The 137,702-nt window shown below is 51.4% G+C and overlaps 30 protein-coding genes across 30 annotated transcripts; 22 read left to right on the top strand and 8 right to left on the bottom strand.

Moving 5' to 3' along the window:
- Positions 1 to 771: 771 nt before the first annotated feature.
- Positions 772 to 1,525, top strand: ColSpa_10692 (putative ankyrin repeat protein MM_0045; the record flags this gene model as incomplete). The annotated part of the gene is made up of 2 exons (XM_049276904.1): positions 772 to 1,309; positions 1,413 to 1,525. The coding sequence occupies 2 exons, from the start codon at positions 772 to 774 to the stop codon at positions 1,523 to 1,525; spliced, it is 651 nt and encodes a 216-aa protein (XP_049132861.1).
- Positions 1,526 to 5,971: 4,446 nt separating this feature from the next.
- Positions 5,972 to 7,243, top strand: ColSpa_10691 (fibronectin type 3 and ankyrin repeat domains 1 protein; the record flags this gene model as incomplete). The annotated part of the gene is made up of 1 exon (XM_049276903.1): positions 5,972 to 7,243. One exon carries the CDS (start codon positions 5,972 to 5,974, stop codon positions 7,241 to 7,243), a length of 1,272 nt encoding a protein of 423 aa, XP_049132860.1.
- Positions 7,244 to 18,367: 11,124 nt separating this feature from the next.
- ColSpa_10690 (uncharacterized protein) lies at positions 18,368 to 19,209 on the top strand (the record flags this gene model as incomplete). Its single annotated transcript, XM_049276902.1, has 2 exons — positions 18,368 to 18,381; positions 18,435 to 19,209. The coding sequence occupies 2 exons, from the start codon at positions 18,368 to 18,370 to the stop codon at positions 19,207 to 19,209; spliced, it is 789 nt and encodes a 262-aa protein (XP_049132859.1).
- Positions 19,210 to 20,688: 1,479 nt separating this feature from the next.
- On the top strand, positions 20,689 to 21,069 carry ColSpa_10689 (uncharacterized protein; the record flags this gene model as incomplete). The annotated part of the gene is made up of 1 exon (XM_049276901.1): positions 20,689 to 21,069. The coding sequence occupies one exon, from the start codon at positions 20,689 to 20,691 to the stop codon at positions 21,067 to 21,069; it is 381 nt and encodes a 126-aa protein (XP_049132858.1).
- Positions 21,070 to 23,260: 2,191 nt separating this feature from the next.
- ColSpa_10688 (uncharacterized protein) lies at positions 23,261 to 24,037 on the top strand (the record flags this gene model as incomplete). The annotated part of the gene is made up of 1 exon (XM_049276900.1): positions 23,261 to 24,037. The coding sequence occupies one exon, from the start codon at positions 23,261 to 23,263 to the stop codon at positions 24,035 to 24,037; it is 777 nt and encodes a 258-aa protein (XP_049132857.1).
- A 3,514-nt stretch (positions 24,038 to 27,551) lies between these two features.
- On the top strand, positions 27,552 to 29,719 carry ColSpa_10687 (phospholipase A I; the record flags this gene model as incomplete). The annotated part of the gene is made up of 3 exons (XM_049276899.1): positions 27,552 to 28,596; positions 28,648 to 29,220; positions 29,283 to 29,719. The coding sequence occupies 3 exons, from the start codon at positions 27,552 to 27,554 to the stop codon at positions 29,717 to 29,719; spliced, it is 2,055 nt and encodes a 684-aa protein (XP_049132856.1).
- A 22-nt stretch (positions 29,720 to 29,741) lies between these two features.
- Positions 29,742 to 30,891, top strand: ColSpa_10686 (uncharacterized protein; the record flags this gene model as incomplete). Its single annotated transcript, XM_049276898.1, has 3 exons — positions 29,742 to 29,815; positions 29,992 to 30,670; positions 30,691 to 30,891. 3 exons carry the CDS (start codon positions 29,742 to 29,744, stop codon positions 30,889 to 30,891), a joined length of 954 nt encoding a protein of 317 aa, XP_049132855.1.
- A 33,945-nt stretch (positions 30,892 to 64,836) lies between these two features.
- ColSpa_10685 (oligopeptide transporter 8) lies at positions 64,837 to 67,326 on the top strand (the record flags this gene model as incomplete). Its single annotated transcript, XM_049276897.1, has 3 exons — positions 64,837 to 66,348; positions 66,403 to 67,219; positions 67,277 to 67,326. The coding sequence occupies 3 exons, from the start codon at positions 64,837 to 64,839 to the stop codon at positions 67,324 to 67,326; spliced, it is 2,379 nt and encodes a 792-aa protein (XP_049132854.1).
- Positions 67,327 to 69,269: 1,943 nt separating this feature from the next.
- On the top strand, positions 69,270 to 70,222 carry ColSpa_10684 (uncharacterized protein; the record flags this gene model as incomplete). The annotated part of the gene is made up of 3 exons (XM_049276896.1): positions 69,270 to 69,568; positions 69,635 to 69,681; positions 69,738 to 70,222. The coding sequence occupies 3 exons, from the start codon at positions 69,270 to 69,272 to the stop codon at positions 70,220 to 70,222; spliced, it is 831 nt and encodes a 276-aa protein (XP_049132853.1).
- A 2,372-nt stretch (positions 70,223 to 72,594) lies between these two features.
- ColSpa_10683 (uncharacterized protein) lies at positions 72,595 to 74,117 on the top strand (the record flags this gene model as incomplete). The annotated part of the gene is made up of 6 exons (XM_049276895.1): positions 72,595 to 72,655; positions 72,718 to 72,813; positions 72,875 to 72,991; positions 73,043 to 73,347; positions 73,626 to 73,710; positions 73,741 to 74,117. 6 exons carry the CDS (start codon positions 72,595 to 72,597, stop codon positions 74,115 to 74,117), a joined length of 1,041 nt encoding a protein of 346 aa, XP_049132852.1.
- Positions 74,118 to 74,691: 574 nt separating this feature from the next.
- ColSpa_10682 (uncharacterized protein) lies at positions 74,692 to 76,238 on the bottom strand (the record flags this gene model as incomplete). The annotated part of the gene is made up of 3 exons (XM_049276894.1): positions 74,692 to 75,180; positions 75,250 to 75,323; positions 75,380 to 76,238. The coding sequence occupies 3 exons, from the start codon at positions 76,236 to 76,238 to the stop codon at positions 74,692 to 74,694; spliced, it is 1,422 nt and encodes a 473-aa protein (XP_049132851.1).
- A 1,614-nt stretch (positions 76,239 to 77,852) lies between these two features.
- On the bottom strand, positions 77,853 to 78,742 carry ColSpa_10681 (putative steroid-binding protein 3; the record flags this gene model as incomplete). The annotated part of the gene is made up of 4 exons (XM_049276893.1): positions 77,853 to 77,987; positions 78,095 to 78,381; positions 78,446 to 78,645; positions 78,666 to 78,742. The coding sequence occupies 4 exons, from the start codon at positions 78,740 to 78,742 to the stop codon at positions 77,853 to 77,855; spliced, it is 699 nt and encodes a 232-aa protein (XP_049132850.1).
- Positions 78,743 to 79,542: 800 nt separating this feature from the next.
- On the top strand, positions 79,543 to 80,347 carry ColSpa_10680 (putative oxidoreductase YjhC; the record flags this gene model as incomplete). Its single annotated transcript, XM_049276892.1, has 2 exons — positions 79,543 to 79,705; positions 79,764 to 80,347. The coding sequence occupies 2 exons, from the start codon at positions 79,543 to 79,545 to the stop codon at positions 80,345 to 80,347; spliced, it is 747 nt and encodes a 248-aa protein (XP_049132849.1).
- Positions 80,348 to 83,060: 2,713 nt separating this feature from the next.
- ColSpa_10679 (pantothenate transporter liz1) lies at positions 83,061 to 84,835 on the top strand (the record flags this gene model as incomplete). The annotated part of the gene is made up of 5 exons (XM_049276891.1): positions 83,061 to 83,183; positions 83,364 to 83,494; positions 83,559 to 83,781; positions 83,847 to 84,591; positions 84,648 to 84,835. The coding sequence occupies 5 exons, from the start codon at positions 83,061 to 83,063 to the stop codon at positions 84,833 to 84,835; spliced, it is 1,410 nt and encodes a 469-aa protein (XP_049132848.1).
- Positions 84,836 to 85,656: 821 nt separating this feature from the next.
- Positions 85,657 to 86,355, bottom strand: ColSpa_10678 (glutathione S-transferase GST-6.0; the record flags this gene model as incomplete). Its single annotated transcript, XM_049276890.1, has 1 exon — positions 85,657 to 86,355. One exon carries the CDS (start codon positions 86,353 to 86,355, stop codon positions 85,657 to 85,659), a length of 699 nt encoding a protein of 232 aa, XP_049132847.1.
- Positions 86,356 to 93,027: 6,672 nt separating this feature from the next.
- ColSpa_10677 (uncharacterized protein) lies at positions 93,028 to 93,483 on the top strand (the record flags this gene model as incomplete). The annotated part of the gene is made up of 1 exon (XM_049276889.1): positions 93,028 to 93,483. The coding sequence occupies one exon, from the start codon at positions 93,028 to 93,030 to the stop codon at positions 93,481 to 93,483; it is 456 nt and encodes a 151-aa protein (XP_049132846.1).
- An 11-nt stretch (positions 93,484 to 93,494) lies between these two features.
- ColSpa_10676 (tricarboxylate transport protein) lies at positions 93,495 to 96,382 on the top strand (the record flags this gene model as incomplete). Its single annotated transcript, XM_049276888.1, has 3 exons — positions 93,495 to 93,620; positions 93,811 to 95,752; positions 95,835 to 96,382. The coding sequence occupies 3 exons, from the start codon at positions 93,495 to 93,497 to the stop codon at positions 96,380 to 96,382; spliced, it is 2,616 nt and encodes an 871-aa protein (XP_049132845.1).
- ColSpa_10675 (uncharacterized protein) lies at positions 93,691 to 96,454 on the bottom strand (the record flags this gene model as incomplete). The annotated part of the gene is made up of 2 exons (XM_049276887.1): positions 93,691 to 95,749; positions 95,850 to 96,454. 2 exons carry the CDS (start codon positions 96,452 to 96,454, stop codon positions 93,691 to 93,693), a joined length of 2,664 nt encoding a protein of 887 aa, XP_049132844.1.
- Positions 96,455 to 97,512: 1,058 nt separating this feature from the next.
- Positions 97,513 to 99,183, top strand: ColSpa_10674 (subtilisin NAT; the record flags this gene model as incomplete). The annotated part of the gene is made up of 2 exons (XM_049276886.1): positions 97,513 to 97,635; positions 97,693 to 99,183. 2 exons carry the CDS (start codon positions 97,513 to 97,515, stop codon positions 99,181 to 99,183), a joined length of 1,614 nt encoding a protein of 537 aa, XP_049132843.1.
- Positions 99,184 to 99,217: 34 nt separating this feature from the next.
- Positions 99,218 to 100,142, top strand: ColSpa_10673 (uncharacterized protein; the record flags this gene model as incomplete). The annotated part of the gene is made up of 4 exons (XM_049276885.1): positions 99,218 to 99,450; positions 99,498 to 99,585; positions 99,666 to 99,931; positions 100,073 to 100,142. The coding sequence occupies 4 exons, from the start codon at positions 99,218 to 99,220 to the stop codon at positions 100,140 to 100,142; spliced, it is 657 nt and encodes a 218-aa protein (XP_049132842.1).
- Positions 100,143 to 101,210: 1,068 nt separating this feature from the next.
- ColSpa_10672 (putative beta-glucosidase D) lies at positions 101,211 to 103,680 on the bottom strand (the record flags this gene model as incomplete). The annotated part of the gene is made up of 2 exons (XM_049276884.1): positions 101,211 to 103,507; positions 103,566 to 103,680. The coding sequence occupies 2 exons, from the start codon at positions 103,678 to 103,680 to the stop codon at positions 101,211 to 101,213; spliced, it is 2,412 nt and encodes an 803-aa protein (XP_049132841.1).
- A 1,918-nt stretch (positions 103,681 to 105,598) lies between these two features.
- ColSpa_10671 (iron-sulfur clusters transporter ATM1, mitochondrial) lies at positions 105,599 to 107,796 on the top strand (the record flags this gene model as incomplete). The annotated part of the gene is made up of 2 exons (XM_049276883.1): positions 105,599 to 107,657; positions 107,708 to 107,796. 2 exons carry the CDS (start codon positions 105,599 to 105,601, stop codon positions 107,794 to 107,796), a joined length of 2,148 nt encoding a protein of 715 aa, XP_049132840.1.
- A 4,577-nt stretch (positions 107,797 to 112,373) lies between these two features.
- Positions 112,374 to 113,102, bottom strand: ColSpa_10670 (uncharacterized protein; the record flags this gene model as incomplete). Its single annotated transcript, XM_049276882.1, has 1 exon — positions 112,374 to 113,102. One exon carries the CDS (start codon positions 113,100 to 113,102, stop codon positions 112,374 to 112,376), a length of 729 nt encoding a protein of 242 aa, XP_049132839.1.
- Positions 113,103 to 114,593: 1,491 nt separating this feature from the next.
- Positions 114,594 to 115,840, top strand: ColSpa_10669 (aldehyde reductase 2; the record flags this gene model as incomplete). The annotated part of the gene is made up of 3 exons (XM_049276881.1): positions 114,594 to 114,846; positions 114,943 to 115,323; positions 115,401 to 115,840. The coding sequence occupies 3 exons, from the start codon at positions 114,594 to 114,596 to the stop codon at positions 115,838 to 115,840; spliced, it is 1,074 nt and encodes a 357-aa protein (XP_049132838.1).
- Positions 115,841 to 117,852: 2,012 nt separating this feature from the next.
- ColSpa_10668 (cholesterol 7-alpha-monooxygenase) lies at positions 117,853 to 118,192 on the top strand (the record flags this gene model as incomplete). The annotated part of the gene is made up of 2 exons (XM_049276880.1): positions 117,853 to 117,922; positions 117,972 to 118,192. 2 exons carry the CDS (start codon positions 117,853 to 117,855, stop codon positions 118,190 to 118,192), a joined length of 291 nt encoding a protein of 96 aa, XP_049132837.1.
- Positions 118,193 to 118,490: 298 nt separating this feature from the next.
- ColSpa_10667 (uncharacterized protein) lies at positions 118,491 to 120,667 on the bottom strand (the record flags this gene model as incomplete). The annotated part of the gene is given in 2 exon segments (XM_049276879.1): positions 118,491 to 119,624; positions 119,639 to 120,667. 2 exon segments carry the CDS (start codon positions 120,665 to 120,667, stop codon positions 118,491 to 118,493), a joined length of 2,163 nt encoding a protein of 720 aa, XP_049132836.1.
- Positions 120,668 to 122,545: 1,878 nt separating this feature from the next.
- ColSpa_10666 (guanine deaminase) lies at positions 122,546 to 123,901 on the top strand (the record flags this gene model as incomplete). Its single annotated transcript, XM_049276878.1, has 1 exon — positions 122,546 to 123,901. One exon carries the CDS (start codon positions 122,546 to 122,548, stop codon positions 123,899 to 123,901), a length of 1,356 nt encoding a protein of 451 aa, XP_049132835.1.
- A 2,769-nt stretch (positions 123,902 to 126,670) lies between these two features.
- ColSpa_10665 (uncharacterized protein) lies at positions 126,671 to 127,801 on the top strand (the record flags this gene model as incomplete). Its single annotated transcript, XM_049276877.1, has 1 exon — positions 126,671 to 127,801. One exon carries the CDS (start codon positions 126,671 to 126,673, stop codon positions 127,799 to 127,801), a length of 1,131 nt encoding a protein of 376 aa, XP_049132834.1.
- Positions 127,802 to 128,875: 1,074 nt separating this feature from the next.
- On the top strand, positions 128,876 to 130,373 carry ColSpa_10664 (PWI domain-containing protein; the record flags this gene model as incomplete). Its single annotated transcript, XM_049276876.1, has 4 exons — positions 128,876 to 128,992; positions 129,216 to 129,558; positions 129,647 to 130,040; positions 130,097 to 130,373. 4 exons carry the CDS (start codon positions 128,876 to 128,878, stop codon positions 130,371 to 130,373), a joined length of 1,131 nt encoding a protein of 376 aa, XP_049132833.1.
- An 895-nt stretch (positions 130,374 to 131,268) lies between these two features.
- Positions 131,269 to 132,366, bottom strand: ColSpa_10663 (D-malate dehydrogenase [decarboxylating]; the record flags this gene model as incomplete). The annotated part of the gene is made up of 1 exon (XM_049276875.1): positions 131,269 to 132,366. The coding sequence occupies one exon, from the start codon at positions 132,364 to 132,366 to the stop codon at positions 131,269 to 131,271; it is 1,098 nt and encodes a 365-aa protein (XP_049132832.1).
- Positions 132,367 to 137,702: the final 5,336 nt, after the last annotated feature.

Raw genomic sequence — 137,702 nt, 5'->3', positions numbered from 1 at the left:
GTGCTCATCAATGAGGACTGCGACGACCTGCCAGTCGACGAATTGCCGGACTCTGTTGATGATGACTACATCGAAAGCGAAATCCTGGATCTCTGTGGATCCTTGATAGAAGTACGAGGCACTTTATCGGAATCTCCGGCTGGATCGAGGAAGATACACCTAGCCCATTTCTCGGTTAAGCAGTACCTGCTGTGTAAGATCCCGTCTCGGGGGGCGGTCTTGTTTGCCAACGAAAGCTTGCGCGCCTCCAACGAAGTCACCGAGGGTGTCCTCCTAGCCAAGCTATGTCTCCGCTACATCGGTTTCCAACGAGTTTGGGACGGAACACTTCATGAGGAAGAAGATCGAATCGGGATGTCTTTCCGGAATTACGCTGCGAAATATTGGCATCAACATACTGACGTCAGCAATGTAAACGACGAGGCGTTAGTGAAAGCAATGAACGCCCTCTTTGCCGGACGCGTTGAAACTTGGGACTCCTGGAGACAGTGGTTTGATGTCCATGGCGAGGATTTGAAACCGGAAGCGACAGAAACAATCTTACCGGCAAGCCCCTTATACTATGCTTCTTATTTGGGGTTAACAGGGGTGGTGAGGTTTCTCATTCATCATTGCAAGCAGGACCCGAATGAAAAGGCAAAGTCGGGAAGAGCAGCCCTCGAAATCGCATGCGAAAAGGGATACCAGGAAATAGCGCAAATGTTGCTTGAAGGGGGAGCAGACATTGATGTTGCTGGCCGTAGAGGACGAACACCGCTCTATGCTGCATCGATGAACGGCCATTTCGGCTTGGTTAAGATGATTCTCAAAAACGAAGGTAATGTGACACTTAGGAATACTCATGGATGGACGCCACTTAATACGGCATCAGACAGTGGCCATCTCGAGGTGGTCAAGCTGCTTCTCGACAAGGGAGCAGACGTCACAGTTGCTGATAACGATGGATGGACGCCGCTTAATACGGCATCAGACAGTGGCCATCTCGAGGTGGTCAAACTGCTTCTCGACAAGGGAGCAGACATCACAGTTGCTGATAACGATGGATGGACGTCACTTAAAGCAGCCTCAAGTAACGGCCATCTCGAGGTGGTCAAGCTACTTCTCGACAAGGGAGCAGACATTACGATTGCCAACAAGGACGGATGGACGCCGCTCTATCCAGCATCAGACAGCGGCCATCTCGAAGTGGTCAAGCTGCTTCTCGACAAGGGAGCAGACGTCAAGGTTGCTACGAAAGATAACCGATCACCCCTCTTATGGGCGGCAAAAAATGGACATGAGGCCGTTGTCAACATGCTGCTTGATACAGGTAAGGCTGACGTGGACTTGATCGACACAGAGGGCCGCACAGCACTTTCCTGGGCTGCTATGAAAGGCCAAGAACAGACAGTATCAATCCTACTTAAAAACAGCAGGAAAGCCCTCGATTTTCGAGACAACCAAGGCTGTACGCCACTCATGTGGGCACTCAAACGATCCCATCAAATGGTGGTGGAAGCACTCAGTCAGGGTGGGTGTTCAGTAGAAGAATCATGTATAGAACAGTTGGCTTTTCAGGCGTTCAATTCATTGCCGGCCGCCATGTTAGAGCAGTTCTTTGCCAATATTGGTTATGCTGCTGTGGACGATTTCTTAGGACTTCAGGCACTGTTTCATAGGCATTGCGTGCTTTAAGCTAGAAACATTTTCCTCGAGACCACAATAGTTATTAAAATGTGCTTCAATGATAAGGGCGGTCTATCCTACGCTATGGATTCATCTTGTCACCCTGTCTGGCCTGCCTTCACCTTCCTAACTGGCAATATCCCAGTTGTTAGCCTCGTTGGTTTGAATGCGTGACTCATTTTTAACATCGCCAAGAGCCCAGCAATCTATGAGTAAAGTTTTCTACTTAAAAGTAAGAAACGATGACCAGTGCTGGGCTTCCGGGTCTTACCTCAAAAGCACGCGGTTCTGGACTATTTGATTTGCATCGACCTTATCGAAACAGCCATATTGTCGATTGAGCTTGTCGATTTCCTTTCGCCCGGTGGCTTCTGAGCCAGCTTCGGTCGCGAGGTCATTCAGAATCTTGGCATTCATGGCCAGAATATGGAGAGCCAAGTCGACAGCATGCGTACCGAAGCCCCGGTCTTGGTCCTACGGCATGGCGCGTATGGCTTCCTCGAAGCAGAGGATAGAGGTTGACTGGAAAGTCTGGCTTCTGAGGTGAGGATGTGTCTGGAACCATGACTTGCTCGTGAATCAGCGAGACGCAGGCGCGAAGTGGATGTTGCGGGTGAGGGAAGAAAGGGCGAACGCACTCCGACAATTAAAGTCGTCCCGGCTCAGTCAAACCGCATCCCGATGCCACGGAAAGTACGGGCAAGTCAGGACCCAATGTTCTAACGACTTCACCTCACGAGCCTACAAACAGACGCGCCAGGTGTGTGGACCCGCTTCCCATGGTGTCACCGCCGAAAGTAGCCACTCCATAAACCTCTGTTTATGGAGCTTGATGATGCTCCAGCTGGCGAGCAGGGCCGGAAATGGGGATTTCAAGTACAGCGATATATTTTGCCTGCTCGCAAGCATTGTCGTCAAGTACTGTGGCTCGGCTCATGGCGGAAGTGAGCGGACACCGCCACAACTGGAGGAATGGGGAGCAAGGCCATTCTCTTGCTTCATTGCTGCTCGCCATGTGCAGAATCGCTATCAAAGTGGATTTTCGGAGCCCGACCTAGAGTGAGGTAGGCTAGGAGTCGGAACGGGATCCTGCGGACAGGATACATGGCGAAGTAAGGTGCTCGCTGTGTGACTGGGGATAGTGACTCCATAATGATAATAAGAAGGCTCCCCAGAGGCAATTGCAGCGGCGTCGAAAGGCGATTTGTGGGTCCCGGATTTCCAAGGTAACAACTGGGATCTCGAAATGGATTTTGCAGTCGGGGATGTACCAGAGCAAGTAGAGTCGTGGTCGGATGGTGGAGAACGCCTTCCATGAAAGGTCAGAACCTGGTCCTGCAGAAGCTGGACATGGATTGTGCAGATAGAACACTTGGTAGAGCAAGAAAGCTCCTTGTTACATGGTCGGGAAGACTCTCGACCAAAGGCCGGAAATGGCTTCCGCATCATTGTCGCAGGTGCGCTACAACTGGCTTTCCAGGCCATGGCTTTCCAATATATCAATAGGAGCCGGAAATGGGTCTTTGCGGGGACCATACACGGCACAGCAAGGTGCTTGCGGTGTAGCTGGGATGACTCATTTTGGGATCTTGGGAGCCCAAACAGGCTCCCAGCATGTTCCGGACTTTCCACTACAGCAATTGAAAGCCAGATATGGATCTTGCAGTCACTGTAAGTAGTAGAGGAAGAAAGCTCCTTGTTGCGTGGCTGGGAAGACCAGCCGGAACCAGTTCCTGGCAAGAGTCAGACATGGATCGTGTACACAGGGTAGGTCGTGAAACAAGGAGGACCCTTGTTGCATGGCTGGGGACATCCTCCGCGAAAGGCCAGAACTGGCACTTGCCTCATCGTTGCGGCGACGTTGGAACTGGATCTCTAGGTCGCGGCATCCATTTCTACACGACAGGGCGAGAGCCTAGTCGCGTGGCTGGGCAGATCGTCTCCCAAAGGCACCTAAAGCCGGAATCGAAAAGTAAGAAATGGCCTTCCAGAAGAACCAGATTTGGATCTTGCTAACAGGGGACATGACTTAGCATGCAAGATCCTTATCGTGTGGCTGGGGACAATCTCGCTCCAGACTCAGCCGGTGGAAGGGAGCTGGAAATGGATTTTGCGGACAGTGAATAGCGACTAACAAGAGTCAAATCCAACTTTTTCAACATGGTAAATGGGGTGGTCGGTAAGGTCCTTGGTGTGTGGCTAGGAGGACGGGCCAAAACTGGCTTCTGGTAAGAGCCAGATACGGATGCTCAAGACAAGGGATTTATGTGAGCAAGTGAGATGCTGACTGGGAGGGTCCTGCCCCAGTCGCCAGAAGCGACCAACAACAACGCGGTTGCAGCGGCATTGCATACTAACATCTGGGTCTCGACTCTCCAGTACAGTGGATGAAGCCAGATACGGATCTCAAGAAAAAGCCATATATCGGGACAAGCAGTATCCTTCATACAGGCTTGAGAATTCCTACTCCCGCGAGTCGAAACCGACTTCTAGAAGGAGTCCGGTGTAGGTTTTGCGGAAGGGCGATGTACTGGTGCATGCAAGCTTCCTGTTGTTGGCTGGGGGTGCCTAGTCCCAAAAGGCAGAAGAGGCTCTTGGTAGCATGTAATTGCTCTGGCGCCAAAAGTTGATTTCAGAGCTCCCCAGCCTTGGTAACTGCAGGATGAACCGGTAATGGATCCTGCGGACAGGGTATGAGGTGGAAAGAAGTACCATGTAATAGTAGCTCTGAACAAGAGCTAGGTCTGGATATTGCTGACAGGGGAAATGGGTTGGCAGGTAAGGACCTTGGTGTGAGGCAAGAAAGACGGAGACCACTTAGGCTTAGCTCCTGGCAAGAGAGCCAAAGACGGATCTTGCAGGCAGGACGGGAAAAGCGGGGAGCAAGCAAGACCCTTGTCGCGTGGCTGGGAAGAGCTTACCCCGACAGCCAAAAGCGGCTCGAAGGGCGTAGCCCCAACGGCGACGAGTGCCAGCTTCTAGACCTCGACTTCTCAGTACATTAGATGGAGCCAGATACAGACTCTGCGAAAAGGCTTTATGTCGGGACGAGCAAGATCTTTACCCCAGGCTTGAGAATGGCCGCCATTAAGAGTCAGAATAGGCTCCTGGCATTTGGCTGCAGCTGTGCGGGACGGCAGTGCGGATGAGTAGGGCCTCGTTGCGTGGCTGGGGGTATTCACCATCTAGTCAGAATCGGCTCTTTGGAGTAATGAACCCCCAATGGTATGAAGGCAATCGGGGTTGGATGCCGACCTCGCGGACAGTGCACACAGCCAAGCAGGGCCCTTCTTGCTATGCTGGAAAGGCTCCTCCAAAAGCCGAAACTGGCTCCTAGCAAGAACTAGTTATGCGGCCGACGGACAGACGATGTGCTGGTACAGGCAAATTTCTTGTTCCTGGCTGGGATGCCCACTTCTAAAAACCATAATACCGGTATCCGTAGACTTTCATCAGCCCGTAATTGCACCAGTGCCAATGGTCGGTTTTCGGTCTCCGCTGTGAGAATTGCAGGACGAGCCGGTATTGGATCTTGTAGATAGGGCTTGTGGCGGAACGACCGGGATCCTGATTGTAAAGTTAAGGATACCCACCTTTGGAGCCAGAAACGGCTCTTAGCACCAGGATTGCGGCGCAAGACGTCGATTTCCAAACTCGACTGCGGGAACCAAAAAGTGAAAAGAAGACGCGGATTTTGAGGCCAGGATGTGGCGAAGAAAGCAAGATCCTTGTTGCATGGCCGAGAACACTCGATCTTTACTCAACTACTCAACTTGTCTGCGGGGCATTCACAAATACTTGCGGTAAGTAGACCAAGCTCAGCGTCCAAAACCGATCTCGAGCGGCGCCGTAAGGTGACAGGCACTTGCATCCAACCCCCACGTCAGTTTTTAGCCGAGCCAAAACAAACCATTCGAATACACATGCACCATGGAAGCCAACATCGCCATATCTAGTCTACAGATACGCCTCAGACCTCCTGCAAATACAGCACGCAGCACGCAGTGCACCTATGTAACGCATGCATAGAATGGCTCAATGTCAGCAGGAGCACGTATCGTCTGAACAGCAAAAATGCAGCAAAAATGCAGCTAACATCGCACGCGACAGCGTCAACCGCGGGTCTGGAGTGGGTGTTTGATCCGTTTTCGACGTACTGGATGTAGAGAAGCGACTGAGTTCATACATCATGTACACATGAAACCAGCGAGCCTGACTCGGCAAATGCCTTTGGTTCCCCCAGCGTCGTGTTCTTTCGTTACATGAACCAAGATATCTCGCCCAATAGCCACAGAGATCCTTCCCTATGAAGCCGATTCCCCTAGATGTCGCGTGGCACATCTTCAACCATAGCGAACCCCACGTCCAGTCCCATTTCGCACGATGCTCGCACGCTTGGCATTCGTTCTTCAACCCCAAGCTGTACCGGCACGATGTCACGAACGGTCAGTATTCCGCCGTCTTTGAGACGATTGCCCACTGTACAGACACGCGCGTGGCCCTCGCCACACTTGAGCATACCCGCCGAGCCGGCGCTGACTACAATAAACCGACGACCATGTACATGACCGAAGCCCAACAGCCCAGCCCTTTTCTCGTCACGGCCCTGTACCTGGCCGCTTCGAAAGGCTATGCTGAGATCGTTTCGTTTCTCCTCGATCACGGTGCGGATATCGACGGGGTCCCGGACTGCCGGCTACGCACTCCCGTCTTCCTATCTCTTCTTAGCCGGGATGCGGAGACATCGATGGTCCTCCTTCGGCGTGGCGCACGCCTCGAGTCTCCCGAGTTCGGAATCAATGCGCTCCACCAAGCGGTCGCTGCGGGACTGACCGAAGTCATCACCTATCTGATCGACGAGAGAGGACTGGGTGTGGACCAGGTCGACAGCAACGGGGACACGCCGCTGATCCACTCACTGTTGTCACCGTCGCCGGAGACGGTCATAGCTCACCTGGCACGATTCGGGGCGGACGTCAACCAGCCGACGACGATCGACACGTGGCGCATGACGCCCTTGAGTATGGCGTGCGAAGACGGCATGTTCTCCGCAGCCCTGTCACTTCTGGAAGCCGGAGCGGATGCCACCGGCGAGTCGGACGGCTTGGTGGAGGGGGCCGACCCCGCGCTCCGTATCTATGACCAGAAGCCGCTCGAGTTGGCACTGCTGGCTCGGTCCAAGCAAACAAACGGGAGGACGGCGGCAGTAAAAGAACGGCTCATCAAGCGTCTCGTCAAGTCAGGCGCCGACCCTTACCTGGACACTCTCCACGTGCCACGGAGACCCCGTTACGGCGTCGATCTTGTTGCGGCGTGGTGCCAAGATGGACGAAGAAGTGTTGTGCACCGTCATCGACAAGCTGGTGCGGCTGGCGGATGCGCGAGACCATTGGGGTGTGATCAGTCTCCTGACGCGAGAGCCCAAGCTGTTGAGGATCTTCCATGTGTTGTATTCGCACTGCTTTTGGGCGGCATCAAGAAGCGGCGATGCGGTGGCAACGCGATTTCTGCAGGATTCGCCGAGGTCCATCGTGCGTATGGTTACGGAGATGCTAAAACACGGGATCAGTCTGAGTAAAACAGGGGTCCTCAACATGTTGCGCCTCAACAAGAGTAAGGAGAAACTACCAGGGCCAGTCATCGCGAGGATGTTTTTTCCTGATGTCGGCTTGAGGTAGGGAGCACATCATGTGGAAGCTTACTCCTTCGTATTGGAAAGAAGCATCGCAAAGGGATTGTGTACAGCAGCGAGGATAGTTAGATTACAACACCGTTTGCAGCAGAGCCAATAGATTCACGAGAACTTTCAAACGATGTCTGGTCAAACAGGGGGATGATTGCGTGAAATATGAACATGCATCCGTGCTGGCAAGTGACGGACGTCCTGCCCTTTTCACAGTGGAGGCCACCGCCCCATATGACATTCTAAGAAGGGCAAGACCAAGGGTTCGCAGCGGCGAAAAGGTATAAATCCTCGTTGTTTTCTACACTTGTGACCGAAGTTTAGGATGTTGTCTTTTTCACGAATCTCTTGAGTACGTTGCTGCGTGTTTCCCGGTTGACTTCGAAGACATGGAATCTCCCCTCGATCAACGCTCTCTCACCTTGGACGACTCGTTTCCACGGCTCTTCGAGGACTCGTTTCTCAATGAAAACGAGCTCCATGAGCGAGAACGGGCTATTCAAGCCTCTACGCAACAAGCTCCACGGAAAAGGGCACGCGTTGACAGTTGTAAGCAATTCCACTGTTATTGTCAATGGCACCTACTAACGTAACAAAGTCAGTACCAACCCCGCCACGCCCGATGATGACTGCACAGCGCCAAACACGCCAGACACACACGTGAGGCACACAGAACTTTGGCCGGAAACGGACGTGGTAGTTAGGGCAACGGCGCAAGTTGGCGCCGTAACTGCGCTCGCGCAGAAAGTCGTGCGGGAGGTTGCAGAACATCAGTGGCCCGTCACCATTTGTATGGAATTTGACGGCAGCGACGAAACAGTGCTCATTACGCGTATCCCGCCTCAATATGAGCACGCTGTTCAGAAGATAACGAGCTTACTCAAGAGGTTCTGCCGAAATACCGAGAGGGCATGAAGAATGCACGCAATTACATTACCAGCTGTCTTTGAAGTTGTGCGCATAAAAGAAGGCGCATTAGAGTAGCTAGTAATAGCAAGACGTAATCTGGTTTCCCATGTGATCACCGAAAGGCTCGTCTTCGACGCGCCTTTGTGTTCTTACGTGCGATACAGTGACCATGTTCTTTCAGTTGTGTGGCCATAGTGCAGGATTGGCGAGATCCCGCCGCAGCAGCGACTGCTCGGATACAGGCTTGGAGTTACGATCCAGAGAAAATGGTCTATCGACAAAAGAGCAGATATGTGCGTCGAAGTAAAAGATGGTAGGATCGGAAAGTGGCTGCATTACATGAGTATAGAAGAATCTGCTTGCGCGGCCGTATAAGTTGAGGCTGCCTGCTGAGAGCCGACGACGCTCCTTTCCTATCATCAGTCTTCTTCCCACACCTTCATTCATTTTCAAGAGGAGACCTTGAGTGTACTGTTGAGAAGCCGTATCCCCGACAGTCAACATGAGAGTACAAAAAGGCACGGCGGTCGATGCGGCATGGTCGTCACGTCTTGACGTAACTAAAGTCATCTGCACCTTCGCGAGTGGCGGCCGAGTGTTCTATGGCGTAATCGCAGAGGTTCCTGATCCCCTGCTGTGGGATTGGCCAGACGGTCGTCAACTTCTATGGGTTTATGACGACGGAAATTCCGTCAAAGTATGGCAAGAATGTGTCGAGCGACCTCGGCCGAGCAATCCTGCCTGGGCGTCATGTCTTCAGTCTATTGTGGGCTGCTATGAAAGCGATGGCGGCAATGTTTCGTACGCCGTCAGGTGGGACGGTTACGCATGTCCCACGTGGGAAGCAGAGGAAGACATGTCAAGCTACAGCCACCTGCTGGCAGAGCACGATCAGGCCTGTAAGTGCAGGCAAAGGCCGTGAGTAGCGTGGCCAAACCGGACGACGAATAAAAGGGGCGAAGCCACCGGAAAGCGGACTCACCGCGTAACACATCGATTTTCAGCATAAATATGTACGCTCGAACCAAGAGAGCAAGCTTGTTTTGTTATGCAAAGCATATGACACACATCGATTGGCCGTGGATCGAGGTGACTTCCGCAGCTTCTCGCGGTTTCCGTGCAGTCGTACCCCCATGGTTGCGTCCCGCGCGCTAGGCGGTAGCATGGCCGTATAATGCAAAACAGGAGATAATGAGACGAGGTTCCGCTTTGTGGCGCAGTTGGTTGTTTTGAACTGCGCGTGACACGCAACTACAGGTTCACGAGATTAGCGTTAGGAACCATGTAGCTTGATCAGAGTCATTTCCATTTTATACTGTAAGAGAAAAGACGAAATGACAGACGCGGACCGGCCATAGTTACGCATGCTTTCTTAGGCTAGCTAACGATCCCTGACGGCGGGTTTGGACCCAGCCAGCTGCCATTGAGGGCGCTAGGGGAGCACCGGCATAGACCCATCGAATACGGAACATCTTCACCTGAGACGACACTCAATGGAATCTGGTCAAGCCGTAGCATAAGATAGAGGAGTGGATTCAATTCTAGTCACTATTGGCCCCGAAGGGAGCCTTCGTCAATCCAACACTCCGTACAGCGCCAGCCTCTACCACCGACCTAGCCTTTTTACGCCACGATGTATAAACGCAGTCACTCCCGTCAGCCAGTTGCAGTCGTCATTCCAAAAGTCAAAGCTAAAGCTACTATCAGACCTGTCACCACTGTCGATGCATTCGGATAACCTGGGTTTCGAAGACTTTGTTTCTCTCGTTGAATATCTGTATCCTTCAGTGAAGGGATTTCGTTTCTCAATCGAGAGACTTCGTCATACAGCATAGCAGCTTCGATCCTTAGGCTAGAGGCCTTGGCTTCTTGTCTGGTGGCTATCGCTTGCAGATCAGAAACTGCAGCCTTTAGGCAATCAGTTTCGTCTGTCATGTAGGAGGCTAGGACCTCCAAACTGGAAGTCATGTCTCTTATTTCAGAGGCTCCATCTTCCAGGTCCGAAGCTTCGTCTTTTTTGTTGAAGACTGCATCTTGCACTTCGGTCACGCGTTGTCTTGACATTCTCGTCTGTACAGAGTGTAAGCTGTTTTCAATGAGAGTGCCTCATGTGAATTACTTACTGATGCTGGCCTGGCTCCCGTGGGCTGCAAGCACGATGTCCAGGAATTTCAGTTGGGTGATTGCTGTTTTGATAGGTGGGCATTATATCGCAGGTTTGGCTAGTAGTGAAAGTCAAGAGTCTTTATACATGAGCCTTATTGGCTGTTAAGTAATCTGAAAAGACAAATCATTGAGGTTTGGTCCCGGCTTTCGAGATGTGATTTGAGGCTATGCTGATACCCCCGTCATAATATGATGCTAAGCATGACATTTCTCATGTTCCAACCCCTGGCCTGGTTTGAACATGCCCCTCTAGTGACTTTAATCTTGTTGTCTTCAGCATCGCCGGTATCTATCTATTACAACGCCAAATATCCTCGCCGCAACTACCGCAGCTTTTAGTGACAGGATTCAGACCTTGTTGCATGGCTAAACCTATGAAAAAGACGGACTGGAACCGAAAGTGCGTTTGGTGCTGACATAGCATACCGGGATAAGACCGAAATAGGTAGAATAGCGTACTGTTACTGTACACAATGGCTTGATGTATGTATCTGTGATAAAAACAGTGAGTTGGACCCCAGTATTTTGACGGGTACGACTGGCTACTCAACAATGCGTCCAATGTAAATGTCGTATTGTGAGTGCCGTTTCTATGCTTGATAAAAGACCGACCAGCTCAGTCCTAAGACTGAGGTACATGCAGACCTACACCAGACGAGCCTGAGTTCGAGCGGCAAATATGCCAACCCAGTTTGGACAGATTTGCTCGCTATATTTGTGTGACAACAGTCGCTCTTGGGTCGAGCTTTCGAATTGGCCTATCGCCTACTGCAGTTCTGGGCTTGCTGATATGGCTCTGCTGGGCAGGGGCATGCATGTGGACCGTCCAGAAAGAGCTTTCGGTCATACACGCCCCAGACCAAGGCGCCTCTTTTGGAGCGTACAGGGATCCGCCGACTCAGCGACGGCTTCGTCGCGAGCGCTCAACAGGAGCACAGTAACCACCAACTTTGACCCGGGGATTGGCTATTTAGTATTCGAACGTGACACAATGTCCAAAAACAGAAGTCTCACTTCCGGCTTGTCACCGGCCAATCGAAATGTCGTGTCAGTCTTCGACTTCCTTCGACGTCGTTAGCGACTGGGTTTCTTCCATGTCACCTCCCACCGGAAGCCCTCGACGTTCGGCAGTACCGTCAGAAGGGAAACATGCCACTGGCGATTGGCGACACGAAACAGCGCTGTCCATGCCCGGCCTCGCCAGGACACCTTGCCCCGCCAGGACACCTCGTCTTGCGCTTTCCTCCGAGGGACATGCGAATCGAATACGACCCCACATCACCAACAGCGACCAGCATTTGCAGTCTTCCGCTGGGGCCCATCAGACTGCGCACGTCGCGTTTTACGACGAGAAACGTCAACCAGGGCGTCCAGCAAGAACAGCAAGAGCAGAAATCAAACACAGTGCTTCTGATTACAACTACAACGGATGCGCCATCGGCGACGCGGACGAAATGACAGAGTGGGAAGACTCTATCGAAGCCAGTGAGGCTGTTGTGGAACATTTTCAGTTTGTCCGTCGTGTGGATTTGGATGGTACGGCAGCCGGTCGTTCTTTGATCACAATCATGTTAGAGCGGTCTGGACTTTGCACCAAGAACGAAGATGCAGCTGCAGGCGCGGCATAGGTAGAAGGGTCCTCGAAGTAATTATGTACAGTACCATACCCATTCGAGTCGGATTGGGCCTTGAAATAATTGTTTCGTTGGTATTCACGTTATCAACATGGTTGATCGGTCCTTTGGATACGATTCCACACGGACGGACTTTGTCTTACTCAAAAGGGAATGCTTTCGTACATACGCGCTCGTGCATACAAGGCTCCGGTTTCGATTCTCTCTCGCGCTGGAACCAAAAAACAGTCGCTACAATTTACAGTGTTGGCCCGTGCGCAATCAAACCGGGGCAGGGAAAAGGAAACAATCTCTCGAGAGCCCAATGAGGTTATCTGACAGCAAAGAATGGCGGAGAAACTGTGTTAACTCCATTTTTCTCCCCAGCAACGTCCTAGGCCATTTTCAAGCATAAAGATCTATTGCGGAACAGGCTGACCGTCCAAGCCGTAGGTCCACGGTTGAATCAGTTCGACCGGCGTATCATGGACCGAGACAACACTGCCCAGGCACGCACCAGTCAAGTAGGCTCCGGGGAGCGGACTCTCCATGAAGTAGCGACTCGACGCACCGTTTTCCAGTGGATCACATACCCCGCTTGCATAATCAGAATGCCATCCACCATAGTAGTTGCAGGTGGGGGATAGAAAGGCCGGGTCGTAGTTGCCCAGGCTGGAAATATCGAGGAGCTGCTGATCGCATAAGGATTCAAAAAACGGAAAACTTGAACTGATTAGCAGTGATTCTTTGACTCCTGAAAGGGTGTGGTTCTCTCTCACTTGATGAATGAGTTGCAACAACAAGTAGGTAACATCTGAACCGAGTAGTCAGGGGGGCCTAGACTGCCGTAACCATCGAACATCTGTTGCTGAAGAGCCAGACTCGAAGACGTTACTGTGGAAGGTTGCAGCATTTGCACCGAAAACATATCCTTCAAAGTGGGTTGCCCAGAGGAAGTCAGCTTTGCAGGCGATAGTAATGAGTGAACCGCCGTGGCATGGCTCGTCGTGACGGAGCACGGCTCGACGTCTGTTTGATGGCGCGTGTCGTTTGTTAACAACGACATGCCTTTCTGTGGCGGGGTTTGTGGTCTAGACGCATTATCAGAACGAACTTCAGCCTCGGCCGGGACCGTGTGCATGGTCAGATCGGGCATCAGGACGTCTGTTTGATAGCATATGCCGTTTGTTGACAACGAGATGTCTCGCTGTGGCGGGGTTTGTGGTCTATAAGCATTAACTCAACCACCCTGCTTCCCACGCAACCCCGCATACCACGCAGCCCCAAACCCCCATCAATATCACCATACCCATCAACAACATCCATTATTCCTCATCCCTACCACCTACCCAGATGCAACTTTCTGCTTCACTAGATAATTCAGATCCACTGGATTCACTTGTGCTACTCTCTGCTTCGCCAGCAGCAATTTGCGCCCGTCGGATATCCTCGATATTAGCGAACGTCGTGTTAGGGTCCGTCTGGACCCTTTTTCTCCTGCCTTGTTGCTGACTATCCGTCTGGGCCTGGAATGCCTGGGCCTGACGCTCTAGGACTGTCAGTCTATAGGCCTGTTGGTCCCAGCCTTTTTGGACCTTTCTAAATAGGTGGCGTTGGGTGTAGATTTCTCGGGTATCTTGCGTAAGCTGGTTGAATAGGTGCAGCTGACGCTGAAGATCAGCAGACTTACGCGGGGTTGACCATGGGACTATAGATACAGCTCCATCCCACTGCTGACTTCCTGACTGCCCAGCTGTCTGGCCGTCTAGCTGTCTGGCTGGCTGGCTGGCTGATGCCTTAGACACGAAAGGGCTAGATAGAGGTTGCGCTACATCAACTGGCCATAACCCAGTGTGTTTCCAGCCGCTTTTAATAACCTGGATAGTCAAGGCGTCTAGACGTGCCCTTCTATAACAGTCTATAAAGTTCCTCTTGCCTGTTACAGTTGAATCGCTTTGTATATCTAGGTACCCTAGATACTTCCTATAGGCTGCCTTAAGAGGTCGGAATACTGACTGATCTAGAGGCTGGAGGACGTGTGATGTGTGCGGCGGCAGAAACAGGAGGTGTATGTGGTTCCGGAAGCATCGCCACAGAAAGTCTGTTGTTGTATGGCTATGATGGGCGTCTAGAACTAGTAGTCTAGTATCTGAAGGGTCCTCTGGGACAGTCTGAGGGATAAAGACCTTTTCTAGCCATTCTAGGGCATTCTGATCAGTTGTCCAGCCGTTCTCTGTTGCTGTGAATTTCCAGCTAGCATAGGGTTGAAGATCTAGAGGAAACCACTGTTGCTGGACTGACTTGCCCTTATACATAACAAGAGGCGGAAGTGCGCGTCCTCTGGCAGAGACGCACTCGATCAGAGATACCCATGCCCGCGATCCAGGCTGTTTTTTCTGGATATACTTGGTCTCTGACGATCCTAGTACTAGCCCATTGCTTCCTTTGCCCTCGAGGATACCAGTCTCATCCATGTTCCATCTATTAGCTGGCTTGATGGGCAGGATTGCTGGCAGATCAAGGCGATGAAACCATTCCTGGATAATGTCAGCAGTTGCCCCATTAATTCGCCTAGCGTCAATTGCCCTGCATCGCTGGGTTCTGATAGATGGGTTTCTGCGAAGAAATCGCTGCATCCACTTCCTCCCAAGTGGTCGCTGCCCATCGCCCAGCATGCGCTCAGCCAGCCCTTTGACTTGCTGATGGCAAAACGCAGAGCCTAGGGCAGCCTGCTTAGATATCCACTCAGCAAGTAGACCTTCCTGGTTCTGAGATAACCGCTGCAGTCTACCAAAGGCAGTATTTCTAGACTGGGTACCATGGAGACGTTGTCGTACAGTCGCCTCTGGGATGCCCCATTTGCGACCTGCCCCGCGGATACTAAGCCCGTCAGCAATATCCCAAAGTGCCCGCTGCAGCTCATGTTCACTATACTGCTTCATCTTATAGTAAAAAAGATATCCTCAAAAAATGGCGTTGTTTGGGGTAGAATAGAAGATGTTGTGATAGTTAGAAAAGAGGAGTAGGTTTTATGGTGACGCGTTGTTGGGCTGCGTGGTATGCGGGGTTGCGTGGGAAGCAGGGTGGTTGAGTTATCAGAACGAACTTTAGCCTCGGCAGGGACCGTGTGCATGGCCAGATCGGGCGTCAACAAGTTTGGTATTGAGATTCGAGAAGCCATTGTCGTTATGAGGGTTCGCTGAGTACGTCGTTGAATCTTTGGTTGTAGTGAAGCAGTACGTGAAGTACGTGACTGAGGGGATTGTCGTGTTATATAGATTGGTTGATCAAGTAGGACATCTGGCGATCTTTGGTATATTACACAGCCGCCGCTGGCGCAGGCGGTGCCGAGTCTTGGTCGCAACGATGATGGAGGTGCTTGAGGTCTTGGGCATTAGCCTGCAGAAGCCCGGTTTTCCAACAAGCATTCGAGTTGGCGAAGTGGGAGGTGATGACAGCCAACGAACAGTCTGCATGTTTCGCCGCCATGTAAACGTGAAGACGAGTACAAGGGTCAGGGGTCGATCGAGACTTGCGCACGAAACCACGCCAATCATCGCCTGAGGTGCAGTCGGTTCGAAATCGGCTGTGGGGCTTGATGTCTGTATTGCTTCATCGCAGCCACTTGTGAATCGGCAGGCCGATTGAACGGGACAACTTCTGTGCGTTGCGACCCAGCCTAATGCGAAACGGCTTTTGGTGACTTGAGCCGACATGCCTCTCACCGCAGCCGTTACTGGATCCTCTTCGTGACAAGAGACATTCGAGAACCCGCAAAGTATCTGCTGTATTGCTGACAGCACGCTTCCCAAGAGCTAAAATTGGCTTTTGGCACCCCCGCATCACTGGTTCGTGAATTTGCCAATAAAGTTGCGATACAGGGCCAAACGTTGGTTCTTAGTCATTCAATCCGAATGGCTTGTTGCCGAGCTCGAAGCGGCAAATGGGCTCTGGGTCCTAGTTGCAACCGCAGGGGGTTGGAGCTGTTTATGGCTTCGAAGAACACGGGTTCTCAGCTTCAAGCAAGGCGCAGTTATGTAATCAGCATCTATCAATGAACGACTGAACAAAGTCGCGCTTCATTATACTACACCATCCATTCGCGTGCGACACCCTCAAGTACCATTATACTGCTAAAGTAACCTGACACATGTACTCGGTCGCCTGTTCGCGGAGACTTATGCCAATTAGTCCCGCGAAGGTGCATCTCAACATTGAGGTTCGAAATCTATGCTCGCATCCTGCCTCGCCGCCCGTTTGAGCGGCTTCGGGTCACGTGTGGACAGAGAGTACTGCAGAGGAATACACTAAAGTTTTTCCCACGGCAGTTGGTGGCCTGAAATATGAGACTCCTCCAGATGCCCCGGGCCCTTGTTGTAGTAGAGGACACAAGTAGTCAGTTCATGGCCTTCCTGGTTGAACAGGCTACATAAACATCGAACCCTTGTGTAGTCATCCCTTTTATCGTCGTTTCCTTGGATTTTTAAGTGAACCGTGAATCCACGCCTGAATCCACGCCTGAATCCACGAAAGGACTTCACTCACGAACCTCGGACGTTTCAGCGATTCGGCCACTTTGGCCTTGCACTGGAGATCCCCGCTTCAGTCCATCGAAGCAGCTGCAAGGTGAAGCTTTCGACAGTCTTCACCATTGGCAAGTCGCTTGGGGGCGGACCCGAAGAAAATGGGATCGTGCCATTTGTTGTTGTCAAAAACCAGGTTCATAACGTAATCGAGAACTTCCTTTAAAGACTTAGTCATCTAGGGAGAAGCGACGAATGCAGTCAATCATGGCGGCGGAAGCAAATGCCAGACTATTGGCTCCTAGCCTTTCTTGTATACTGCATGGATTTTTCGCGCCTGTTTCTAGCCTTACTTCGAAGTGACTGAGGAATCGGAGAGCCGATTTTAGCTGCTGCTCAGCACGAAACACTTCAGCCACGTTCGGAATCGGCGGCGAGATCACACCATTTGGACCTCCATCCATAGACACTAGGTGTCTTCAGGCTTTCTTTCTGCTTGGTCGTCTTCTGCTCATAACTAGTGCACAGTACTTTCAGGTCGTCCAAAACCTTTTTCTGACACAACAGGTATTTTGCTCGGAGCAGAACAAGTAAAGAATCAATCCCAATACTAGATAACGGAGCGGATGAATGATGACCTCCATAATACCATATACTTCGCTCTAGAACCAGCCTCCAGGATTGTTTGGTGCCCGCTTCGGACTCCCTTTCGAATCAACAACCTCAAAGTCATACCCCCCTCGACCCCGTCTGACAGGAGTCAGGAGTACATCGAGCTCGGCTTTCGTCAACGGCAAGTCTTGTCTACAGCCGGTCTCTCTCCCCACATCGCCGTTCAGGTCGGACTCTAAAGGATTACCACGAGCCATACTGTTCTCCGCCACCAGAGAGTTTGTCTCGTCGATGACACTCCTAAATCTGCTGACAATGTCGGCAAGCTGCGCCACAGCTTCGTCGACGTTGGCTATGAAGGTGGACCCCTTCAGGGCGACGCCTTTCCAGTAGTCAAGTTCTTGTCTGAGACGGCCGGAGTCTCTCACAAGTTCTTCCAGGCGTTTTTCCCTGCTGACCGGTGCTTTCTGAGATTGTATAGCGACGTCTGTGAGGTCGACTGCGTGGGTTGTTCCGCCTAAAGCAACGACCTCGTTGTCTATGTCGGTCGGTTGACTCGGCCAACCGGTTGATTGGCGAGGGCGTTTTAAGGGTCTGGTTGCCATGCCACTGTGCTTTGCGGATGGGCTTCACTGCCATCAAGATGCCAAACCTGGCGTAAAAGAGTATTATATAGAATTTGCAAGGGACTTGTGATTGTTGGGTTCAAGAAAGAAGAGAAAGCCAGAAGATGATCTGAAGAGCTTCATGCGAAGCCGAAACACCGGCGGCAAATCGGATCAGGCTGCTGTTATTGCCGGTTTTTTTTTTTTTTAACGCGGACATCCACAATCCAAGAGGCGATCCAGTCTCGGCGATTAGAATGCGTCACGAATAGTTGTGCACCCACGTCTCACTCCACGATTGTGTCCAAGCTCATAAGACCATTGCAAAAACTCCTAATGGAATGAATTGCTTAGCCGATTATGGCTTCTGCAATGCCCAGTGGGCAGGAAACTCGGGGGTTTCTTTTTTTTCTTCTTTTTTTTGGCAAATGATGTCGGACGTAAACACGAGTCTGCACGCACGAGAAGCAGAATTTGCTTTCTCTCCAATAATACACCAGTCTGCAGCTATGTTGCGGACACTATAAAAGTCGTCATCGGCGTGACGTGAACAGAAACGATCGAGCAGCCATAGACGTGCTCATCTAGATCATGGACTCCATGTGGTAAGCCGTACATCATTGTTCCATCACGGTGGATAGCCTGCTGATGAAATCAGGACCAACCTACTTAGACAAGATGAGCAGTGCTGCCTTGCCATCTGTCTGGCCGTCAACTGTCCCCATACCGGATTGACCGACGACACATGGTATCCGCCGTTTGACAAAGTAAAAGAGGACATCAACAGTACCGCGGGAGACCGGTTCGTTGCCTACATCATAAGCTGTCTCTGTGGGCCGCTCCAAGGCAAAGAGTTCGTCGTCAAGGTGGCCGCGCTTCTGGCGTGCCTGAAACTCCGCGACGCGCACGAGCAACCAGACGATGGCCCACCCGACAACAGAATTAACCTCCTGTTCGAGTTTGATAAGGTGTTGAACTTTGACTTTGGCAACATACCTGTCATTGTCAAGGTGCTGGAGCAGGTTCTGATGTTCTCCGCGCGGATATTGGAGATCCATGCGCCGGAAGACGCTGTCCAGCCGGGGCTGCTGCCCGCAACTCTCCACATCTGCGACGACTCAGTGTCGAGGAAGATGCTTTACATGTACTGCTGCGTACGGATCTTGTTCCCCGACACCCACGAGTCATCGATGCATCGGACAAGAGCCGTCTTTCAGCTGAACACCGCAGACGCGTCCGAGTTGTTTCCCGACACGCTCAGCGACGGAGAGCTGGAGTCGGCAGGTCATTCGATGTGCGGCATGGATGAGAACTTATCCGATGAAGAGTATGTCAGCACGTCCGATGCCGATTCTAGCTTTGCCGGAGGCGTAGATGTGTTAGAGGAAAGCTCGGAGTCCAGCATGGACGACGATGAGGATGATGTAGACTAGTCGAGCAGTCAGTCCTGAAAGCATGAGGGATGTTGTTGTGTGCCGTTTGCTTGCGTTGCTGGTTCTCTACAAAACATTACTTTCCAAACAAATGCCAGATCCCTCGCTTGATGTCTACGCCTTTTAAGTGAGCCAGCTTGTGCCAGGCTTTACTAAACCCTCTGGAATCCCCAGCGCAACCATGACATGCTGAAGGGTTCATCCCTAGAACAACCTGTATCAAAAAGCTACGATGGTCTGCTTGCCGATGACTGCGTATGATGATGCACACAACTGTTGCTGACGAGGGCTCGCAGACAGTCTGAGAGCATTCTGGGCCTTGTCTTTCAAGGCCTTTCAAGCCCGGCTGCAAGTTGCGGAACATCAACTACAGAACGGGCCGATGTCATTTTACTCGTCACGGACGAGCGGATGCGCAAGACGAGGCATTGGTCGGTAGGCTGGCCACCGGCGCCATAAGTGGCTCTGCTCTTCCCGTGTACGACTACGTGCCATCCTCCCTGCGTGAAAAGTACAGGAAGCATGTTTCGGCTGCAACGGTCGACGCCAAAAACATCTCTCCCAGCGCCTCATATAGCTCATCCGTCATGATGGTGTGGAGTACGCCGAGGTGTGCTCCCCGATATACGGTATACTGCTCCCGTCAGTGCTGAAACCGCGATGGCATCGCCGTCATCCATGCGTCTCGGCATCCTCGCGCTTTCTTGTCAGTATGCCCTCAACAACGCCCCGTCGGTCGCTAGCTCCCGTGCTCCTGATTCTCCAGCTTGCTGTTGCGATCGTGAAGGCAACGTCGGCCATCGAGGTTCTTTCGCAGGTTCCGTCATGTGCTGTGAGTCTTTGCGTCATTATCCAGGTCTCCATCATGCTGATATGTTATCCATCAAGTCTGAATGTATCAGCAGCACATTCCTCATGTCCGCCTGCGACCCAGAAGACGTGACGACTTGTATCTGTTCTAACATCGCCATTCAAGCGGAATTATCGGCATGTGTGCAAACACACTGTCCGTTTGGCGATCAACTAAGTTGGCTCCGCCGTCCCCATTCACAGTGCCATCCTACTAACTACCTTGGCGAAGCTGCAGCGACGGTAGAGGGAGTCCTATGCGAAGCGTATCCCAAGGAATCGCGGAGGCAGGAAGTCCGACGTACGCTCGTCATCAGCTGCAGTCTCGTGTTCCTCGTCGTGGCGCTTCGTCTTTTTACGCGGATGAAGTACGCCGGTGGCCTATGGGGGGATGACTACATGACTATCTTCGCGGCAGTAATTGGGCCCAACTCCCCTTGGCGAATTCTTCTGATGTCACCCAACAGGTCCTCCTCATCGCTCTGACCGCAGTCTACCTGCACATTACACGTATTGGTTTCGGCATGCACTATTGGACGATACCAGTGGGGAATGGCATTGTCATCCGCAAGGTTCGGGAACCCGGGCCCGCCGGTTGATCGTGGTGCCTCACACTAAACGCCGAGTCAGATGCTTTACGTCGGAAACTTGGTCTACACTGTTCTCCAAGCCGCCGTAAAACTGTCGATCATTCTTTTCCTCCGCCGCATCTTCCCGTCACAAACCTTCCGGAGGATCGCCCAGGCCATCGAGATCATCCTCCTGCTTCACGGCACGCTCTTCACCATCCCATTTGCGGTGCAATGCATACCCGTACGATCGATCTGGGACCGCACCATCACCGACCGACAGTGTCTGAACTTACAGGCGGTGGGATACAGCAGCGGCGGGCTCGCCATGGCGGAAGATATCGCCATCTTACTCCTGCCGATCCCCCACGTTTGGCAGCTGAAGATTTCCCTCCCGCGGCGCCTGGCAGTTATTGCACTGTTCAGCGTCGGTTCCTTGTGAGTCGGATAGCCGCTTTGTGGCAGAAGGGAAGCGGAAGAAGGCTGACACGGCCGGCAGCGCCTGCGTGACATCGGCCATCCGGATCAAATATCTGGTGGAGTATAGCACCACGTTCGATGAGACGTGGGACCATGTCGATATCGTAGTATGGTCATTCATCGAACAGTCCGTGGCAATGCTCTGTGCGAGTTTACCCACGCTGCGTTTGCTACTTGTCAGCATCGCGTCTCGACGTCGCCCCGCATCATCGGGAAGCTTTTTCCACAAAGAGAGTCCGAAACAAATATGGAGTTGGTCTCTTGATAGAATGAGACGATGCCGTGTGCAGATACAAAAAGACGGCGACCCCGCGCCCCAGCAAACAGGTGAGGGTGTTCTCGTGACGACGACGGTGGAGGTCGACCGCCACTCATACATGGCCATGGACCTGCCACCCTTTCCACCGCCTGCCTACTCTGGGCCGAGGAATAATGCATGACATCAAAGTCCCGGCAGAGGAGATCATCGACGAGGACGAAGTAGGTGGAAAACTTGAAACTAGGAGATGCTCGTGTTGTGACAGACTTAGAGACTTGACAAGGCAGCGTGATGAGTTATGATGCGCAATGGGAGGTCGTTGCTCTAAGAATAACGGATGTAGGGGGCTTCCCCGCCAGGATATCATTAAAGGTGCGCGGTACGCCAGCTATATCCCGAACATAGTCAAATGCTGGCCTCGTTGTCTGAGATCACATTGCTTGGACGGCCTTAAAACATAACGTAACTGTTCACTAACTACAACATAATTTGGTTGATCTGGCCCGCGATGGTCAGCGTTGGGTCAACATCCTGGTACAAGCAGGACAGGCGGTTTCGATCGTCTGTTCCTGTCAAGTGGAGTTGCCCTCTCTAATTCAGGGCTTCGTGAAGCCGTCGTCTGTCTACGGTGGGAGAGAAATGACCCATGGCCTCCTCTCCTGGGAGGCCTCGCAATTTCCTACATATGTGTTCCACGCTGCGTCGCAATCAAGTGCTTAGACGCTTTGTGTACACTTGGTCAGGGAGTTTTGCAGAGTGCGTTCGGCTGAGCAACGGCAGTCTTGTTTGAGAATAGAGTGTGGGCAAGGGTACATACATACAGCAATACACATTGTCCAAAAGTGGTCATTGTGAGAGAGGTGCTCATTGGGCATCGTTGACAGTGAAGTGGGTGAGGTTCGAGACATGGCTATGGGTGGGCTGGGATCCAAAAACAGCTGCACTCGGACAGGGGACGACTCCGGCCCAGCGCCGCCGTTTCTTGCGAGTGAGTCGTCCAAGTACTGACGAGCAGTATCACCGGGGTCGTCGTAACCAAGACTGGACATTAGATATTGAGCTCTGAAGAATCCATATAGTGCCTCTAGAGTACTGTAGGATGTTGCCCCGTCTATCTTATCGGTTTGCTCGATGACCATCGTGTCCATGGTCCATGCCAATATGCTCGGCTGTGTCGGCGGCTGCCAGGGCGACCGCGCCGCTACCCACCACAAGAACCTTGACGGGATGACCGGATCCTGGACTCACGGTCGCGTTTTGCCGTATACGTGAGGCGGCCTTGCACAAGACCGCAGGGCAAGGGGCTAAAGAAAGAGCCACAGTCGTACTCGCATGGGGAAAGGGGTCAGACCTTGGGACGCCGCAGTCTATGTTCGACTAGAGATAGCAAGACGGTGATTTCTTCAGAGTCGAGATAGTATGTACAGTAAAGTATACCGGCAGTTGTGCGGTTGAAGAGAAAAGTGCCCTTGCTCGTCTACGGGACCAGCCATGGATATGCAGCATTCGGACGGCCGACTGGAGCCAGAATGGCTGATGGATCAGCGGTAAACCAAAAGCCACAATGGACCCGCTCGACTCCTCTCGTTCCCGTTGCGTTGTGAGCTACCCAGCCCTTACTGCAACAATAGTAATGACTCCCGGCTCAGCTGAATATGGCTTGCTGCAATTTTGAGGTTCTTTGCGCCCGAAACCGTATATAAGAGCCTGCCCATACCGTCGAGAAACTCACCTGAGCGGTTGCTTGTACCTCCACACCGAAACATCCCTATCCCCCTCCAGCTTCAACATCCCAAACCGATCATCGATCTTTTATTGTTGCCTTGAACTGGTTCTAGATCTACCCAACTTGTTCAGCCACCCATTTAGCATACTACACCTGATACCGAGACCGATGGACCTACAAACGCTCGAAGATTCCACCTGGATCGATAAATGGAAGAAGGCTAAAGACTGGGATGCCTTAGTCGACTTGAATACCGAGTTTATCGAACTAAGCGCAGCCGGTATCCAAGACGTTCACACACCTTATCACCTTCGCCCCCTTGATCCGGAGTCTGAGGAACTGGTGCCTGCGCTGCTCCACCTCCATGAGTATGGCATGTTGACGACGAACAGCCAGCCAGCCTCCGCAAGCTCTTGCTTCTCCGACGAAGACGAAGAGTGGATTGACATCCGTCAGATCCCTTTTGTGGAATTCTTTTTGCGGCTTGATGGAACGAGGCCCATGCATTTTCTCGAGCGTCTTTCTAGAGATCGTAATCTCATAATTACCGCAGTTATGCACGCGCATGGCGTGGTCGTGGCGCCCCTACCGGATGGTGTCACTGCCATACCATTATCATTCGAACGGGTGCGACCGCGAATGCCGCAGACCAACGAGTCAGCAGAATGGTGTGTGATCACAGCCACGCCTGACGAGCCTCTCTCTCTTGATGAGTTTGGGTTTGAAGACATCCCGGCCGTCTGTAACGACTTGGTCGTCTCTTGTATGGTGATGCCTATGCATGACGGTGATTTGTACAAGGAGGAGGAGGACGCTATGTTCCTGCAGAAGCTGGAAGTGGTTGATATTCTAGCATCCATTGCCGACCATGCTCGAGAAGCAGGGCTGGAATCAACTCGGAAAAGCTCTCTTGCGGAATCGGGAAGCCAGGCTACGACTCACTAGGATGAAGACGAGGATTCATTCGTACTGTAGCTGTCGTTGACGTCAACCAGCGGCGAGTGGATCTCAGTCATTGACGAGGATAGAGCATCTACGAGGATGAAGCAGATAGAAAACTTGGGACTCAGAGACGCTAGAGCTGTGACAGAGTAAAAGGTTGCATAAGACATCGTGATGAGCCATGGTGCGCAACTGAACACCGTAGCCTTCAAGGAATAACGGATGTAGGGGGTTTCCTTGCGAGGATGTCATTAAGCCTGTGCGGTATATCCCGAAAATGGTTGGATATGCCGGCCTCCTTGTCTGAGATCACATCACTTGAAAGGCTTCAACACGTGACGTAACTATTCACCAACTACAGTGTCATTTGGTTGACATGGCATGTGACGGTCAATGTGTGGTCAGCAAACTGGGTGCAAGCAGCATCGGCGGCGTCGGCCGTCGATTCCCGTCAAGTGAAGTTGCAGTCTCTTACGCAGGGCTTCGCAAAGCCGTCTTCTGTCTACGATGGCGAAGAAATGGCCAATGGCCTACTCTCCCGGGAGGCCTCTCCATGGTCTACAATGTGCTCCATGTTGCGTCGCAATCGAGAGCCTTAACGCCATGTGTACATACACTCGGCGAACGAGTTTCGCGGAGTATGACCAGCTAAGTAACGTCGAGAACATGACTTCGCTCTACGTTGAGCCTAGTTCTGCAGCCTGCTGCGCCAAATGGATTTTGGTATCAATTTGGCGAAAGATGGGGGGACTGTTGCATGAAAAGTTGAGCAATCAGGCCAGAGAGCGGGAAGTGAATACCTCAGAGAAGATATGTCAATAGGCCTAGAAAGAGACCTTGTCAGAGATGGTTCGCGCTTTTTTGGCGTCGTGGTGCTGATCTTGTTGGCGCTTGAGATCAGGAGCACTTATCGGATGCGACGCGATGAAATGAGTGGCGATCGACAAATCCCATCACATAGATTTTTTTAGCCACATTTCCTCTGCAGTGCGGGGCGAGAAAAGGCAATGGCTCCCTGAGGCGGTTGGCCGTTCTCCGATGCTCCTCTTTACCTAGTGCGCAAATGTGCACCCGGCTTTTCCTGGTGACTACGTGCATGGTCACCTGCCTCAAAGAGTTGCTTCTGGTCGTTACATACAGTAGCCAGAACACTCTTTTCGGGTTCCTACCAGCGCGTGCGGTGTTGTGAAAGTATCGTCGACCGGGAAGGTAGGAAGGGCCCGTCCGGCTCGGTGAAGGCAGGCCTGCTTGGGCACAATCCTGGCTGAGGATTCCTCAATGCTGGGTGCCACAACCAGATGAGGCCACAAACGGCTGCTGCTGCGCCCTAGACGAAGACATCCAGTTTCGGCCTTTAAGGCTTCACTTCACGTAAGCAGTTTCCGGTTCTTGTTATTTGACACGAGATTCTTGATTGTGAGAGACGTTTTTGCACCTAGCTACGTAAGAGCCAGAACATACCCCCTGTATTATGTACTATGCCCAGCACCCAGCACCCAGCACCCAGCGGCCCAGGCTCCTGTTGCGCCACTTTCGGCTGTTGCTCTCGATACCCCGGCGATGGCCTCAGCGGGAGGAGGGTGTCGCCAACAGCAGCTGGTTTTCAACCTGGGTACTGTCGTACGCTGTAGCCACTTTTGGATCTTCATTCCGGCGTCGAACACCTTGTCGCCGACCACTCCATATTGTGTGTTCCCAGGTACTATGTAGTGCAATGGGTACGGTGACAGCCCGAAAATAAGAGCGTCGGTCGGAGAAGGACGCCCCCGAAGAATCGATGCGGCTTCCACGACTTTGCGTGTTATTAGCGAACACTTTGTTTTCCATACAGTACAGTACCGTGCATTCATGTGCCAGCGCAGCAAACCAGTTTGATCCAATGGATCCCACCCGCGCACCACCCGCTTCTTCTGATCTCAATCCCCCCATATTTCCTCAACAACCACGTCTCCTATCTCATCATCACGATGTAGATGCCGACCAGCAAGTCAATCCATGCTGCATGCCGGCACAGACTTGCATGCCGCAGCACGCCTTTAGCGGGGAGCCGGTCTCCCCACAGCCGGCCAAGGCAGCCGGCGAATCATCGCCGAGTACCGACACCAAGATGGACGAAAGCGGACGGAAGATGACATATGCAAAGCTCATCCAAACGGCGCTTCTCAGCAGGGAGACGCAGCAGATGGAGCTTAGCGAACTCTACGATTGGTTTGAAAAAAACACCAGTAGAGCCAACAGGGGAAACAAAGGATGGCAAAACAGCGTCCGCTCGAACCTCAGCCTAAACAAGGTTTGTCAACGTCTGCCAGACCAGCGTTCTGGAGTCGCACCCCGCTGACTCGTGCGAAACAGGCCTTTCAACGACTGGACGGGAGAGGCTCGTATTGGCGTCTTGTAGGGGCGGGCTTGACGGCGCGCCAGCCAACGCGCAAACCTCGAGCGAATCGCAGGAAAAAAGTCAAGGTGCTTCCTGCAGAGAGAAACAGCGTGGCATCACCCACGTCGTCGTGTGCATCCGAATCGGGCGACGTTCCGCGGGAGAACGTGTCCGAAGTTCGCCACGGCCACAGTAGCCCCTGGAGCCTCGATGATTCCACGTCTCCCGAGAAGAGCCAGCTCGAGGGCGACCCCTCTTCCATTTATTCAACGCCGAGTCTGGTCATTTCGACGCAAGACGACTTGAAGTATACACACGATCCACTATGGGCTTGGAACCTGGACAGCAGACGCTACGTGAACTGGCCATACTGCAGCTGCTTCTGTAGCCGACACCAGCTTGGCTGGACAGACATAAGCGGCACGTTGCAGTTGCGTGCCAGCACTCCCAGGTTTCCTCCTACATTGGCGACTGCCGGTGTGGGTTCGAGTCCTCACTCGGAAACGTCTGTTTATTGGGCAACGTGATGGATGGTTAAATATCTTGCGTCTTGGCGTCATGTAGTATCGTATTGCAGCATAGATGAGCCGCTGCCGAAAGGCTTGTGAGGAGAAACATGAACTGTGTACGGACTTGTGTCATCAAAAGCACACAGTGAATCTGTCCAAAAAGAAAGGGAAAAAACAATATACAATACAGTACATAAAAAACCGATGGCTGTACCGCTTCTGAAAGTGCATCAGATTCGCCATGTCATGTCAGGTTTGGCAAGGGGACCATTCCACATCCGCGTCACACACGATCGGTGATCGGCTGGCCGACCCAACTTTGTCTTTGACTACCATCAGCCAAGAGTGATGCTGCTCATGGTGTTCCGACTGGCGTACACCCTAAATGCAGGCACCCGCGCAACCGCGAACAGCCGTCAGCCGCTCTGGGTTTGACCAGACTGTCCGGCCAGAAGTGTCTTCATGGTGCTGGCCAAGGGGTCAAAGACAGTTTTGGATCTCCCCAAAAACATCGGGCTTCGGATCCATCTACCCACAGCTCGTTTTGGCTTCCGAATTGCCCTTATACTACTATAAGACAGTCGCCTCGTCTCCTTTGTAGTAGACAGGCGACCGCAACCCCATGGCCATAATGACCCGTTGTAAACACACCGGCTGGCTGCGCGTGTCGACCAAAGACCAGGCCTATGTCATTGAAAGCTCAGACCGTGCCCAGAGACTGCTGGACAGTCTGCCGCGTCCGGACAGCCAATACCCAAGTACACTCGTGTTGGTAGGAAATGCGACCAAGCGGGTCGCTATGCAAAGACTTGGAGTAGACATCACCCCACCCAACACAACCCGGGGACACGGTGAGATCCATCTTTCCCTGGCCCCGGTCGGCGCGTCCGGCGGGAGGCCCACCCTGATTGCCGACGCCGACATCCCCCACCATAAACGGCTCGGGAGGCCGAGGAAATCTACGCTCTGTCATGAACTCGTAACAAGGTCAATATCGACTGCGCACAGCGCAACCATCCCGTCCACAGCGGTGGCATCGGGTGACCATGTCTACAACCGCACGCTTTTCCCGTTTGCAGATGTGGTCTGCCTTTTTGCCGATGATGTCGGCGGTGTAGAGGTCGTCGCACAGCGGCTTGCGTCGTGGCTGACCTTAGAAACGCCGTCTACATCGTCGGTGCGTCCCTGGCTGGTCGTCGTCACGAACGGCGGCGAAGAGAGCTCCGCACGCAACCAGCTGTTACAGGCCGTCCGCAAGAGGACAAACGTCCATGCATCCGAACGTTTCCATGGCGTCCGCGTCATCAGCCTGGCCGACACGTCTCCCAAGTCTCTGCGACGCCGTCTCCATTCCCTGCGTTGGGACATACTGAGCAACGAGCTTTCCTATATGGCCGAGACCAAACGAGTTGAGCGCGTCCTCGCCAGTTGCCTTTTCTCGGCCACCCATCTCGCCGGTCTCCTACGCCACGCCACGGCGCAACTCGGTGATGCCGACGCCCCGCCCCTCAACTTTCTCGCCCTCTCTCGACTGGACAACCCGGTAGCGGCAGATCTACAAGCACACCTCGCGCGGTTTCTCACACATTGCGACTCCGTCGACGCACTGAAGCGATTCGCCGTGCCTGTCATCGCCTCCAGCTTCCTGCTGGACCATTACCCCCCGGGCATGCACCGTACGTCCCGCGGGCTTTGGCCAACCCTGACTGTTACTGACCATCCCGCAGTCTTTGATCCGCGAGACGTCTTCCAGATGTTCTACAAAGACGTGTGCTACAACGTGTGTGGCGCCGCCGTTCTGGCGCACGAAGGGTCCACCGACTTCGTCTTGCCGTCTCAGTTCTCCAAGATGATCGAGGCCCAGATGACCCGTATGTTCCGGCAGCTGACGATGGGCCAGTCCGCGGCGTCACTCCACCGACAGCTCGTCGCCGCCTTCGCGGAGGACTGGAGACGGCTTCGGTCCGACAGCACGTGTTTTCATTGCCTACGGCGTCGTCCGCAGTTCTTCCCCGAGTGTGGCCACGGCCAGTGCATGGATTGCGTCAAGATCTTTGGGGTCGCGAGTGCGGCCGATCCGTGGCTGATCGACGTCGACGAGTGTCTCCTTTGCGGACATAACGTCGGCATGCAGATACGAGTGAAGCCGGACACCGCGTCGCCCCGAGTGCTGTGTATCGACGGCGGCGGGACGAGGGGAAAATACCCGCTCAAGTTTTTGAAGCAGCTCGAAGACGACATTGGCCTGCCGGGCCACCCTGTGCAGAAGAACTTTGACGTCGTCTTCGGGACCAGCTCAGGTTCGTCGTGGAACGTTGCCGTTGCATGCGTGATTTACTTCGTAGCTGACACCTCGTGGCAGGCGCAATCAGCGCCGGTGCTCTCTGCATCAACGGCTGGACGGTGGACGAGTGCATTGCCCGCTTCGAGTCCCTATCAAACCAGGCATTCACGCCCCGCGGCGTCCCGTCCATTCCCATCATAGGTTCTTTCGTACGACTGATGATGCAGATTCCTCTTGTCGCCACAGCTGTTCGTGCCGCAGCCTTGCTCCTTTTCGATAGCAGGTATCCGTCGCGACACATCGAGCAAGCATTGCGAGACATGTTCGGCTCGGAAAGAAGCATCGCCGACTACTCGGCCGCCGACACGATGGGTGCCATGGTCGGGATGACGGTCGCTACTGTGCAAGACGCAAGTGCCTGCATCTTCACCAACTACAACGGAGTAGGCCACCGGGGCGAAGATCACGGTAGTCTTCCCATTCCGCTGACACGGTCTGCTGACGCGATCCGATGACGCGATCCAACACCGCAACCCGATGCTGATGGGCTTCACAGAGTACAAGGTGTTGACGACAAGCGACAGCGGCGGGCAGGTATCTTTGTGGGAGATGTGCGTGCTTACTCGGTGTCCATACATCACGCCTGCATCTTGCTCGTGTCGTGGCTGATCTGACCTGCAGCATCCGATGTGCAACCGCCGCTCCGTAGTCAGTACCGGCTATCTCGTTACAGCGCCGCCGTCGATTGATTGCTACACGATCAGTTGTTGCTAACGGAGTCGTACAGCTATTTCACGCCTTGGTCTATCGACGGCCTCGGCACGTTCCAAGACGGCGGCCTGGTGGCCAACAACCCCTCCGCGATCGCTTTGCAAGAGGTGGCTTCGCTTTTCCCCGAAACCCCCGACCCAAGCCTCCTGGCCTCGGCGGGTACAGGCTCCTCTCGGGAGGAAAAACAGCTAGCGCGCGAGCCCAACGGGGGATGGCGGGACTACTTCCCCTTCCGCCTGGCGCGGGCCTTTCGGACCCTTCGCAGTGACAAGAACGCCTGGCAGCGGCTCGTGGCGCACAAAAAGGTTGGCCGATCGGGTGAGTTCTTCCGCTTTGACGTCGAATTCGACGGCCCCGAACCGCCGTTGGATAGCCTGTCCAGCTTTGACGATCCCGAATGTGATGATGAATGTACTTTCGAAGGCCTCCCGGCATTGAAGCGGTTGGCACTTTGCGCAAGGGCAGAGCTGTTTATCTTTGAGCTGCGTGCTTCGCGGCCATATCTGTTTTCTGATGGAGGGTACGAGTGCTGCGGACACATCCGTTGTCGGCTGGGTGCCCGCTCTGAAAGCTTGAAAGAGTTCGTGTCGCAACTCGCCAGGAGCAAGGCTCACTTCCGTATCGGCGGCCATGAAGTAGCATGTGACTTTGCGTCGTACCCGATGACCCGGCCAGACGGCCATTTCTTTTTGGAAGTGAGGTTTCGTGTGGCCAGTCTGCAGGAGTCCCTGGCGTCTGCCTGTGGGAGACTCCCGACGAGGGTCGCAACATCAGCGGCTCACCATTTACCGTTCAGCAGCTGGTGCGGAGCCAAAAGCTCGAGCAGTGCTTCGGTACGTCTGACCATCGTACCAAACGATGTCGAGACGATGACGATGATGAGACAAGCCGTAAACGACCAAAATGCAGGCGGTAGCGGTTTGCCGTTAGCAGAAGAGACGAAGACATCCGATGCCGTCTCTGTTCTGGTATCGGTAGCGTCACGAAGAACAAAGGTTGCTCAGTGTCCGGACTGTTGGGCCGTCGTCTTTTTGAGGCACCTTTTGTGAGCAACACTGCTGTAGCATGGGTGCGCTTCATTGCTCATGGCGGTAAATTATTTTTATTTTTATTTTGGTTTTTGGTTTTTGGTTTTCGGTTTTCGGTTTTTTGGGCTGGTCTTGAACACTACGGAGTTAGGTCGCTGACTGACTACGCTGTTGGACGAGACGGTATATGACGAACGTGAACCTGAGACGAAGGTGTGATAGAAAATACGTATGTGATACAGAATCCGTCAGGGCGGATACTTGGTCATTGAATAAACGCCATACACTACCTGTACAGGCTGGCTCAAGCCCGTACTTCAAGCAAAAATCCTTAGGTGTGACGGTGTCCGTATCGACAGCAAAATTCCAGTAATGGAGAATCACAGTTGCGTAGGACTCCGCCACGTTGAGAAGATGCTACCTGACCGTCCAGCTCCGCGTCAGCGAGGCAAAATTGGCCCGAGCGACACGGCAAAGTCCGGTCGAAAGCTGAGCCTTCTCGACCTTGTTATCCCACACGCGTTGATTGGTGCAGGAACAGACGGCGTACGATGGTCCAAGCTCCTTCGGCCAGTGTTGCGCAAAGGGAGGCCCGTGGCGGACGCGCATCTCCGCAGTTGCACAACACCATGCATCACAGACGGCCTGCCGATGGCTGGGACATCAACAACGACAACGACGGCGTCGCCATCAAGCGACAAACACGACAGTGATGTTATCTTTCTAGGTTCGAGGACAGGTAGGTGACGTCTAAGCAACGCGAACTAGCGCTGACGAGGTCGTAGTGACGAAAGCAGCATTTCAACTAGAGCACCGTGATTATCTTCGACCGCGCGCAAACGGTAGAAAGCAACCGTCTGGGCAATCGTTTAAGAAGAAAATTCGAAAGCCAGCGTCATCACGTAGAAGGCGCCCTGGAAAGACACTACGCATCGAATACGTTCATGTTGGTTGGATAGCATGTTCGCACAATCAGCCGCATGATGTATCCCATCGGGTGCGGCTGAACAGCACTTTCGCCAAGACCACAAAACACCCACTTTTACCCTTTCTTACCCCGCATTCAAAGGAGTACTTAACGATACGTCACTTATCCCTATGCTCTTTTGCCTATTATCACCACTATTATTACCATTTTGATTGATGCTGTAATGTCTTCCGCCTCTCTTCCAGGTGGCGGAGGCTCTGACTGAAGGATGTGCCGATGGAAATAATCGAGACCATCAACCCTGCTTACGCTGTTGCCATGGGAAGAGAGACTCAAAGTTGAAGTCGGTGAGGAGGAGACAAGGGGGGCCGGGACAGCCACCACAGTCCGTGTCGCGGTCAGCAGCTCAGCAAGAAATGGAGTGGTAGGTGTCGGCGGTGTCGTTGAGAAACGGTCGGGGCTGCGAGACGACCTCGAACTCAAGACTTTCTCCTTCACGTTAGGCCCGAGGTCGGAGCAGAAACCGTACAGCGGACAACTGGCAGCTATGGCATACGCACTGTGGATGCCGTTGTCAGACGTCACGAGCGAGAGGATTACGATGGTGACAAACAACAAAGCGGCGGTGCTTACGCTTCGACGACCTCACCAACAGTCCGGACAAGAGTTCATACGGTGCATCTACGACTCGGTAGAAGGCCTGCGTCGAGGCGGCAACACCCTAACAGTCCAATGAACGGCCACAAGCGAGGATGACGAACTGCTTAAGCAAGCAAGGCTCAAGCGCACGAAGCCACCAAGGAGGGGGCCACTCCGCAGGCACGCTTTCCAACGGCGAAGTCAACGACGCTCAACGTAGCACGACCAAAGTGCTCACCAGGAAGAGTGCTGCCGGAAAAGATCGGACTATTCTCCAAAAGAGTCGACAAACCGCTGCCAGGAAGCATACCCGCCAACTTTACGACAAGCTTACTTGGAAAGAAGCGACCACGCTTGCACAACTCAGAACCGGAATGGCGAGACTCAACTATTATCTTCATCGGATCGACGCAGCGTCTTCGCACATCTGTGGATGCGGACAGGCAGCTGAAACGGTTGAGCATTTTCTCTTCCGATGCACAAAATGAACGACACACCGTAGAGAGATGCTCGAATGTACAGAAACACAGAAAAGAAACATATCTTTCTACCTAGGAGGCAAAAGCTCATCTGACGACGACAAATTGACGCCAAACATGCAAGCGGTTCGAGCGGCGATTCGATTTGCGCTGGCAACAGGCCGGCTGGACGCGAGGTGATGAGAGACGGAAGTGAAGGTCAACCCCTCCCAACACATCAAACCCTACATAACCCCAACTACATAACAACCCGTGTCATAGAGAGCACGCACCGCTCAAGCCGCCGCAGATAGGACGTTGAACGCTTGGAGAAGTATGTAACTTCAAGATGGCATGCAAATAATACAACTGAAGCCACGGGAATTCGCAGTGAGAAGGCAGATGTGGAGGAGTAAGCAGGAAGTGGAGACATCACGTATGGGCTTCAAGGATACAGACACATAAGCTAAGCAATGTACATGTAGTCAGCTTTAATAGTCCTTTCGGCTTCGCTGCCGGGCGTAATAAATTGTGTGTGTCTGTGTGTGCGAAGGGGTAGCTCTAGTTTCCAGCGGGAATGCAGTGCAAGTTGACCTTCACAGACCATTTGAGCGAGAGCAGCCACAAATGGCTGCGCTTAAAAAAAAGGGGGTTCCACATCGAGAGCCGGAAATCGATCTCGATTGCGAGTGTTAGAACTCGCCCTTTCCCGAGAACATCTTCATACTGTTATCGAAGAGCAGAAAACGGCGCAAGAGTCCCGCAGTCGCAGCAACAGTTAGAGCTGCACGTGTGTCGGCGAAAAAAAGCGGATGTGGATGGCCCACCTTAAACGGCAGGATGTTAGTGCCAGATCTGGCCGCAGGAGCCAATTTCGTCTCCTACTTCTAACCAACGAGTCGAGCCCCGACACCCTGGTCATCCCACGAACTCGTCGCCTGGTCTAGATCAGGTCCATCTAGAGCCAAATGTTTACCCAAGGATTGACAATGGCTTAGTGACGTCGGTTTTGCAAAGGACCGATCAGCCTCTCCTTATTGATGTTTTTGCAAGCGGCTGGAAAAAGAGGAGCTTGATAAACGTATAAATAGAGTCATGTTGTCCGGCTTGGATTAAGGAAGTTTCTTGTTGGGCTGGGCCTCTGGCCTCCATCTGCTCAGATGCCGTTGACGCTTTTCCGACGATGCCCGTAGCGATGCCGTTGATGCTTTCCCAACGATGCCGTTGATGTTTTTCCAACGATGCCGCCTAGCGATGTTGTTTTTGCTTTCCCGTTGACGTTTTTCCAACGATGCCGTTGATGCTTTTCCAACGATGCCGCCTAGCGATGTTGTTTTTGCTTTCCCGTTGACGTTTTTCCAACGATGCCGTTGATGCTTTTCCAACGATGCCGCCTAGCGATGTTGTTTTTGCTTTCCCGTTGACGTTTTTCCAACGATGCCGTTGATGCTTTTCCAACGATGCCGCCTAGCGATGTTGTTTTTGCTTTCCCGTTGACGTTTTTCCAACGATGCCGTTGATGCTTTTCCAACGATGCCGCCTAGCGATGTTGTTTCTGCTTTCCCGTTGATGTTTTTCCAACGATGCCGCCTAGCGATGTTGTTTTTGCTTTCCCGTTGACGTTTTTCCAACGATGCCGTTGATGCTTTTCCAACGATGCCGCCTAGCGATGTTGTTTTTGCTTTCCCGTTGACGTTTTTCCAACGATGCCGTTGATGCTTTTCCAACGATGCCGCCTAGCGATGTTGTTTTTGCTTTCCCGTTGACGTTTTTCCAACGATGCCGTTGATGCTTTTCCAACGATGCGCCTAGCGATGTTGTTTTTGCTTTCCCGTTGACGTTTTTCCAACGATGCCGTTGATGCTTTTCCAACGATGCCGCCTAGCGATGTTGTTTTTGCTTTCCCGTTGACGTTTTTCCAACGATGCCGTTGATGTTTTTCCAACGATGAGGGCGGCGAAATCGGACTCTGCAACCTCCACGTGGTGCCGCCTGGGAACCTATCTTTTCAAAAGGTAGAGCCAGTGCAGAGACGTAACGTTGTGTGACTGCTAACGGTAGCGAGCGCTGTGCACAACGTTTTTCAGGTGTGCAAGTGGCCTTGGACTTGGAGTGCAGGGTTTGTTGGGTTGGACAAATATCTATACATACACCACCTATCATCAAAACACCAGCGAGATCGGCGCGTCGGTGAACCGAGAGGTCGAACTTGAAATGTAACAGCAAAGCTGCACGTCTTCGGACGAAATTAGAAAAATACCATCTGACACTGCTTTTTAGGTCAGACATGGGCGACCTGGCTGCTCTGCTCTTGGATCTAAGAAACATCTCTCGACAGATCGACAACGAGGCAGGTTGATCCTGCAAACCACTTAGTTAGTAAAGAATAATATTGCTATTTATCTTCACAAGCAGGACAAACAGAGGCTACGCTGGTTAGGTATATTCAAGATAACCCAGTGCAAGCGATGGTCGGCCTTCTCAAAACCGGCTTCGAGGCTGGAGGCACGGTCATACACAGCCCGGGCAGTGGAGATTTAGCCCGCGCAGTCTTGCCCCAGGATAACCAGGGGTCTTCATTCTGTCCGATGCTGGCGCCATCTTTCTCTGGGTCAGAGTGCTTACTTGAGTGCTTACATAACGGGTTGATACAGTACTTCGAGGGAAACATGAACCATTCTACAAGGCAACGTTCACATACGGCTCTTCAAGCTGCAATCCCAAATTCTGGCGCTGCTGCCCCCCCCCGGATCAGCCATGTAGTGACTTGGGGCTCGGTTTCGGATTTCGGCACTGCCGTCCCGCCACAGCTGCAACCAGGTGTCAGCTGCCAGGAGCCGGTTCTGGCTTTTGATGGCTATTCTCAAGCCTGTACCAAGGATTTTGCTTGTCTCGACACACACCCTTCCGGTGTGGTCCGTGTCTGGCTCCATCTATGTACCTACTATATTGGAAAGTCGAAATCCAGAAGTTGGCATTCGCCGCTGTTGGAACTATGCGCCTCCAGCCACTTTTGGCTATCGGGGTAAGGTCTTCCCAGCCACGCAACAAGGGTCTTGCTTGCATCCACGCTTTCTCCCTCCCGCCTGCAAGATCCGTTTTTGGCTCTTGCCAGGAGCTGAGCCTGACTGGTCTTCGGCTTCCTTGCTATACGCCAAGGACCTTGCCTGCTATTCTTTCCACTACATACCCTGTCTGCAGTATCCACTCGTGCCACTGCCGGTCCCCGAATCAGCTTTTGACGCTAGTGCACTGGCGTGCTACTAAGAGCCGCTTCTAGCTTTTGGGAGTGTTCACCCCCTGCCAGCAATAGGAAGGTTGCATGCACCAGTACATGGCCCGTCCGCAAAACCTATGCCAGACTCCTTCTACTATGGTATTATGGTAGGGGCCGGTTTCGACTTTTGGGGTGGCAAATCCCAAGCCTGTAAGAAGGACCCTGCTTGTCCCGACATGTGCCCTTTTCCTAGGATCCGTATCTGGCTTCATCCACTGTATTCGAGAGTCGAGGTCCTGAAGTTGACATTGAATGCCGCTGGCGACTGGGGCAAGGCCCTCCCGGCCAGGATCTTGCTCACTTACCTACAACCCCTGTCTTCAGCATTCGTATCTAGCTCTTACCGGAAGCCAGTTTTGGCCCGTCCTCCTAGCCACACACCAAAGACCTTACTGACCACTCCATTTCCCCATGTCCAAGAAGTTGGATCTGGCTCTTGTTGAGCGCTATTCAGGGTGTCCCCAAAATCCATTTCCAGTTCCGGCTGAGTTTAGAGCGAGATTATCCCCAGCCACACGACAAGGATCTTGCTTGTTGAGTCATGTAACCGGTTCGCAAGATCCAAATCTGGTTCTTTTGGAAGGCCATTTCTCACTTTTGGATTCCGGCTTTGGGAGCTTTGGGAGATGATCTCCCCAGCCACGCGACTAGGCTCTTGCCCAGTTGTGTGGAAAGGGATGTCGAGACCTAGAGATCCAGTTCCAACGTCGCCTCAACGATGATGCAGGTGACAGTTCTGGCCTTTGATGGAGGATGAAAGGTCCTCCTTGTCCCACTACCTCCGCTGTACGCTCCATATCTGACTCTTGCCAGGAACTGATTCCGGCTGGTCTTCCCAGCTACAGTACGCAACAAAGAGCTTTCTTCCTCTACTGTTTACGGTGACTGCAGCATCCATATCTGGCTTCCAGTTGCTATATTGAAAAGTCCGAACATGCTGAGAGCCTGTTAGACCCCCAAGATCCCAAGATGAGTCATCCAAGCTACACAGCGAGCACCTTGCTGTGCCGTGTATGGTCCCCGCGAAGACCCATTTCAGGCTCCTATTAATATAGTGGAAAGCCATGGCCTGGAGACCCAGTTTTAGCGCCCCTACGACAATGACGCGGAAGTCATTTCTGGCTTTTGGTCGACGGCCTTCCCAGCCGTGTAACGAATAGCGTTCTTGCTCTACCATGTGTTCTATCTGCACAACTCATGTCCAGCTCCTGCAGGAGCAGGTTCTGACCTTTCATGGAAGGCGTTCTCCACTATCCGACCACGACTCTGACTGCTCTGCTACGTCCCCGTCTGCAAAATCCATCTCCAAATCCCAGTTGTTACCTTGGAAATCCGTGACCCACAAATCGCCTTTCGACGCCGCTGCAATTGCCTCTGGAGAGCCTTCTTATTATCATTATGGAGTCACTATCCCCGGCCATATAGCAAGCACCTTACGTCGCCGTGTGTCCTGTCCGCTGGGTCCTGTTCCGATTCCCTAGCCTTCGTCACTCTAGGTCGAGCTCCGAAAATCCACTTTCACTGCGATTGTGCACATGGCGAGTAGCACAATGAAGCGAGAGAGTCGCCTTTTTCGCTCCCCATTCCTCCGGTTGTGGCGGTGTCCGCTCGCTTCCGCCATGAGCAGAGTCATAGCGCTTGACGACAGTACTAGCGAGCAGGCAAAATATATCGCTGTACTTGGAAATCCCCATTTCCGGCTCGACTCGCCAGCTGGAGCATCATCAATCTTCACAACCAGAGGTGTTTGGAGTGGCTTCTTTCGGCAGTGACACCATGTGAAGCAGGTTCACGCACTTGGCGCATCTGGTTGTAGGGGAAGTGATGTGTGCTCAGAACTGAGTGGCCCTCAAACATGCCGCAATGATCATGGGGTCACGGTCAAACTGCCCAGAAGCATCATGAGCTCAAAGCTTCACTCAGTATTCTCCCCTTTGCGGCTCGTCCCAGCGAACGAGAGTTCACCTCAGCCGAGGCTTCCACAGAAACATGTAGCTACCTTCCTCCTCGCTGACTCTGACGAAGAAAGCGGTAGCGTCAAGCAGGAGAAGTCGTCAGCACGAGGGCCTCGTCTGCAGGAAACGAGCTCCACGAACAGCCTAGCGCCTCAACATTTGACGACTGAAATCAAGGCCGCCTGCTCGGCGGCCGCAGCGGTTAGACCCGATGTCACAGCCAAGAAGAGTGGCGCAAAGCCGTCATCCAGAGTGGCCCACGTTTATGGGAAAGCCTCCACAACGCGGACGCTACACCTGAGGACAACCAGCAGCGACGGCGACATAATCACACATTGTTTTAATTGGAATACGAGTGACCCCATCACGTCGTCTGCCGAGGACGGTATCCCGAGACCAGACTCCCCTACCATATGAGAGCGTTCTTGGTTTCTATCACGACGCCTTCCTATTATCAAATTCACGTGTTCATATACTCTAGTAACAAGTGATGCAAAAGTGAGCACTTGGCCGACAGTTTGTGCGGCGAATCTGTAAAAGAAGACGTAGACGTTTTCGCAAGAAACCTATGTTCGCCGACAGGTGGACTTTGACAGTATTAGACAATGAAAATGCCGGGGATGACTGTGTTGAAAAGAAAAATGCCTGCTTTGGGCAACCTCGCATCCATGAGACGGCTTTCTTTCTGGCTCCTCAAATGCACATCGTCTCATTCAGCAGGCTCGTGATGTACATAGTACACATACATCTAGAGTACCTTTCCCCTGACCGTAGGTTATTGACACATCCCTACCCCTTCTTGCCAGAAATTGTACAGCAAGCCGATTGCTGCTTTCAAAAACACAAAGGTATCGTGAATCACGCAATAAGCAGCAGTTTGCATGTCCCATGTGACTTCCAACACCAGAATTGTCCACAAACAGCTGCAAGAACAACCTCTCGAAGTAGACAATCAGAAACCAGATCCGGATGCGGCTCCGCTTCCATCTTATGCGTCATACATATGTACGGCATGCCTACTTTAAAACGAATGTAGGGGGAAGAGAATGGCAAAAAGCTTATCAAATTCGGTTGTCAAACGCCAACCCTCATACATAACACAGCATGCTGTGTACCTAGTCTACTTTTGTGCACAAAACTCGACACAACGCTTTATCAAGTCAACAAGTAACAAGTCAACATGACTCTTCAACAGCATCCACCGAACAGAAGAGACAGAACCAACGAAAATTGCGACAAAGCGATCAAAAACATCATGTGGCGTTGTGAGCAGATAAGACGGCGGTACGGGGCCGACTTGTACATCCAAGTCCGCTACAAGCACAGGTACTATGAGTACACGTCCTCAAATGAGCAAAATTTCCCCAGATCTAGGGATGAACTGGTAAGTCGAATCACATAGTAACACCTCAGAGCTAAATTACCGAAGGAGGCCACATATCCCCTTCCAGCGAGGAGGTCGCCAGTGGATTATGGGGAAAGAAGAACTCGCAGTGAGCTTGGAGGCAGCGTTGCTGTTAAAGCAATCAATCAAATTTAGTCTCAATGTTGATTGGCTAGCGGAAGGACAGCCTCAAGTTTCATTGTTCAAGTTGGTTAAGTTGATTGATTGATTTGCTTCACCGACAACGTTGCAAGTTGGAGGTCAATGTTGCGTGGTTAACGTTTGAGTGCAACATTGCAACCAAATCTTACTTGCAATTGACGTTGATCCCGCCTGTAGAGTAGTCGCCCTAAGTGATGGCCTTTATAGTGTTTCACTCTCCTCATTTCCTTTCATGCTTGCGTTCTTTTCTTTCCCTGACCTATAATCAGCATCATGTGTGGCATCAACTAATTTCTCTTTTCTCTGAGGAATTACATAATTCGCGGAGAATGATTGCGCGCAGGTTGCATGGAAGATCGAAACTAAAAGGTTGGATCATTGAAACTAGAAGCCTAAAAGCCTAGCAGATAAGAATACGTAGGGTTATCTGTTACGGAGCAGGAAATGGCTAGGTCTTGCAGCTATACTCTCTTGGGAAAACCGAAACGCGTGCCAAACTAAGCAGACCAACAAGACAATGGGTGTCGTGATGTCTCGCAAGCGGATGCTGAAGGTGTGAGTAAGAAGATTCATCACGGAAGAGAGCGAACATTAACGGGCGGGGGACACCAACATTTTGCAACTCATTGAATGAAGATGCCCACTCGATTGCGATTAAGAATGTAAAACCGGCTGAATCGGGAGGCCAGCGGTCGAGGTCGTCGACACCTGGCGACTCCTTGCAATACTTCTGCATGAGAAGCTGAACCACGGGGCTGAGAGCCTTGACACGCTGTTGTTTGTGGCTTTCAAGAGGCCGACAAAGCTGTTGGTTTGCTACTTGATTACTGACGTTAGACTCCAAAATATCAATCTTTGACTGCTGCAGCCGCCAGAAGTCTACTTGCCGATTTTCACCAATCCCGCATCGGTCACCAATATTTCCTTACTTCCCAGCGAGGGGTGCTCAAAACCGTGGGCTTCTAGAAAGCTGAGACCGCTCACGACCTAGCGAATAGCATCTGTCATCAATGGTCCTTTGACGCTATGCTCCTCGGAGCTTACCTGCCCAACAATCGTACCCAGCTGGGCTTCATCAGGATATATGGGGCATTTAGCCAACTGATGCAGGCTGATTGTCGTGCACTCAAGTACTACGTATAAGTAAGTTTTCGTCATATACGCATGTATGAACTGGACAATGTTCTGGTGACGGAGCCTTCTGAGCTTCGATAGAGCGTCTTCTGATTCCGACACGGCCAGTCTTCTGATATGGACTAGCGTTCGTTGTCTCACCGCTACCGTTACGCTACCCCCGAGATCGTGTAATTCGAATTCTGCTCTGTAATGCTTCCAGGGCGAGTTCCATTCGATGTCTGGCGTGCGGACCGAAAAGTGCTTATGTCCCGATCGAACGACGGTCCGCGTCATATCCAGGTTTGTGACGTGGTCTTGTTTCTTCTTCGGCTTTAATTGTACATGCGATTCATCGTTCGTTGCTGCCTTATTAGCTTTAGGGCGTGCCTTGTGATCCGTTGCAATTGTATCTGCAAGACTATTTTGCGCCGGAAAGACATCGATTTGGGTCTTTTGGTTGGGTTCCATGATAATTATCGGCATGTGTGCTCCTGCTTATGGATTCCACGGCCATTCAAATGTGTATATTTATAAGCAGACTCGCTGGAAGCAGAACCTAGCGATTGCGCATGGCGTACAGGTAGAACACCGGCTCCGAAACGGGCGACATTGGAGGGGCATCTCTGTCACGCGGTCAGCTACCCAACTCAACATCTCAAACCGAGTCGGTAACTGTGATCCTGCAATGGCTTCTGCGCAGATAGATGACCGAGTACGTACATACAGTTATGAGCATATGTTGCTCCCTCGGTGCACAGGTTCTCATTGTTTGGCAATTAAGAAGCTGCTGTGATGTCTGCCTCAAATGTCCATTAATGGCTTTGGTTGCTTGGATTCACGGTAGGGCGAGCAACGGGAAAATCCTCGAGTATTTACCTGCTACATGCAAAATTGGCACTAGAGGGCGGCCAACATCGTTCGAAATCCATCAACATGCGGAGCACAATTTGCACGCTGCCAGATGATTTTCAGAATGTTTGTCCAGGATGAATGTCCAATGAACGTGCTCGAGACATATGACGAAACATAAGTGCTTGAGTTTACTACCGTTGGGCCAGCGGGCCAAAAGGCAAAATGTTCGGTCGGCAGACCGAACCCCAAGCTACTACATAAGTGAATCGTGACAAGAAACCTGGTCATAACTGGGACACTTGGTACAGTAAAAGGCATAACGGGCTTAGCCAGATTTCAAACTCAACATCTTTTGTAGTCGTGGTGTGGGGTCATGGCTAACATGGGATAGCAGATTACAGCTGTACTTGCCAAGTACTGAAAGAGCAGCCGCTATCAGAGTTAAGATGTAAAGGTTTCAGAGCCGGTTCAACTCGTCGTTTGTCGGGTTCGATTCTGGCTCTGTTAGCAAAGACTCCACCAATGACTTGCACATTACAAGAGGCGTCCACTTACCCATGTGAGTAGCAACTCCACACCACCACTACTAAAAATGTTAACTGCAGGATTTGGCGACGCCCAATACGCCTTTTACTGTAAATCCGCTCTCTGTAGTCAAGGGTCTGTTTTCTGGCTCACATAAAGTGCCAGCATCAGGCTTCATCCTGTATGTAAAACCATCCGCATACATCAACTTTCTCCAGACTGTCTATCAATCATAAGAAGAGCAGGAGGACCGGATTATAGACACATCGCAGCAGGTCATAAAATCTATTCGATGGTCAACAAAAAGCAGCAAACTGAGAGCGACCTCGCGGACCGCAATGCTTTTTGGGAAGTACTTCGAAGCAAGGAGTGCAATGATGCCCGACTCACGCATCGACTCGAGTCCTCTTTGTCCGACCATAAGCGGAGATGTGTTAGACAGATTGCAAAACACCAAGTCTTCTACCGTGCTTTTGTAAATCTATCTGGGATTCCGGGCATTCGAGCAGGTCTAGTTATCGGCAACCTTCACAGGCTTATCACTCTCAAATGTGACGAGGTTAGCTTCTTGTCCTGGACTCAAGCTTTACATAAATTAATCGTGTCTAGGAAGTCGTGAATTATCTCCAACACATTTACGACACATGGTTACGTCTTGCCGGGGGTGTCGTGTCCAATCTAGGAAAGATTGATTCGTTTACTGTCCAATCTCTAGAGCACCGGTGCCCCAGGTTCTCAGCACAGGATGAAAGAGCGCTCCAGAACATTGTTTTGGACGGCCTTGCCTTTAGGCGCTTCAATCGATCGGAACGACTTGCCATCTGGGAAACCCTTTGCTCCTTCGACTTTACCATTCCATCGCTGTCTACATTTTGCAGCGATTTCAAGTACCTAGAGCTGTGTGCAAAACCGATGAAGCGCTTGATTTCCATACCATATGAGGGCCATACTGTACAGACCGCGTTTTCAATGGCTTTCCAACAACCGGCAAAAGAACAAACCCAATACCCAATCGAGAACTCCGACATGAAGTTTTCCTACCGGGCTCTTGAATCGAGAGCCTGTTTCCAGCTTGGATTGCGGCAATTGTGGCTTTTTGCGATGAGAAATTTCCGAAATCTGGAGAGTAACCCAACTTTTCTTCCCAAGTTCGCGAGTCTGGCATCAACTTTGGGATTTGACACGAGCAAGATCCGTTCTCTAAAGTCTATGTCTCCAGATTTGGAGATAGCACGGCAGGCATTGTTGTTGGCTCGACCACCACAAGACTACGATTACGACGTTGTTGACTTGCAACCCGTAGTTAAAAATATTGCCAACGAATTTCCTGATTTACATCGCGTCGGTTCCGCTCAAAAATCATTTGAGTTTTTCACCGACGATTACAATCTGAGACAGAACTTCCGGCCATGGTTGAATCAGATGTCGTATGCGGACGCCACTGCATGGCTGTTTATCGACGTCATCGATAAGCTACCGGACACGAGGAGCGAAAGAATTACCGACCTGTTTATTCTCAGGTCTATATATTTAGCCTTCTTTTGTTTTTCTCGTCGAAAAGATCAGCAGTTACAACTTACTTCGTCTGGGAGCACCGTAAGTGATAGCCAGTCCTATTCATTGGAATACATCGCACCACAGAGATTGGATCTTCAAGAAATACCAAAAGAAAGCTGTGAAGAAATCCCGACTAGGGGAGAGAGAACTGCAGACGCAGAAAAGTCATCAGCTCGTAAAGTCACCCTTATATTCATCACAAAGGAGATGAGGAGAGAAGAGTATGTATTTCTTGATACTAATAACCCAAACGAACCCTTTCGTTTTCAACTGCTTCTACAGGAGATCATGGCGAACCAGAAAGTCTTGCCTGTTTCCGTAGGGAAGCAACCCTTATTAGTCACGGACTGTTATAATGAGGTGGTGGAGAGAGGCCAAGACCGCATTCTGTTGGTAAAATTAGGCCAGACAGATACGGACCATATGATTTAGCTGTTTTGTGCCATGTGTCACGGGATCGCGTGCCAGGGTGGTGCCAAGGGTATCGCGAGTCATGGCTTCGCCATGACCCCTTTTCTTGCGGCAACGCACAGCGCGATCTCTCTTTCCTCTTCTTCGTGTTACGTCTTGTATCTAGACCTGACCCTACGGGTCAAAACTGGCAAACGAGCGTGGAAAAACTGGCGTAGCAAAACTGGCGTAGCAAAACTGGCGTAGCAAAACGAGCGTACCAAAACTGGCGTACCAAAACGAGCGTACCAAAACGAGCGTACCAAAACTGGCGTACCAAAAACAAAACTGGCGTACCAAAACTGGCGTACCAAAACTGGCGTACCAAAACTGGCGTACCAAAACTGGCGTACCAAAACTGGCGTACCAAAACTGGCGTACCAAAACTGGCGTACCAAAACTGGCGTACCAAAACTGGCGTACCAAAACTGGCGTACCAAAACTGGCGTACCAAAACTGGCGTACCAAAACTGGCGTAGCAAAACTGGCGTACCAAAACTGGCGTACCAAAACTGGCGTAGCAAAACTGGCGTAGCAAAACTGGCGTACCAAAACTGGCGTACCAAAACTGGCGTAGCAAAACTGGCGTACCAAAACTGGCGTAGCAAAACTGGCGTACCAAAACTGGCGTACCAAAACTGGCGTACCAAAACTGGCGTACCAAAACTGGCGTACCAAAACTGGCGTACCAAAACTGGCGTACCAAAACTGGCGTACCAAAACTGGCGTACCAAAACTGGCACCAAGCCGAGACCTAGAGGTCCAGTTCCAACGTCGCTGCAACGATGAGGCAGGTGCCGGTTCTGGATGTGGGTTGAAGTTGTCCCCAGCCACGCAACCATGGTCCTCCTTGTCCCACCACCTCCCCTGTCAACACGCTCCACATCTGACTCTTGCCAGGAGCTGGTTCCGGCTGGTCTACCCAGCCACGCAACAAGCAGCTTTCTTCCTCTACTACATACGAAGACTGCAAGATCCATATCTGACTTCCCAATTGCTATATTGGACAGTCCTGAACATGCTAGGAGCCGTTTGGGCTCCCAAGATCCCAAGATCCCAAGATGGGCCATCCAAACTACACAGCAAGGTGCTTGCTGTGCCGTGCATGATCCCCGCAATCCTCATTCCCGGCTCCTAGTGATGTATTGGAAAGCCATGGCCTGGAAGGCCAGTTTAGCGCCCCTGGAACAATGACGTGGAAGCTGGGTCTGGCTTTTGGTCGACAGTCTTCTCAGCCATGTAACAAGGAGCTTTTTTGACCTATCACGTGTTCTATCTGCACAATCCATGTCCGGTTCCTGCAGGCGCAGGTTTTGACCTTTCATGGAAGGCGTTCTCGGCCATCCGTCAAGACGAACTTGCCAGAACCAATGCGCCGAAACCAATATGAAGGCGGGTCAGTGGCGGCCCATTACCCAGGTCAACTTTTGCGTATCTTTGACCTGACCGGGGCTAGCATTGGCGACCGGTAACGGCTTTGGAGATGTCAAAGAAATGGAAGATCTGTGCCTTAGGACCAGAATCTACATGCAGACAAGGCAGCTTCTGATTCTAGGCTATGTGGTAAACGAATGCGGATTGAATGAAAATGAGTTGAAGATGTGCTTGATAATAGGTAATTAAAGTAAACAGCATTACCCAATCCGCAGACCAATAAAATAAGTCGGTAGACGAGGAGATGAAAGGTCATGTGCATTTCGACATCTAGTGTTAAGGTTGCAGCTTCATAAACCAAGTTTAGAAGCAGCCATTAATTTCTGATGTTCCTTAGGGTCAGATCTAGATACAGGACGTAGCGCGAAAAGAAAGGAAAAAGGTCGCGCGATGCAGGCGGCGCGTCACTGGAAGAAAAAAGCAGCGCTCTCGTTAAAGCAATCAATCAAATTTAACCTCGATTCCAATTGGCTAACTTAGTGGAAGGGCACCTTCAATTTTGATTGGCTAGGTTGGTTAAATTGATTGATTGAATTGCTTAAACGAGAGCGCTGGAAAAAAGTGGTGATGCAAAGCCATGACCTGTGATACCCTTGAGATCACCCTGACACGCGATCCCCAGACATCATGAGCTAGTTGGTACTGTGCAAGCGATGACATTGACATAAACTATATCAATCTGTCTGAACAAATGCCGTCGGAATAATCGGGTCAATTTTAGCCAGTCGTGTAACAGGGGTTTCGCCGTACTTCAACAGCGAAATCCACAGCAGTTCGTGTTCCACGAACTTCCCTTTTACACTTCGTTAAGCAACTAGGAACCAGATCAATTGAGAACTACTGCTTCAGCCACTTCCTGCCCCTATGGGTTACAACCCGTACTAGTACGGTATCCTGTGATACCAACACAATCAATTTACTTGGCATATCCATTTGGAATGGAGAAGATGAGAGACCGTTAGTTTGGGTGCGAACTGGGGAAAACACCCCCCCAAAATTTGGGATCATGAAGCAGCAAATTCAAATAAGTCAAAAGGGTTCATCAACAGATATACATTCAAATTGCGGAAGCAACAAGTATCAATGCTGCACTGGCTGAACCTCATGCTACCGAGGGTCTCTGATGGGAGAACTGTTTTCAGCCTCTGGCAGTTCTAAAGAATAAACCCGTGGGAAAACAGTCACTTGTGTAAGCCTTATGAGCGTACGAAGGCAACCGACATCCCGATATCGCATCAGAGGATGCTGTGAACTTGAATCAGATAAATGTTTGGGAAGAAGGGAAGGGCAGAGGGACTACAAACCTGCTGTAATTCCTTGATCGAGCTTGCTGACTCGATGGAGGCAAGAAACGTAAAACCGTCCGAGTCGGGCGGCCAGCGATCCATATCGTCAATGCCAGGTCTCTCCTTGCAAAACTTCTGCATGAGTAACTGTGTGACATTGCCAAGAGCATCAAGGTGTCGACGACTGCTCTGGCCAGTAGATGGCTGGCAGAGTTGCTGGTTCGCTTCTCTCAACCGTCAGTAAATCCTGAACCGCTTTCGTTCCAGTTGACCCACCTATCTTTACCAAGCCTCTCTCACTAATGAGAATGTTGTCACAATCGAGAAGAGGATGATCCCATCCTTCTTCTTCCAAGAAGCAAATGCCGTCTACCACCTACAAAAAGAGAGCGAAGAAACGGTGAGCTAAAACAACGGCATATATATGATTTTGCGGCTTACCTGTCTCAGAATAGTGCCAAGCTGCGCTTCGTTTGGGTAGCGCAGGCTTTTCACAATGTGAAGCAAACTGAAGGTCATGTCCTCTAGTACGACGTGGAGATAGTCGTCTGTCATATAAGCTTCGTAGAAAGCCACGATATTCTGGTGCTTGATACTTCGAAACTTGCGAAGGGTCTGTTCGGCGATGTCGCGCGGAAACCGTCTTATGTTAACCCACGACGTTGCCGCCCACAATTCTCCGCCCAAGTCAGACAACTTGCAACTGGCCTCGTATCTGTTCCATGGCGAGCACCAGTTGATATCTAGGGGACGTGTTGAGTCCTTAGAAATCAAAGCTCGGGACGAATCGCTATAATTCCCCACCGAAGTGTCGTGTTTCTCGCTAGTACTCTCTATGTGGGGTTGGGATACATTCGATGGCTTAAACAGGTTGCGGCCGATTGGGCTAGTCCTATTGGTAAAGCCTCGCAATTTTGAGCTCGTAGGGTTCTCTGAAGAGGTGTCAGATCTATCTCCCGAAAAGGAGAGTTCAATCTGGGTTTTGCGCTTGGAATCCATGAGTGTAAAGTCGACCCGACCCGTTTGAGCAGGTATGTGTGAGAAGAAGGCAAGTTGCGGGTTTTAATAGCCAGCATTTCAGTACGCAAATCCAGATCCTTAAAGGCTCATTTCGGGTCACATGCCTCTTGTAAAGTGTAAGTCATTGGTGGAGTCTTTGCTAACAGAGCCAGAATCGAACCCGACAAACGAAGGTTTGAACCGGCTCTGGAAACATTAATAGATAAGAAAAATGACGGGTTACCAGTAAGCCATTTCTGGCCTTTACATCTTAACTCTCATAGCGGCTGCTCTTTCAGTACTTGGCAAGTACAGCTGTAATCTGCTATCCCATGTTAGCCATGACCCCACACCACGACTACAAAAGATGTTGAGTTTGAAATCTGGCGAAGCCCGTTACGCCTTTTACTGTACGCAAGGTCTTCATTTAGTCATGGATGTGTTGCCGATGATGAGCGATCGGATTGACGGTTCATCCAAGATCATGCACGTTGAGGTTGGCATTGTTGCCAAATGAAGATCTCTGGCTCTGGAAAAGCAGTTTGCATCTATTGTACACACGATTTGATCCTGTTTTGTCCTTGTTAGTTGAAAGTGGGAGAGTTTAGCGAGATCCAACTTGAGCAGGCTATGTGTGAATGGCAAGAGTGTGGCTAAAGCTCACATGCAAGCACAGAGGAGGGCTTCAGAGAGGCAGTACGAAATAGTGTGGGGTATCAAAAGCACTGTCTTCCTGAGTAACTTGAGTAGGCGGTGTAGAAGCAGGAGGCAGGATCTGTTTTCGGCCAAAGGAGCCAAAATCCGATTAGAGGCGGTGTTGGAGAGTGGTGAAGTATTGGTTGTTGCGAGCAGGTCAGGGGAATCAACTGCACCACAAAGCAAAAGCGTCGGTAATGACGCATCCCTGTAGCATTGGTTACCTTTCTAGGTAGGCGGTAAAAGATTCTGGGACACCAAACAGAAAAAGGTCATAATGCCAAGTTGGCGGATATCTGGCAGGCGGTAGGTTAGCGAGGTGGTTAGCAGGCAGGCGCAAGTCTTATGAGGCAGGTCTTGTGCAAGGGAAGTGCGCGAATCATTGGGAGTTTGATGATGGTTTTGTCAGGCGGTCTGCCAGGGCGGCCAAGCGGCTCCTACTAGATAGCGAAAGTGGTGTGCTCAGAACCAAGCTCTTGGCGAGAGATGCAGAGATGTCGAGCTATTGACCGAGAAACAAAGTGTTGGAATCCAGAGCACTGTTACTTGGTCATTTTAAGTCAGGCTGTGTAGAAGCTGAGACAAAGTGAGTAGAGCAACGAATCGTCGCTAGAAGGCGGTGCTGGAGAGCCGTGAGTTAACATCCGCTCGGTTTCACTGTTCAGGTAGGCGGTGGACGTGCCTAGACAGCGGAGCAGTGGGAAAATCGAAGCAGTGATTTCTTTTTGGTAGGCGGTAGAGATTACGGTGGGCTGGGTGGGTCCAGAAGGAGAAAGAAAGCCTCATCAGGCAGGTGGTATTGTGTTCCAAGGCTGTCAGAGCGTCAGGGGGCTTGTTCTAGCTTTGGCAGGTGGGCTTTAAGAAGAAGAAGGTGGTGTAAGAAAGGCGGAGCTCTCAGGGAGCTATCGAGCAGGCGGTGTAACGTTGGTGGAAGCGAGCTCAGTGGACAAAAATTGGCCAGGCGGTGTACAGCACAAACGGGTTCATCTCTTTCTGACAGGCGGTGTGCCCTTGCAGCAATTTATCTCCCTGCCCTAGTCACGTCGCAGGCAGGCGGTGAAAGACTTGCTTTGTTCCGTGCCAAGCTGGTAGGCATCCTGCTTGGCATCGTCAGAACCGTCGAGAAGCGCAGCGTTATGTTTGCCATGACCGGAGCTAGCATTGGCGACCGGTCACGGCTTCGGAGATGCCAACGAAATGGAAGATCTGTGCCTTGGTGCCAGAATTCATGCAGGCATGGCTGTTTTGACAGATGTCGGCGACATCTACGAAGATACCAGCTGCCCACCCAGAGGCAACGTTGACGCAGCCCTAGATTCTGGGCCATGTGGTACACGGGTGCGGATCGAATAAAAATGAGTTCAAGATGTGATTGATCAAAGGTAATTAAAGTAAACAGCATTACCCAATCCGCAGGCCAATAAAATAAGTCGGTGGGCGAGGAGATGAAAGGTCACCTGCATTCCGACTCCATGTGTCAGTCATGAGCTAGTTGGTACTGTGCTTTGGTAATGGCTTTGACAAGCGGTCCGCCGGGGCGGCCAAGCGTCTCTTGCTAGATAGAGAAGGTAGTGTGCTCAAGGCCAAAGACGTCGAACAATTAAGCAGGCGGTGTAGACTAACATGACTCGACTTTACCCTTTAGGTAGGCGGTGGACGTGCCAAGAGAGTGGAACGGGCGGTGAAGTTGATCTGCAGTTTAGGAAAAGGTCATATTGTGAAGCAATGAGCCTTTGGGGCAGGCGGTAAGCACGACGAGGCCGAGAACGGAGGAGAAGACCTCATAAGGCAGGTGGTGTGCCAGAGCTATCAGCGCTGTAGGTGGCTTTTTCTGACTTTGGCAGGTGGTCTGCACGGGCGGTGAACCAACTCGGGAGATGTTGTAAGAAAAGCGGAGGTCTCGGAGGAAGACACGTAGATCTCGACTAACGGGCAGGCGGTGTAATGCACTTTTTGTTATTTAGAGAGAGACCTAGCGAGCACTAACTAGGTAGGCGGTGTACGGCATGCCAAGCAGGTGAGAGATCGCGAGAGTGGATCATCTCTTTCTGTCAGGCGGTGTGCCCAGGCATCAGTTTTTCTTCCCCAGTCTGTCACATCGCAGGCAGGCGGTGAAGGATTAGCTCCATACTGTCCTAAGCCGGTAGCCGTTTTGCTGAGTGTTTTTTTGTCGGTTGACGGCTTCTGGCTCGTTGTCATGCCGCGCGGAACACGCAGTCGCGCGTCGCCACTAATGTCCTCGACCTCCCATGTCAATGTCGAGCGGCTTTCGCTAGATAGCGAAGGTGGTCAGAGGCCAGCCCTTCAAGCCAGGTGGGAAGACCGTGAGCAATCGAGTAGGCGGTATAGACTAACATGATGAGTCGGATTCCACTTTTTGAATGGGCGGTGAAGAGGGTGGGCGATGAACAAGCTGGGGCACAAGAGCAGACGGTGAAGCTACGGCATAGTGTACAGAAGTTCACAGCGTGGATACTAGACTCCTTCAAGCAGGCGGTAAACAAAACGGTAAGTGCATGAAGAAGGGGAAAGCGTTATTGGGTAGGCGGTGTCTCAAGGCGGTCAGTGGCCCTAGTGGGTCCTCCTCTGGGATGGGCCGATGGTCTCCGTGGGCGGTGAGATCCTGCCGTCTCTGAAGAGAAGGTGGTGTGGGAAGAGGGGAGCTCTCAGGCGAAGACACGTACATCCCCCTGCCATCAGGCAGGTGGTGTAAAGCTTGCCTGCGCCAACCCAGGAAGCAACTTGGGTAGGCGGTGCGAAACATACCACGGGTGATCTTTTTATGACAGGCGGTGAGCAGCAATCTGCATTCTGAGCCCCCTTCACGCCGCCGTCAAGCAGTGACAAACTTGTCTTGTCTGTGAACAAGCACTTTGCATCAAATCATCAGCAACCGCAGCCTTATGAATGTTACTGATGACTCTCAAATTGTACAACACATTGAACTGAGAACCGTTTTGTGTACGACGCGCACGCGTGGATTTTTCTCTTCTTTCAAAACTGGGTAAGTGGGCTGGGCTGTGTAGGGAGGAAGCTGCCATTTCCTGAGACGTTCAGCTCAGACTGTAAACTCATCTGGATGCAGGGCAGGCCATCTACTGATTAGAACGATGATTAAGCAATCAATGCGTGCTGATCTCACAAGAGCTCTAGAGGAACTCGAAACAAGTATCAAGGGGAAAAATTCAAATTCAAATTCAATTCAATGCTTCAACTTGGTACTATATTGAACTTGCAGCGATCCAACAGATCGACCCGGGAACTCAACCGAGAACTGGCGATGAATCTCCTTCCACGGTAGGTTTCTTTGCTTCAAATCGCGCAAGAGTTTATTCTCATCGTAAGAAAAGCGCCGTTTAGGTTTCGTCGGTGATCTCACAAGTCTTGACTTGGGGGGTGAATGACGAGAGGGCCGGGCTTCCTCTGACGGGACTTGGCATCGACATTGAGGGGTCACCTGCTGCCACTCGATTGTGAACGTCGTCACATGACCAATGATGGTACGCTTGACAACGAAGTTGTTCAAAGGGGTGAGGTGTAGGGGAAATTCGTCAAAGGTTGCAAGAACATGAACTGGACTTTGCTCCTTATGCGATGCGCCCTCCGACCGCGGAGGGCTTACCATACCAATCTCCTTGTGCTCTGCAATTCGCCGTGACCTTCTTTTAATCTTCGACGGATGAGTCGATGTTCCTCCTGGTCCGCAAAATCTTTTGGAGGCACTGCTGTCCCTCGTGGATTCTTCGTGGAAGCACGCCCTACGTCGTTTGTTGCCGAGCTGGCCTCGTGAGCCCAAGGGACTGCTCCTCCTAACAAGCGTTTGGTCGTCATCCAAAGACATGTTTACGCTTTCGTTGGCGTCGCTCTCTGCGTCAGAGTCCACCTCAGCATAGCCGCCAGCAGGAACCCGGCCCCTGCGAGACCGGCGAAGGGCTTGTGTTGAAGGGGCTGAAGATGGGCTTGCCGTCAAGGAGACATGCGCTACATGTTCAAGACTGACGGCCTCTTGAGGCGCCGGCGATGACATGCACCTGGTCGAATAGGGCTCAGCAGTCGCCTCGGGCTCGGATTCGCCCGAGTTGCCCAATAGTTGCTCGGCGCTGGGAGCTGTTGTTTTTTCAGATGTGCTCCGTCCAAGCACGGCTTGACAGATGCCAGTGGTCGTAACGTCGTATCCGCTCTCTGGTGGTGATGATGTTGCAGACGGTGACGATACTGGAGACATCGGGTCGTCCTCAGTAGACCGCATCACAGAGTCAGGCATTCCGGATACAGTTGTGACGGGTTCGGAGACCTCTTGGGTATGGCTTTTGTCAGTCGGCTGCGACCGACAACATTCCAGCCAAGCGGGAAGACTGCCTCTCTGTGGACCGCTTGACGAAGCAGTCTGTTGCTCCCAAATAGAGGTCGAGGCAGCGTCTTTGCTGTGCCTCTCAAGAGATGTCTCTGGTGTAGATTTGGCTCGATCGGCGGTTGATTGGGGACTAGCCGTGTTTCCCTCAACTCCATAGACATCACACGACTTTGATAATGAGCCGGCTGAAGCTTCAGCGAGCGTGATAGGCTGGGAGGTTGTGGGAATCGGCGCTTTGATCAACGACCGAGTCACTGATGTCTCAGATGCCCTGCCATCGCCTGTCACGCTCAATTTCGAAGGCTCTTTCATAGGGACAGGTGTTTTGCTAGGTATGGTATCGCCGCCGATGCGGCTATAGGTGATGTCCCTCGGGGTAAGCACGCCGCCGACTGATTCCCGGTGGACCTCAGGAGCTAGCCCAGCAGACTTGTTGCTTGAGCTTGCGTCTCCATGATGCGTGTAGGATCCAATCGTAGGTTTCACGGCGACATCCTCTGTGATGGAGGGATTTGCGCTGCTGCTCTGTTGTCCTGTTGCTTTGGGTGCTCGTTGACGGACAACCGGTGTTGGTGGTTGGTAGAAACAGATCTTGTCCAGATCGATTGACATGATTGAAGAGTATTAGTCAAATAATTTACGGAGTACGATAAGTAATGCTCAAATAGCGATTGAAAGCGAAGGCGTCTTCTCCTCAATATATATAGATACACAATAGCAAGATTGAAAGGTTGGCCTACCACACAAGGACTCGGCGTAGCCGCCAGTGCTAATGGTTCCGTTTACTTCCATCAGTGATACCCGAGGTCCTCCTCACCGCTTCCTCGACCACTCTCGAACTTCAAATCATCATTTCCTAGGCCACTCATTGAAATTACTGAGGGTGAATGTGGGACCCAGAGCTCATCCCTTTCACATTTGATCCCTCAGGTGACTCGGAGTCGCCGGGCGAGAGGGGCCATCATGAAGACCCCAAAGGGAGATATCTCCGGGTCAGCCATACCTCTTCTTGCTCTGGTAACACATCAAATAGGTATGATGACCGAGGCATAGCCCTAGGCGTACTCACGAAAGGCCCAAGTCGTCAAAGCTCCGGACACGCACAACAGGCAGTGATCAAGTCGTACCCATGACCCGCGTTTCGCAAATCGGACCGAACAGGAAGAATAGATGAAGGGGTTGAAGCAAGGCGAGCACCAGAGTTTGGTATCAAGAGCAAGGGCTGCTGATAGCGGACTAGGGGCAGTGATCGAGGCCGACTGGAGGGTATCGGGAGACACCACGTCCGATCGTCTGTGTCGTCTTAGTACCAGGGATGCGGGGTGGTACCAGTGCTGTTGGCCTCAATGAAGATACCGAATCACCAAGATATTAGGTCCATGTTGAAAGACTCATTTCTGTCTAGGTATGTGTTTAGTATTCTTTTCGATGACTTGATCAACATGACGACGATGTCAAGTGAATCAGGGCAAAAAGGGTATCACCCGGTTTGGCCACGGTTTCCCGGAAATGTAAGTGGCGGAAGACGAAATGAGGAGCGGCGAAACGAGGGCGCGAAATGAAAGCAGCCGGGTTACAACGCCCGCAAACATGTTCCAGGTAAAAGGGGGACGAAGAGACCAAGAAGCAGTGGTGTCGTGAATGTGTTGGGAGAAGTTGTAGAGTGTACAACAAGGCGCCACCGCGAGCCGGCAATGGCGACGTATTTATGGGCGCGGTTCGTTGGCGAGGACAGGGGTGCACGTGCAAAGCGGCGAGGGCGCCATGCCCGATTGGGATGTGCCGCCAAACCGGAGGAGGAAGCAGCGACTTCTCGATTACTGAATGTATTAAGGCGCGTGGCTAGTATACGCGATTTTAGAAGCATTAATTTTAGCTAGAGCTTACACTGAAATATTATGCTGGATGGATTGTCAGCCCCGAATAATGTGGGGCAGAACATCATGTGACCCTTATTGGTGTGGCCAGACTAATGACCCGGCACTGTAGGTAGGTAGCAGAACCATGTCTCGACGCTTTGGCCATTAATCTGTTTATATTTGCGAGACACGCACCATGTCGCAGCCCACAGCTTGTCCCGGTCTGAAAGCCTGCCCGTTTGTTGACCCAAAGGAATATGCAACCGAACAATAGACCAAAACAGCCTATGACACAGCACAGAGGTAAGAAATGACGAAAAAAAGAGTGCGTGGGAGGGTTCCGAGGTATTATCCCTACAAGTCTAGCCTTCGCATGCGATGAAAAGCGGATGGTCAGCGATTTTCTCAACGAACTATGTCCAGGACTAGTGTGGCCGGCAACTAAACCCCGATTGCATTTGAATTGTAAGACTTAAAGTTCCCGAATAGAGTGTTCTTCTGTAGACCAGTTACCGACGTTCCATAGGCCAAGCAGGAGTTGTATTCCGTGAAAAACTTGAACTTTAGCTACTAGTTCCCATCGGCCATGGGAGGCAGCTGCCTCCTACACAACCAGACCCTCATTGATCCCGAGGGTGACTGATTAACTGACTAACGGACTGACTGACTACATGTCGTTTTCGGCAATACCGGGCGCACTCTGCACCGGATACCAAGGGCTCCGGAGGCTCTTCATCGAGTATGAAATTGGTCCACTGCTATTGGTCATAGAGCCTTGAGCTACCCATGGCCCCCAATTTTAGCTTTTTTATTTACTTCAAGAACAGCCTGACAACGTGCATGACTCTCGGAGAGTCATTGTTCCCTAAATGGTTGAGTAGTAGGTATTCAATCGTAAGGAGATTGCCGTCAATCTTGTGAGATTTTGGGGTTGATAGGTTGCAGAGCCTGAAGGGACTCTAATGCCTCAGGCGCGCGGCTCTGTGCGTGCTCGCTGAAATCCTCACGGTCTGACAAAGCTCAAGCTTAGTGTCAACTCATAATTTCCAGGTCTGAAGGTCAACGCTATCCGGTATCGTTGTCTTGGAATAGAATTGCACGGTAAGCAAAAACGATTTGAGAGGTGTTCCTTGTGGATTAAGTTGGGCTGCACAATGCGCTCAGGCCGCCTGGACGCTACTAGTGAGAAGGGGACCCAACAAGCCCGTCATGACTCAAGGGGCAACGACTCGCTCGTAGCAGGAAATTGAAATTATTGGACCGATAATCAGAGCTGAGAGCGAGTTTTTCGGGGTAAGTTCCGGTGTCAGTCTTACTTGATCCACGAGTTCATCTTGTCGTCCCACAGCTTCGGGTATCCCCGTTTTCCGTTTGCCATCTTAGATTGCTTGGACAAGCGATAGTCATCAAGTCATGATTCAATTAGACTTGTCCTATGGTAAGCACACTCTGAATGAATGCGGAATACGATTGCGCAAACGCGGTTTCTTTCACGCTCCCCGTCAATTTCATGTCCACTCCTCTTCGTAATGGGGCAATACTCATTTTTCTTAAGAAATCTATTTATCATCCAACGCCAAGAGCCCGAGCCATGCTTCAACGTTGCCATTGCTGGCATCAAGCAACCACAGCCCCCGAGATAGACTCACGTGCCGCAGGTGTCGATCGAGCGGTACACGAAACCCGCGACTGCGGGCACTAGGACGTTCGGCGGCTTAACGGCTGCGCTCAAAAGAAAGCCAGTGCCACCCCTGGAATAATACAAATGTGAGCACTGGATGCTGTTCGGGGCAAATAGAAACCCTAACCTTACTTGCTCGACAACAAGACGGGGCCAGAAGTATTGCAGGGTATCCAGTCCTAAGATTTCAAGCCGACTCGAGCAGCTCAAACTTGCCAAGACCCCTCTTGAAGCGCGCTGATTGATCTCCTAGGGCCTTCTGTTTTTCAAAACTGGGTCTATGCTAGGCCCTTCCACGTTTCTGAACTCGATTGTATATCAATCTCTTGGCCAACTCGATCCCAAACGTGGACTTCACTGGGGCTTTGGCCTTGGCGGCGTGTTGTTTTTAGCATTGCTCATGAAGCTGCCACCAGCGACGTCTGATTTACCAGTGCACCTGTCGAATACAGCGACTCCCATTCAAGATGCGATAGCGCGAGGCGTTCGCACACTTCAATGGCCTCGATTTGCAGCGTTCCTTGCGCCTGAATGGATGATATTCGACGGGCGCATAACTCCGCTGCACACTTCTGCGATAGGGCGGATCATAAGTGAAAGGGAGTTCGGGGGGGGGGGGGGGGGGGGGGGTGAAGGTGGGCATTCGCTGATCTTTACGGGGACCAGAAAGCTCGGCGGAAATCTGTCGTTAAGACTAAACGGCACTGTACCGTACTACTCCAGAGACAGCCCTGTGCACCACACGTAATGACCGAATGATTGACGACAATCCAGAGCCGTGGTAAAGACAATGCGCGCCAAGTCATCTTGACATACCCATGACTACCTCTGAGCACTGAATCGATATGTCATACGTGGGAAGTTTCCTGGAAACCTTAAAATAAGAAATCAACCATGCGCATGAGGGTCAATCCCCAAAGCAGCAGGCAGGTTCAACCGAGACATCTCATCTAGATCTGACGTGTCCCCCGCCCCCACGAGAGAACCTTGGCATGAGTCGAACGCCCCGGGGACTTGGCACTGCTAGGCTACCGACTAGTGCGGTATCTTGGCAAGGTTGACTATTTTGAGCACCGCAGTTCCGGAAATTCAAAATCACATAAGTTTCGGCTGTTGTCTTCCAGTTGATTGTAAGAACGCGCTTCCTCTCTCCTGTCGTCCAAAAGTATTTGAAACCTTCGCAGACATGCTGTTCTCACAAAGAAGTGCCTGCGACCGCTGCCGCGCGCTGAAGAGCCGGTGCTCGAGAGAAACCGGCGCCGCAAAATGCGAGAGGTGCCAACGTCTTCAAATCGACTGTTTCTATAGCCCTCCTCGCCGAATGGGCCGACCGGCCAAGAAGCGGTTGAGCCAAGACACCGCCCAGTCAACACCATCAACCACATACCGCAGATCCTCAACAATGTCCAACATAACAATACAATCAACTCAGTCCGACATCTTCCCAACCAACATCAACGAAACCGGCGACTTCCAGTATGGTCTCGGAATTATACCAAGCCATCCCGCTGAAGATGGAGAACACGAATGGACCGATAACTTCGAAGACCCATTACTTGGGCTTTTACAAGAGCACGACACAAGACTAATGTCGACAGAATGGATGGAGACTGACTCTTTGGGGTTTTTGGACCAACACGAGAGCACTTTCGTAGCTGGGTCGCATGACATGCCCCTTACTCCTCCAACAACCGTTGGCTCCATGCCCAACCACTCAGACGACTCTTGGGTACCTGGCTGTGAACAAGGGCCTAGTATGTGTCGCGCCGGTTCATACACCGGTGACACTCTCCCATCCTCGCCCGAGGTCCACGTGAGGCCGTCAGAGTCAGCAGTTCAGCGTCTGTTTGACCTTCAATCACTGTTGTTCGCGAAGCACATGGCAAATGCACAGGATATTGACGGGCTATCGACACTCATCAACACCACGGTGCACTCAACGGAGACACTCATCGACGTTGTGGAAAGTTTGCCAACATTAAAGGGGAGTGTTGAAGGACGACGATCCGCTTCACCGCCAACGTCCTGGGGGCCGGCATCAGATCCTACTCCCTTCATCAGCAACGCAACCCCACACACTACAATAGAACGACAAGATCAGCATCAGCATCAGCGTCAGCAGTCACCCAATCTTGCACTTACAATTTCTCTTTTCATAACGAGCTATCTACTTCTATTGGATTCGTATGACGAGCTTCTCGGTGCGTTGAGGGCTCGCCTGCAATGTTCGCGACAGAGTCAGGGACCGAGTCCCGGAGGCGACTTCAACCTGTCGCAACCTTTCTTCAGGAACAACCCCAGCGGACACATGAGCAAACACAGTCTTGTTAGCTCCTTCGATCTGGACGTCAATTCAGTCGTCTTCCTTTTATCTCGAATGATGAAAAGACTACACAAATCCACCGAAAGCCGCTTCGCGAATGATTCTTTTGCACCTTCCTCTGCCACTCATCTTAAGGACTATAGACTTCCTCTTTCCAACGCATCTCTCAACTTTGATTTTCAAGATGGTGTGAGCCAAGACACGGATGAAGCTTCGGAGCTGTCTCCGACCGGAGGCTGCTCTCCGATAGCTATGATGGGGGACTACGCCTTGCGAGAGGTCAGCCAAAGACATCACAATGTGATGAAGTCGCTCCGAGTCATCAGATGGCTTGCAGATGGGTTATGACACATCGATTACAGCGTACGTACAGAAGTTCCAAAATGGGGGGGGGGGGGGGGGGGGGGGCTGAATGGGCACCAGATTAAATAGTGGCAATTGCAAAAGTTATTCATGACTGCCAACACGCTGTTCTTCTGCCGGTGATTGATTCTTGTTCTCTTCATTTTCCTTTGCCGCGACTTTTAGAGAAGTATCCAACCGACTACAACGGTAACTTCATCATTCCTAGACTCTTCTCGGGGAAGCTTGCTCTAGGATATCCCAAAACAGATAAAACGGAGGTCGCAGCTAAAAGACTCCAAACATTTCAGCTTTCATCTCATCCGTGCTGGGTTTAGTGCCGGACTCCAGGCGGCATCTCAACTCCTAAGCTGAAACAAGATGCCCGCGGGCCGTGGTCAATGCCACGTGTTGGAAGTACAGTAGTTACCCGGGGGCCTGGTCTTCAAGGGTCCAAGAAGTACTGGCTTGTGCTTCTAAGGGCGAGTTCCAGCTGATTAGCAGCCGCTAGGTATCTTGTTGTGCCATACTTGCCCTGGAGCATCCCACCAAGTACGAAACAGGTGTTTGTGTGTATGTGGACGAGCCGATGATCCAGCCTTTCCAAAGTTGTAGAGAACCCCACCTAAGAAACCCTTCGAAAACAAATACAAAGCAGCTCTTGATCTCTTGAATTTGCCGTTTGCTTACTTCAAACCTAGGATACTATCACGATTCCTCGTGGTGTGAGTCGATTCTGCCTAGATAGACAGCTTTACTTTCCAAGCAAACTCGACCAGCTTTGTCAGCGGCCCTGACTTTATAACTGGCTTCGCGTTGGATTGTACTGAGGGAATACAAGCTACTTCCAACCTGATAACCCTGCTGCGTACGGCAGGCTCCCAGCAACAGATAGGCATTTGCACACCTCCTTTTATTCAACGGATCTCGGAACATTGCTTCTGCACCTCAGATAATGCTTTGCGTCTTGTTCCGGATAAGAGGAACTTTCAGGGTTTTGCGCAACAAAAACTTGACATTAGCCAAGTTTACATCAGAAAACAAGCATTTGCATGCGCATGGGCGCCTTGGTGTTGTTGACCAAGTCTTGGGTGTATCCGGAACGCTTAGTTGCCCAGATTCTCTGGGTAAAATGGACTTAGGGCAATCATGATTTCCCTCATAGACATGGTTCTCAATAATCAGTGAGAGCTCCCCATGAGGGCACAAATGTACCTTTGAGGACTGGTATCTGCTTTACAGCATGCGTGTACCACATCCCAGCTTCTCGAAGCCTAGTATAGTTGTTCATCAAACTAGACCGGTTGTTCGCATGAGTAGTGGTTCACATTCGTGATCGTGTAAGCTGATGAGTCACTGATCGGAAAGGGCGCTGTGAAAGACGACGTGATTGCTCAAATAGCGACTGTCTTGCATGAAGCTAAAAGCTGACCTAACTCAACCAATGACAGCGATCAGCCAGGACGCCACAGCTAATGTCAACTTGGCATCATCTTGGAACATAAATGCTTCAAGACCCACATACTGGTTCAATTTTAATATGTCCAAACAATATTGCCTGATTCACCTTGTGAACTCGAGACTACTTTAACAGAAATCTCACCATCGTCGGCGTCACAATCTAGCTATGAGTATCCCGCAGAGTGATGACGATCTCGCTACTCACCTGAAGACGATATACGCCTCTTATCGACATACTTCGGATATTGATGCCAAAGGAGCGTTTTTCAGTCTATCTTGTTATCAAATATGTCGCCCGAATCCTTCCTTTGCCGCTAAAAATCGGAGCACCATCGTGGGATACCTTCACGAGTACGCCTCCAAAAACAACACAACAGAAATAGTTTCAGCCAAGAAATCCAAGAAGAGAGGCGTCTACACAATTCGGCCACTTCGAGACGCTGAGTACGAATTTGGCACCGACGAACAAGTTGCCCCCGCTGGCTTTGCTTCGGCGGGAGAGGTCCAGAACCAGGCGGTACAAGAGGGATGGGTTGGCATGAGAGTAGATTTATGGGATGACTCATTAGAAGTTCAAGTAGACCAGGAGGAGAGTCTTCTGGTAAAGGTGCAGTATTGGTGGAGAAAAGAGAATGATATTTGGGTTCAGATTTTCCACGATATCATGTACATGGGTCCTCGCGATGGGACAGAAGGAATCGACGGTGAGATTCTGGAGTAAGCTTCGCAATGACCGGGACAAGAAACTCAATCATACGCCAAACCGATACTTTGTCACTTTTCGTCCTGTGATACTTCAAGGCTCTCTTAAGTTTCCCACTTGCGACGTAATGATTGCCAGTAGGACAAGTCCGTAATCTTCATAAATAATTGAACAATGACATGATTCGTTTGATACGTGAATTTTGCTAACACAGTTGGGAAGCCGTGAGTTGGACGTCGAAGCACCAAGGTCTGGATGGACCAAACTGCCACTAGTCAATCTAAATGTCTTAGATTCCCGTCTACAAACGAAACAGAATTGGCTCGCTTGCGCCTTTTCGTTAAAATTCAAGCCCCTGTCGCGTTGCACCGATTCTCAGATGTTTCAAAGGAAGTCTCCGAGCTCAGTACTGCTCAGCAAGCCCAAAAACGCGATGGTCGTCACAACCATCAAATTAGAACTTCCAGAGTGCAGCATGAAGAGAGGCGGTTAGTAATGTGTTGGACTATGCATTTTTTCTAAACAGAGCATCATGCTAAATACTGATGAATGAGATACTAATGCGCGACTAGAGAACATTAGCTCGTGAGAAGGAAAATGACTTAACATATCGGCACATCCTCCGAGGGGCCACAAATCGAGCACGTGGCTACACGACCAAGACTTCATCGCTATTTTCTAAGACTTCTTCATCGTACAAACCAGATCGTACCCGTCTGTAGACTGTATGAGTTCAGACCATTAGATTATTGTTTCACTGAATGACGAGTCTGTCGGTATCAAAAAACGTTACTTAAACAAGTTCAGTTCAGGGTCATCCCCTTAAAGCACATAGATTGCAAGCACCCAGTCTCCCTCGGTCTAGTCATGGCTACGAGAACCTCTGTCGCATTGCTTGTTGTAATTCTGGGACTTAAGATTAACGTCCAGAGTCCAATTCTTGCACAACTGGATCCATGTCTAGACAATGGCTACCACGCCAGTCACTGGGCTACCGACAACACTGTCCGCCCCAATTACATCCCAAGCACGACCGAAAACAGACCAAGTATGTTGATAGTAGCTACCTCAAGTTCAACATGATCAAAGAGCAATTGATATAGCAGCCCTGATACTTATTCCATCTCAGTCGTTGCTCAAAGAATCTTCGACCAATCTCAGACGTTTGAGGCCGGGAAGGTATATTCGACCACCTTCAACCAGACCAGCGTGCTTTACATGACCGGGGCCATTGTCGAACTTTTACAAGCAGAAGTCGTCAAGATCGGAGCACCCGAAGATCTCCCCCGGTCTCTTGGGGCTGGCCATAATTCAGCCATTCTAGCGGTAAATGGTTCCTACCTGCCGCCTGGAGGCTTCTATCATGATAATACTAACCCGGACCGAGCTAGGGCGAAACGACTAATCTAAGATTCTCTGGCAGTATCGAAACCCACAACGGATCGATCAACCTATATGCTACAGGAGCCGGAACGTCAGTCACTCTCGATGCCCCTCGATTGTACAGCAGTGGCACTGGTGCAATTTGGCTCTTCACCATCCAAGATGCTACGCTTAATGTCATCGACCTCCGCCACTGCTCGGGTGGCTACAGGTCGCCTACCCTTGCCGGACTCAATATTAACAGTCGTGGGGGTTTTGCCTACATCACCGGCTCGGGCTCCCCATTGATCTACTCTCTGGGGCGAACAATGTGTTATAACCCAACCGGATGGGCGGAAGAATCTCCCGCCATTATCATGGAAGGACCCCAGTACGTCTATCTAAACGGTTCAGTCGTCACTTCGGGAACGATTGGCGTTTTTCTCTTTTTCGATTAGTCCATCACCACACAGCATAGTACTGGCACGCTGGAGGCGACTTTCCTGCATCTTACGGCCCGCGAGAGCCCAGCCTTTTACCTTGCAACCTTCTCAGCTGAGATTATACTTATGGATGCAAGGATCGACAATCCTTCAGGAATTCTTCTTCACGCAGATACGAACAAAGTATCGAGGGGCCTCGAAGAAATCGAGCCCCAGAGCTGGAGCGGAAACCCCGTATCCTCTAACTCATCACTTACTATAATGAGAACCAAGAGTATTCCAGGTGACATCGTCACACAAAGTAGCTGCAATGTTGTCGTTCAGTTGCTAGCCAACAGCACATGGAATGGCGGCGCAAACGCGTCTCTCATCAACGTTCGTGGAGGAATGACCGTGCATATCGATGAGACGAGCACCTGGGTTGTCACCAAGAACTCTTTCGTCCGAGGCTTGTCAGTCATCGGCGGTGATCTTAGTCGGATTCTTGACCGAAACACTAGTGTGGTCTATGACAAGTTTGCACCAGAGAGCTCATGGCTCAAGGGGCAGACTTACATGTTAAAGAAAGGTGGTCAGCTTCGGCCTTGGAATTAGAGGGTGACAATATTAATTAGGGATGAGACCATCAATCGAGTTGAAAGCAAGAATTCTGTACCATGGGTTTTATTTTTTGTTTTTACTTTATTTTTTATTTTGTAGACTTCTTTCTATGGCAAGTTTAAACTTGTATCAAGATTACTTATTCTCAAGTCTTTGAACATGCAAAACAACTGAATGTAGTACCTCTCAAGCGGCCCTCACTATTGGCTCTCAATTAGTACTTGCCCAATGGGAAGAATTTTTAAGCTTTACGTACTCGAAATCCACAGTCAATCAATGATGGGTTAGCATGGGTCGCCCGCCGTTGGGCGGCCGTGTCCCACAATATCCATCTACATTAGCCTGTTTAGTGGTTGTAATCATCGAGGTTCATCCTGACTTGAGGGACTTTTGCCGATGGCGCAATTGCTCTTATGTACCAGAATCCGCGCGGAAGCTTTGAACCAGTGCATATCAATGCTCTTACGATGAGTGCTCCGGGAACTTCTGCTGGCTACTATGGCACCATTTGGAGGATTCTTTGATGTCATGATATGATTGAGCCGCCTTGGTGACATTTTTGCGGCAAATTCTGTGTAGTACGATCTAAACACGGACGATCCTGCGGGTGCTCTATACCTCATTCGCAAACCCTGCAGCTTTGAAATCTGCCGTTGGCGCCACTGGAGAAAGCCGTACATCCGAACAGGCTCGTGGCATTGCACAAGGCAGGCAATATGAGAACGAAAAACGCCGATGACACCATCGCATGGCCCCGCCAACTAGTTGCAAAGGCCAAGTCACTTCCCATAAGTGAAAGCTATCTAAATATTGAAGTCGTGAGGCGATTGACCTTGGGCGGGTCTTGATATAAAAATGCGATGCCCAGCGACGGATGGTTGGGTCCGGAAGCACAAGACCTTGATCCCCCAGGCTTGGCTAACTTGGCTCCCACGTGGCATTACCTTTTCAAGCATCTTGGCGATCAGCCGCTTTGAGACAATCAACATGCCTCCGTCCAGCAGCCTACAACAACAGGCCACCAGTGAGCAAAAGGCTGGCAGCCTGTGCGACGGTGATGCCATTTCCGTTGGTTCCCCCAGCAGTGGCACGGCCGAGAAGCCCTCGGACGAACCAGCCGTTCCGTTTACAGAAGGAGATATCGAGAAGCCTCCTTTCGTCTTTACAACGCAAGCCAATGGAGAAGAAGAGGCTTTCGATGAGAACGACCCCAGACTGCAGGATATTCCGGCCTACGTGCGCCGTATTGTTTCGTTGCATGACGACCCTGAACTGCCGTGCCTCACATTTCGGTACTTCTTACTCACAATCGTTTTTGTCATTCCCGGAGCTTTCTTGTCGATGATGAGCCACTTCCGCACGACCTACGCGCCTTACTCCGTCTTTTTTGTACAAATCGCGTCGAGCTACGTTGGGGTATGGCTCGCCAAGGTCCTACCAGCTTGGGAAGTCAAAATCCCCTGGACAAGGTTCAGCTTCAACCTCAATCCAGGTCCCTTCAGCGTCAAAGAACACGTTCTGGTTACCATTTCCGCGGCTTCAGGGGCCACTTACAATCTCGGATATACTCCAGTAGCAATGGCTGAGCTGTACTTCAATTCTCGGATTCATCCTGCTGCGGCAATCTTTTTCATGTGGGGGATTGTCTGGACCGGATACTCGTTCGCCGCGTTGGCAAGACAGTTTCTGATATACGACCCCCAGTTCCCGTGGTTCACGGCTCTTTGCCAGACCGCCCTTTTCGAAACGCAGAAGAAGCAGCGCGAAAACCCGACAGCTTCGTCCCGAAAGCAGACTAAGGTGTTCTTCTGGGCTCTTCTCGGCATGACGTTATGGCAGTTCCTCCCGGAATACGTTTTCCCCATGCTAGGCTCTTTGGCATTCCTCTGCTGGGTTGCACCAAACAACTCCGTGGCGAATTTCGTCGGCGCCGGCTTCGGTGGAATGGGTTTCTTGAACATCTCGTTGGACTGGTCCAATATCTCGACGAACGGAAGCTTGTTTCTAACCCCGTGGTGGACGCAAGTCGTGATGTTTGCCGGTTTTGTGTTCAGCGTCTGGGTCTTGATCCCGGCTGCTAAATACGGTAACCTGGGAGAATGGCATGGGCATTTGATGTCAAACCGGCTGTTCCTCGAGAACGGGACATCTTATCCCATTACCCAGCTCCTGACCCCTGATGTTTCCTTCAACGAAACGGCATACCAGGAATTCGGCCCTCCTTTCGTTAGCACTCACGTGCTTTGGACTATGTTCTTTGACTATGCTGCGTATACGTCTGCCATCGTTTGGGCTGGTCTCTTTGGGTACAAAACCATCAGGAGCAGCTTCCAGAAGATGATGCAGCGTATGAAGAATGGTTCCCAGATCAGTTCACAGTACAACGACCAGCTCAGTATTCTGCAGCGAGCTTACAACGAGGTCCCACTGTGGTGGTTTTTGGCGCTCTTTGCAGCATCATTTGTCTCGCTTGTCACCATCACAGCTACCGGCAACATGGTATGTTTGACACATTCGACACCTATACAAGACTTTTTCTGATGTTGTTTTTAGTTCATCCCAGTGTGGACCTACTTTGTTGCCATTGCAACGGGTGCCTTTCTCGTTGTGCCGTTAGGCTGGCTATACGCTCTCAGCAACTTTCAGTTGGCCATTGGAACGGTCAATGAACTTCTATACGGCTTGATGGTCAACTCGGTCAGCGGTTTCAAGAATCCCACTGGTGCCTCTGCTTACGGAGCTATTGCCGGTAATGCATGGTACCGTGCCCAGCTGAACCTACAAGATATGAAGATCGGCCACTATATGCATATCCCTCCGAAGGCTGTGTTTTTCTCCCAGGTTTTCGGGTCCTTCCTAGGCGTGCCCATCAACTATGCTGTCGTCAGATGGGTCCTTGACACCAAGTTTGACTACCTAACGGGAGCAAAAGAGGATCCCGCCCATCAATGGACAGCCCAGTCTCTCACATCGAACCTGACGATGGGTGTTCAGTATGTTCTCATTGGCCCGCGCCGACTCTTCGAGCAGCACATTTACAAGGTTCTCCCTTATGGCTTCCTTGTTGGTGCATTCGCGCCTATTTTGGTCTACGGACTCCACCGACTTTTCCCGCGTGCTAAGTTCCAGCTATGGAACTCGACTATCTTCTTCTCAGCTATGTCCAGCTTCTACGGCAACATTAGCACCGGATACTTCAGCAGCTTCATCGGCGGCTTTGTTGTGATGTTCTGGGCTTACCGTTATCGCTACGACGTATGGGCTAGATGGAACTACATCCTAGCCGCCGCATTTGATGCAGGTTTCAACTTCAACATGCTGCTGACTTTCTTGTTTTTCGGCGCTGGAAAGATCGTCACTATGCCACACTGTGAGTTGCATCTCCCCCATCTGCCTTTATATGCGGTTTGCTTACATTTCCTTGAAGGGTGGGGTAACGAGGCATCCAGCTCCGAGAGATGTTTTGCGCTTGAGTAAATATGGAATAAACATAGCTGCAAAGCCAGGAAGAGGTGCAAAGACAGGAAGAGGTGCATAGCGCTACGCAGCTAGTGGATCAAACGAGTTGAGCCAACCATGGACATGAGTGTGGCGCCAAATGGAGGCTAGGTTGCTTGATTCGCCTTTTTGGACAGAAATTTTAATTTAATTAATGTGTAATCTTTCTGACTTGAGATCGTTCCCGTATACCTACCGCCTCAGAGAGCACCGATTAAGCTCCTTACACGCTTGCGAATGCTGGTTAATAATCTCACTGGCTTGAGGGAAAGCTGCCTCATGAATTGAATAGAAGGCAAAAGACTTGTTCTTCGTTGGGCACGATGATTATAGACACAGACGCAATTGTTGAAAAGTGCAGGCTTACTTACGTATTTGTGAGTGTTGCAACAATGCGCACGCATTATAAATATAGTTAGCACGGAGTCTGGGGAAAGTGTCATCCTCAGAAATTCACTCATCACCGCTTTTCTAGACATTCCGGTGTAAGAATTCAAGATACCTAAACAGTGATCTGATCACTCAATACAGCAAATAGGGCTGAAGGGCTTAGTGTCCTACCCAGTCTAACCTAAATGTTCCGTCTAATTTCTACATTGCTGCTATTTACAGCATCCCTCCCCTTGTTTGAGAAGCACATTCAATGCTGATCCCTTATGCACGCGGTCCCGTTTCGGTAGTGCCGATTGACACCCCATTTCGTCTCCTCTCATCCCAACTATTAAAGTTTAGAGTTCAGAATAAATTTTAAGCACACCGACTGACAGCATATTGCTTTCGATGCTGTGATCAAATAATATATCGCCCCATGGACGCAAAGTCTTGCTGATCCTTTTAATGAGAAGTTGAGAAGTTGAGATCAAATCCAGCTCCGGCGAAATGTGCTCAGGGGTTAGTACCCCCGTGGTGAATGTCGCGGATTTGCTACACGCTTTGTCACTCTGATACTCTGTAGTTCACCAGCAATCCCAACAGCGTGCGGATCCTCGTTTGTGGGGGAAGCAACACTGCCGTATGGTCTTTGCCCCCTTGTCAAGATAATTTCGCTCTGGACCGTGGAAGGATGCTCCATGTTTCATCGCCTGCTTTGGCTGTATTTGAGTATCAAATAGATTAACGTATTTTTTTCGGGGCAATTACCTGTCCTTCATTCTCTGCAAATATGAGCAATGAGACTGCCAAGGGCTCACGACTCGCGGCTACCCTCGCTGCTGGACGACTGACTCGATGCACTGGGGATCCGTGATTAGAAGCTATTGAGCAAAATGAGGACCTTTCTCAAGTAATAATAATTGTTGGTGCCGTTTCTTGCAATACAGCAAACTGCCGGCTTGGTCCCCATGTCTCCAGCACATACTGAACAGTCGTGTGCGTTTCGTATGTTGTTCTTTCTTTAGACAGCGGAGACGAATTGCATTTGCTCACACGGACTTCCAAACGCATTACTCGATCGGCTCGACTAATTGGCGGCAACTTTGACGCGAATTTCCGATGATGATGGCGATTGCGGCTACAGAGCCACGACACGAAACGATCGATCTCAACGATTTGAGCGAGCATATCAGAGCTTCAAGAAGCGACTCCCAGAGACCATGGCCCCGTCCAAAAGAAACGAAAAGCGACGACGGCTGGCATGTTATCGAGTTCAATAGCGAGAGTCCCAGTGATTGGCCAAGATATCCTCAAACCGACGGAACACCATCTCCATGTGAATCGCCTTTGAAGACCGGTGTTCCTTTAAAATCTAGCAAGAACTTCTTATACCCTGCGACGCCCGACGGTCAAGATTCCACGTTCAGCCGGGGAAGGGACGATAGTAACGACACCATCTCGCTCACCCCAAGATCACAAGGAGATGGAAGCAAGAAAGTCAGCCGATTTGTGTGGTGGACATTCGGTTTATGGTTACTGGGGTGCTGATGATGACGTTGACCACGGTGTATTCGACTGGTTCAGCCAAGGCCTTGATGAGGCTAAACTTCTTTGTCATGTCATCAAAAAACTCCATCTTTATCTTACGCGTATTGACGGAGCTTTGTGCCATTACCTTGGCGGCTCTAGTTGTGGTTGTAGTAGAAGACTTGCAATGGGCACTGGCATCTCGTCCTGGCGGTGTCAGTCTCTTGCACTTTGTCGGGCTGGACTCTGGAACAGGCGTATGGGGACTTTTGCGCCTCTTGGCGACGGCTGAGTGGAAGTATAAGTACTCAAGTTTATTCCGGTAAGCCTGCTTCCGTTAGTTCGCCGAGCCGAATTGACGACACAATGGCATTCTAACTTCTTGCAGTCTTCTGGTCATCTGCTCAATTCCTCTGCCTGGCGTTATACTTATGGGTAAGCTGGTTTCTTGTCTAGGCTAATATCTTTACGTGTACTTACATGATACTTAGGCGCCATCTCTATCGACATGGTCACTTTCCCCGAAAAGACATATAACGTATCTGCGGGGATTGCCCCCTTCAACGCTTCATATGTCTACGAAATCCAGCAGTCAACGGCAACAGCCCTGCTGGTACAGATGGGGAGCCCTGCCTGGTCGGATAGAGACTCCTTCTCTTTGGATCCTTTGGATGATGCTGCAGGAAAATGTGTCGACGTAAGCGGCAAATGGGCCGCTTGTGATGAGTCGCATCTACTCACTGGCGGTATTGTCTCCATCGCTCCACAGATAGACGATTTGAAACAATACCCGGACTCTACCACATACGTCGTTCCCATGACGCGGGTAGTTCAGCTCGAGTACGGCAAAGTGCGTGACCTCAATGGCCTTCGTGCGACGGGCAACTGCTTCCTCCTCGGCGCTGCCAATGCTGCCTCTTACTGGTGTACTGCTGTTGGTGACGGAAATGGGTTTTTTTTCGGTAAGGACATATAAACATGATTACATCTTAGTTATGTTAGTTATTACCGGTCTCATACTCCAATGCTAACTTCCGTACTTCTTCCAGGTTCTGCTTACTGCCCAATCTCGCTGCAAGCCACAAGCTCCTGTCTTAATAATACGGAGTGGACCGACCCCCTCGAGCTTTCTTCATCGCTGTTTGTGTACTCACGTCAAGCAACCATCACCTACGATCGCGGAAACTTTTCCATCCTCTCCGTAACCGATATGACCCCACCAAAGCAGGAGGTTATCAGACTTGACGATTATTTGCTCTCACTGTCCTCAGTGATTCCTGGCTTCAACACAAGTGCTGCAGCGAAAAAAGGCGACAACTCAGCGCTTGCCATTTATGCTGTTACAGCACTGCCGATCAATGACAGCGAGGTGGCAAAGAAGCAGTCGCTCAAAGCTATACGAAAGGCCATGTCAGTGCCATTCAGCTATTTCCATGCGAACTATTTCTCCACAGGGCCCTCGGTCTGGGAGCTCTCGGGACCCCGTGCTGGGTTGATGGATGATATGTATACCACTATGTCTATATCCATTCTCAGCCATCAGGTCGTTGCCGGGAAAATTAGCAGGTGGCTTTTCGTGCTTGTAAGCGGATTGATTCTTCTTTTGACGGCTGCTATGATCGTTGCTACGTCAAGGGTATGCGGGAAGCGACCTGATAGGTGTGGCTACCCGACACTGGACTTTGCCGCTGTGTGCGCTGTGAAAGGAGGAATACCACCTGCACCGGGGGACTGGAGCAATAGACTTGATACAACTAGCGGTCACCCAAATCATGTAAACGGGCTGTATAGGAGTCTCACACAGTTGGGGCAGAAGCCTAAGCCATTCGAGGTCGCAAAGAATATAAAAAATGACAGAGTTATAATAGGGTAGATAGATTACATCCATTTATAAGTAATGAATAATGAATTATATGAATCTAAAAGTTAGGTCAAACCATGATTTGAGAAGAAGATCCTTTTTCTCCTCGGGTCCATCCGAAGCCTAGATCAATCATCGTCGCCACGATGGTAATTCAGTCAGCAAGATGAGTGCTTGAAATGGGGCAGAGGTATCCATCGGTCTGGTGAAACCAAACCGCACAAAACTACCATGCCCCTTGACGCATTCGACCGCTGCAGGTAAAAACTTGACTGTGATAGGGACCCCATCGCCGCAAAAGAAAAGGAGCTAAATGAAAGCTCAGTGCAATCGGATTATCACCACCGAGTACCCGGATATGTTGTAACATCAACTGCAGTTCTACCTTAGTTGATACAGTGACTGCGTCCACACAATTCTGTGGAAATGGTACAATGACACAAAACAGCCTGGAATCTGTAGGTCCCTGGACTTGGTACGTCATGTTCCTCGGCGGAATTAGTTCGAAACTTTTTTTATTAGGTTGTCAGCAAACAGTCCGCTAACAGGAATTAACACAATTCTCTAGCATATCGTCTTACTTGTAGATGGCGCCATCGTGTGAGTCGTTTAGCGATATCGGCATATACCGAGAGTACTGTAACTTGATGTAATAGAGACTTGATTTCTGTAGATAACTATGTATGTCCGCATAATAACCAAGATTTGAAACGATGGAGCCTCTGGTAATATGTCTTTGTATTGATGAATATGAACATGTCGAAACTGAGACCGCTAAGCCCTTCCAAGTTGTTGCTCGTTGAATGTACTGCCCCAAAACTTGACTTGAACTCAACGCGGATTCAATACCATTTCTTTATGCAATCTCATCAAAACTGTAACACGAGCAGTGATAGTTGACTTACCAATTACTACTTGCAGCTTGGAAACCCGAGTCGCGTGAAGCGCCGTCCTCTCAGTGCAGCTTGATCCCTGCGTGGAGCTCCTCTTCCCCACACCCTCAGAAAAGGGAGCTCCACGTCCACACCTCCTCCACTTCTCACAACAGAGACGTAACGTGGAGCTACTGCTAATAATCTCCAGTCTTCAGAACAGCTCCTCTTTCCCGTTGCTGACGGTTGGGGTGCATTACATCTGCCAGTAAGGTAGTCGCCACAATCTCCACGTCCCTTGAGCAATGGGGACATGAGGACTGCTGTTTGTGGACGTTCCGCGGAGCATCGTGCCATCTTTCCCCAAATGCTCGGACAGCATCCCTTGCACGCATCCTTTTCTCAGCTCATCAGTGTCGACAGACTTCGAAGAGACCAGTTCTCAATCATATAAAACTCGGATTTTATCGACTGAGTCAAGGTAGACCATCACTCAACAACCAAGACATTTGCCACTCATAAGCCTAAAGTCCAAGTAACAAAGGCCTCGAATTTTGCTCAATCCTCTTGAGCTGTCACTTGTTCGTCACTTTATTGAACCAAAAGTTGCCCAAAATGGTTGCCGACATCAATCAGCTTCCGCCTTACACGCCGCCTCCACCAACCAAGGAGGACTGTTAGTGACCCCAGCCACCTCGTTCGAAGCAAAAACATTTTGAACTGATAGATTAATCCCAGTGGACTACGTTGATCTTGTCAACATTGACCTCTCAAGGTTCGACGACCCTGAAGGACGGAAACAGCTCGCCAAGGACCTCTACGAAGCTGCCACTGGTCAGTTTACAATAGGATCGAATGCGTTTTACGCACCGCATGCTGAATAAAACCCTGATAGGATACGGATTCCTCACGTTGACTAACCATGGTATCTCTGACGAGACGTATGAGCGCCAGATGCGCATCGCCAATGCCGCGATGACGCTAAAACCCGACGAAAAGGCTCCCTATGAAGGTCAGTAGACTAGTCCTGACAATCGGGCATCCCTGCTGATCAGAACAATAGTCACCCCCGAAGAAGATGCCCGTGGTCTTTACGCTGGCTACAAACCGGCAGGACCGCTCGGACATAAGGGTGGCTTTCCTAAGGCCCTGGATCACTACAACATGCTGGTTCATGACCCCAAGAACCGCCCCCACCCCGAAATCATTCGCCCGTTCATGGAGGAGACGTATGGGGTCATGAGCTACATCCGCACTAACATCCTCGTTAAGCTGCTTAAGCTTGTCGCCATGATCCTGGAGGTGCCGGATGAGTCTGTTCTCTCTACACACGCCCCTGGCGGATCCAAGACGGAGTACCTCAGATATGTCAGGACTATACTCTCCAATGAAATCATCTACTGAATACTGACTCACCTTACAGATGGTGTGTGAGCCCCGGTCGAAAGAGGAAAGCGAGAAATACCGTGATATTTTCCTCGCCGGCCACACTGACTGGTGAGTTTGTCTCAAACTCGATTGCCGTCCCTGTGCTTAAGCTGACTCTCAATCCTAGGGGTACTTGGACCTTCCTTTTTTCTCAGCCTATCGCAGCTCTTCAGGTTCTATGCCACCAAACCGGCCGATACAGACATGTTAAACACCAGCCTCACGGCATCGTTGTCAACTTTGGTGAGGCGCTCGAGCGTCTTACCGGTGGTCTTTTCAAGGCTACCATTCATAGAGTGATCCGTAAGTCAAAACACGAGAGCGCGCTTATAGGACCTGAGACTAAAATGAGCAAAACAGAGCCTCCTGAAGATCAGCGTCACCTCCGTCGCATCGGCGTTATCTATTTCTCCCGCCCTGCTGACGAGCGTGAGCTCGTCCCCATCGAGAACTCCCCTCTCCTCCAGCGCATGGGCACTGATAAGCCCATCGACGAGCGCATCTTCTGTATGGCCGACTATTTGGATGCGAGAAAGCACGGATGGAAGCGCTACGACTTTGACATTGACCGGCCCCGTGAGGAGGGCAAGCACCAGGACCCCTTTGATGGCGAATATACTGACCCAGAAGGTCACAAGAGTCTTGGCAAGTTTGACAACATGCCTCGTCTTCAGTACAGTCTCCCAACTGTAAAGACTGGGACCGCATGATAGTTAGTAGTGAAACCGTAGCTGTTGTGCGTTGACTCAGTTGGTCCATGCTTTTTAATACTTAGGAAAGCGCACAAGTCAATTGAGGCCTGTTTATTTCGCATGCACAGGGACCTTCCCAATGAGAAGCCTCCGTTAGGACAAAAATAAGACTTAAATAAAAACAAGAATTTTAAAGATGGTCATATTAAACGTTTGTTTTGCTATGTTGATCCCCTTTAGCCTACCCAATGAGTAGGACTGCCTTTCTACGTACAACGAACAAATGAAACACTCTTTTATTTGACTCAGAGGCCGAGGAACCTACGAGTCAAAACACAAGGATCTCAAATACTCAGTATGTAGCCAATTTCTATCTGTACAGGGCCTAGAGAGAATCGTTGTGTACGTCGTCAAATTAGTTGTTTTGAGTGCAAGGTGAAACAACTGTGCCATCTGTAAAGTGGTGCTTCGTAACCACGAAGAAAACACAACATCCGGTCGTCTCCTAAGGTATTATTGATGCAACCCATTCCACTTCCAGATATACCGCGTGTCTTTGGTATAGCAAAAATACAATTGATCAACCTTTCGATCAGTCATTGATGGGTGCAGCGTACGCTTCTCTTGCCTTTGACAAGCTCTCTTCCATAACCGCCGCCACCCATTTCCCGACAGGCCAAGTAGTCCGCTTGTTAAAATTGGCAACGATCCATTCCAAAAACCGTACCTCACTTCGCGCAAGGTCAACAGGTCTATCGTCCAGCATAGCCAGTGCAGCGGCCGCATTTTCTACATCATCATCTTCAACGTTGACTACGCACGCCATGATGGCATCCAAGACGAAGCGGCTTGGGTTCGAGCGGCCATTGCTGCTGCTAAACATACCCACTCCCATGCCTCCTGGTCCATGTAGAGTAGTGGCACTGTTTTGTTGAGCAGCAGGCATCGTCAAACGAACGAGCCGCCAGCCAACAAGACAGATCTTGAAGCCAAGAAGAGTTATGAAGGGGTTCTCAAGAGCTGGTGGCGCGGTGGACTTGATGGGGTTTAGTAGGTCAAGGGCCATTTCAAGATCGTTGAGCTGGAAATAGTGTTAGCATACGTCTTACGACGCTTCAAGCGCGTTTGACGGCGGGCGGGAGGCTCATACTATTCGGAAAACGTCCCGGTCTTCATAAATGTCCCTCTTCTCCTTGCACCGTGGTGTAGCAAGGTGACCCGCCGCTGGCAAATGTCAACTTTCTTGGTCTCTAAATAGTCATGGCGTGGATGGTACTCACTTGCTATTGCTAGTGGCAGGTTTGACTCAACAACTCCACTGACCAGCAGAGAGTCTGGGTGCGACAAGGTTATAGACGTGTAGTACCACAATATCCAGAACGTGTGCCACAGCGGAGTCTGATCCGAGCCATCGGGTACCAGGGTATCCATACGGCCAAAGTCAAAGAAGCTGAATACTGGCTTCTGGTTTCGTGGCACCAACTCAGCTATTCCTTTCAAGGCCTGTGATATTTGCGCGTGCTGCTTATCCGTCAGGATGGACAGAGCTCGCCGTTGGGCTTTAGGTCTCTCGAGGAGACAACTAGCGTGAGTAAGCTCGCGTGCCATCATCTGCAACTGCGTGACGAGAATGACAGCAGCAAACGGAGAAGCCCAAAGTAACCTGAGTTTCCTAGGCTGGCGCTTCCCACTACTGGTCTCTTTGTCACTGCCTCGGCCAGAATGTAATAGCGTCTGTGAAGCTTCGTAGAAGAATCCCTGAGAGGGAGGTGTCTCGTGGGCATAGGCGTTGTCCTCAGGCTCGTCAAAAGACTTGAATCGCTGTCGCCGCCGCTCGTACCAATCCCTGTCGGAGCGAGCAAGCCAAATGTCCTCACAGCATGGAAGATCATACTTGATCTCCAGAGATGAAAGCATCGGGCGAAGGTTGCAGAGAATGGCGAGCTGAGAGTCGAGGAGATATAGCATATAGACGCATCGTTTTCTTGACTCCTTCTTGATGAATTCCTGCCATTGGTCATTCAAGGCATCTTCACTGACAGGTTCTTGCATGTCGTCTTCGTCACCTTCCTCGCCGTAACCACTGTCTTCGCCTGCTGACTTGGCAGAGAAAGAGTCTAGCGAGCTGTCTTGCGACATTTGTAGCAGTCTTATTGCATCGATCAGGTCTCGATGAATTCTCTGTGCTTTGAGAAAACTCGTGTCGTTGCCGCCGTAGATGCCAAGAAACTCGAGAAGGATGAATGTTTGCAGGACCCAGATTTCTTGATACCGTGAACGGTTTTGCTCTACCTACATCGACTAGTTAGCCGTGGATGGAATTTGGATCTTCATCAAGAGGAGACTAACATATTGTTGCAGTGACGATAACGTTGTCTCAAAGACAGCTTTTCTGGCCGATTCGTCGAATGTTGATTCGCAATAGAGGCTTCCCAGGGCGGTGATCACGTTTAGAAGGGGCACTTGTGTCGATACAATGTGGAAAGACCCCTCATGTAATATCGGAAAATTACGGTGGAACCCGTCGAAAAATGCTTCGACGCAACGGATCTCGCTCGATAATCTAGGGTTCTTTAAGTCAGTGTTCATGATTCTCGGATTGTGGTTCTCGGATTTATGAATCAACTCACGCCGACGATGGTTCGTTATAACTCTGATTAAGCTGCGGTATTGGATCTATGATTCCATTTTGTGGTGGAGGTGGTGGTGGTGGGGGATGTGTCAATAAAACGTCCATCCAAGCTGCGACGCCTGGCGAATCGCCCACGTTTGGAGTCACAGAAGGTTGCGAAGGAGGAGGAGGAGCTGATTTGGGCGGCGACCCCAACGAGACATGGCAGTTTTCAACATGTCGCTTCCGCAAGTCGCTGTCCCTATAGTCAGTATCTGTGATGTTGAAGAATCGTGGGGAAAAAAACTTGTGATGACGAGCGTCAAGTCATGGAGGCTCCAGTGCTGTCTTTGACTGACCTTCGGGCGAAGCGGGCATTGCATTGATTACACGGGAAGCAGGGAGCATTCCTGCCTCTGTGATCTGCCACAGTTCAGTAACTGGATTACGATCAATATATTATCCTCTAGCTCACGTGTGTTTACATGGCGCTTGAGGTTCTCCTGCATAAAGCGAGTGTCGTGTTAGTGCGGCCAACGTCGGGCTCGAATGTTTGCCTACCTGACGAGTAAACCCTTTCTTACAAGTCGCGCACTTGAAGGGACGAGGTAGACTTTCATCCATCATGAAAAATGCAGCGATATTTGGCAGATGAGTGTTGAAGTTTGTAGGACATGGGGCATGCCCAAGGGTGCTGCTGAAGATTGGAGAGAAGAGAGCCAAACCGGGGGGGCTTCGTGGTGGGCGTAGACCTGCCGAAGTCACGTATCTAGACTATGGATAAGAGATAAGATATGATATGCTGAATTCAGCCTAGCTTGTCCACCCACGTGACTAGTCTCTCCGAGGACAATGACGCTATCTAAGCTAGGTCGGTTCGTGCCGAGAGACCTAACCAATCAGAGTCTTTCGATTGGCGAATTCGGATATGATAACGGCCCCATTACGTGCCGGCAGCGGAGAACTCCCCGCACCTCGTACCTGGTCTCCTTATCTCCTGTCACTCTCATCTATACAGGGTCCCAGCCTCTCAGAAATCACACTCAATGCCGGGATCTTGACTCTTCAGATGTTGTCAAGCATTGGTATTCTTTCTTAGTGCCCAGCTGGCCGTTTGGCAACAGATTGGTAACTGCTCGTTTTCAGATTGGCTTTCCTCCCACCACGTCCAACACATAGGGTTCGCCGTCAATCTTTTTCCAAATTTCGTCGCTCTTGATTCGCCAGTACCAGTCATGAATGGCCGGGTGCTTCTCAGTCCACTCCTTGGCAAACACCTATAAAGCATTGCTGGATCAGTAAACGAATTGGAGTGACCGACATCGGGTGTGAAAGGAGCCCCAGGAGATGATTCCCAGAAAGTTACGTAATGTTTATCACTCACAAATTGGTATCCTCGAGCAATGGCAGCAATCACGAACAAATCGGCTATCGTGAGCTCGTCTCCAACTAGAAACTTCTTGCCCGTCAAAGCCTTCTCCACCACGCTGACCATACCTTCGCTGCTCTTCTCTGCCGCAGCGAGGATTTCGGGTGATGAAGGCCCCTTTCCGATAACGGGATTGATCCATGCCATGATGGGGGCAGAAGCTCGCTGTTGGCGAATGATGCCCACTTCAATATGGTTGCCTCTTCCTCGAGAGTTGTGCCGAGGAGCTTGGTATTTGGGTCCTGCTTTGCGACTGGGGCGCCGTCAGCGCAAGTTGAATGTCTTGGTTGAGGTCTGTGAACTTACGGTAAATGGAAACTGGGATGCATTCGTATAGCGTGAAACCGTTAGGACGCTCGAGCGCTGGAACCTTTCCAGGGGGGAATTTTGAGAGGTAGTCTGCTCCAACGCCACCCTTGCTGGCATCAACCTTAATGGGCCACGCCTCGACAAAATCGACATCGAGCCTGGCGTCCACCTCGTTAGCACTCGCCTCAGAATCATGACTTGGAATGGGCAAACTGACTTGTTGTACTCTGCGATGTAAAGACATTGTGTGGCGCGAGGCGCCTTCGGGTAGTAGTAAAGTTTTCCGAAACTCATTTTGGCGGTAGATAAAGATGCGCTTCAATGTGCGGAAATGTGAGGATTTGTTATGTAAGGAGGTGACAGGAGTGACGGAATACTTCACAAGCTACTTCAGTACTGGTTTAATAGTGTTCAGCATTTGCAGCACGGCCAATTCACCGACTCGATATCCATTGCTTATCACGTCAAACAAAGATTACACCATTTCCAACTCCACGATATCTCTACTTTTTGCACCATCTTGGACGTGGAGCTCAAAAGGTGACCCTTTCTCTATGTGGAGCACACTATGGGGTAGCCGGGCACGCCCATAAATCCGCCTGCGAGATCTACAGGGACTGGGACCCTAAATAACCTGGTCCTTCGGAGGCGGCATCCGGCATTTCGGGGCTCGGGGGCCGTTATCGGCAGCTTGTCAAATGATTATCAGTCGATGACATCTCGCAGACCTGAACGCATCGCGCGAATCACTCCAGCTTTAAGCTGAATCCCACGAATCGTTCGAATACCATATTTTCCCAATTAGTAAGAATCCTTATCCTGACGTAAAATATGGCATCAAAACAAGTCGGCTGGATTGGACTGGGGTCCATGGGCATTGGCATGTCTCAGAATCTTCAAAAGTTCCTCTCTTCTTCCGGAGCACCAAACTTGGTCTACACGAACAGAACGCTCTCACGCGGTGAGCCATTGAAGGAACTGGGCGCAATTCCCGTTGAGACGGTCAGTGAAGTTGCAAGGAAGTGTGATGTGATTTTCTCATGTGTAAGTCAACGACAGATAATCTTCACGGCCAACTTACATCTAACAAATCAATGGAGGTGAGCAACGATGCCGTACTTCAAGACACGACAAACGAGATTATCAATTCTGGAGACATTACAAACAAGATATACGTCGATTGTTCCACCGTTCACCCCGATACTTCGGCTGCGGTATCGAAGCAAATCACTGAGGCTGGTGGCCAGTTTGTTGCCGGTAGGTAAAAATTCAGAAATGGTTGCTGCCGAATTAGTGAAACTAATTCATGAAACAGCTCCCGTGTTCGGCGCCGCAGCGATGGCCGCGGCTGGCAAGTTGATCTTCGTTACAGCCGGCCCCGAGTCCGCTACATCAACGATTTCCTTATATCTCAACGGCGTCATGGGCCGCTCTGTCATTCCAATGGGAACAGACGTCACTAAATCGAGCCTGCTCAAAATTGCCGGTAATATTGTCGTGGTCTCCTTCATGGAGGTGCTTTCGGAAGCCCATGTATTCGCCGAGAAGACTGGACTCGGATCACCAGTCTTAGAGAACATGATCTCAGACATGTTTGGCCCAGTGCTGGAAAGCTACAGCAAGCGCATAACGAGCGGCTCATATGCCCCCTCGCCTGATGGCAAGGCCGGCTTTGATGTTGCGTTGGCTATGAAGGACTTGAGGCATGCATTGACATGTGCTAAGGATGCGGGAACAAGACTGGAGACTAGTGAAGCTGCTTTGAGACATATGGAGAAGGCGAGAGAATTCGAACCCGAGCGGCCATTAGATAGCAGCTCTATGTATGGGGCGGTGCGCCTTGAGGCTGGGTTAGACTTTTATTCGGACGTTTGCAAGGAGCGAGATGCAAAGAAATGAGTGTCGACTCTCTCTCTACATTGACTAACTTGCGTTCATTCCACTAAAAGATCCAAATATACAATAAAGCGTCATTTGAAATACCCCAGATGTGTTTCCGATTCACTTGGTAGTCATTCGGGCGGAATCTGTCTTATTGTGGTCTTGCAAAGGGCATCTTGATATTTTGCCCCAACCATCTGGTGTCGATGCCACGAGTTAAAGATCTGCACCAAACAGTGGTCTATTCCCCGGCGACCCGACTCCGCTCGGTGATAACGGATAGTTTTGCTAATAACCCATCCCGCGCTGACGAAGTCGTGAGTTTCATGTGAACTGTCGTTATGGACCAGGAGGTTGGTTCTGATGCGAATTTCGGCGAGGGCGAAGAATTAGGGAACGGTGGAGGACGGTGGCTATTCAACATTCGTCAATCCAAAGACCGTGACTAGGTCGTTCCCGATGAAGGTTTATAAACTTGAAAGTTACTCAACCACTTGATTTCAGCACCAAAACTCCAGATTCTGGCTTCCATTCCCTATACAAGCTGAGAGTCTATATGGGTCACGTGTAACAAGTTGGCATCATCTGGGTGGCTGGTTGCGTTGTTTTTGACCCTAACGTGGTCGAAATCCAGTCTTTTATACCCATGCTTCCTTGCATGCAGGTATTGTGACATTGTAAACACCGTTTGATCCACCGGCCTCCCAAAACCAAGTCTCCCAAGCAGCGGACTATTGAGAGGTTCTAGATTTTGGTCATTGACCGGCCTAGCAAAGTAAATTATGCCTATCCTCTTTTCTCTTTCCTGGTCTTGTGGGGGTTTGACAACTCTATGCACCGGTGCTCGGAAGAGCCCGCCGGTCAGAAGCTCAAGTGCCTCACCGACGTTGACTACAAGGGCACCAGGCAGATATTTAACCCATTTCCACTCTCCAGACCTCAAAAGTATCTGTAGCGCCGAAACAGGCTGGGAAAATTGGAACGTGAATGAACCCCAATCTCTGTGACCTCCTAGCCAAAGGTCTCTGAGTTGCAAGTCGGCGGGTGGTGGGTTGTACAGGAGGTACCGCAGGTACTCTGAGCAGGCCTCCGTGCTTGATCCGTGAGTGGATAACCAAATTTCTTCTGGTACTTCAAGTATCATGGATACGAGAGTCAAGAGCTTCGGTATCAACTGATGCCGGAAATGGCCGATGAGTTCATTTGTCTGGGCCATGTGTTGGTAAAGGATGCCTGGGTGTTTTTGGCTGTTAGGGTTGTTTGCTTGAATATTATAGTGATCTAGAGTCTTGTGAAACCCCTCCTTGTGCTTTTGATTTCCCGAGGGTTTGAAGCCAACGTAATAGCCCCTTGCTTCATCTTCCGCTGCTGTTTCGTAAAGCACTTTTTCTTCCGGCGGGATCGTCAAGAGGGCATGAGCGAGGTCGACTTGTGATGTATATAGGTCCTGGGGGATGCCATGGTTGGTGATCACAAAGAAGCCATGACTGTTCGCGCCATGCAAGAGCTTTGCAGCTAGTTGGAGTCGGGTTTCGTTCTTGTCGAATTGGGAAAAATCCAAGTTCTCGAGATCGATGAAGTCCAATATCTCGCTGGTCGTAGCGCACTGTACAAACTTTGGGAGAGACGAGTCTGGCTCAGATGACATTGTGATTCATTCGCGGAGTCCTGTGTATCACGGAGGCACACATGGGTAGCACCGATAGGCCTTTTCGACGTGACATATATATGAGCATGGTCATCAGAACTAGATTGAAGCAGTCAAGCCCCTGCACCAAGTCCACCCACGGACACGATCATAGTAATCCAATATGACGTCCATTTTATCTGACGCTCCGCATTCCGAAGTGCATTCTTGGCCATGAACACGACCTCGAAATCTTCCATCCAGCAGCCGTATCTCAAGGTGGTGCTGACGCGTTTTAGACTTCGGACGTGGACGAGTGTAGCGGTTTTGACTGTAGAAGACGGTGCTCCACACGGATAGCTGGTCAAGGAACCAAACAGAGGGGATGCAAACAATCACCGTCGCATTGGCAACACCCCCGGTGTCATAACATCCGAGGCAGCAGGGAACGCGGCGAGATCCCCGTCTGTCGTGTGCCGCACCCCGCAAATGCTGTGGATCGCAGGAGAGGTGGAGGCGAACGGCATTATCAGGGCGGCGAGGTTCAGAGATACGGCGGCGCGGTGTTGGCACTTGGAGCTCCACCATTTAGCTTCGTCTGATCCTTGCACTCTCAATGCTTTTACCCCTCCTTATCTCCCAACTTGATATAGCAATCAGACGAGTCTACAGCATTACCCCCCCTGTGTGGACTGTGGTGGAGCGTGGCCACTGGGCAACTCTCGCGAGTCACCCAGGTCGTCCGGTAGTGCCTATCTCTGGCGAACTGTAAGATCGCACCCGGGCTGGGCATGAAGGCATACGTCTCTCTCTCGATGTCAACCAGCCTAATCCGCCTGGAAGCTGCTCAGATAGTCTTATGACGAGCATGAGGAGAGAGTGCACTGAGTATAATACTCGATCACGCCACTACTCTCCTCGTCCGTCCAATTCTGGTGACCGCAGCAGTCCCCTATCCATCTGCTCCGCCCTCCACCAAACTCTTGCCTCCTTCAACCCTCTTCTCAGCTCCACCTCGACGGGGCTTGGTATCAATCAACTGACAGCACTGTGGTTGATTAGTTCTAGTGCTTCGTGTGTTGTTTAAGGTCCGATTTCGACAACATGGGCTCAAACGTGGCTACCAGTGTCGGGGACGAGCCACCTACGAAAGCGAGTTGGTTCGACAACTGGCGTTGGTATGAGCGCAACACTTCGAGAGAAGAGAAGAGACTGTTACGGAAGCTTGTAAGGCCTTTGTTAGCAAAGTCTCATGGCAACCAGTAACTAACAGCATCAGGACTTCATGATTCTGACTTTTGGCTGTCTGACTTTCTTCACCAAGGCAAGCAATGGTACTTTTGCTTTCAGGCAATGGCTTGTCTAACAAAAGCTGTGTTTTAGTTCCTCGATCTTCAAGCCTTTCAGAATGCATATGTCAGTGGGATGAAGGAAGATATCGGCATGGAAGGCAACGACCTTCAGTACACTACTGGAGTGTTCCAAGCTGGATACTGTGCCGCCATGATCCCTTCCAACATCATCCTAACCCGTGTTCGGTCAGTGTTCATTGCCGAAATCAAGCCAAGTAGGAGTCGCAAAGGCTAACAACTGAGTTCACAGGCCCAACGTTTTGATTCCAATCTTCGAGATTCTTTGGGGCATCCTGACGCTCCTGACCGCATACGCCAAGGACGTCAAGCATATCTACATCATCCGTTTTTTCAGCGGTATTTTCGAGTGTGTCGCATACCCAGGCGTCATCTACTGCATCGGATGTTGGTACAAGAGGACGGAGATCTCCCGCCGTCTGAGTTTGTTCTACATTGCTGGCCCCTTGGGAACGGTGCGTTCAACTCCTTTCGTACCTGACTTGTGGCCGACAGAATGGCAAAACTAACAGCGTTTCAGATGTTTGCCGGTTACTTCCAAACAGCTTGCTACACCAACCTCAACGGCGTCAACGGCCTGGCTGGATGGCGTTGGCTCTTTATTGTCTGCGGGTGTATCACCTTGCCCGTAGCTTTCCTTGGCGCCGCCGTCTTTCCAGCTCGCCCAGACTCGAAGAACCCATCATGGCTATTGACAGCAGACCAAATTGCTCTGGCTCGTCGTCGTGTGTCCGAGGGAGGCTCCGAGGCTCCGAAGGTCAAGTTCGATCGCAGAGCAATCACCGACGTCTTCAAAGGTTGGCATTGGTACGCCTTCGTTGCTCTGTACTTTGTTTTCAACCAGGCAATGATCACCAACGGCCAGCCCTTCAACCTGTACCTCAAGGCCCACAGCGACCGCTACTCCATCAGTCAGATCAACAACCTGCCCACCGGCCAGTCTGCCCTCTCCATCGTCGCTGCGCTTGTGGGTTGCTACTGGGCTGATGCCACTGGCAAGCGCTGGCTGCCCTCCATCTGGATCTGCGGCTTCATGACCATTGGCTCGATATGCATGGCCGCCTGGAATATTCCCGAGGGCCTCAAGTTCTTCGCCTTTTATGTTGCCGGACTTGGCGGTGCCCTGAACCCACTCTTCATGTCTTGGGCGTCTGAGGTGACGTTCAAATCTGCCGAAGAACGTGCTGTCGTCGTGTCGTCGATGAATGCAGTTGGTCAAGCGCTCCTGGCAGGCCTGAATATTGTCACGTTCCCTACACCTCAAGGTAAGAAGACACTCCTAACCCGACTTGTCGTATATACTTGACTGACAGTTCCAAAGCCCCCAGATTCAAATTCGGCTGGTACTGGGTCATGGTCAACAACATCTTACAGTGCGCCCTGGTGCTTGGCATTATGGTGCTGCACAACCGAGAAAAAAGGTCCATGGAGGTCCTTGAGGGGCAGGTGGATGACTTGGAGCAGGTCAAGGTCACCAACGTTACCAAGGGCGACGAAGAGTCAACTTGATTGATGCGTTACATATGAAACTCATGGGCTTGATGGGACTGCTCGTTCTTTTCCTTCGTACTCTCCCTTTTTTTTTGTCTTTTGTGTATTAGCTACTCGGAAGCGCGGCGTCCTGGAGTCTGTCAGTTGGGGGCTTCATGATACCCTGTGCCACACCGAGACCAGTTGTCGGTTGGGAGCTCTGGTTATACTTTTACTTAACGGATCTTAGGTCAGTCTTTGTAGAAATACTGCCTCTCGTTGTAGGATCTGTATGCATTAAAATGTTGCGCAAAACCAGAAGTATCGCTTCAATGAATCCGCCATGTTAGCAAATTGAATGATCCTATGCAATTACAGTAGGCATCGAGAATAACCTATCAACAGACTCTTTCCACTATAATAGTTTCAAGAGCGTCAGCCGCTTCGGCGTGCTTATCGAGAAGCCGGCGTGGCTTTTCAGATAGCCGCAAGCGGTTATATGGAAGGCATACGCTGGCAGATAGATCGTTACGCCTCGAGCAACTTTCAACTTCCCTGGCGATTTAGATGTGGCTTACAACACATTTATCGTAGGTATTTAAAAACCCCAGACGTCTCGGAAATGCACCCCGATATCTCAAGAGGTTTTCAGACGGGCCTATATCGGCTGTATCATAGTTGTATGCCCAGGTCATAGCAAACACCTTGATTCAGTTTATCGCATAACAACGGAGTCACCCGTACAAAACAGACGCAGCATGTTTAAGATTTTTGAAAGAATCTAGGTGACTGTGTAAAACCGTGCATGATAATGGCTGGGTTGTAGCCTGACCTTGTGTCTATACCTCAGTCTGACGATTTCATTCGTAAACAGGCTTTAAATCCTCCAATTGCAAAGTCTTCTGGACCCCTTCCAGAGACTCTACCAGCCTCCCCAGCTTCTCATACTGGGGAAACTTGTTGCCAAAGTCACTTCCCCCGAGGCCAGTCATATGTATCGCCCACCTTCGGAACACGTACAGATACAAGTCCACGACTGTCAACGCCTCGCCGACAGCAAACTCACGTCCTTTCAGTCTATCCTCGACCCTCGCGTAGCATGACAGGACCACATCCCACCCCTTCTCTGCGACGGCCTTCTTCGCCTCCTCCCCGTCCGCAAAGCGGTATGGTCGGGCGCACGCAGCCACGCCCGTGCCCTGGAACGTCCCACTGAGCCATGTCATCCACTCGACGATCTTGGCACGACTCAGAGCACTGTTGCCAAGAAGCTTTTCGGTATCGGCTGGCGGCGCCACGCAAGCGATGTACGTGAGGACGGCTGGAAGCTCGGTGATAACCTCGCCACCATCTATGACGAGCGCGGGGACGAAGCCGGATGGGTTGATTTTGAGGTAATCTTGATGACTAAAGCTGCCATCGGCAGCTTCGAAGCGGCGTTCGGCATTAGGCTTCATGGGAACGGGTTTGAAAGGGAGCGAGAGGTGGTGGAGGAGAGCGTGAGCCACAAGGGAACATGAGCCCGGCTTGAAGTAGAGAGTGATAGCTGGTGACGACATTTTGGTTGATACTGATCGGGGTGCGACGTTGATGGAAGACGGTAAGTTGTGTGAGATTGAGAGCTGCTAGATTTAAGTTCGCGCGCTGTGGCAGACTATAAGTTGCTTGCTGGTGCTGAACGTCAGTGGACAAAATTGGGCTTATGTGGCCTGGAGGAAACACCACGGGCATGTGATTTGGACAGACAGGCAAACTTTGCAGTGGAGGCAACGATCCTTGTCGTTCTGCTGATTGCAAGGTATTTCAAATACTTTTCCTACCGAAAACTGGGCTCTTTGAATCGAGGAAGATGAAGACGCGGGCGGCTAGGCTGATAATGCAAGATCAAGGGACATTTGTCTGAAGTCTAGGCAGCCACATGTACATACATGTCCACTGACGCCCTTAAGTGACGCCTTTTGGTCTATCGTGGTCTACCCAGGCCAGCCTGATGATGAACGACTGACAAGCGAAAACCCCCCAAAGACCTGAACATAGTGAGTCCAAAATTCTGGATAGTTGCTCTGGAGTTGAAGGTAAGGTTTTCATGGTATATCAGCCACTGACACTCAAGCCTCTAAACTAGGTTTCTGTCATATGCCACTGAGCGGTGCATTGACTAGCTGTTTGGCTAAGACGGAATGGGGTTCTCATGCGACATAGTGTTTGTCCGCATTGGATGGAAGCTCGACTTTCAAGACCTTGTACAAGGCCACAATTAGGTGTGAGATGCTTCGGGAGGTCCGTTAAGAGAAACCATTGGCTGGATATATACGGTAAGTGAGGTATGTAGAGCATCCATAAGTACGCTTAGGGTTGGCCTAGACGTTCAACTTGAATGACACTAAGCAGCTTTACCAGGGTCTATAACGATAACATAGAGGGAGGGTGCTGTTGAAGTCTTGAATCTCTCAGACCGGCACTCCAACACGCCACATAGTAATACAAGTAAGTCAAGCATCGAAATAGTTTGCTAAACTTCACCACAACTCTTCTGTTCACTACAGTTGTTTCAGGACTGTCAGATACGGCATGAGCGCGTAGTCCGTGAAAGCTTGCTTATGGTTGGGATGATAACGACATTGGACTGGACCAGCAGTACCGAAAAGCGAAGGCTTTTTTTCACCGATGTCGTTGTGTCCTTCATATGTGATTGATGTCTTCAAGTGAAGCCAAGCTGTTTGTTTCAAAGGCTAGAAATTGCGGTGTTATAAGAGTCTTTTTGTAGAGAGTCTCACCGAAATTGGGCTTTAGATCACACAGGTCCAGTTCGACAGGGCGCACAAACACATGCGCCATGCTATAGCAAGCTTCCTGAGTCGTCGAGGCTCCTGCCAAGCCGAATCGGTGACTGGCGATACTGGCATTGGGAATACCAACTATCTGCTGCAGAAAACGCTGCCGTTAATTGTGGCCAGCAATGAATGCCTTTTATTTCGTGACACTATCCAGATGGGGGTCCGCAATCCGTGGTCGACTTGCCTCCGTACGACCAGTGTTCGGCGCGGCGATCCGACAAAACGGCAGGTTGAGTGTGGGCGACGAGCCAATCCATGGTAAGAATCTCCAGCATGGCAAAACCAGACACGGCGGGGATGCATGTCATTCGGCATAACTCGAGCGCCCTGCCGATGGGGCGACGAAGGAACAGAGAACGTGGCTCCCTGAAGGATGGCATTCGAGATTAAGATAACATGAGGAAGGATGCAGCCACTGACGAGGCGGGATTGGCGCCATGTGCCTGGACCGATGGCGGGGGAGTCACTACAGTACCTGCGAACGAGGGACGGCCTTGATCTGGAGAAACGGTCGCATCGGGCATCGAGACGAGACGTGAGTGAGGGCCTGCATTGGATTTCGGGCAAAATCGGCGACATGTTGGAGGGTCGCGATGGCGGGATAGCACATCAATGAAAGAAAATGGCTCAGTTGGATGGCCAAGCCGTTCAGGCTGATGTGGTGTAGCGCGTCGGGCAGCCCAGCGTCAACGTCGAAGGTGCAGGTTCGCTCCGACAAGGAAACCTGCAAAGATCTGACAAGATGGCCCTCCGTGTGGCCATGGCGTTGGTCTATTCCAGGCCCGACGGGAGAGATGGTGGGATGAAGAGATGGGATGGGCTAAGAGTGGAAAGGGACGCGGGCCTGTCGGAATCCATTCTGAGGATTCTGAGGGGGACCTGAAGCGGTGCGGCCGGTGCATATGCCACGATGGGGGTGACGAGAATGGCTCGAGACCAATGCTCGGTGCCCATGGGGTTGGTGGATACGAAGAGCAGGGAGCCGAGCTTAGACTTTGTAGGATGCTGTCTGGTCTGCGAGCCGTCCCTGTCGCACGTAGGCGGGAGCGAAAGTGCTGCCGCACGTAGCTTGAAGGGCCGCGGAGGATGGCCCGTCATCGAACCATTGGGTGAGCGAGTGAGTTTCCGGACATGCTGCGAGAGAAGCACCAAGCGAGGGGCAGATGAGGGGCAGGTGAGGGGCATCTCGTTGTCGTTCACACTGCTGTCTGTGTGCCATGGGAAACTTGCAAGTCGATACACGCCGGAGGACATTCACATGAGCCGCTGACGATCCCAACTCTGATCTTGATGGGACAATGTGAGACCTCACGGCGTCTGGCTGGCTGGAGATATGGATATGACAAGGTGCGCGTTGGAGTCTTGGCCGGAGACATAACAGCAACCCCCGTTCCCAGTCGAACGCAGCATGAGCAACCGGCGACGATGCATGCGAAGAGGGAATAGACCGAGGATGCGTCGCAGGATGCAGCCACAGCGCGGAGCAGAGTGCATGCAGATGTGGTCGAGACCAATGTTGGCCAAGCGATTGCTGCTGCTGTGGTGGTGGTGGTGGTGGTGGTGGTGGTGCTTCATATCATGCTGGTGCATCTGATGGAACGGAGAATCGAATCAGGCACGGGCATGCCTCGCCGGCCATCCGCCCACCACTCACCCCGTCTGTCGGTTCGAAGTCACGTCGAGCTGGGTTGGATGAGGTCGGGGTGGCTGTTAAAAAGAGCGGTGGAACCCTCATCCACGCTCTGATCCCCCTCCAGCTTGGAGAACGAGATCTAGATGTCCATTCCTCCTGAAATTTTGCCAGCAGCCTCTGTCCGTAGCCGTAGAGTAGGTGCACTTTGATTTGTTCTCTGGTATTGCTCGCTATTCACGTCCGACGTGGACTGACAATGATGGATAGATATACCGACTCATCGAAGCCTCCGTTCTTTTGATCGACGCATCGGCCAGTCTCAGCGCAGGGCGAGTCGCATTGCAGCAGTAGCAGCAACGGGCGGCGGTAGTAAGGTGGTGAGTGAGCACCCAGCGACAAGCGCCAGCCACTCATTGTTCGTCTTGGTCGCTCAAGGCGTCCTAGTTCCGCATCACGTCCGCTCACCGTCTTTTCAGCAACGCGAACGGCCGGGTTATCAAAGAAAGCCCTCCCCTCCCCCTTTCCCGAGGCCGGAACAACGCGCGCGCGCGCCAGAGACAAAGAGAGAGAGAGAGAGAGAGAGAGAGAGGCAGACGCCACAAGGGTCTGTTGGCCACGAGTTCGACACGCCTCCATCCCCGCAAGCGTTGCGAGGTCTGAGCAAGAGCCTCAAAGCTCACTGGAAAACCGGGGAAGTCGTTGGGAAGTGGACACCATCAACCGGGAAGTGCCATCGAGAGAAAGGAGGAAAAGGGGGCAGATAATTGCCTCGAATTACGTCAGGTGGGTCGGGCCTTTCCCGCAGTTTACAGGTACGACCGACCATTGCATCGGTGTTGGCCCTTGGCTTTCTGATTCTCGACGGGGATGATGGCGGCGCGGATTCGAGATGAGTCCCAGCAGGGCGGACACCATCAGACGGTGGCTTCAGTCGGTCACTTGGCCGCACCGCAGCGCCGGAGACTGAAGACGGATAGTGTCCGTTCAGCCCACGACGCCATGGCAAATGCTTAGTTTGGGCTCTCGGGTGGTTGCTTAGCCGTCAGCTTACCCGTGAGGCCGGATCACCAGTGGTGTTCTGGACGCTGTTGGTGCAAAAGCCCCCATCAGCCATCGATAGGCGGCGAGTGGTTGCGGCATGTCAATGAGGGATGGGGTCATTGCTCGAGCCCCTCTGCGTGCTGCCTCGCCGTTGTTCGGTGTTGTCTCTTGTCATTAGTGGTATCTCGCCTTTTCGTCGGCCGCTTTACGTATTCAGATCCCCAGCCTCTCCCCATTTTCCCTACATGCATCGAATAGAGACGGAGATGTTTGTGACGAGACAGGATGAACAGGCAGAGAGAGAACGAAAAAAAAAAAAAAGAAGAAGAAAAACACACGCAAATCCCTCACTTTTCTCGAGATGGGCTTTTGCTGCTTTGCTGTGTTCTCGCAAGTTGCATCACAAAGACATCATAGGGGACACGGACGACAGCATACGGCAGAGCACAGAGCAGAGAGCAGACAGAGGGACAGGGACGAGAAGCGGCATCAACCAGGATAAACCCCATCATCACTCAGCACCACCCAGCGTTCTACCTCCGGCCAGGAGGAACAGTCGAGAAGGTCGACAAGCTCCAGCAGCCCTGGGTGGCAGACCATTGGATCTTTTGGGCCTGACAGGGCCAATCAACAGGGGCACCCCCCTCACCTTGGGCCAATCTCGTGTCGAAGAATCCATCCCGTCCGAACTAGGGGGGGATCGTTCCGAGCAGCCTCAGCTTGGAACAGGTCTTGGACATGTAACGAGCCAAGTGGGAATGGCTGCGTCATAAGTCTCTCCATAGGCTGGACGTCGTGGTGGGATACACCGAGAATACCTCCTCGGGGCTCGACGGAGACTTGGGCCATACGCAGCAGTCCCATGTCACCCAACCCCGCCGTGAAGACGCAGAGAGAAGAGGAGGAGAGAGGGGAGCGGACAGAGACAGAGCTCAGAGGTTCCAGCATGTTCCCCCCCTCTGCCCCTCCACCATCGGCACCGAAATAGCACTGGGGGTGGTTTGCATCAGTGCGTCTCTGGCCCTAGGCCAAGCAAACGGTACGACAGGTACGACAGCGGCAGCGGGAGTGACATGTGGCCCCCCGTCAGTCGAATCGTCTGTGTTCGGGGGGGGGGGGTTGTCGTGGACTACCGATACTCTGTCCCAAGACCATATCGAGACTGGTCCCTTGCGCCTCCTCCGAGACACGGACTCTGATGGCGGCGTGGGGAGCCCAATCAACGGCCTACGGTATCAAACGCTCTGTCCAGCTGCTGCTCTCTTCTCTCGTTTCCCCTGTTGTCATCGCATCAGCAGCCGACGGAGGAGACAAGAGGGAAAAGACAGCCCCCTGCGACAACGGTGTACAAGCAACGACCAAGCAATACAACCACCATTGGCAACCGGCGGCGAAACCCAATCAGCAAGCTCGTGTGCGGCGACTGTGGGTTTCTGCCAGGCCGTTCTTGGGTCTGTCAGTTCAGTGCCCGCCCCCCTCGATCCCTGACGGCGCTCTTCCTGGGCTGCGGCGCTGCAGCAATTCTGGAGACTCTGGAGACTCTGGAGACTCTGGAGTCTGGCCCGCGGGGCCCAAGACTGCAGGATAGGAGCAAACCGTCCTGACTTTGGCAAGTATCTCTTGGCCGTGCGCGTCGGCAAAGAGGTACATTCGCCTTCACATTCGGACGATACACCAGGGCCCCCCAACCCCCCTCTGCGTGGGGGATCGCATCACAACTATGTTACTGTACTATTACTAGTACCACAACACACGCACCACACGCCAACCAGCACGGCAGGAGCTAAAGTGCTACATCGTTTGTATGTATATACGTATGTATGTACTGTATGTGCGTTGTGCGTACGAGCTACAGAATCCCAAGACGACTGGGACGGCTTCAACTCGACTCCCCACCGGGGCGTGGCTACTCGGCCATGCTGTGTTGGTCACCCCGTCTCGTCTCTCGTCTTTCTCCTCGTCTTTGGAGAGACCGCGTCGTGGTACTGTGCTCTGTAGAGCGTGCGGTGTATGTATGTATGTATGTATGTACATGGTAGTCTACTCCGTGTTGGACTCGGCCACGGCATCCCGGACTTGGACTCGAATTGGACTGGACTGGCCTGGACTGGCCGGCCCCCTGGCCGGCCCCCCGTCACTGTGAACTCACCTCACCGTCAAATGTCATGGCCTCGACTTGCTCTTTTGCGACGGCTTCGTTTGCTATCAGCCGTCTTCTTCTCTCTGCCTCTTTACCCCGGGCTCGTCTCTTTCTCTTCCCCTTCCACCGCCGACTGCATCACCGTGTTGCCCCTGTTCTCTTCATCTCCATCTCTCTATCCCTCTCTCGTTCCCCGTGTTTTTATCTCCTAAGCGGCGTCTGTCCGTGGGGTTCCTTTCCTCCCTCCGTCTTCAACTCAAAAGCAATATCACCGCCACCACCACCACCAACAGCAGAAAGACTCTCCTGAAAACAGCACACTCGTCTTTCAGCTCTCTTCCCCTCCCTCTCTCCGTCTCCGTCTCCGTCTCCCTCCCCCTTACTCATCAAGGCCTCACATCCGAGTTGCCTGCAGTGCATCGCATCGCATTGCATTGCTGGAGCCTCTTCTGATTGCCCATTGATTACTCCCCCCCCTCTCTCTCTCTCTCTGTCCATCCCCCCTCTCCCCTGTCCTTACGACCGCCGCTAAGCCAAACTCTACCGCAAATCCCCGGCCAGAGAATTAACACGAGTCATCATGGAGCAGCACCACCACCAGGAACAACAAAAAGATCGGCCCGTCGAGCTGAGCCGCGGGGTTTCTTCTCCAAACCTCCCCAAGCACCTCAGCCATACCGCCGTCAATCCTGCGCCCGTCAACCCCGCCAACCCCGTCCTCAGAAGCATCGCCCTCTCGGACGCCGTCACGCCGGGAATTCACCAGCACACGTACGTCTCGGGCGACAGCTCCCGCTCCCAGTCGCCCAGTTATTTCCCGCAAGGCGCCGAAGGCCCCAGCTACTTCTCTCTTTCCGACCGTCGACGGGATCCGCAGCCTTCGTCCCAATCCCAACCGTCTCAACAATCGCAACCACAATCACAACAACAACAACAACAGCAAGCCTCGTCCGCCCAAGACCCCTCGTCGCAGGCACATAGCAACCTCCCCCAGTCCCCGGGCCCCTCTCCGGCCGCGATATCCTCAAACGCATGACCCTCGCAGCCATGGGTCGACGCGAGTCTCTGTCGCAAATCCGCGCTGCGAACCCCGATCTGCAGCTGAGCGGCAACATCATCTCGGCCACCTTCAACATCCCGCACTCGCTCAAGTACCGCAAGGGCTCCGACTGGGTACGTGATGCCGTCTTGAGCACCTCTCCCCCCCCCCCTCTTTCTCTCCCTCTCCTTCACTCTTCCTCCCTCACTCTTCTAGCACTCTTCCTCCCCAATCGCGCGGCCCTCGGTCGCGTGCCCGCATCCCCCTCGCGACAGCGCAGAAACCCCAAATGAACCCCGCGCTGACATCATTGCACCCCTCCAGGAATTGAAACCCCGCCGCGGCCAGTCCGCCCTCTTCGACTCCTTCGCCTACCTCTCCTCCGACGAGACGCCCTGGAACCACACCGTCGTCGCCTGGACCGGCGAGATCGACACCCCCCAGGATGTCCTCTCGCCGCCCGGCACCCCGCCCGCGACCACCGTCCACTTCTCCTCGCTCAACACGCTGTCGGCCCCGATCCCCATTGACGGCGACGCCCGCCTGCCGACGCCGCCGCCGAGCGAGGGCCTCTGGCTGCCCAAGGAGGACCAGGCCCGCCTCGAGACGCAGCTGGCCCACAGCAAGACCATCAAGACGGTGCCTGTCTGGCTCTGCGACGACAACGAGCAGCAGGACGAGGGCATCCTCCTCAAGGACCAGAGCCGGTGGCGCCGCTACGCCGAGCACGACCTCTACACCCTCTTCCACTACAAGCAGCACGAGCCCACCGACGGCCGCAAGGAGCGCCTGCAGTGGGCCGACTACTACCGCATGAACCAAAAGTTTGCCAACCGCATCATCGAGCTCTACAAGCCCGGCGACATCGTCGTCGTCCACGACTACTACCTCATGCTGCTGCCCAGCATGCTGCGCCAGCGCGTCCCCAACATGAACATCTCCTTCTTCCTGCACTCGCCCTTCCCCAGCTCCGAGTTCCTGCGCTGCCTGCCCCGCCGCAAGGAGGTCCTCGAGGGCGTACTCGGCTCCAACCTCGTCGGCTTCCAGTCCTACAGCTACTCGCGCCACTTTGCCAGCTGCTGCACCCGCATCCTCGGCTTCCCCTCGGACAGCGGCGGCGTCGACGCCTACGGCGCCCGCGTCCAGGTCGGCGTCTTCCCCATCGGCATCAACGCCGACAAGTGCGAGATGTACGCCTGGACCGACGCCGTCACCGAAAAGTACAACGCCCTCAAGAAGCTGTACGAGGGCAAGAAGATCATTGTCGGCCGCGACCGCCTCGACACCGTCCGCGGCGTCGCCCAGAAGCTGCAGGCCTTTGAGCGCTTCCTCGAAATGTACCCCGACTGGCGCGAAAAGGTCGTGCTGATCCAGGTCACCTCCCCCACCAGCATCGAGGAGGAGAAGGACGACGACCCCGAGAGCCGCATCGCCACCCGCGTCAACGAGCTCGTCATGCGCATCAACGGCATGTACGGCAGCCTCGGCTTCTCCCCCGTCCAGCACTACCCCCAGTACCTCAGCCAGGACGAGTACTTCGCCCTGCTGCGCGCCGCCGACATTGGCCTCATCACCTCGGTCCGCGACGGCATGAACACGACGAGCATGGAGTACGTCATCTGCCAGCGCGAGGGCCACGGCCCCCTCATCCTGTCCGAGTTCAGCGGCACCGCCGGCAGCCTCAAGGACGCCATCCACATCAACCCCTGGGACCTGAGCGGCGTCGCCGTCGAGATCAACAACGCCCTCACCATGTCCCCCGACAAGCGCATGGCCATGCAGACGAGCCTCTACAACCACGTCACCACCCGCAACGTCCAGAGCTGGATCGACCACTTTGTCCGCAAGCACGTCCACGTCCTCGGCACCCAGAAGAACGTCCACACCACGCCCCTGCTCGACCGCGCCCTCATGCTCAAGACCTACCGCGACGCCGGCAAGCGCCTCTTCATGTTCGACTACGACGGCACCCTCACCCCCATCGTCCGCGAGCCCAGCGCCGCCGTCCCCTCGGAGCGCGTCCTGCAGACCCTCAAGGCCCTCGCCAGCGACGAGAGGAACGCCGTCTGGATCATCTCGGGCCGCGACCAGGAGTTTCTGCAGCAGCACCTCGGCCACATCGCCGGCCTGGGCTTCAGCGCCGAGCACGGCAGCTTCATGAAGAACCCCGGCTCCGACGAGTGGGTCAACCTCGCCGACGAGTTCGACATGGGCTGGCAGGCCGAGGTCATGGACGTCTTCCAGTCCTTCACCGACCGGGTCCCTGGTAAGTTTTTTTCTATTTTAGTTTTTGTTGCTGTTTCGCCATTGACGCAAAGTGACGGGGCACGCGCTAACCCTTTGGACAGGCTCCTTTGTCGAACGCAAGCGATGCGCCCTGACGTGGCACTACCGACTGGCCGACCCCGAGCAGGGCCTGCACATGGCGCGCGAGTGCCACAAGGAGCTCCAGGGGACCGTCGCCCAGAAGTGGGATGTCGAGGTCATGGAGGGCAAGGCCAACCTCGAGGTCCGGCCGACCTTTATCAACAAGGGCGAGATCGCCAAGCGCCTCGTCCACACGTACAACTCGGCGCCCGCCTCCGACAAGCACCCGGGCCGCGTCGAGTTCGTCCTCTGCCTGGGCGACGACTTCACCGACGAGGACATGTTCCGCGCCCTCAACGGCCTGGCGGGCACCGAGGTCGACAACGACCACGTCTTCACCGTCACGGTCGGTGCCAGCACCAAGGTCACGCTGGCCAGGTGGCACCTGTTGGAGCCCGAGGACGTCGTCGAGTGCGTCGCGCTGCTTGTCGGCGTCGGCCTTGGCGGCGAGAGCCACGAGCACTTTGGCCAGGTCAACCTCGCCGCCCTGAGCACGGTCGAGGGCCACATCCCCGAGTCGGAGAAGTGACTCGGCACAAAGCAGAGTAAGCTGTGATGGAATGGGATATCGTACAGCCGGGAGTATGGGTAGAACGGGCATTGGTTTGTTTTGGTTTTGGTTTTGTTATCCAGCCGTTTGGTAATTTGTTCTCCATGTTTTGGTCTTCCAGCAAGAACGCCGATGAACACCGAGCGAGACGTCATCGAGCAAAGGGTAGTTGACACGAAGCATGATGCATGAGCTCAGCATGGGAGCGGGATGGCCCGGAGAGATGGCCTAGATGCATATAGACTCTTATTATTTGACTACAATTGTGACTGGGAGCTCCGTGATCGTGACACAGTGACGCTTATCACATGTCGACTGAGGTAACATTGAAGGGCCACAAACGCAACGCGGCCCAGAAAAGAAGGTCGCATCTGCTGCGGCTGTGCTAATGATCGTCGGATCGACACAACAGTCCCTGACTCTGGCTCTGGCTCTCACTCTCACTCTACCAATCGCTCGCCCGAATGGCCGAACTTGACTTCAAAAGCGTCTTTTCTCATCGTACCGTTCGCCGACATATCAAAAGTCATGAGATGAGATGGGGGCAAGGCGACCGTGGAGCACCACAGAGGAGATGCTTCCACGGACGGGCGTGATTCAGACCCGAAAGACCCAAGAGCACATTTGCGCAGATTCAAGGTCCTCATCTCGGTGGATCTCTTGGCGGATGCGACTATGTTGCTCGTCACCCTCTCTCCACGTACGAAGGTGGCCGAGCAGCGAAGAAATTCACTCCAGCCTCGGTTCCTACGAGTCCCTGCGGTTTGTCCAGCTTGATGAGAAACGACACAATTCTCGACGAGGCCGTGGCACACCCTAACTGCCGCTATCAACAGAACTCGGCCTTGGCTCATCCCGAAATGGCGGACCGGGGCCCAAAGCCGCTTTCGACCTACCTGTCCGAGGTTGGCTCGTCTGCAGGAACGAGCCTATTTGGCCCTTGTCCACGCGACGCTGCGGGTCATTAGATTGCGACGGCGGGGACCGCGACTTGCGCGATGAGGAGGAGGTGTGATGTGCGTTGATCGTCATATATCAGAGTCTTCGCTGCTTCGCGGCCGACACCATGACGATCGGATCCAGGCCAGTCAATTGAGCTGGGTTTTATAATGCGTTTCGCTCAGCTATTGCCCGCCCTGGTGCTCATTGCCAGGGGCGCCGCGCAGGACGATGCCGGAGACCAAGTCAAGGTCGAGGTCGAAGCGAAGCGATTCATTGTCGAATTCGCCAGCGTATGTCGCGCACCACTCACCCACCCCCTTTGCAACCGCCCCCGCTAACCAACCCAGGGTGTCCGCTCAAAGACCAAGCGTGACGAGCTCCTATCCGAAAAGGGGATCAGGGTGCTCAAGACCTTCGAGTCCGCCGTCTTCTCGGGCGCAAGCCTCGAGACAGACAACCACAACCTCGACACGCTCCGCGTCCTCCCCGACGTCGTGGGCGTCTGGCCGAACAGCAAGGCCAGGCTGATTGCCCCCGTCAAACGCCAAGTCAGCGTCGACCCCGGCACCGCTGACGCGCACGCCGTGCACTGGGCTACGGGCGTCGACGAGCTCCATAAGGAAGGCATCCTCGGCCAGGGCGTCAAGGTCGGGATCGTGGACACGGGCGTATGGTATAAGCACGCCGCGCTCGGAGGAGGGTTCGGCCCGGGGTTCAAGGTCGTCGGCGGCTGGGACCACGTCGGCGACGGGTGGAAGGTTGGCGCGGCGAAGAAGCCTGACGCGGATCCTGCTGATGAGCAGGGCCACGGCACTCACGTTGCGGGCATCTTGGCTGGGGAGTCCGAGTCGGGGTGGACGGGCGTGGCGCCCAAGGCGAGTCTGTATGCGTACAAGGTCTTTGGGTCGGGCGATGGGACCGACCAGGCGACCATTATCGACGCGTTCCTCCGGGCGTACGACGACGGGATGGACGTCATTACGGCCAGCATCGGCGGCCGAGGCGGGTTCGCGAACAACGCCTGGGCGGTGGTGGCGAGCCGGATCGCCGCGCAGGGCGTCGTTGTCACCATCGGCGCCGGGAACTCGGGCAACGGCGGGCCCTACTATGCCAGCACTGGCAGCTCGGGCGAGAACGTCCTCAGCGTGGCGAGTGCGGAGGTCAGGAGGAACTCCACGGGGGACACGGTCCAGCCGTCGTATTTCACGAGCTGGGGCGGACTGTACGATCTCTCGGTCAAGCCCGACACTGCGGCGCCCGGCACGGACGTGTTCAGCACCTGGCCGGGAGGCGACGACAACCAGTTTGTCTTGCTGAGCGGCACGAGCATGGCGACGCCGTACGTGGCGGGCGTGGCGGCGTTGTACATCTCCCAGCATGGCGGAAGGGGTGTGCACGGCAAGGACTTTGCAAAGGATCTCGCCATGCGCATCATCTCGTCCGGGGCGTCGCTGCCGTGGCTGTTGTACGGTGGCGGTGCGGACTCGGCGTTCAGGGCGCCGTCGCAGCAGGTTGGCGGAGGACTCGTCGACGCGAAGAAGGTCGTCAAGTACGCCACTAGCTTGGAGCTCCGGCGGTTCGGGTTGAACGACACGCTGCACTTCCGAGCTGACCAGGGGGTTGCGGTGAGGAACACCGGCAAAGAGAGAGTGAAGTACCGATTCGAGGTGGAGAGCTGGGCCGGGGTCGAGCTGCTCAACCCGTACGACGAACGGGATCCGGCGGAGACGCCGAGGATTCGATATCGCCCCGAGATAGTCCCAGCAAACATCTCCGTCGACATTGGTCTACCGGGCGAGTTTGAGTTGGGACCCGGGGAGGAGAGGAAGGCAAAGTGAGTCGAATGCCCGAGGCTTCACCCAGCTTGACGAAATGCAGGAGAGAGTACTGATTTCGGCAAGATTCGTTTTCGAGCGGCCCCAGGGCGTCAACCAGACGGCTCTCCCAGCCTACGGTGGCCGCGTTCTCATCAAAGGCAGCAATGGAGAGGTCGTCGCTGTGCCTTTCCAAGGGTTGGCGTTCGATCTGAAGGAGCAGATGCAGAGCCCGTTTCATGGGACTTATCCGTGGCTGAGGTCGACGACTGCTTACAGCAACAAGACGACGTGGGTTTTTGTCAGAGTCTGATTGGGGCGTACTAACATCGGGACAGGTTCACTTTCGATCTCGGCAGCGCGGCGCAGGACTTTCCCAAAATTTTCATGAAGATCAAGTGGGGGACGAGAGAAGTCCGCTGGGATGTACGTCTCATTCATCATCTTTCCGTCTCCGTTTGCCAAGTCTGGAGGAACACGGAACGAATAGTTGCTGACGGCCGCAGATCTACGAGTCTGCCTTTGACGAAAAACGAGACTGGGAGTACCCGCCGGTTCCCGGCCGCCGGAGCTACATAGGCTCGGCCACCTCCTGGGCTGGCGCCGGCAGCTCTTCCAGCTTCAACCCGGCGCGCCACAATGCGAGCGACGTGATCACGCTGCCCGAGACGGACGTCGCAAGGAACGCCCTGACGACGGGCGGGTTCACGACGAGTTATTGGTGGTTTGGGCGGTTTGCTGATGGCAGTGCCGTTGGGCCGGGCAATTACACGTAAGTTCAAGACCGACGTCACTGGTCGAACCCAAAACAAGAAGAGGCTTCGCAGTAAAGTTGGTCTGAGCTAACTGACGATACCACCAGGATGAGGTTCGCAGTCTTGGTTCCGTTTGCGAACCCCCAAAATGCGAACAGCTGGAAGGGCCTGACTACAAAGTTTACTGTCTTGCCGAAGCCTGGAAACGGTACTATCACAGAGAGGTAGGGATGAATCTAGGACTTTTAAACGACGACGATTCTTTCCAGGTGGAAAGTAAGTAGCGGTATCTAAAGACTCCCCTGCACGTCACAGGCCCAACGTAGATGTTGGAGAGCCACAACAACTGCAAGGCTTGATCAGGGGCTGAGGTCACGGGGCCAGAAGACTTTCTCAGGAAACAACGACTGTTCAGAGCCTAGATATACTTTGTCCCTTTACATAAATTAATATACCCTCTGAATCGGTGCAAGGGCCGGGTATCTCTGCGATCCCAGGTCACTGATGTCTGTTCAGATACAACTTCATTCTTCAGACCATAAGTTACCTTCTAGTCGTCGCCAAATCTGCAGTGCTCCTGGCAAGACGGTTTGGACGCACTTTTAAGATCTACTTACGGAGGTACGCCAGGCCGGGCTTGGAAAGAGCCTGGTAGCTGGGTTAGGGCTTCGTACATGGCGATCGCACCGGAATGGACCGTGAAAGCTGTAGAGTGAAACCATATTGATAAGTGTTGGATTGGGGCTCGTTTTGCTTTGGGCATTGACGCGGATAAGATCAACAGATGTGGCGAACAGAACGAAAGGCAAGTCTGGCTGCTGTCAATAGGTTTTTATAATCATCAACAAAACAGAGACTCGTCTGGGACACCTTCGCACTGGGAGTAAGTTCGAGCCAGCGAACCGCAACGGTTTTCTTGCCAGTTATCGTGACAAGGGGTTTGGTAATGGGCTGCTAGTATATCAAATAAGGACCAAAGAGGGGATCGTCATTGAACTCCTTGAAGCATGCGATGTCAAGACACATCGGAGTCGAGATCGCCATGCGCTATCAAATTGGAGGATGATTAACGGAGGGCAGCTCGCTGGTCTAAGTTCTACCAGAACTTCAATGGATAATTGGCTTGCTGAGGGAACATGTGCCAAGTGTGCTGCCCGTGGATGAGTTGGTTTGAGGAAGAAACAATGAGTTACAGTGAAGTATCTATTCTATGGTCTATGGCACAGGTTGCACAATCTAACGTCAAGGACATATAAAATTTTGACAAAGTATGTACAAAGAAAATGCGTTCATGACTTAGATAGTCATGTCAGCAGTAGCGCGGATATCCCGCGAGCTGGCACCGACAGAAAAGGTGTACTTTCCGCTGGCAATAGCCCACTTCTGCGCAGCGGTATCCCAGTAGCTGATATCACGTCTGCGGAGGCTGAAAGTGACGTCGCCAGCGGCACCAGGTGCTAGATCAATCTTTGCAAAACCGCGAAGGATGCGAGGAGGCTGGGCGGCCTCAGTAGGGAAGCTGATGTAAAGCTGGGCAACCTCGGCACCCTGGAGACCGCCATCGTTCTTGACGGTCGACTTGACGCTGATAACCTCCTCCCACAAGTCCTCCTGGCCGCCGGGGACCAGAGTACCGGTGGGGTACTTGGAGTCGATCGCGGACTGGTTGGTGACCTTGGCGTCAACCTCGCCGTAGGAGAAGGAAGTGTAGCTGAGACCGTGGCCGAAGGGGTAGCGAACGGTCTTGTTCTTCAGGTCGAAGTAGCGGTAGTCGATGGAGACACCCTCGGTGAAGTCGCACTCCGCAGTGTAGCAGATCGAGACGGGGTAGTCATCGGCGCTCTTGGCAATGGTGTGGGTGAGCTTGCCGCTGGGGTTGACGTCGCCGTACAAGACATCAGCGATGGCGTTGCCGCTCTCCTGACCAAGGAGACCAGAGTAGATAACGGCGGTGACGTTCTCGTGCTCGATCCAAGCATCGAGGAGACGGGGACCAGCAGTGTTGACCACGACGACGGTGTTGTTGCAGTTGGAGGCGACAGAGGTGACCATGGTGTCCTGTTCATCGTCGAACAGCGCACTGCGGTCACCACCCTCGCCGGAGTACGAGTTGATGAAGGCAATGCAGACTTCGGAGTTCTCGGCGTAGTTAGTGAATGAAGGGGTCGTGGCAGTGCCCGATCCCAGGTTGCCAAGGCCGCCGCCGCCGCCGCCGCCCATTCCACCGCCAGTGCTGTTGCCGCCCATACCACCACCCATGCCGCCTCCGGTGCTGTTTCCAGAGAACCCGCCGGGAGAGCTACCACCGCCGCCCATGCCACCACCCGCGCCGCCAGAAGAAGAAGAAGTGTAGGTATTGTTCAGAATCCACCAGATCATGCTGTTGTCCTCAATGGCACGGGAAGAGATGGCCTGGAAGGGGGTGACAACGTAGGGGAGGGAGAGCTGACCGGAGCCAGTGCCAGTGACAAGGTGACCCTGATAGACGTCGCTATCGGTTCCTACGACACTGAAGGGCTGGTTGGGACCAGCAAGAGCGGGGCCGGCGTGAGCGCCAAAGAGAGAGATGGTGCGAGGCTTCTTCAGAGGCAGTCCGAGGCCGGATACGTTGGAGTTCTTGAGCAGGACGATGGATTCGCCGGCGACCTGGCGGATGAGCTTGGAATGGTTGCCACGGACGTCGCGGTACTCAGTGGTTCCGGCCTTGGAAGGCTGCTTGCCGTCATCGAGACCGACGTAGTAGTAGCCAATGACGTTGCGAACGGCCATGTCGTCGAGACGGTCCTGGGTAAAGCTACCATTGTTGATGCCAGCATTGAAAATGTCTTCAGTCCAGAGGCTGCTTGAACCGTAGTCAAGACCGGCGTTGGCAGACCCGTAGGAAGTGGTCTGAGAGTTGACGTCGGGGAAAACGAGGCCAAGGTAACCCATCTCTTTCTTGAGGACGGCGCTGATGAGGTCGTTGTTCTCGCAAGAGAGGGTGTCGTTGACGCGGGTCATGCCACACATCACGGCCATCATACCGGCTTGGACACCATCGGCAAAAGGCCAGCCATAGAGCTCGTGAATCGTCTTGTCGTCGGCGTTGGAGGAGTAGACGCTAGTGCTGCTCGAAGAAAGACTGGAGGATCGGTTCGTCTCCTGCTCGTTCAGGAGGAAGTGGCGGCCACCAGCAATGACACCGGCAGAGTTCATGCCAGAAATGGCCTTACCCATGGCAATACCGGTGAGGTAGGGGTCCGCACCGAAACTCTCGGGGGTCCGTCCACCGTACGGGGTCCGCCCGAGAGGACCGGCCACGGGACCATTGATAAGGTTGTAACCCATGCCATAAAACTCGTCGCCAATGGCCTTGAACTGCTGCTCATAGAGCTGACGGTTCCAGCTCATAGTCAAGGCGTTGGCCATGGAGAAACCGGAAACATAAAACTGGTAGTTGATGCCAGAAGCGCCATCTTTGTTATTCAACGCCGTCCAGGTGGCGTTACCGGTGACGCTTTGTCCGGTGATGATGGAGACTTTCTGGGCATTGTTGAGCGTAGCGACAAAAGCTTTGGCCTTTTGGTAGGCATCATCGTAGCGACCGAATGAGACTATGAATAAGGCTCAGCTGAAACATTCTGGACAAGTCGAGGTGCTTGTTTCACATACCATATCCGTCAGACAGAATAGCGCTTGTGGTTGAAGCAGTAGAGTTCGAAAGAGCGAACGTGGACGAAGCGAAAGACAGCGCAGCGAGAGCGCTGGCCGAGGTTGAAACTCTCATGAAGGGCAAAAGAAGGTTGATTTCAAGCAAGAAGAAAGAATGTACAAGCCGAGTGTTCGTCTGAAGCCTACATCTTGGCGAAACATCCCAACTTATATCGGGGGTGATTCCTTATTTCTCGAGGGAACAGTTTCTTGCTCCGCCATCATCGTTGCGCGGCCGGTGGGGAAATATCGCCGATTTCCGAGCTGACCTCCGTAGTCTACCGCGAGGACGATCCACGTTGGGCCCCATTTATCGGGAAACTTCCATCTGCCGGCATGTGGGAGTTGGTCCCGGGATGCCGGTGCGGTTGACATGCTCACCCCCACGTGCGTTCAGGCTCATCACTCAAAACCCGAGCAAGTGACTAGTGTCGGGGTATTAACAGGATGACAGGTGAGCTTCTTGCGTTCTCGTTCAAACTTGCCCAGAAATTCCTATTGCAACCAGCGCCGAGTAACTTGACCGGGTGTGGCCCATTGCAGTTTTTTACGAGGCAAATGGCGAAGAAGCGCCATCGCGAGGCATGACGAAAAGGGGTATGAATTAAGGCCCGAAGATGCTCCACCCTTAGTCACACCTTTACCAGGCCTTATGAGCCTTTAACGTGCATCGATTAACTGTCCGGGGTCTTTTGTGTGTAATTTTTGTTTTTGAGTCTGTCGGAAAACCCGGGCTTATTATCGGGATTTCCGTCTCTAAGTAGGCGACGCGTGGCTTGCCCCTTAAACGGCTTTTTGGAAATCACCGTTCCCTGCAAGAGATCAACGCGATCTCGTCAATTCAAAGAGACCGCGGTCTCGCCCTATCGCCAGTTTTCCCAAAAAGAAGCAGCCATTCAATGCCGCATCCTAGCGTCGATCCAGGCGTTTATGAGCTTACCATGTGGGCAGCATTGGGCTGCCACAGCGCAGCACACTTGGCGGTGTAATCAGATGACATGAGGACTAAGACTCGGTACATGGCCAGTGGTTGGAACTCCCAAGGCCCAAGAAACCTCTGGCTTTGCAAGAGCGCCAATAAGAAAGAATGTGATTGCGCTGCAAAACTCCGACTTCAGTTCCACAAGGGCTAGCATTGGGTGACTGTGACGCGCTTGCCGATGACTTCAGAGAAGTGGTGCTAAAGATCGAAAGCTGTATAGCAGAATCATACCGTGGTTTGTAAAAGACATCGTCAGGTCTGTGCATCAGATGCTATTCACGTTCTTCCCCTGCTGGTAATCGGTTCCCAATGAACACAGTCCGAACGTCGTGGACACAGGGTACTTCAGGGTTTTGGTATGAGAGGCCACAAACCCACGTTCATTTCCCTTGTTGTAGTTGAGACCATCCACTGCATGTCTTTGATACATAGAAAGGCTCATGCTATTTGAGCGGTAGGTTGATGACTGTTTAGCCGCATAGTCCCAACCCAACCTAGACGGATAGCTAGAGAAAATCTGGCCCCACCTTGTCATGCTGTGTATCAGCAAAAAAAGTTGTCTCGGTGAGGATCGGTGGCCCTCGGTGAAAACCCGGGTACCTTGTTGGTCCTCGGTGAGTGTCGGTGGGCAGGTGTGGAGACCAATCGGGCGGGCTCTCAAGGTGCCTAAGGCGCAGGCGATTGCATCATTCCGACCGAGGAGCTCGACTAAGCCGAGCCCGCTGTTTGCGACTTTCCCGCCTATGTGTGCATCATCGCCGCGACCAACACCTCGAGCCCCGCCGATTATTGACGAACTTCCCTCTCTCCAGCCCGTGACCAATTGTGGTCTTGTGTCTGCCGTCTCAATCCCTCAATTGTGGTGAGTTGCGCCCAGTATAAACCCTTCCAAGCATTCTCCGGAAGCATTTCAATCGGTAGCCCGGCTCGAAATGTCCCCGCCATCGCTGACCGAACCTCGCGCAGAACACACGAGGAAAATGATCGAGCTGCGGCGTAGGGCACGACAACGATGATAATTCGAGCCGTAACCAGGGCTCCTTTGGCCTGCCCTCGGGGCATCACACATACACAGTTTTGTCGTCCTCCTTGGCTCCCCCAGAGCCCGCGAGCTCCGATCCGCATCTTCCAGACGAGCGCACCGGCAAGACGCGAGCAACCGAAGAATCCGACGACGACAAACCCTGGCGATGGCGGCGACAAATCCTCCGAGAAGGCATTGAAGGCTGAGCCCGTCGTTGTGAAGGCCAAGAAGCCTGCCGCCGCCGTCGACCCTCTGGCCACGCCTGAGAAGAGCGCACAGGAACAGCGCAAGGCCGACTGGGCAATCATGAAGGAAATGTCGCAGTACCTGTGGCCCAAGGACAGCATGAGCACAAAGTTTCGCGTTGGGCTAGCCGTCTCTTTGCTTATTGGCGCAAAGGTCCTCAACGTGCAGGTCCCATTCTACTTCAAGAGCATTGTCGATTCCATGAACATCGACTTCGGCGCCACCGGCGGCACGGCGGCAACGATAGCGGGAAGCATGATTGTGGCATACGGTGCGACGAGGATAGGTGCGACGGTCTTCCAGGAGCTGCGCAATGCCGTTTTCGCCTCCGTGGCCCAGAAGGCGATTCGCAGAGTCGCCTGCAATGTCTTTGACCATTTGCTGCGGCTGGATCTCAGCTTCCACTTGTCCAAACAGACTGGCGGTCTGACGAGAGCGATCGACCGCGGAACCAAGGGAATCAGCTTCTTGTTGACGAGCATGGTTTTCCATATCCTTCCAACGGCTCTGGAAATCTCCATGGTCTGCGGCATCTTGACGTGGCAGTACGGCGCAAAGTTCGCCGCCATCACCATCCTCACGATGGTCGGGTACACTGCCTTCACAATCTGGACGACGGCGTGGAGAACAAAGTTCAGGAGGCAAGCCAACGCGGCCGACAACAAGGCATCGACAGTTGCTGTGGACTCTCTGATCAACTACGAGGCCGTCAAGTACTTTAACAACGAGAAATTCGAGGTTGCGAGATACGACCAGGCCCTGCAGGCCTACGAGAAGAGTTCCATCAAGGTTGCCACTTCCTTGGCCTTCCTCAACAGCGGACAGAACATCATCTTCTCGTCAGCCTTGACTGCCATGATGTACTTGGCGGCGGACGGCGTTGCCCAGGGCACGCTGACCGTCGGTGACTTGGTCATGGTCAACCAGCTGGTGTTCCAGCTGTCGGTTCCCCTCAACTTCCTCGGCTCCGTGTACCGTGAGCTACGGCAGTCCTTGCTTGATATGGAGACGCTTTTCAGCTTGCAAAAGGTCAACGTCTCCATCAAGGACGCCCCCAACGCGAAGCCTCTGGCCTTGTCCAAGGGTGGTGAGATCAGATTCGAGGACGTTACCTTCGGCTATCATCCAGACCGTCCCATCCTCCGCAACCTCTCCCTCACCATCCCTGCTGGCAAGAAGGTTGCTGTTGTCGGCCCTAGTGGCTGCGGCAAGTCTACCCTCCTCCGCCTTCTCTTCCGTTCATACGATGCCCAGTCTGGCCGCATCTTCATCGACGACCAGGACATCCGCCAGGTCCAGGTCGACTCTCTTCGTCGGGCTATTGGAGTTGTCCCTCAAGACACTCCTCTCTTCAACGACACCATTGAGCACAACATCCGTTACGGTGACATGTCAGCGCCCCAGGATCGGGTCATTGCCGCTGCTCAGCGGGCACGTATTCACGAGATCATCGAGCGGTTCCCTGATGGATACAACACCAGGGTGGGAGAGCGTGGTATGATGATATCCGGTGGTGAGAAGCAGCGTCTGGCCGTTAGCAGACTACTCCTAAAGGATCCTCCCTTGCTGTTCTTCGACGAAGCAACGAGCGCCCTGGACACCCATACTGAGCAGGCGCTCATGCTCAACATCAACAGCATTTTGCGTGAAAAGGCGCGCACCAGCGTTTTCGTGGCTCATAGACTACGCACCATCTTCGACGCGGATCTCATCATCGTGCTCAAGGAGGGTAATGTGGCCGAGATGGGTACGCACAGAGAGCTCATTGACCGGGGCGGGCTATATGCTGAGCTCTGGAGTGGTAAGTCACCATCGTTGCCTTATCTCAAGATTTACTAACATTCATTTCAGCCCAGGAGACGCTGTTCGATACCGACGGCCTAGAGAGAGAGCACTCAGAAGAGGGACAGGCTGCCGCGAAACCGCCTGCAGAAAAATAGGCACGTCACGTAGAAACTCCCTGCATACCACATTATATATCATTTCAGAATACTACGCTGGCTTCAAGGATGAACATTGAAGGATCACAGACATATTACCCGTTGAAGCTGATAATAGTTGGTATACCGAGCTTTGTGGTGAACACTCATCTGAAGGTAAAGTCGTCGACATACGTATTGCCTACGGACGAAACAGACTATCATCAGTTTTGGTCCTTGAAACAGGGTCCTTACTCTTGAACTGTCGTCCAGAGAGAAACGACATTCTGTTCTTCCAACTAGTAGGGCTCAGCCTCTCATGATGCACCGGCAACTCGGAATCTCTGTGTTCTGTAGTCGACATCCATGTCAATCGCTCCTTGTCTTGAGGTGCGTAGCATGTTGCACTTCTGTCAGGCGACTTGAAAATCCTAGACGCCCATGCTAAGATCAGATCCCATTTGTAGCCATAGAGAAATGCGAGTCCAAGCACCCCGACTGTCACAGGTAACGCCGAAGTCCAGAAGATCTTCTGGTCGCGGCTGATATCCCTGATGTCGGTGGTGTTCATCCCGAAGAAACTTGCAACAAATGAACTGGGAAGGAGATAGGTATTAGTCGAAACACAATTCATGGATGAGCATGGATCCTTACAGTGGTAGAAAGAAAAGAGTCACAATGGTGAATACACGGATTGCTTTTCCGTGGCCCTCATCGAGTATCTCAATCCTTTGCTTTGTTTCGTCCCTCAACGTTCTGGCCTTTCGTTGCAGGATCGATAGTGCTTTATCTCGTTCAGCAAGCCTCCGTTGTTGTCTGCGTATGCACTTGTTCTCAAGGTTGAATGAAGCCTTGCGTTCTTTATAGTACAGCCGGTTTGTCGTTCGCGACCTGAAGGATAAAGGCGAAAGAAGCTTCTGGTAAGACTTCAACAAGTATGACTGGGAAGTAACCACGGTTCGCAAGGCTTCTAGCTCCTCTTCCAGTGCGTGGATCTCAACGAATGCCTTCCTATTGGGTTTTCTGTTGGTGTTGAACCATAGCCTAGAAATCTGGTTGCGATAATGAGCGATCAAATCCAGTTTCCTTTCAGTGCCTGAAATTTGGATGTTGTTTTGTAGATTGTTTATCAAACATGCTCCCAAGAACTCGGGGCCGATCGGGGCAATGATGATTCTCTCCGAGTCTCCCTTGGTGGTACCCAACATGATGATGTCTTCTTTGGCCCTAATGAGGTTTTCGCAAACGCGTCTTGACGTAAGCCGGCCGGCTTCCTTTAGTCGATTCAATCTGCGCTCTGCATTGCGACTATAAGACGAGCCGGACTTGACGGCAAATCTGTTCATCCAAGAGAGCTCTTTGGCTTTGAGAACAAACATGCTGAGTAGCCCTTCAAAGGCACTGACTAGACTACTCGGTAATGGGGGTCTGCAGCTATCGGAGCCGAACATGTCGTCTGGCGCGGTGACACTACTAACCAGCTTATGTAGCTCTGATGTTTGATCAACAACGTTTTGGACTTCCCCGTAGAAATCCTCAGCGTTTGAAACAACTTCGTTCTTTATGCGACCTCGTCGTTTGGTTGATGTTTCTGTTCTACTCGTCTGGCAGATCCAAACAAAACACGGATCATCGAATGGTCTGCCTCGTTTCATTGGCTGTGAACACGGTGTACGCATGTGGTTGTCGTGCCAGTGGTTCAGAGCATCTTCTGCAGACTCATACTCCTTACCGTCCTGGCATTTACCACAATGCGAGAACAGAACATTGCCAGAGTTTTGGAATGCCGCATCTTGCACAATAGAGCAAAGAGATGGGCGGACTACTAACCAAGATCGTTCTTCTGTTTTATCTCGTACGTTCAATGCCCAACGTATTTGCTACGACATGTTCCAATCAGTAACGTTCTTTGATTCAAAGTGTGACAACAAGATGGGATTTTCGTACTCTTAAAATCGCATCAACTGAACCCCAAAATCGCGTGCACAACGTGTGAGCAATGAAACCCCCTTCTTCGGGGAGAAATGCCCCAAAGGCATCCCGAGAAACATCAAGGACTCTTCGTAAAACAAACTCATCAAGGGAGATCCGTTGATGGTTCCGAGGAATGCTATCATAGAAATGTTGTTTGCTGCCCCTAGCTGAATCGGCGTCGAGGTGGTGGACACACTCAGCATCACTATTGGTCAGGCCGTCTGCGGTGTCAACATCAGTGGATCCGAATAACGTAGATTCGCGAGGTTCAAAGCCCTGAGAAGTACGCTTGGTAGCAGGAGTCGATTGCGAATACAGACCTGGCGGAATAGACTCAGGATCTGGCGTCATTGGTGCATCAGTATCAGGGTGGTTATGGATTGGGGTGTGAGCTGTTGAGCTGTCGGTCTTCTGAGTCCTCTTATATCTTTGAGGACACGAGGGCACCGCTTCTGTAAGATAGTTGAATCTCTCGATGAGTTGCGTCTTGGTGCATCCAAACATCGATTTATACCACATTCCAGTGCTATTCGATTCAAGGCTAGCATTGAGATTGCTCAAAAGTTGAAGCAGTGTTCTATCGATCTCGACTCTTGATCTTCTGTCATCTTTCCATGTTAGTCGCCATGCCAGGAATGGAACAAAATCCACATCTGGGATGTCGAGCGGTGGAAATCGTGCTTCAGAACCCCGGCTTGAATAAGCGCTTGGTGTTGGTCCAGGAACCGAATTTAAGAATGACTCTGCCCTGTTTGATGGCGGTACAATAGTCTCGTTAGGGTCAAACAGGCCTGATAGTTGTTCTGGGCCAAGCGGTGGTGAATTATGAGAATAAGTAAATGTCGACGCGGTCGAAGGATTCAAACTTCGTCCAGTAGACGGTTGTCTCGACGATGAAGGAGGTGTATATGGGTCGGTTGCTTGACTATCAGCTGAGCGAGCTGTTTCAAGACGTTGAACCACGAATCGCTTGTCAAGTCGACCACCTGTGTCAAACTTTTCTGCCTGCGAATAGGGGGTTTCATTCTGCCCAAAAAAATTTGGTTAGCAAAGAGGCAAATTTGGTATCTGCTTCGATTTTGCGCACCCAAGCAATCTGTCCACTTCCAAAACTGTTGTAATGGTCCATATCAAAGAGTTCTGGCACATAATCATCTTTGAGGGATCGCGGTAAGCCAGACTCGTGCGGTTGTCTCGACCTGGGGCTTGTCTTGGGTGGAGAGGAGGTTAAATCAACGATTCCGTCGATTGAAGAGCTTTCAGAGTCAGCTTCATTCAAGTGAGACCCGAAAGACATAGTCGATGTCTCAATTTCCATTTCAGACCCGTCACCCTCTTTACCATCTTCTGAATATGATAATCGAGAGCCAGCGCCATAATCCCACATGCTAGGGTGCACAACCATTTGCATGTTGTGACTAGAACTTCCAAATTCAGACAGAAATGAACTGCGCAATTGTTAATAAGTCCAACGACTTTGGATGTAATTCATTTTACCTTCGACGCGAGTATCTCCCAAGACTACTGCGGCTCCCCGCAGTAAGCTTTGCAGATAGGGCACGGAAATCTTCGTCTGGTATCTTGCGGGCTGCGTGTCTTGGTCGAAGGCAGAAAACGTATTCTTCAATGAAGCCTTCTGCAAGTAGCCGCAACCAGATGTCTGCTGTTACCAATACACCGGAATCATCTACCAAATCGTAGGCCATTGCATTTGAGCGCCCCTTATTAACAAGTGAGATTGCGTGTCTCAGAAAGTCCTGAGTAATAGTTTTAGACTGCGTGGTTTGACTGATAGTTGAATAAAAAAAGGAGACGGTTGCTACTTACGACGTATTTGCAGTCTGGCTTAATGACAATATGATACCGACAAGTATCCTTCTCATCAATAAGCCTGATGGTGTATACTCCCGTTGGTGAGTTTATACCATCAATTGTGATCAACTCTTCCTGTATCTCTTCGGAGGACAGCTCGGAACAAGTGATGATCAAGTCTGCTTTTGTGTTGAGAATTTTCTCACTGACAGCTCAAAGTTCAGAAATTCACGGCCTTGTTACTTACCTGCACCAATTGTCAAAGACCAAAGCTGAGGCACTTGCAATGTTGATAAGCTCATGAAATCCCCTTGATCACCCTGCGGTTCGTCATAGGCCCCGTTGTCGTATCCGTAAAGCACCTCTAAGAGACTTCTTGCGTTATGATTCCCATGGTGTCTTTTTCGAGACAAAGTGTCTGCGAGAACTAGGTAAGGTGCAGACAAGAACACAACAGGCTCCGTATCGAATGTTTCATCGCCTGGATAACTTCCGAGAGACCTGTTGTACCTCCCTATGTATTGAATAGTCGATCCAGGTTCTATGTAAGACCCGGTCTCCGAAGGCCTCACGCACCTCACTGTGACCTCCTTCAAGACCGTTAAGGCAACTGATTTCAGAGGCTGGGATATGTAGGGGCAGTCTGCCACGAGACTCTGTTTTACTGCGATATCAGCCATATAGTTCCAGGGAAATTTGTTGAAAGGGGCAAGATGACTTACTTTCAGAGTTTCAGTATTTAATGACTGAGCTTGTAAGTGACTACGATGTGATGAATATCCGAGTATCCTCGCCAAAGGTCATTTGTGTGCTTACAGCCATCTCATGCGAACTGAAGAAGGCGCACTGATCCCATTTCCAGGATCATTGGGGCACACAAGCGTGATTCTCTGGTTTCCTGCCCGGTCCATGTAAAACTCTGCCGCATGCACTGAGTAAAGGTGGGTAACACCGTTGATGAGCTCTGACTTTTCCTGATTCCAAGATGGGAGTCTACCAGTCGAAATTTCGATACCATTATCTCCAAATACTTTTGTAGTGTTGAGGCTGAGAACTCCGGAATATGCCACCGGGCCTTCGAGCTCGTCATGGCCTGCGTCGTCGAACGCTGAGTCCAGGTCGTCATTCGATACTTCATCATAGCCTGCATCTGGTAGTAGGTCTTCTTCAGCAGGCAATTCGACATTGACCCAGTCGAAGCTTCGATTCCTTGTCTGATATATCGGCTCTTCTATGTCTCTGTCTTGGAAGGCTTCGATATCTGATTTGCGATACTCTTCGCTCAACTTCAGAACTTGGTCAATGAGGCGCTCGTCAAGTGCTACAAGCAGAATAATCGTAGTACCCTCTTCGACAAATGGGTAGCCTAGATCAATCAAAGCCCGCTTCGAGACCAGCCTTGCTGGAATACGTGTCTTCCCTTTTTTGGGGTAAGACTCTCGGTGAAAGGAGGCGACACTGGATCTCGATGAGTTCGACGAACCGGACCAAGACTCGTCGCTGCCCTCTTCAAATCGGATTTGCTTGCGCTTTCTGGTCATTTTGAGCGCTCTACAACACGCTGACAAGTCGCCTGTTCGTTCGGGTGCAGGATTAGAGGTTGCGCTTAGGTCTGTCAGTTTCAGCAATCAACCGTGCTGTCGCTAGAATAGACTAGTCTTCGGATCTCTTAGTTTCGAGGCCTGGCGAACTCTCCATGTTTGTGACCACAACCGACAATACCTAGGAATTGTTGAGGGATTTTGCATCAATAGCGTAAGCAAAAATCGGTAATGCTCTGATTTCCGCTCACCGGAGCTATGTCTCAGTAAGCGACTAGCCCCTTTCAAGGCTAATGCACCATGACGCAGCTGACATCGTGTGCCGCAGTCTCGCATCAATAGACCGTATCTAATAAGCTGAGTGGTGGCGTTTTGGAAGAACTAGAATAGTTCATCGATGAGATCGACCTCGGCTCTTGGCATGGAAATGACAAGATTATTAAAGTAATTACATATACTCTGCTGTCAAGAGTCAGCTCTCAGTCCTCTAAATAAACTGACACAACCAAGGGAACCCCGGTCGCAGCTACATGTGACCCTGGTGAGTCGGATTTTTACACATTATATCATCTCCCACCGTGTGATAATGAACCTATTTCGTGCCAAAACCGATACTATTCTCTTAAGGGCCTATCTTTACTCCGAAACTATTGGTTCCTGAGTTCTTCTTTGGTTGGAAGTGCTAATCAACGGAGTTCAACATTGGTTTACCCCGCCCTTTAGCAAGAAGAAGGTCCATTGGCGCCCGGTGGGATAAACGTCACTGGCCCAGGAATGAATGATGCGAGCTGTTCCAGCTTTGGAAACTTTCAGATATATGACAACGCAAACAAAAAACGACTGGAACAATCTACTCACGGTAGAAGGCAATCATTGTGAAAGAGGGGGTTTGCCAGGTTTCTGATCGACAGCTTGCCGCACTTAGTATAATTTCATGAAGAAACATTTTCAAGTGGCCGGCGAGCGACTAAACATTGCTCAACAAAGGAGGCCACTAACAGTATTGGCTGGCTAACGATGCTAATACCGGCCAGAAACGAAGGCAGCAGGTTATGGAAACTTGTCCGCATATATTCACTCAACAAGCGTTTGAGATGGGCCGCCTTACAAGCATCGACAACATGGGAACAAATGGGCTAATTTACGTCACATAATTATTTCCCCCAGCTTTGAGCGGACAAAACCCACCCACTCCGCCTCAGGTTTCGGCGGCATCTTGTCGAGCCCGATTCACCGACCCACTTAAGGAGTCGTTCTCGTTGTCGAACCGGCGGTCTAGGCGAGACAACGATTCCTTGAGAGTATCGAAGGTAAGTAGAATGGTATAAATTGGCGTGCCAATTCCGTCCAAAATTTTGAACGCTCAATACATCAGCCGATGTCTCACACTACCTCATCGACAAAAGCCGCTATCCATCAGTTCAGCTGACTGCACCACTACGAGTTGCAGTTATAGAAGCAAACTTCCATTTAAGCTATATAAACGTCAAGATGGCCTTGATTGAGAACCCAGCTCTTCCGATGGGGTCTATTGTGGTCGTTACTGGCGCCAATGGATACATCGCATCTCATATCGCCGACCAGTTTATAAAGAAAGGATATGTAGTCCGTGGGACGGTCCGTAACCCCACCAAAAGCGCTTGGCTCGTTCCCCACTTTGAGAAGGCGTACGGAAGAGGAAAGTTCGAACTTCACATTGTTCCGGATATGCAAGCCGATGACGCCTACGATGAGGCCATCAAGGGTAAGTCATGGAACGCTCTTTGTCTTCTTGTATATTCAAGAACCACTCTGCTCTGCTGAGCATGCCTCAGTTTACACGATGCTAACTGAACTATAGGTGCTGCTGCGTTTGTTCACACAGCGACAATCATCGATTTCAATGGCGATCCCGCCGAGGTCATCGGAGGAGCTGTAAAGTGCGGCATGGTCGCCATTGAGGCAGCATACAAGGAGCCTAACATGAAGCGTTTCATATTGACATCATCTGCATCGACACTGATGCCCCTCAAGAAGGAGAATTTTTTTGCCTTGAAGGGTCAGACAGTGGACGTTGACACTTACGGGCATGACGCTAAGGAGTTGGCATGGGCGCCTCCTCCATGGGGTATCGAGCATGGCGGTGCCATCTATGGTGCTAGCAAGATGGAGCAAGAGCAAGCCATATGGAAATACTACGAAGAGAACAAGATGAGACGTCCCGAAATTGTTGTCAATTCAAGTAAGCAAAGTTTTCTCCCAACCCGCCTTCCGAGGTTCGTTTTCAGACACATAATTATTAACTTCTATCGGTGTCAGTCGTTCCCGACTTTAATTTTGGTAGGAGTATTGACCCGGTCAACACCGGGGGCTCATCTTCTTTCGGCTTCATAGTAGAATTGTTTAAGGGAAAGACTCTGCCTGAGCTTTGGCATCTGCCGCACTATTTCGTGGATGTCGAGGATGATGCTGCCTTGCACGTGGCGGCAGCCATACTTGCCGACGTCAAAGGCGAGCGCATTTTCGCCTTTGCTCACCCAATGAATTGGGACATGGTTCTAAGCATTCTCCGCAGACAGAACCCGGACCGAAAGTTTGCTGAGAACTTCCACAATGAGGAGTACCCGGTCACAGTTAAGCCCATTGCCAGAGCCGAAGAACTACTGAAGAGACTTGGGCGGTCTGGTTGGATATCACTCGAGAACAGTATTGCAACAAATACTGAGCACTTGAAGACTTCCGCCGGCGACCAAGCATGAGCAAGAATTTGCTTACAGTTCAAATCAGTATAGGGCGTGAGTCTCAATCTACAGCTACTATATCGTCACAAGGATACTATATCGAGATGATAAAGGTCAGCACCACCAGTAACCAAGATTGAAGTTTATAGCTTGCCGAGAGAGCCCAAGCTCTAAGTGACTGAGACGCGTAATGGCATAGATTTTCAGGATCAATGATGACTGCACATACGATGTATCCACTCGAGTTTCTACACGTCCCCAAACTAAGACCCGACCATCATGTTTACGTTGCATAAAAATGTGAAAGCCGAGCATTATGATTTTAGGTTTTGAACCTTCGCGATAACGGCCGCTTTGAAGTTAACATAACATGATGAACTGGGAACATGGAATATTAATATCGGCCATCCACGAACTAAGATAGACTCCGACCATGAAACTATGCGTCCCGAAATAAACTCAGTATTCTACCCCTCACGGGGCACGGCGCATATGTCTTCCTACCTCGGCCCAACACCTCAACATATATGACCATACCATCATCGTTTCTGATCATTAGCAAGCAATGGCTTCAATCGATGCTTCATATGAATTTGCATCTTCGCGGGGGCTTTTTCAGTCCTTACAAGGCTATATGAGAATGTCTTATACAACGTGGCTTCTTTTTGACCGTCTTGATCATCTTCCTCTGGCACTTTTCCCAGCAAAAGGCTAATGAGCCACCAAGCTTGCCTGAACTTATTCCCTATATCTCAAACACGTACCAATACATCACAAACAATAGTAAATTCCTCGAGAGAGCGACCGAAGCTTTGAAGAAAAGCGGTATCGTCAAGTTCAATTTGGGTACTTCTACTGTCTATCTGGTTGCTGGATCTCACAATGTCCAAAAGCTCTTTCGCAACAGTTTACACAACACTCTCAGCTCCGATAAGATCGTTGTCATGGTAAAAGGCCGTGTAGAAAACATGACGGAAGATGACGTGGCAAAGATGTATAACGACAGGTCGGGGAGGTTGAAGACGCCAGCGCCGGGGATAGAGAATGTGCTTGAGCATCAACGCTACTGGGTCGGGCTGCATCACATTTTCGATGAGCACCTGCTCCGTGCAGAAGCAACGGCTCGGCTGGCCCAATCATTCATACTTTTTTTTCGGAGAGAAGCTCGACCAGCAACCGTTAAAGGAGTGGATTACAGTACAGTTGTTCAAGTACTTGAAGAAAAACATGGCGGAAGCTGCCACGATCTCTCTTGCAGGACGCAAACTCATAGAGGACCATCCGGAGTTTGTGGATACCCTTTGGGAGTTCAACGATATTAGGATGCAGCTTATGTACCTCTTGCCTTCGTGGTATAATCCGAGACCGAAGCAAATCCAGCAAAAGACATTCTCGATGATGGAAAGGTTTCTGACGAACGCTTGGTCGTCATTTGACTGGAATGGTCCAGACGTCGACGCTGATTGGGAACCGATCTTCGGCTCGAGACTTCAGCGCGAACACTCAAAGCATTGGAACAATAAAGGATTTTCGATTCAGTCACGATCCGGCATGTATTTCTCAAACATTATGGGGTCAGTGTATAAGCAAGATTGGGGAGTAGCTGTTTTTTGATTTGGTTGCTCATCTGACGATTTTCAGAATTAATGTAAACTCCGTTCCACAAACTACTTGGGCAGTCGTGGAGGTCATCAAGGACCCATCGCTTTTTAAAGCCGTACGAGACGAGGTCCAGGAGGCGTTTATCAAGGACTCTAAAACCAACTCAATCACTTTCGACGTAGCAAAACTTATGACTCTGCCGTTGCTGCAGTCGATTTATACCGAGACCCTACGACTGCACGTGTCTATCAATGTCACGCGAGAAGTTCTAGAGTCCATAGAACTCGATGGATATCATTTGAGCAAAGGTTCTCTGGTGCAAGCCCCGAACCAGATTGCGCATCTCGATGAATCTGTTTGGGGCGTTGAGGGTCATCCTGCATCCGAATTTTGGGCGGAGCGTCACATCAAACACGTCGAGAAAGAAGATGAAACTGGGCATAAAGAAGGCAAAAGAGTTCTCTATGGCTGGCAGACCAAGCAGTTTCTTTCCCTATGGTAAGTACTGTGGCTGATTAGACACGGCCAGGACTAATAGATTCCTCAGGCGGTGGTGTTTCCATGTGTCCGGGACGGCTTTTTGCCAAACAGGAGATTATATTGGCGGTTGCCATGATCGTATCTCGGTTTGATATTGAGTTTGAGAACTGGGTCAAGTTCGATGGATCGATTGCAGACCAGCCACCCGTCAATGAGAAGGCGTCTGTTGGTGCTGGGTCTGTCCTGCCAGACCGGGATGTGAAAGTCGGATGGAAAAGGCTATGGTGAGATATGCCAAATGGTTCTTGATGCACACAGACAGGATTATTATCGCAAGGAACATGAATGAATGGACAGTCTTTGGTTTAAACACCGGGGCATTTTGTTAAAATGTTACAACCATCATTTATATACCCTTCTCACTTCTACCGATTCAATTCCTTCCGCACTATATCATCTTTGGGAAGGTAGAATTTGAAAGCCAAAAGGTTTTGTAGTAAGATAATAGCGTTAGATGTCATGATCATTATGACTAAATATGAAAATACAATTTGGTATCAAATGCTTGCTTGACATCAATCAACTCTTAACCCATGCGGTATACTGCATCCTTCTTAAAGTACTTGCTGATGTCGTTGTCCTCGCCACAGCGTGTGCAGGTGTGGAAAACCTTAGCTCCTTCATGTCCTGGGCCATAGTGGTCAGGGCCCATATTACTGGATCCCAGGCCGGTGGTGCCAGGGACATGGGGATTTTGCATACCTTGGTTGAATGGGGGAGATCCGTTGCGTCCTTCGTAATGACCACCTTTGCCACCGGCCACATTGCCTTGAACGCCTGAAGTGGTGGAAGACTCGTTGTAGGGGTCAAGCATGCTCGTTCTGGGAACATCAGGTTCATGGCCGCTGATGCTGGAGCGAGAGTGACCATCAACACCACCAACGCCGCTGCCGACACCGCCGCCGACACCGCCGTGGGTGTTAGAAATACCGTGGGACGCGGTGTTGTTGTGGCCAATGCCAGAGTTCAGACTACCGGCACCGGTGTTGCCCGCGCCGTAACCAGACTCATGCATGTCATCACGGTGATGACGGTGGGCAGCCTGGCCAGCAGCCATGGCGGCACCCGCGCCAACGCCTGCACCGATACCTGCGCCAGCGGCACCATGGCCAGTACGCTCGCGACCCATGTCTCTGTCTCTCATCCGGGTGTCGTAAGGATCGCTGGTGCTACCGCCAGCGAGAGCCGCCTGAGGATTATGAGCAGCGCCGTGGACACCGCTGTAAGGGTCGCTGCCGGCACCGCCGATACCGACGTTGCCGCTCTGGTTGGTGTGGGTGAAGTCACGTCCTTCCATGGAGCGGTCAACGCTGGAAGCAGGGTCATGATGGTGAGTATCAGCGGCATTGTAAGTGCCCCCACCTATGGCCTGAGGACCTCCTCGGCCGATACCAGACTCGTTAGGGCGCAGAGGCAAGTCCTTGTTAAGAGTACCAGAAGTACCCTGGGTTCCGCGAGTACCGGCGACACTGTGACCATCGCGTCCTACATCGCCCCAGTATGGTTCCTGGGTGTTCCGAAGGTTCCCGCCAGGGTACGGCTTGTTGTGACCGGGGCCGTGTCCAACATCAACACCGGAGTCAGTGGGGCGATGGGTGCCGGTAAGCCCGGTGGCAGGCGCGCCACGGTGATCACGGTCAGAGTCGACACGGGGGTCAAGCTTGTTAGCCGCACGTCCACCATGGGGACCATGGACTCCGTTAGGGTCGTCATAGCCGGTAGTGTGGTTATAATCGGCAGTGTGGTTGCCGGCGATACCACCGGCAGCTCCGCCATGAGGGTTGCTGTTGAGACCCCGGCGTGACCGGTGCCGGTGCTTGTGCCGTAGGTATTGCTTCCGGTCAAACCAGAGCCGGGAGCGCCACGGTGGTCACGGTCGGAGTCGACGCGGGGATCAATCTTGTTAGCCGCACGTCCGCCATGTGGACCGTGGACTCCATCGGGATCATCATAGCCGGTAGTGTGATTGCCGGCAATGCCACCGGTAGCTCCGCCATGAGGGTTGCTGTTGAGACCCCCGGCGTGACCGGTGCCGGTGCTTGTGCCGTATGTATTGCTTCCGGTCAAACCAGAGCCGGGAGCGCCACGGTGGTCGCGGTCGGAGTCGACGCGGGGATCAATCTTATTGGCCGCACGTCCGCTATGGGGACCATGGACTCCGTCGGGGTCGTTATAACCTGTGGTGGCATTGCTCGAGTAGGGGTTGTTACTGCCGGTTACACTTGAGTTCGTAGCCGTGCCATGAGTACCGCGAGTGGAACTGTTCCCGGTCAAGCCGGTTCCCGAAGTTTGACCATGGGTAGTATTGCTGCCAGTCAAACCAGAGCTAGGGGCGCCACGGTGGTCACGGTCAGAATCCACACGAGGATCCGCCTTGTTCAAAGTCCTCCTGCCGTGAGGGCCGTGGACGCCATCGGGATCGTCATACCCTGTTGCAGTGTTGCTGGTGTGAGAGCCACTGTGAGCACTGGTGTGTGTGCCCGTCGTACCAGTCTTGCCACCGGAGTATCCACCGGTCGTATGGTTGCCGGTGTGGTTGCCTGTGGTGCCTGTGGTGCCTGTGGTGCCTAGAGTGTTGTGCTTGGTGTTTGCGGCGGTGGTGGAATCCGAAGGGAACGCGCCCGGAGGTTGCTCACCCTCGTAGGACTTCTGGGGGTGGTCGTCGCTGTGGAGCGCGTTCTTAATCTTTGAACCCAAACCCATGATTATTGGCTGTTGTTCTTTTGGCTTTCGGGTAGAATTGGAAATCAGATGGTGTTGGTACTATTCGTGTGTGTGTTGGGGTATCAAGGAAGGAGTTTTTGTCCGAGGTAGCTTTGAATTGTGTTGTTATCTGGGAAAATATCCTGTCCAACATGAGAGATCATGAGCATCAAATACTCTCTGCTCAGAACGCAGTTCATTCCATTCTGGCCCAACTATCAATGTGATGTCACGGCTCTCAAGCTGGTCCAGACCAAGAGCTGTCTCGCTAGGGTCAGTCAAGAGTATCAGCGACCCATGTCTGCAGTCCAGATTGTAATGTTATGAGCTCATGTGGAGTAGTTATTGGCAGACAATCAACTCCCAAGACTAAGCTTCTGGTCAAGACGCAGCTTCATGACGGCGAAGGAGGTATTCATGACGTGAGTTGCGGGGACGTGTGATCGAGCAACATCCGCTCCCGCAGTAATAGAAGCTTGTCTCCGATGTTTGGCGCGCCGGCACACGGATCCGATGATGAGCGCCCTGGAAAACAGGGAACGGGATCTCCACCAGGAGAATGGCCGCCCATTGGCAGTCGTCATTTAGGAGGGGCGCCACGAGAACACCTGCCACACAGTTACGTTACGCCGGAAAATACAGGTTTGGCTGCCGCGCCATCGGCAACTTATGTACCACTGTGGCACTGTGGCACTGTGGCACTGTGGCACTCATCTGTGGCGTTGTCAACAGCGCAGTTTTACACGTTCTGACGAAAGAGATGGTCTTCTGGATGCAAGTCCTGGCCAGCAGCCCTGGCGCTCGAGGCCCAATTACGGTACCACTAACGCGTCCAGAGCACCCCATTTGCCGAAATATTGTCGAAGATCTTCAAAACGCACTACCAACGGAACCAGCGGGACAAGAATAGTATTCACAGCAGCTATTTACACGTAGATACAGGGTGGACACATGACGTGATTGCGGTTGTGCAACCAACAGCCTACCCTGGCTACATCATTCAGGGTCTTCGAACACTGGGGCCGTTAATACTACATACTGAGCGGCGTGTTTGCATCTGTCTTTTCCATCTGGTCTTCGACATTTTTCAATGAGACCTATCATCATCCCGGTAAGCATTGCCGCATTGTTTCCGAGATTGCTTGTCTCTGTAACTTTTGCTATTTTAGGTAAATTGTTTGACCATGAGTACCATGTGTCTCGCGAAACCCAAAGCCAGAACTCTCCGCCACATCGTCTTCCACTGAACAATGTCTTTGGGAACATTTCCTCCCCAAATTCAGCTAACTACCTAACTGCTATTTGTCTCCGATGTTAGTGCATCGCTGCTCGATACAGTCATTCGGCCTCGGGGCAATTCATTAATTTAGACCTGACGACTGAGAAATCTTTTCCATAAGTTGTCAGTAAACGTCTTGCTAGCTTGCGCGTTCTGGGTTTGCAAGGTGTCTACAGCAAGATACTTGAGCAAATTACGACGATGCACTAGACATGGCACTGTGAGTGCTCCAGTTATGCTTAATTGCCAGGAAAACGCATCTGAACCAGTCTGGTTTGAAACCGGTAGATAGGCTAACCCGGTTTAATCGCGTTAGCAGTGTTCATAGAGTGACAAAATTTTAGCTCCGTATGATAACTCAAAAACACTGATAACACGATAAGCTCCCGGGATGATAAGATAAGCCAACGATCCCCTCTCCTTATGTTGCTTTTACATCAGCATCAGCGAGCCATCATTTTTCCTTTTCACACAATAGGATAGCTCAGGGTGACATCTTGCCAGAACGTACTGAGATCTTTCTATCCCCAACGCATTGCCCTTCAGCTCTCGGTGAATCGGTCGATCTCTTTCTGACTCGGCTAGGACTCATTATCAGGATGGTACAAGCCTTAGCTTTTCATGGTGCTCTGATTCACTCCCTTGGTCCTAACCAAGCGGAGATCCTCGAAAACGCAGGTGTCGTCATTGGAGAAGATGGACTGATCTCCGAGTTTTATCCCAATATCTCTGCCGAAGAACTATCGAAGAAGCTGCCTGACAACGTTCATTTTCAAAAGGTTGCAAAGGGCCAATTCTTATCGCCAGGGTTCATCGACACCCATAACCATGCCCCTCAATGGGCCATGCGTTCTCTTGGCCAGGGCCTCCACATCCTCGACTGGCTCGAACAGATTACTTTTCCGCACGAAGCACGCTTCTCGGACCCGATATACGCTGGGAAGGTTTATAGGAGCTGCGTCAAGGGATTCCTCAAGCAGGGAATTACAACTGCGTCCTATTATGGATCCAAACATGCTGAAGCAACACAGATCTTGGCAGATACCTGCAAGAATCTGCACCAACGGGCGTTCGTCGGAAAGTGCAACATGGACCGCAATGCACCGAGCTACCTTCACGATGAGTCCGCTGAATCATCCTTGTTGGAAACTGTAGAATGTATAAAGCACATCCGGCAAATCGATCCGACAGGGCAATTAGTTCGACCTGTCTTGTCGCCACGCTTCGCCATTTGCTGCACACCAGCCTTGCTGGCGGGATTGGGCAAGATGGCAAGCGAAGACCCAGAGTTGGCAATTCAGACACACTTCAACGAAGCTGAGCAGGAGATTAAGGTAACGAGGGATCTATTCCCAGAATTCTCGAGTGAGGCCGACCTTTATCATCACTACGGTCTTCTCAGTCAACGGTCAATTCTTGCGCATTGCACATTTATGACCGAGTATGATATGGATAAGATCCGAGAACACGGATGCGGCGTTTCACACTGCCCAGTTTCAAACATGACGGTTGGCGGGGGCTTCATGGCTGCCTCAATACGCCAGTTCTTGAACAGAGGCATCAAAGTCGGCTTGGGCACCGACAGCGGGGGTGGCTTCTCCTCCAGCATGCTCGACAGCATCCGTCAAGCAATCATAGCCTCCAACGCCCGAGAGGTCATCTCGAGCGGTAAGGACAAGGCGCTGTCTCTGGATGAAGTGTTCTACCTGTCGACTTTGGGTGGTGCCAGCGTATGTTGTCTCGAGGACAAGATTGGCAACTTTGCTGTAGGCAAGGAGTTTGATGCGATATGGGTGACCTGCCCGCTGGATGACGAATTCGGTGTGATGACTGTGCGAGAGGAAGAAGATAGTTTAAGGACGGTCTTCGAAAAGTTTCTCATGACAGGAGATGACCGCAACATTGCTAGGGTCTACGTTCAGGGCAAGCTTGTCAAGGATGAATTGAATGCATGAGTGCTGGTTGTACCACTTACTCTAGCTCGTTGCTGTGACATAACGTTCCCCTATACTCTTGTTTTGGCTTAACCTGATGACTCGACCAGAAGTCGCCTGGCATAATGTAGCATTGAGGAAGGGCTGGAGCTTATTGATCGGTGACTATGAAAGATATTCTCGGAACCCCTCATATCACTTTGTAGAATATCTCAGCTGTTCTCTTCTCATGTTTAACAGGCATGGCCACGTAGGACTGCCCGCAACAACGAGTCCAGATGGAGAGAACGCTGCTTGGCCCGGATTCCACATCAGGCTTGAGCCAATTTCAAGAGAAGGCATGCTTGTGCGTCTCAGATACAGATTGCGTTCCTCAAAGTCTGCGCCATCAAAATCTGCCGATCGTTACAACTCTGTGATCCAACTGTGGATTTGAGGTTCCACTATCTTTGTAGAAAAGTGTGCAAAGCGATCATCCTCGCACATAGCCGCTAGAAACGTGCTTAGAACCCCGAATCCGGTCTAATAAATATGCCGTTTTATATTGCTCTGGTTAAACTTAAAGTTCTCTGCAGGCGGCAAAGCTGAATTCCGGATGAAAATTAGTTATCAAGGAAACCCTCTGGCTTGTGATTAACATTGGACTGCAAAGCTGCACAACCTATTTACAAATTCATGTTCTTCAGTGAGAAGTCTGCAAGCGGAATGTCAAGAGACTTGAGATCAGGGACGGTTGCAGATTCTTCTCTTTTCATTAATATCAGATATCCAACGCTCCTCGTTGCAGAGACACTTCAAGGGTTCTTGCTGCTCCACCTTGCATACTAAATCAGCATGCAAAAATGGGCAGATAGAAACTAGTAGAGCTTATGGTTGATTTTGATTGTTAGTGGGCTGTTAAGCAATGTCACCTTTTGAAGAGTGACTAGTAAACGGTTAGTTTTGATGGCTCAAAGTGACGTTTAATAACCATGGATCTGGGCCCTGATGCTGACCATGTCACCACAATTGCTAATCGAATACCTGGTTGATCAATGACGAAAAAATACGATGTTCGTTCTAAATATCCTTCTACTGTGTAGTGATCCAGCTGTGTGGCGAATCTTATCTTTTTTAGAATTCCTGATCTAGATCGCAAACAGGTATACAAGAACTCAATCAGTCAGTTATACTGCAGTAAGATCGATATCCACATCTGACCTATTTCGTTTCTAAATCTCGGATAATTCATAACGACATGGATGAGACGTCGACTCAGGTCTTGACATTCTCGCTTGTGGATTGTTCCGTGGACCTTGATCTATTTCAAGCTGTCGGGGCTTTGCAAGTATGCTTCTAGTAATAATCCTTGGAAATCGAACACGGACCGCTCTGTGGTTATCCACCTAGATAAGCTCAGCCATCTAGCTTTCGGGGGCCAAAGCATTGATGGGATGAGCTTTGGAGCTAGAGGTTTGGGGCAAAGGGGGAAGTGAAATGAATAGAGGTCAACCCGGCCGGTATTCTAGGTGGACCCTGGAATCATATCCCTGTCAGGATCTCTCGGTCATTCCGAAGGATGTTTGGCGCCCATTGAGGTTTGGGTTGTTTATTTACACTGGTACCATTTGTCGCCCAGGAGCTGGGTGTCTGCACTGCCTCGTAGACCGGAAACGATACAATGGATTCAGTTCATTAGTCTATAGGACTCTTCTTACCTGTACAAAGTAGTCTATAATCTGTTGGCTTGAAAGTTTATCATTGAACGAATCACACACATGGCTAGTGTTCTGACTCGTTGGTCCTCGGATGAGGCCGAATTCGGGGACTTCTCCGTAACTACCGCACGACCCCTGCCTATAAGACATTGTCATTGGGGCTCAAACAACATTAGTTCCTCTGGGGATAAGCTCAGCCTCTAATCCGTACGTGCGTGGATAGTGAGATATCTGCCGTGAAAATAATGAACCCTGGTACTAGTAAGTTCGTAGAAGTTGGTCATTACGTTGCTTCCAGGACAAACTGCACACGCTGACAGATCAATCTTCTCTTATCATGCCTTCATGAACCAAATAACCCTCGCCAAGCACGGTACCAACTGTTGATGCTAGGAACGGGGTAATTACAGGGGCGTATATTGACCAAGACTTCACAGTTCTGGTCCATCTATGGCGTGGATCTAATCCTGATTCCTTACTGGTCTCATCAACATTGTAGTCCCACATGGCTAGGCGGAGCATAGTTGTCACTACGCGGTGACTCCTCCAACATGGCATCCGATGTGTAAAGTGGATTAAATTTGTGGTTTTAGTCCCTTTGACCCCTATATGTCCTCTGGCCGCCGAGTTGAACGACTCGAAATAGATTATATGGGCATATTCGACTGCAAATATAAAGAGCCCATATGATCCTCTAACTTAACCTCTTTTCTATATCAATAACACATCCCACAATCTTTTCCCCCAAAGTCATTCATCATTTTGAGTCTTGATATCTCCGGAATTGAGCTATCCGGCTAATTTGTACACTTCTTACTCTTGTTCACTCTACGCAATTATTCAATTTTGCATGATGAAGTTCCCTCTTTCTACTTTCTTGGCACTCCAAGCCGTGGCCGGCTCGGCCTTATCGGCCACTTTACCTAGCACCAAGCCGCTCACATCCCCCCTCAAGACTATCTTGCGTCCTATCCAGAGACGACAAGACTCAGTCCCCGCTGTCCCTCTCGGGCCAGCCACCTTGATCCCCAAGACTAACGTTACGCTCCCTTATGAGGGGCCTAACGCGACAAATGCTCTAGTCCGAGCCATGATGAAGCACCCGGCCATTTTGATCGAGAATATTGAAACGATTACCGATGTCCAGTGCTCTAACACCGGTGTTGTTCTCAAATTCGGGTTGACCGAGGATTACAATACCTGCTTGAGTGGCTGGCCTTCGAAAGACTTCATCATCATCACGAACCATAACAACGGCTGCGACAGCGAGCACGAGCGCGGTATCTATATTGTTCAGGGATATACATTTGACAACGCCACGCTCACTGTCACAGCCTCAGCAACGAGGGCAGAGATCCGCGACCAGATGAACGATGCTATCATCGACTTTCAACACATTGGCACTGCTACCACAAAACGTGATCTGTCCGGCACTATCTCGGCTGACCTTTCGGGGTCCACCTTGATTGCCACTGATCCTTTAACCATTGTTGCCAATGAAGCGAGGTTAGAAAGCACCATTGGTTTGGCGGGTCATGTTCACTACAACTTCTGGGAGTTCAAGCTCAGCGAGTTTTACATCGACCTAGACTACTCCTCAGCTTTGAACCTCAACATTTCTGCTGCTGTCAGCGCCGAATATTCTACCAACCTGTACAATTACAACCCTCTGTCTGTTTCCGTTTCAGCCTTCACTATCCCCGGCATTATTGACGTCGGCCCTATGGTTGACTTTAGCCTCGGTATTGAGTTTGCTGCATCCGGAACAGTGAAGGCTTCCGTTGACGTCGTCAGTACTATCTCCGACGTCAACGTTCACCTCGACTTCCTCGACGCCAGTAAAACATCAACTACCGGCTGGAAACCCCAGACCAACGTCACAACCGATGTCAATGCTCAAGTTGAACTTCAACTCAATCCTTTCGCTGACCTGACCGTCGCTCTTGGTGTCAAGCTGTTCAACGGGCTGTTGGACATGTCTGCGGGTGTTGAGGCTAAGCCCACGGTCGTAAACGTCTTTGCTTTGGACCTCGACTTTTCCTACACCAGCGCGAGTGGCGTCACCTTCACTAAGCCCACAGAGGACCAGTGCGTCAACGGTGCGTGGTTTGCTAGCAACTTCCACTTCGGTGTTGAGGCGTTCGTCACGCAGTTCTATACCAAGACTTTGTACGAGGTTGATGTGCCAATCTACAAGTCTCAATGCTGGAACTTTGCCAGTTAGAAGGGATTCGGACCTTACAAGATAACCATCAATCAATACTAGAACTTTGGATAAACAAAGAAGCATTACTTTCGTCTCAGACTATCAAATTAACGTCCTCTCTATTCGAGATTTTGGATTCCTGATATGCTCTGTTGCAGTGGTCGCCATATATCTCTCGGTTCGGCGTAACTTGCAAAGGGCATTAGTCAGGACAATGCAGCCAAGTGGCGCAATGAAGGTGACGATGATCCCGCCCGCTCGGAACGCCCTGAACAGTATGACAGCCTTGAAGTATCCCGATACTGTAATTGGGGGCAATCATGGAGGCATCAGCTGAAAGGGCTGGCCGTGGCTAAGAGTGTTGCAGAATGAGATTCATAAAGAGAAATGTTCGGCGAGAATTGCGGAGTATGCATGCAATTCAGCTTAATTTGTGATGACTGTCAATCAAATCAGACCTACTACTCATACACCATCAACACCGTTTTTTCCTCCTCAAATACGTCATGCACCAATGGAGTTTGGGGGAAGAGAGATAGACTCTGGCGTAGCAACTGTCATCGTCTCATTAGCGGGGAAGCTTTTGGGCTAAGCTCCCAGTCATCATTTGTGATCCAGGCTTCCCGCAATTCATTCCCCGCATCGTGCAAAGAGCAGCAATTCACCGACGAGGATACTTTGGTCTCAATATTCGGGGGTTCGGGATTCAAGTTCGTTCACTTGGGACTGCTATTTGCCAGCTCTCCCTGTCGTCGTCCCGTCTCTTATCAGGCCCAAAAACATGCCGGGCACAAGCTGTATTGCGGCGGCATCCCCGCCTCTTGGCGACGTTTTCCCGCTTGCTACCCCGCAACGGCGTCTGTACCATCTCGATTGAGAAAGTTATCCCGCGGCGATGACGGCTCTAGGTGGAAGCCGGTCACCCGGTGACCTGTCAAACAAGTTAATGCTATTCTTGCTGATCTGCTCGGTCGGCTGTCTGGTGAGGGGTTCGCAAGATAAATATGACGAGTGCTGCTGAATGTCCTTGCCGTTGCCCTGAAGCTTCCGTGGCTAGTTATCGAAGTTTCTTCCATACGTAAATCTGTCATCATGTCGTCTACTACTATGAAAGCCGTGAACTACCAAGGACCTTACAAGGTAAAGGTTTCCGATGTATCGATGCCTCGAATCCAGCACCCTGACGATGTCATTGTCAAAGTCACCACAGTAAGCTGAACCATATGTGCTGACCTCGCAGCTCATTGCTCGTCTGACTACTCAGAAACTAACAAGCAACCAAGGCTGCCATTTGTGGCTCAGACCTGCAGTAGGCTCAAAATGTTGATTGAAAATAGAGTGCAGCTACTGAGTTATTTACAGTATGTATGAGGGAAGAACAGCTGCAGAAGCCGGTATCACCTTTGGTAGGCTACCACATGCCACGCCATAGCGCAGAATGCTAACATTCAAAGGGCACGAAAACATGGGAATCATTGAGGAGCTTGGAAGTGGCGTTACGCTCTTGAAAAAGGGTGATCGCGTAGTCATGCCTTTCAACGTTGCTGATGGTCGGTGTCATAACTGTGAGGAGGGACGAACTGCCTTCTGCACAGGTGTGAATCCAGGCTTTGCCGGCGGTGCCTATGGTAAGTCACCAGACATGGAGCAGATCCAGATACAATCTGACAATCGGTCAGGATACGTTGCCATGGGTCCTTACCCTGGAGGTCAGGCACAATACCTCAGAGTACCCTATGCAGACTTCAATGCGTTGAAGCTGCCCCCGGCAAAGAGTTTGAGGCAGACTTCATATTGCTTGCAGGCAAGGATACCTCCCTAGAACTTCTTTCCCCTGAGGTGTTGCTAAGCATATCTTTCCAGATATCTTCCCCACGGGCTGGCATGGTATTGAACTATCTGGCTTCAGGCCTGGTGAGACTGTTGCTGTTTTTGGAGCTGGGCCGGTCGGTTTGATGGCCGCATACTCAGCAGTTTTGCGCGGTGCCTCTAAAGTCTTTGTTGTCGATCGTGTCGTCGAGCGCCTTCGTTCTGCCGAGAAGATTGGATGCACATCTGTTGATTTCACAAAAGGCGATGCTGTTGAGCAAATCAAAGATCTGAACGGCGGAGAAGTTGACCGCTCAGTCGATGCAGTAGGCTACCAAGCTGTCAGCGCTGGCGGCAACACAGAGCAGCCCAACATTGTACTCGAGAACATGATTAAGGTTACGCGCGCTTGCGGTGGACTTGGCATCCCGGGACTTTACGTGCCAAGGTGAGGTTTGTCGCTCTCTATAAAGTAGACATAAGACTAATGTGCCATTTGTGTAGTGACCCAGGTGCGTCCGATGACGCGTCGGCAAAGGGCATGATCAGTCTAAGCTTCGGTAAACTTTTCGAGAAAGGCCTATCTATCGGGACAGGACAATGCAACGTTAAGGCTTACAACAGATACCTGCGCGATCTGATCATCGCAGGCAAGGCCAAGCCAAGTTTCGTAGTTTCTCATCAGATCAACATCGACGACGCAGAGATTGCATATGAGAAGTTTGACAAGAGAATTGATGGTTATACGAAGGTTCTTATCCATCCTAACGGTGGATTCTAGGTGTCAAGCGAGTTGAGTCGGGATCGGCAGTGGTTGTGGCGTTCAATCACAAAACGGCGGCGACAGGCGGTCGGTGTTGTTGGTGTTGACGCACGGATTTTGGCGATAGGTTTGAGCAAACCAGGAAGCTCTGTTCTATTATCAGTATAAAGCCAATTCCATTGTTGCTGCGCGATATGGACCCTTACTGGTTGAGTAGCCGAGGCTATCATACATGCCATGTTAAAACATTGATATGTTGTCAAACATTCGACAAATATTTATACAACAGGGATACCATCACGACTCAATATAGAATATGTCGCTCAAATTCTTACATTCTTACAATTGAAGAACAATCCATGATCACAATCCTTCGTCAAATGTTACCTTATCTTTTCTAGATGTACTGGTTGTGTATGGATCAGCGTAAAGTGGACGAGAATGATAACATGGAAGTAATAGATGTCGTGCACTAGGCGGCGCTGCGGATAATCATTTGTGATTATTCACAGTGTCTTACTAAAATTGAAACATTACCAAATGGGTGAAAAGGTAATAGACTTGAATTAGAAAAGATGATGACTCAATGCATGTGAAGGCGGTCTTCAAATTTGAAATGCACTTGACATCTCGATCAAATACATACAGTGTTGCCACAAAGAAAAACGTCGAGGGAAAATAATGATATGCTGGAGGCCGGGTTTCAGTATGATCTACTATTTACAGTTGGCTATGCATCTACAATATTCCATCCCGCGAGTCGCACCCATGGGAGAGCATTAGCCACGTATTCGTCAGCCTTACCTAGCCTCTCATCATAACATGTGTTTACTTGAAAACTCTTTTGTCTGCTTCTTCAGGTAGCAGAAGAATCCTTAGTCCAATTGCTTCTACTGAGTTCCCTAGAACTAAATCAATTCTTGTCCCCCAGCCCTGCAATTTCCGCCAAAATCGCTTTGCCAAACCCTTCGGTATTACCCGAGCCTTTCATGTCTGGCGTCAAAACATGAGCTTCTGAACGTGCAAGAACATTTTCAATGGCCTTGAGCAAGAGATCCGCAGCTTTTTTAAATCCAAAATGTTGAAGTAGCATCTGCCCTGCCCAGATCATGCCAATGGGGTTGGAAATACCTTTACCAACGATATCCGGAGCACTACCATGGACCGGCTCAAAGAGACTAGGGAACTTTCCTTCTGGATTCAGGTTGGCTGACGGGGCAATACCGATGGTACCAGTACAAGCAGGGCCCAGGTCTGAGAGAATGTCTCCGAAGAGATTGCTGCCAACTACAACGTCGAAAATGTCCGGACGCTGAACAAAGTGCGCAGTCAAAATGTCGATGTGATACTTGTCTAGCTTGACGTCTTGGTAGTTCTTCGCCATCTCCGCGACACGAGAGTCCCAGTAGGGCATCGTGATGCTTATACCGTTGCTCTTTGTGGCGCTGGTGAGACGCTTCCGAGGACGACTCTGTGCCAGATTAAAGGCGTAGTGAAGGACCCTATCGACGCCAACTCTGGTCATAACAGTCTCTTGAATGACAGTTTCGCGATCGGTGCCTTCGAACATCTTGCCTCCGATGCTGCTGTACTCGCCTTCCGTGTTCTCGCGAACGATCCAGAAGTCAATGTCTCCTGGCTTCCGGTTGGCTAATGGCGAAGTCACGCCAGGCATCAGGCGACATGGGCGTAGGTTAATGTACTGATCGAATTCGCGGCGGAACTTGAGAAGGCTGCCCCATAGTGAGATGTCATCGGGAACTTCATCCGGCATGCCAACTGCACCAAAGTAGAGGGCATCGAATTTGAGGAGCTTCTCCTTCCAGTCAGAGGGCATCATCTCGCCGTGTTTGTGGTAGTAGGCACAACTGGCGAAGTCGAACCATTCAAATTCCAGAGAAATGTCAAAGATTTTGGCGACTGATGTAAGGCATTCCACGCCCCATGGCATGACTTCGATGCCAATCCCATCGCCAGGGATAACGGCGATCTTGAGGGACTGAGAAGACATTATGAAGATGCCAAGCGGTTTAGTGATGAAGTGAGTAGGGGCCAAAAATTTTGTGCTTGTTGTTCCATCTTAAATAATGAACAAAAGTTGTGATGTATTCAAAGTTCAGGGTGTTGCGGCGAGGAGAGGGGTCGGCGCCACTTCCGGGCGAAAACCGGACGCGTCAGCGCTTAAATAATGAGCCGCGGAAGCTGTTAGCCTAAACTTTTCCCGATTATACGACGTCACTAATTGGAGGAATAGAAATCTAGCCTCTCAACACGCCGTTATGACATTTTCAGGTTAATCAATGGCTGTTAGGATTATCTGGGCTAAAATCGTATCTGTCAACTAGTCCAGACGTGTTATATCAGAACCCCCTCCCCAAAATATCGGGTTTAACTGACATTCTGGAATTTGCAACTAATTTTTCGACCTCGAGCGTCCCGTCAGCGTCACGACATGGTCGTCATTCTGCGCCATGATTATAATGTGAATCTTCTGGTAGTCAAGCATAAAACTCGCAGAAACTAGCAATTTTTGTGGTTGTTTGTCGTCTAGCAACAACGATTAGTTCAGTTCAACCAAAGGTAAGTTCAAGACATCAAAGCTAGTAACTTCAAATGACGTTTTATAACCGAGCAAGTAAGTTAAACTTATCGCTAGGGTTGCGATCTGGCGGATACAAAATCGACAAAGAAAACGCCGGTGCTTGAGTTGCAACCATCTGCATGGCTTACACTGTGTTTCAGCTAGCTTCTTTTTACAAATCAAACATATAGCAAGTAGTTATTAGCCAATATGGTTCGGATTCTTTGCAGCTAATAGTGAAGCGTCTTAGGGCTAGTTTGGTACTGTTGAAGCACTATATCTATCTTCCGGACATCCAGGGAGGAGACGGTAGTTAAACATAACTTCAAATGGATTACTTCGCAGTCCCAATAACTTTCAGGATAGTCGGAACTTAGGGTGCTCATCCTACTATACCATCATTTAATCATGAGAATTTGCTTCTAAGGGCTAGCCTTCGAAGAATTGATAGTAATCACCGAAAATAGCGATCATCTATCCTATCATATGTATGGATTGTGTCTGTAAAGATAAGAGTCAGCCCAAATAGGTTACTAAAGCAAGGCTCAAAGTCCTGACTACAGGCGTGGGTTGGCTAGCATATATCCATGCAAGTGTACAGACCGATAAAGAGCAAAGTGCTTCTGTTAACTCCCTGCTAGGGCAATCCCGTCTAGATAATCCGTCGTTGGATTTCGTTGTACTAGATAGTCCTCACTGATGCGTATCTATGCCAGCGCCGTTGACGATTTCTAGCAGGGAACCCCATGTGGCTCCGTCAAACATATCGAAAAGATTCTCAGTTCTATCGAATTGATCCAAATATTGATTGGGAAAGTTATGTTGCCGGTCCGGAAAAGTGATTGGTATCGGCGCAAAACAAGGGTTCTCGGGTGTTGCACTGTAGGCGACCAGGTTCGGTGATGTTACAAAACCGTTCGCTTCTTGGTTTCGAGTATTAGATTGCGGTATACAGCTGTATTGAAAAGTGTTCCGCTGACTCTCGTGATCTCCGGCGTTGACACTGTCTTTAATTCCTTGAACTGTGGCCAACAGTGGGCCTCGCGTTGGTTGTGTGAACACCAAAGCGTTATCTCGTGGAGATGTTGGCGCATGACTCTCATGACAAGAGTTTGGTAGAACAGCTGTACAGTTGTTTCTCTTTTGGCGCTTCACGGGACTTCGGATGGCCTGGGTGCACTGAGGTTCCTCTGTTGATCTATCCCCAACCAAGTCCGTGTCCGACCGAACTCCTTTATGCTGTTTTGCACCAACATCAATATCTTGAAGCAACAAAGACAGGACTTCTTTGCAATTTCGTGCCATGGCCCATCGACGCGTCATAATTGTCAATAGTTCAAGGGCTACGCAAATAGCACTACCAGTGTGTTAGCTGATTCCATACTACGAGAGAGTGTGTCACTGACGATTTAGCCTTGGTTTTATTACATAGTTCGAGTCGGGTTGCGAGAGCCAGAACGAGTCCACTCATCCAGACGGCTGACATGTAGCCGGGCCAAAAAAGAGGACCTCCAAATGCCGCATATCGATGCATTGTTTGTATGAGGGTGTTTGCGGCGCCAATGCATGTCTGTAGAGCCTCTCGAAACTCTGCGTGTCTCGAATCCAAGGAAAGAGAAGGGCGGTTGAGAAGAAGAACAGTGTAATGGTACGAAATGAACGGGAACACTGTAGGGTCAGGTGCCAGTGATGGAATGTCGAGAATGATCGGACTGAGGCGTGGCTGGGTCAGATTATTGCCAAACGCAGAAACGTCGGCCTTGAGGAAAAGAACTGCCTGGCTATCCAGATTTCTTGCGTGTATGGACTTGTGGAAGACTTCGAGAATCCTCCCCACTAGTTGTGAGTGGCACACATGGTTTTCTAGGACAGCCTGTGTCTCCTTGCGGTGTCGCAAAATTGCAGCAGATCTACCAGACCCATCACCAAGCTGCAGTCCGTTCGCGTTGTTGCATTCTTCTTTCTCTGCCTCTGGTAGTTTTTCTCTACCTTGTGTCTGTCCAGTTGGTGACGCTGCCAATCTATTGGGGTGGTTGGACGGGAGATGAAGGTTGGTATTGTCTGCGCCCCCAGGCGACAATTCCGATGTAACGACTGGCTCATGAAGCTCTCGATGTCCCGGTAGGCACACGTCAATGTCGGAGTCTTGGACCCCGTTCGGCTGCCCAAGCGACTGGCTGACAAACCGATCAAGGACGTAAAAGCTCCAAAATATGCGTTTGCGCATCGATCGCTGATCTATGGACAGGTGCTCGTAGCGAACAGGGCAGCGGTGCATGCCTGACTGGAAGATCGATTTTAATATCAAGCCACTGACAGATGATGCATGTCGAAGTGACATTGTAGATATGAGATAGACTTGGGCACAAAGTAGTGCCTGGATAGATATTGTGTCGCACCGGAGGGCCAAGAGGCTCAGCGTCGGTAGGAGATCTGATGGAGAGCGTATTGTTGTAGAGCCTATATCGAGCGAGCTATCTTTCTCAAGGCGGGCAATATTGAAGATACACCTGAAAGTGACTAGCAATCCAATTGGACTGTTGCTTTCTCCCACACAGGTTGAGCCTAAGCGATAAAGAGTGTTCAACTCAGTCAGGATTTCCGGACCCTGCAAAAAGGGAACCAAAGGATGCCATATTCTGAAGTATGTGAGGACGAGATCTCTTGCCACGGAATAGTCGGGGAGTTTATCCATGCTATCCAGGAGATCCCTAGCCGTAGAGGGCGAAGATACATAGTCGTTTGAGTCGGTGTGTGGCCCGCGGGTTTCTTCTTGCCTCAGACTTAGTCGGGAATCCTTCGGGTCAATGTTTTCCTCTTCTCCGACAATACAGTCCTGCGGAGATGGACAATGTTCAGGTCTCTTGCTTCTGATATGCTGGCCATTGTCGGACGCTACACCATCCGGTGTTGCAAACGCTCGCTTGACTGTGTCGATGAAATATACGCCAGAAGAGCTGCCAACAAACTGACTTTCCCCATTTGCAAGGGCTCTCAGACTTCCTATTTCGAGTGGCATATTGTTAAATGACCAGTTAGGGCGTTAATGTCTGACTCTCAAATGTTGAAAATGGCTGCTTGGCATTTCGAAGAGAGGAACAACTACAGAGGTAGTGTCGCCCGCCGGCAAAAACGACTCAGTCGGTCAAATGTGGGAGTTGCGGGGAAACAATACCCCGCCCCCCTACAGACTGGGCCTACTTTGTGTGTAGCAGTGGATTACTCTTCGCCAAGCAGCATTGAGAGTCAACCCAGGAAGTTGACCCAGCTTTCTGCAAGACAACTCGACTATAGCTGGTTTGTATTAATCGGTTTAATTCTACGCCATATGAATTAGCAAAGGAGCAATAATGACATGCAAATGCTCAAATCGAGATTGATGTTTCCCTTTTGGATTATTCTCTGTTCAAACAATCCCAAAACCAATTGCCGTTACCAAAGAAATGCACTCTCGTAGCTCTCAAATTCCTGCGATTCTGACGCAATGTGTTTAGCTGAGAAGTTTGCGTTGAAATTGCTCATAACCGTAGAGCCTGGTCTTACAGGGCTCAAGGTTGCTGTTAACCTCATTGCCGCTTCTTCGACGCCATCCTCTCCCGAAACCCTCGAGGTAGGTTGACGGTCCATCCCACCAAAACCGGTTGCTCCTATGCTGTTCGTAACCATGATCTCCTCCATCTTTTCCAGCTCGTCCTCGCAACTCTCCTCCCTGCTACCGTCGGTGGCTTGATTCTCTCCCAAAGCGACTCCGGTGGACTGAGATTGTTCGACCGGCGTAACATTGGAAATCATCGATGCTCGATCTTTCCACCACCGCTTAACATCTTGCGCTGAATTAAATGGGTAGTTCGCCCAGTAGATGGGGCCAAACTGCCGACCTTTAATTAACTCAACCCCGTTGCTGGCAAACTGTGCCACTGCGGAGTCACGTGTTGGGCAGTTGGATTGGTCAAGGTGACACAAAGCTGAGAATAGCTGCTCGTCTGACACTTGTGCCAGTAACGCGCAAAGAACATTCTCTGTTTCCATCAAGCGCTTCTCCATTGTCATGATGTAATGCTTCGGAGGTCCCCTACGCCAGTCAAGATCAGCAAGGCGGTTCATGAACGCTCTAGGGATATCACATATACAATTGGGAACAATGCACTGCTTGCGTAAAGAGATGAAGGTACGGGCGTATATAAGGAAGACAAGAAGAAGTGGAAGCAAGTGGCTTACCGTTTCCGTTTCTCCGGCCATTGGCATGCCACATTATTGATGCTACATTGTGCGCACTTTGGCCTTCAAATGATATGTAAGAAACATGTGTCGAATCTGGGGCGGTTGCTGTGAACAAACCTCTCTCCACTGCACTATCGGTTGCTTCGAGTCAACATTTGCCTTGCGTCAAAAGTGCGTGAAATAGCTCTACCGACCTTGTGCTTCCGTGCTCTGCAAGCCAAACATGCTCCACGACTTCGGGAAGTCTTCTTGGTACCCGAACCTGCCATTCCGCCTGTTGGTTCGCCGAGTCGCTATCAGATTTCAGTGAATGTTGAAGACCATCAATGAAGTTCTTGCGACCGACCGGCCCTCCGATGCGGGCAAACATAGGCGGAAGAGATTAAGTGCGCCTAATGGTTTTGCCGCGGACAACGAAACCCCGCGCTCTGGAAGAAGAGTCGACTTGCCCCACACCGATCTTCTGAGAGATGACGTTAAAGAAATTGGTTTTCGATCGCGTTTTTCTGGCAATAATGGGGACTTTGTTGATTAACAAACAGCAA

This window comes from Colletotrichum spaethianum (assembly GCF_022836535.1).
Source record: "Colletotrichum spaethianum MAFF 239500 DNA, contig37, whole genome shotgun sequence".
NCBI classification, from domain to species: domain Eukaryota; kingdom Fungi; phylum Ascomycota; class Sordariomycetes; order Glomerellales; family Glomerellaceae; genus Colletotrichum; species Colletotrichum spaethianum.
This window is presented reverse-complemented; position numbering and strand designations above follow the sequence as displayed.